Source organism: Lepidochelys olivacea (assembly GCF_965140295.1).
Source record: "Lepidochelys olivacea isolate rLepOli2 genome assembly, chromosome: 10".
Classification (NCBI taxonomy): Eukaryota; Metazoa; Chordata; order Testudines; family Cheloniidae; genus Lepidochelys; species Lepidochelys olivacea.
In genome coordinates this window covers 36,214,908-36,357,511 of record NC_140420.1, presented here as the reverse complement: position 1 = coordinate 36,357,511, position 142,604 = coordinate 36,214,908, and the positions used below count along the sequence as shown (strand labels likewise).

The following is a 142,604-nucleotide window of genomic DNA, read 5'->3' as shown; positions in this document are numbered from 1 at the left end:
TCCAGTGCACATATGACTGGTTATCTGCCATCCACTAGCACTTAAGAGAAGGTTGCTGGGCTATATAAAGAGGGAGACCTGAAGGCATACAAGGCAGAATGGGGCAGGGGAGAGCTGCCTGAGAATAGGGGAGAGGCAGAGGGAGCAGCAGAGAGTTGACTGAGCCTGGAAAGAGCTGAAGGAGGTAGTGGCTGTGGGTGCTGAGTTCTGAGGAAGGGAGGACTGGCTAGATCTGGGGAACCCTGCTGAATTGCAGATAGGCTTGTGCAGAAGCCCCTGGGGAATGAGGGGAAGAACTGCTGGTTCTTCCTGGTCATTGTAAGCTGGGCCCAGAAGCCAGAGGTTGTTTCTGGAGGGAGGTTCCCCTGAGCATGGGTAGGATAAGAAGGTATGGACAGAGTTGATTTGGGGCAGCAGGAGAAGACTCAGGATCTCTAAGGTGGATGGGCCTGGAGCGGGGGGCCCTGGAACAGGGGCTAAAGGAACAATGACTTAGGGGTTCATGACTCTTGGGTGGGTGACTTGGGAATGGCGACCTTGAAATGGGATTGATGAGCTGCTGTGTTGTAACCTTAGAATCCTAGAATATCAGGGATGGAAGGGACCTAAGGAGGTCATCTAGTCCAACCCCCTGCTCAAAGCAGGACCAATCCCCAATTTTTGCCCCAGATCCCTAAATGGCCCCCTCAAGGATTGAACTCACAACCCTGGGTTTAGCAGGCCAATGCTCAAACCACTGAGCTATCCCTCCCCCCTCTTGTTTCACTTTGCGGAGTAACTGTTTCACCCCTGAGGGATTTGAGGACTGTGGCACTGTATATCATTTAAAAGGTTTCAATTTGCTGCTGAGAGAGAATATTCCTTTGCACAGGCAAGTAAAGGGGAAACTGAGGGAGGTTGTGTCTTTGCTGCTGAGGTTAGCCATGGGAGTGTGCCTGTGATGGGTGTTCTCTGAGGAGAGACCTCTTGAAGAGGTGGTTTGCTTTACCATCTCAGAACAAGTCTTGGGGAATTTATTTGGCTGAGTATTTATTTAGGGCCGGGGCCAGCTCCCATTGAAATAAAGGGGAGTTTGTCACTGACCTCAATGGGTGCAGCATTGGGCCTTAGTCATTTAGAAGGGATCATGTTTTGGGGCCCAGCCCATTAGACACAATCAGAGACAGTACAGATGGAAAGATCAGTTATATTGGACTCATCTGTGCCCTCCAGGGATCTCCTCAGTGTCATAAGAGAACATAAGAGTGGCCATACTGGGTCAAGTCAGACCAGAGGTCCATCTAGCCCAGTATCCTGTCTTCTGACAGTGGCCAATGCCAGATTCCCCAGAGGGAATGAACAGAACAGGTAGTCATCAAGAGATCCATCCCTTGTCGCCCATTCCCAGCTTCTGGCAAACAATTACGACTCCCTCAGTCTCATCTGCCCTTGAAAAATGGCAGCAATCCTCTGAGTGTATGAACACTCACTTGTCGGTTTCAGATGCTGGCTAAGATCTGAAAGTGCAAGTCTCCAAAGAACTCCTAACGCTGCTAGAATGTTAACTGCAATGAATGAAATGAGTCTGTGCCCTTACACAAACCTTTGGTCTTGAAGAGTATTTCTTTCCTTTCAAGGTACTAACTGGGGCAGGGGCTGGAAGCATCATGGAACTAGCAATGGGCTTGGGATCCTTTTATCACTGGGTTGCCAATTCAAATCCAGCCCAGGCTGGTAGTGACTGGACATTGTTACCATCTCATAGCTACTTTGGTGGCCTCTGTGAAATGAATTGTGTGGGGTGTCAGAGTAAGATGATGGGAATTACTGTGGGTGCAGATCTCTGTAACCCAATATAAGCAAGATTTTTATCTTGCCTTTATCTGTGCCACAGTCTCTGAGACAGACCGTCTGATACTGGACTATTACTCGTGTGATCAGCACCACTTTTCCTGCCCCAGCCTTCAGACAGCCCCTCTGGGAGAACAGGTTCTGGAGAACAGGTTAGGGGCTGCAATGTGGGGCTGCCCATAATTTCCTTCTGTGATGGGTTGCTCCCCACTCCAGGATGCCACCTGATTTACTGGGGTACCACTGAGACAACTGTACAGTATAAGCTAATTGAAATTCGCCTCCTCTCTCAATGTGGAGGAAGATATGCACAGCTTTTTGCCCCCCAGTTATGAATTCCACCAACTGGTTTTAGAGAACACAAAAATAAGTTTATTAACTACAAAAGATAGATTTTAAGTGATTATAAGGGATAGTAAACAGATCAAAGCAGATTACTGAACAAATAAAACAAACATGCAGACTAAGCTTAATGCACTAAAGAAACTGGTTACAAGTAGTAATTTCTGACCCAGAATGTTGTTTTAGACATTTCTTTCACAGGCCAGACATCTTTTCCAGCCCTTTGTTTGCCAGTGTGGTTCTCTCCCCCATCCACCCACCCCCCTGTAGAAAAATACTGGTATTCTATCATGGAATCCAGTACCAGGTGACTTAATCACATGACCCTGCAGTGTCAAAGCAGCCATGAGTCAAAGGTTGTTTGTAGCATCCCAGGAAGCTTCTCAGGAAGGCAGGAGATTAGCATCTTCAAAGTCATATTGTTCTTCCTTGTGGCCCACCCAGACTGATTGCATTCTGTCTGGTGGGCATTCCCCAGGTGCAAATGCTTTTGTAATTGATACATTGTCAATATTCCTAACTTCAGATACAGAAATGATACATGCCTACAAATCGTATAATCATATTCAGCAAATAATAACCTTTCCAATGATATCTCACAAGATCCATCTTGAGTAAAACACATCTTAGTTATGCCATATTCATATCATAACATTTCTATGAAGAATATGGGTTGTAACATCACACCCTCACCACCCCCAAGCCTCATGGAAAACCCAGCAGAAGGTTAATATGACCTGAGGCTCCATTATTTCTTATATCTCCATGCTGGGGAAATCCTGCTTTAAAGAGGTTCTCAGGAGGAGCTGCGTACGGGGAAGCCCTGGTGGCTGGTCATGGAGAGCTGCTGAGGGCCCTGGCATTCTGCAGATGCTACAGGAACTGCTGAGATCTTAAGGGACCCTGAGCTTTGGAGGCTGAACTGTTGGAAACCCTGCTCCTCCACCCCGATGGGATGATTCTCCACAAGTGGGAGGGCATTGCAGGGTTTTCTGCCTCTCACCTCCTGGTATTTCATAGAATCATAGAATATCAGGGTTGGAAGGGACCTCAGGAGGTCATCTAGTCCAACCCCCTGCTCAAAGCAGGACCAATCCCCAATTAAATCATCCCAGCCAGGGCTTTGTCAAGCCTGACCTTAAAAAGGTCTAAGGAAGGAGATTCTACCACCTCCCTAGGTAACGCATTCCAGTGTTTCACCACCCTCCTAGTGAAAAAGATTTTCCTAATATCCAACCTAAACCTCCCCCACTGCAACTTGAGACCATTACTCCTTGTCCTGTCCTCTTCTACCACTGAGAATAGTCTAGAACCGTCCTCTCTGGAACCACCTCTCAGGTAGTTGAAAGCAGCTATCAAATCCCCCCTCATTCTTCTCTTCTGCAGACTAAACAATCCCAGTTCCCTCAGCCTCTCCTCATAAGTCATGTGTTCCAGACCCCTAATCATTTTTGTTGCCCTTCGCTGGACTCTCTCCAATTTATCCACATCCTTCTTGTAGTGTGGGGCTCAAAACTGGACACAGTACTCCAGATGAGGCCTCACCAATGTCGAATAGAGGGGAACGATCATGTCCCTCGATCTGCTGGCAATGCCCCTACTTATACATCCCAAAATGCCATTGGCCTTCTTGGCAACAAGGGCACACTGTTGACTCATATCCAGCTTCTCATCCACTGTCACCCCTATGTCCTTTTCCGCGGAACTGCTGCCTAGCCATTCGGTCCCTAGTCTGTAGCTGTGCATTGGGTTCTTCCGTCCTAAGTGCAGAACCCTGCACTTATCCTTATTGAACCTCATCAGATTTCTTTTGGCCCAATCCTCCAATTTGTCTAGGTCCCTCTGTATCCTATCCCTGCCCTCCAGCGTATCAACCACTCCTCCCAGTTTAGTATCATCCGCAAATTTGCTGAGAGTGCAATCCACACCATCCTCCAGATAATTTATGAAGATATTGAACAAAACCGGCCCCAGGACCGACCCTTGGGGCACTCCACTTGACACCGGCTGCCAACTAGACATGGAGCCATTGATCACTACCCGTTGAGCCCGACAATCTAGCCAACTTTCTACCCACCTTATAGTGCATTCATCCAGCCCATACTTCTTTAACTTGCTGACAAGAATACTGTGGGAGACCGTGTCAAAAGCTTTGCTGAAGTCAAGAAACAATACATCCACTGCTTTCCCTTCATCCACAGAACCAGTAATCTCATCATAGAAGGCGATTAGATTAGTCAGGCATGACCTTCCCTTGGTGAATCCATGCTGACTGTTCCTGATCACTTTCCTCTCATGTAAGTGCTTCAGGATTGATTCTTTGAGGACCTGCTCCATGATTTTTCTGGGGACTGAGGTGAGGCTGACTTTTTTTTTTCTGGGGACTGAGGTGAGGCTGACCTCCTTCTTCCCTTTTTTAAAGATTGGCACTACATTAGCCTTTTTCCAGTCATCTGGGACTTCCCCCGTTCCATGGGACTCATGGTCACTGCCTCCCAGATTTCCATCCACTTTTGCTTCCCCCACTAATTCTTCCCGGTTTGTGAGCAGCAGGGGTTAGGTTATTTCCTAAGGTCTTTGTTATAAGAAGTGCCAGCTCCTAGAAATGGCAGTGGAACTGGAAGTCACAGGTCAGGCCCCTTTAGTCCCTTCCCACAAATACTTTCAGTAAGTTTTCCAGGAGATCCCCTGATGCAAGGTGAGATTCCCTAGTGAAACAGAATTAGAGTCACCAGAGAGATATTAACCGCTGCTTCTCTGGGATCAAGGGGGAGTTCTTATGGAAGACAAATATTACCTGCTGGGATTGTACCTCTCTGATCATCTGGGGGAAGCAAGATGATCTATGTGATCATGGCTGATTTCAGTTATATTTTCTTATATTTGGATGAATTTGTGTTGTTTCTTAGACAGCGAGGCAGCGTGAGGCTGACAGGCTGCAATGGGACCTTCAAGAGGAGAGCAGGAGGAGAGAGAACCTGCGCAGAATAGCTGGTATATAAATAAAGCAAATTAATATTTGCTACAATGATCATTTTCGTTAAAGGCATTTAAAATCAGTGCCCAGTGCTCAATCCCACCCTGTCACTGGAGATACAAAGTCCAGGCTGTCCCCACAAGCTCAGAAGAGTAGAGAACTATGATGTAAGCAGGGAACACTGCAAAGAAATGAGGAATGGAGCACTTCCAAAAATGTCCCCCAACCCCAGTGCTATTGTCTCTTGTGATGACACTGCACAGTAATGCCTGCTCTTAACCATTGTATATGCTCTCCATTTCAGATGCTATGGAGAAGAGAAGACGGAGGAACTGGGAGCTGCCCGCTCCATCCAGGAGGTAATGTAAATTTTTTGCTCAGCAGGGCGCTTCTCCCCTTAGGATAAAATCAAGCGGGATCACCCAGTCCCTTTTCCGCACTCGCAGCAAGTATTCATTGGACAGCAGGCTCCATTCCGCTATGGCAGAGCTCAGAGCTGTGCAGAGCAAGCACCTTTGCCTGCAGCCAGGGATGACTGAACTATATTAGTTGACCCCTTATATTAGTGATCCCTTTAAATGTTGCACTGTTGTGTAGCTGACTTGTTAGCATGTTTAATTCTGGGCTGGAAATCTCCGTCCCAGGAGCTGGGCTCACATGCAGCATGGGCACTGCAGGGCAATATTAGGGGTTTACCAGATCCTTGGAGTGCCCCAGCCCCAGAAGCTTTCCAATATGAGTGAGAAGCAGACCTCACCCTCTCCCACTAAGGAGAGAAGCTGCTTACCCTGCTCACTGCCCTTGTAGTGGTCAGAGATGGTATCATTTTCACATACATAGCGAGTGCTCTGCTAACCACCATCTGCTCCTGGAGCAGGTTCATTATGGGTGCCCTGGAGAGCCCTCCTCTGGGGTCCACATCCTTTGCCTCTTGTCAAGGGCTGCCGGCTATGCCGCACACAGCTGCAGAGTGAAAATTACAAGAGTCAAATAAGTTTCATTCTGTAGTCATGGAATCATAGAAGCTGAAGGTGGAACTGATCTGTCACATTGCTTAGTCCGTCCCCGTGGTTAGTGCTCTGCTATAGACTGAGGGAGAGAGAACAGCAAGGGCATGGGAACAGGTGCTGAAGGACCAGCCATATGGGAAATAAAAAGAAGAGTAGACGAGAGGTTTCCTCAGGCAGGACAATCCTGCTGCAGGCAGGAAGGTCGGAAGATATGCCACCTTGCAGGAGACAGTGCATGTGAGATTAGCCTGTACGGACATAATCTAGAGTCTGTCCTGGACCTCTGCTTTAAAAAACCTCATTCTTCCATCCACAAGCCAAAAGCTGCATGAAAAATATTCCCTTCTTCACTTGCACCTCAGAGCCAGAAGTCATGTCTGTGATACTCAAAGCTCAGGTGGCATATTCTAATGTGTGCTGCTTTCTCCTAGGCCTCACCAATTCAGCTGCCAGTCACTTGTGAGTATGACACTCTTGCAATCACACATCTCCAACAGGAGAACTTTTCTCATTTTAAGGCACACTCAGATGCCATTTTCCTCTTTTAAACTAGAAGCAAGTAATACCAGCATTTGTCTAGTAAGTAATAGAGAGGTTGTTCTGAGATAGAAGCCCTGACTTTAAAATAGTTTCCAGAAGTGGTTCCATTGCAGAGATGGAAGTGGGATACCCATCCTCCTTAAGGTGAATCCAAAGAGATTCCCTACTGCTTTTTGCTTGCGCCCATGTTCTGTATCTTGCGTCCTAGGAGATAATGCTCCTACCCAACTAAGGGCACGTCTACGCTACAAAATTAAGTTGATCTAACTTATGTTAGCACACAACCGCTGCAGTAATTACATAACTTGTGTGTGTCTACACTTTGCTCCTTGGGTCAGCAAGTGCACATCCTCACCAGGAACACTTGTACAGATTATACTGTCAGTGTGTGGTATTGTGGGATGCTTTCTGAAAGCCAGTAACAGTCGACATAAGCAACACAGTCTTTACATTGACACTGTGTCAACCTAACTACATTGACGTTGACTCTTGTGGAGGTGGAGTTTTTAAGTCAGTGTAGCAAGGCAGTTACGGCAGCGGGAGTGAAATTTTTGTGTAGACACTTACAAAGGCCGACGTGCACTGCCTTGCATTGACCTAACTCTGTAGTTGTCAAGGTTCCTCCCCCACTCTGAACTCTAGGGTACAGATGTGGGGACCTGCATGAAAAACCTCCTAAGCTTATCTTTACCAGCTTAGGTCAAAACTTCCCCAAGGTACAAAATATTACCCCTTGGACAGGCCGCTACCACCACCAAACTAATACTGGTTACTGGGGAAGAGCTGTTTGGACGCGTCCTTCCCCCCAAAATACTTCCCAAAACCTTGCACCCCACTTCCTGGACAAGGTTTGGTAAAAAGCCTCACCAATTTGCCTAGGTGACTACAGACCCAGACCCTTGGATCTTAAGAACAATGAACAATCCTCCCAACACTTGCACCCCCCCTTTCCTGGGAAATGTTGGATAAAAAGCCTCACCAATTTGCATAGGTGACCACAAACCCAAACCCTTGGATCTGAGAACAATGAAAAAGCATTCAGTGTTTTACAAGAAGACTTTTAATAAAAAATAGAAGTAAATAGAAATAAAGAAATCCCCCCTGTAAAATCAGGATGGTATATATCTTACAGGGTAATTAGATTCAAAAACATAGAGAACCCCTCTAGGCAAAACCTTAAGTTACAAAAAAGATACACAGACAGAAATAGTTATTCTATTCAGCACAATTCTTTTCTCAGCCATTTAAAGAAATCATAATCTAACACATACCTAGCTAGATTACTTACTAAAAGTTCTAAGACTCCATTCCTGTTCTGTCCCCGGCCAAGACGACTACAGACAGACCCTTTGTTTCTCTCCCTCCTCCCAGCTTTTGAAAGTATCTTGTCTCCTCATTGGTCATTTTGGTCAGGTGCCAGCGAGGTTACCTTTAGCTTCTTAACCCTTTACAGGTGAGAGGAGCTTTCCCCTGGCCAGGAGGGATTTCAAAGGGGTTTACCCTTCCCTTTATATTTATGACACGCCCCCCAAATCTCAGCTAGGGTGAAACACTGGCTGGGATTTCTTCCTGGAGCTCTAGGAAAACAGAGTTAATAAGACACATGCATCTCTAAATATACTACCAAGTACATAAAGACTAACAATATTTTCCACATCTCAAGGACGATTTTAACCAGTTGATTCTGGGAAACTTTCACGGGAGAGTGCATCAGCCACTTTGTTAGAAGCTCCTGAGATGTGTTGGATGTCGAAATCAAAATCTTGGAGAGCTAAACTCCACCGAAGAAGTTTTTTGTTAGTTTCTTTGACAGTGTGAAGCCACTTTAGTGCAGCATGGTCGGTTTGCAGGTGGAAACGCCGTCCCCAAACATATGGGCGTAGCTTTTCCAGAGCGTAGACAATGGCATAACATTCTTTTTCAGTGACTGACCAGTTGCTTTCCCTCTCAGACAGTTTTTTGCTGAGAAACACTACAGGGTGGAATTCTTGATCAGGTCCTTTCTGCATTAAAACTGCTCCCACACCACGCTCGGATGCATCTGTGGTTACTAGGAACGGTTTGTCAAAGTCTGGGGCCCTTAGTACAGGGTCAGACATGAGTGTCGCTTTAAGCTTGTTAAAGGCCTTCTGACACTTTCCGGTCCACTGAACAGCATTTGGCTGTTTCTTTTTGGTTAGGTCTGTCAGTGGGGCAGCGATTTGGCTGTAGTGCGGTACAAATCGTCTGTAATAACCGGCCAAGCCTAAGAAGGATTGAACCTGTTTCTTTGACTTTGGGACAGGCCACTTTTGGATAGCATCCACTTTGGCCTGTAGGGGGCTGATAGTTCCTTGACCCACCTGGTGTCCAAGGTAAGTCACTCTGTTTAGGCCTATTTGACACTTCTTAGCCTTAACAGTTAGTCCTGCCTCCCTTATGCGCTCAAGGACTTTTTGTAGATGTTCCAGGTGGTCTGCCCAGGAATCCGAAAATATGGCCACATCGTCAAGGTAGGCGACTGCATATTCTCCTAATCCCGCTAGGAGACCATCTACAAGTCTTTGGAAAGTGGCGGGTGCATTTCGCAGCCCGAAAGGGAGTACATTAAATTCATACAGCCCGAGATGTGTGATGAAGGCTGACCTTTCCTTGGCAGATTCATCTAGCGGTACCTGCCAGTACCCCTTGGTTAAGTCCAAGGTAGAGATGAACTGGGCCCGTCCCAGTTTCTCTAATAGTTCATCTGTGCGTGGCATGGGATAGTTGTCTGGGCGAGTTACAGCATTTAGCTTACGGTAGTCCACGCAAAAACGTATTTCCCCATCTGGTTTGGGAACTAGAACCACTGGAGATGCCCATGCACTTTCAGAGGGGCGGATTACACCCATCTGTAACATATCCTGGATCTCCCGTTCTATAGCAGTTTTAGCTTGAGGAGACACCCGGTAAGGTTGGACCCTAATTGGGTGAGCATTACCTGTGTCAATGGAGTGGTATGCCCGTTCAGTCAGTCCTGGGGTGGCTGAGAACGTTGGCGCGTAGCTAGTGCACAGCTCCTGGATCTGCTGTCGCTGCATACGCCCAAGGGTCATGGAGAGGTTCACCTCTTCCACACCACCAGCACATTTCCCTTCGTAGTAGACACCTTCAGGCCACTCAGCGTCGTCTCCTCCCTGGGCTGTAAACTGACAAACCTTTAATTCTCTGGAATAAAAGGGCTTTAGAGAATTAATATGATACACCTTAGGCTTTCGGTTGGAGGTGGGGAATGCTATGAGATAATTAACAGCTCCCAGGCGCTCCTGGACCACGAATGGCCCTTCCCACGATGCTTCCATTTTATGGGCCTGGAGCGCCTTTAAGACCATGACCTGGTCTCCTACTTTGAAGGAACGCTCTCTGGCATGTTTATCATACCAGGCTTTTTGCTCTTTTTGAGCATCCTGTAAGTTTTCTCTAGCAAGGGCTAAAGAGGTTCGGAGGGTGTTTTGTAGGTTGGTTACAAAGTCCAGAATGTTAGTTCCTGGAGAAGGTGTAAATCCCTCCCATTGCTGCTTCACCAACTGCAATGGCCCCTTAACCTCACGGCCATATACAAGTTCAAATGGGGAAAACCCTAAACTGGGATGTGGTACAGCTCTGTAGGCAAAGAGCAACTGCTGCAATACTAGGTCCCAATCATTGGAGTGCTCATTTACGAATTTACGTATCATGGCCCCCAAAGTTCCATTAAACTTCTCCACCATGCCATTTGTTTGATGATGGTAAGGAGTGGCAACCAAGTGATTTACCCCATGAGCTTCCCAAAGGTTTTTCATAGTTCCTGCCAGGAAATTAGTCCCTGCATCTGTGAGGATGTCGGAGGGCCAACCTACCCTGGCAAAAATGTCTGCTAGTGCCTGGCACACACTTTTAGCCCTGGTGTTGCTTAGAGCTACTGCTTCCGGCCATCGGGTGGCAAAATCCATGAAAGTCAGTATGTACTGCTTTCCTCTGGGTGTCTTTTTCGGAAAAGGACCCAGAATATCCACAGCTACTCGCTGAAATGGAACTTTAATGATGGGGAGTGGCTGGAGAGGAGCTTTGACCTGGTCTTGGGGTTTTCCCACTCTTTGGCACACCTCACAAGACTGGACATAGGTAGAAACATCCTTGCCCATTCCCTCCCAGTGGAATGACCCCCCCAAACGGTCTTTGGTCCTGTTCACCCCAGCATGGCCACTAGGGTGATCATGGGCTAAGCTCAAGAGCTTGGCCCGGTATTTAGTTGGAACTACCAACTGTCTCTGAGGATGCCAGTCTTCCTGGTGTCCCCCAGAAAGAGTTTCCTTGTATAAAAGTCCTCTTTCTACAACAAACCTGGATCGATTAGAAGAGCTGAGAGGCGGTGGGTTGCTCCGTGCCGCCGTCCAAGCTCTCTGGAGGCTTTCATCTGCTTCCTGTTCAGTCTGGAACTGTTCCCTTGATGCTGGAGACATCAGTTCCTCATGGGATTGTGGACCTAGGCTTGGTCCCTCTGGAAGCGATATAGGGGATGGAGCTGTTTCTGTTGACTGTGAACCGCTCTCCGCTGGTGCACTATGTTGGGATTCAGGCTCCGGCTGAGCCTCTTGTGTAGGGTTATCGGCTGCTGCCAGTTCAGGTTCGGTGGGGCCCTCTGGTGTTGAGGTTGCAAGTACTGGATTCAGTGCTGACACGGGGTCTGGTGTTGGTTGTTCGGCTGGTTCCGGTTCTGGGACTGGTTCCGTCTGGGTCTCTGGGACTGGATCCACTACTGCTGTTGCAGACATTGGCCTGGGGTCCAGGTCCATCACCTCTGACTGGGTCCTGATAGAAGTTTCCGGAACAGAGCTAGGCCTCACGGCTTGTTTAGCCTGGTTGCGGGTGACCATTCCCACCCTCTTGGCCTGCTTCACATGATTGGCCAAGTCTTCCCCCAACAGCATGGGGATGGGATAATCATCATAGACTGCAAAAGTCCACATTCCTGACCAGCCCTTGTACTGGACAGGCAACTTGGCTGTAGGCAAATTGAAAGAGTTGGACTTGAAGGGTTGAATCGTCACTTGGATCTCTGGGTTGATTAAATTGGGGTCCACTAAGGAAGCATGGATAGCTGACACTTGTGCTCCGGTGTCCCTCCACGCGGTGACCTTCTTCCCACCCACACTCACAGTTTCCCTCCGCTCCAAGGGTATCTGGGAGGTATCTGGGCCTGTGGACCTCTGGTGTGATTCCGGTGCAATGAACTGTAATCTGTTGGGGTTCTTGGGGCAGTTGGCCTTTACATGCCCCAGCTTGTTACACTTAAAACATCGTCCAGCTGACGGGTCACTGGGGCGAGGAGGGTTGCTGGAGAATGGGGTGGTGGGACGATAAGGGGTCTGGAGGGTTCTTTGGGAGGTAGGTGGGGCTTTGGGCGGCCCCCGGTAATAGGGTGTGGTCTGGGGTGGTCCCTTCTGGTCTCCGCTCCAACTGCGACCAGTTTTCTTCTTCTCTGCCACCTCCACCCATCTGGCTCCAATCTCTCCTGCCTCAATTACAGTTTTGGGTTTCCCATCTAGGATGTATCTTTCTATTTCCTCAGGAACACCCTCTAAGAATTGTTCCATTTGCATTAGGAAGGGCAAATTTACTGGAGATTCAACACTTGCTCCTGATATCCAGGCATCCCAATGTTTTACAATGTGGTAGGCATGTCGGGTAAATGACATGTCTGGTTTCCACCTTAGGGCTCTGAACCTCCGACGAGACTGCTCGGGTGTTATCCCCATTCTGACTCTCGCCTTGGATTTAAACAGTTCATACTTGTTCATGTGTTCTTTAGGCATTTCAGCTGCCACCTCAGCTAAGGGTCCACTGAGCTGCGGCCTCAGCTCTACCATGTATTGGTCAGTAGAGATGTTGTACCCAAGGCAGGCCCTTTCGAAGTTTTCTAAGAAGGCCTCAGTATCATCACCTGCCTTGTAGGTGGGGAACTTTCTGGGATGGGAAGTGGTACCTGGAGAAGGATTGCTAGGGTTTGTTGGTATATTCTGCTGGGCCTTTATCCTCTCCATCTCCTCCACATGCTTCCTCTCTTTTTCCTTCTCCTCCTCCTTCAGCCGCATGAGTTCTATCTGTCTTTCATGTTCCCTTTGTTTTTCCTCAGCCTGAAATTTGGCTAATTCCAGCTGTAGTCGAGCTGAGGATTTGCCCATTCTAACCTCTCTGTTTTTAACTAACTTTACACCCGAGGTTCAGAAATAAACAAACAAAACTTGGCTGTAAAATTTTGCTGTGCTGGAATAGAATACCTATTCTCTGATAGTGATTGTCAGCCTACAGAAAAAGACAATTCCCTTGTCTCTGCTCTGGGCCCAAATTAAAGCAAAAAACCTCCAACTACTTGGAAAACTGCTTACCCAGCCCAAAGAAAAAAAAAATTTCTTTTCAAACCTGTGCTCCTTGTAAAACAAAAAAAAAATCAAAATCCTAAAAAAACCCTGCCACTTTTGTCTCCAGGCAAATGGGTAGAGCACACACCCCCTATTTACTTTTAGGAAGAAAAGAAAAAAAAACCTCTGGGTTGGAAGACTGTGAATTTCCCTGCAGGAGTTAAGTACCCTGCCTCTAGGCAAAGAAAACCTGCAATTCACAAGATAATCCCCTTTTGTCTCTGCTTGGCCACAAAGCAGAGAGAAACCAAGCTGCTTTCAGTTTCAAAGCTGCCTTCTGGACTTCCTAAAAATTCCTTTTTAAAATCTGTATTTCTAGTTCAAAAAATCTCAACTGGATCTCAAAATGATTTCAGGTTAATCCCACCACTGTGCCACCATGTCAAGGTTCCTCCCCCACTCTGAACTCTAGGGTACAGATGTGGGGACCTGCATGAAAAACCTCCTAAGCTTATCTTTACCAGCTTAGGTCAAAACTTCCCCAAGGTACAAAATATTACCCCTTGGACAGGCCGCTACCACCACCAAACTAATACTGGTTACTGGGGAAGAGCTGTTTGGACGCGTCCTTCCCCCCAAAATACTTCCCAAAACCTTGCACCCCACTTCCTGGACAAGGTTTGGTAAAAAGCCTCACCAATTTGCCTAGGTGACTACAGACCCAGACCCTTGGATCTTAAGAACAATGAACAATCCTCCCAACACTTGCACCCCCCCTTTCCTGGGAAATGTTGGATAAAAAGCCTCACCAATTTGCATAGGTGACCACAAACCCAAACCCTTGGATCTGAGAACAATGAAAAAGCATTCAGTGTTTTACAAGAAGACTTTTAATAAAAAATAGAAGTAAATAGAAATAAAGAAATCCCCCCTGTAAAATCAGGATGGTATATATCTTACAGGGTAATTAGATTCAAAAACATAGAGAACCCCTCTAGGCAAAACCTTAAGTTACAAAAAAGATACACAGACAGAAATAGTTATTCTATTCAGCACAATTCTTTTCTCAGCCATTTAAAGAAATCATAATCTAACACATACCTAGCTAGATTACTTACTAAAAGTTCTAAGACTCCATTCCTGTTCTGTCCCCGGCCAAGACGACTACAGACAGACCCTTTGTTTCTCTCCCTCCTCCCAGCTTTTGAAAGTATCTTGTCTCCTCATTGGTCATTTTGGTCAGGTGCCAGCGAGGTTACCTTTAGCTTCTTAACCCTTTACAGGTGAGAGGAGCTTTCCCCTGGCCAGGAGGGATTTCAAAGGGGTTTACCCTTCCCTTTATATTTATGACAGTAGTATAGACCAGGCTCAAGGCTTGGGTGGTACTACCAATTTATGTCAGTATAACTACATAAATCCACACCCCTGTGCAACGTAGTTATACTGACCTAACCCCTGGGGCTTCTCCCATTGACATAGCTACTGCCTTCTCGGGGAAGTGGAGTACCTACGGCGACAGGGGCATCTTCACTAAGTGCTACAGTGGTGCACCTGTCTGTAACTGAGAAGGTAACTGTTTGTAACCTGTCACAAAACTGAGAATGTGCCCTGCTTTGGCTTTGTTCAATCTGATCACTTTGTTCCTGGGTGGTGGCACTCCAAGGGGAATGGGACTGTCCCTTGCAGATCCTCAGCTGGGTCTGTATATCTCTGATCACCTAGTTCCTGGGTGGTGACACTCAAAGAGCAATGCCCTGTGCTGATCCTCACTGGGTTTCTGTATCTTTGAATCCCTTGTTCCCTTTGAAGTGACACAGCTAAGTGGCTTTGTGCTAATCCCTCAATCCCAAGTAATGTCACAGTTCTTGTTTCCTCTATTCCTCTTTCAGAAGGAGAGGCAGCAGTGGGTGTTGCAGGAGGCTAGTAGGAGGAGGGAAGAGCAGCGGAGAATAGCTGGTATGTTGTGTGTGTGTGTGTGTGTGTTCGCATGTGTGTTCTTAAGAAAAAAGTGGATGGAAGCTTATTAAAATGATTGTCATAGTGAAAGGGGTCTGCCTGACCTTGTGGTGCCATCCTCTCCCAACAAAGGAACTCCCAGTGATGCACCTGCAGCATCTGAGGGGCACGGGAGGGAGAGTGTTAGTATGAAAGCAGGGAAATCAGTAAGAAGAGCCCAGATGTAAAGCCTACTTAGAAATACTCCCATCCCACCACCCCCATCTCCTGTGATGAGCGTACAACCTAACTCCTCCATTTGATCTTTTCTCCATTTCAGATGCTAATCAGGAAGGGAAATGGGTCAGAGGGGAGGAGCTCCCTGACTTTGACGAGTAAGATTATTTCCTATTAACTGACATGCTCTAGAATTTTTAAAGTATCTTTGCTTATGAAATCAGGTCTTATACTTGTAATGTCAGATTCTTCCTCCAGATTCCTGACCAGGACTCTGGAACAACAAAAGAAAAGTTCCCTCTCCCACCCGTGTAAGCCTTCCTAGGTTTTACGTGGAGCTTGGTGCATGCTGGGTGTCAGGGATTGGACTTCGGGAGTTTGATGGGTGGATCTCCACATTGAATGGCTATATCCTAGTTATGTACCTTACTATGAAATCTCAGTGTAAGGAGATCCCAATAACAGCGGACTCCATCATACCCAATCCCTTTCCCTGCCCCACAGTAAATGATCCAAACCACACTGAAGTCAGTGGGAGTCTCTCCATTGACTTCAATGTCATTCTTTGGGAGGAGCCTGACTCCGCTTTCATTTTCACTAGTGTAAATCTAAAGCTGTGGAGTTACTCTGATTTATATCAATATATAACTGAGCAAAATCTGGCCCATTGTAGTTCCAAATGGAAAACTTCAGATGAAGTTAAGTTTGTTAATATTGTTGCCCCTTCGGCTAGCCAATGTTTGAGGCCTTGTAGGGCTGTTCCCATTAGGAGGAGAAATGGATGATATGAGTCATGTCTGTTCTTTGGTGTAACCTTGTTTATAAGCAGGCCTGGCTGTAGGATTTTTGCCGCCCCAAGCAAAAAAAATTTTGGCCACCCCTGCTTTTTCTTGTGCCCCCCGCCTCCGGCTCCGCCCCAACTCCGCCTCTTCCCCGCCCCTTCCCCAAATCCCCAGCCCTGCCTCCTCCCCCAGGCGTGCCGCATTCCCCACCCAATGGCTTCCTGCAGCTCCCCCCCGCAACCCACTGCCCTAGCTCACCTCCGCTCCGCCTGCTCCCCTGAACACACCGCCGGTCCATTTCTCCCCCCTCCCTCTCAGGCAAGGGAGAGGCAGCTCATTCAGGGGAGCAGGCGGAGCGGAGGTGAGTGTGGGGGGAGGAGCGCAGGAAGTAACGGGGGGGTAGAAGAGCCGCTCCCCGCCCCAGCTCACCTCCGCTCCACCACCGCTGCCTCCCCCCGAGCGCACCGCGGCTCGACTTCTCCTCCCTCCCTTCCAGGCTTGCCGCGTGAAACAGCTGTTTCGCACACAGCAAGCCTGGGAGGGAGGGGGGCGAAGCAGAGCGGCGGCGACGTGCTCAGGGGAGCAGGCGGAGGCGGAGCGGAGTCGAGCTGGGGCGGCGGGGGCACATTTCTAGCTAGGGGTGGCATGGCCAGCACTGGAATGCTGCCCCTAGAATTGTGCCGCCCCAAACACCGGCTTGTTTTGCTGGTGCCTAGAGTCACATCTATTTATAAGATGTTTATAAGAACTGTCCCCAAAGTCCTGTTTCCCTGAACACAGTAGGAACAAACATCAGGCAGTTTCTTTGCTCTGATCCCCAAGTCTGCTGCTTTAGTGAGCTCTCTGCTCAAGAAGCTTCCTGTCAGGATCATCCTCCCAACTCCTTTTCCTTACATGATTTGTTGAGGGAAGAGTCAACACGGCTTTTGTAAAGGGAAATCATGCCTCACCAATTTACTAGAATTCTTTGAGGGGGTCAACAAGCATGTGGACAAGGGTGATCCAGTGGATCTAGTGTACTTGGACATTCAGAAAGCCTTTGACAAGGTCCCTCACCAAAGGCTCTTAAGCAAAGTAAGCTGTCATAAGATAAGAGGGAAGGTCCTTTCCTGGATCAGTAGCTGGTTAAAAGACAAAGGGTAGGAATAAATGGCCCATGTTCAGACTGGAGGGAGGTGAATAGTGGTATGCCCTAGGGATCTGTACTGTTCAACATATTCATAACGATCTGAAAAAAGGGGTAAACAGTGAGGTGGCTAAATTTGCAGATGGTATAAAAGTACTCAAGACAGTTAAGTCCAAAGCAGACTGCGAAGAGTTACAAAGGGAATCTCAAAAGTGGGTAACTCGGCAACAAAATGCCAGATGAAATTCAATGTTGATAAATGCAAAGTAATGTACATTGGAAAAAAAATCCCAACTAGACACACAAAATGATGGGGTTTAAATTAACTGTTACCCCTCAAGAAAGATCTTGGAGTCACTGTGGATCGTTTTCTGAAAACATCCACTCAATAGCAGTGGCAGTCAAAAAAGTGACCAGAATGTTAGGAACAAATTAGGAAAGGAATAGATAATGAGACAGAAAATATCATAATGTCACTATATAAACTCATAGTTCACCCCCAGCTTGAATACTGGGTGCAGTTCTGGTCACCCCATTTCAAAAAAAGATACATTAATTGGAAAAGGTATAGAGAAGGGCAACAAAATGGTTAAGGGTATGAACCAGCTTCTATGTGAGGAGAGATTAAAAAGACTGGGATTTTTCAGCTTGGAAAAGAGATGACCGGGGTGGGGGGTATGACTGAGGTCTATAAAATCATGACATGTGGAGAAAGTGTATAAGGAAGTGTTATTTACAGCTTCATGTAACACAAGAACTAAGGGTCACCCAATGAAATTAAAAGGCAGCAGGTTTAAGAAGAGACAGGAAGTATTTCTTCACACAGTGCTGCACAGTCACCCTGTGGAATTCCTTGTCAGGGGATGTTGTTGTCATGGCTCCACTGCACCAGTGCTCTCTAACGGTTCTGGAACAGTCCCTGGGAGGACTTCTTCAATGTGTCAGCCCCCATAGGGTCACACTCTCTCACTGGATACGCCCCTTGGCTTCACTGTCTCCTGCCACTGACCCTCAGAGCCCTCAGTACCCCTGCTTCACACTGTGAACTCCCCTCAGTGAGTCCACTTGGCTTGGACACCGGGAGAAGTCTTACGCCCCCAAAGGGAGCAAAACACCCCCAAATTTAATCTGCAGTGACTCTCAGTCAGCATTGTAAAAACAGAAGGATTTATTATATGTCTGAAACACTATAGAAAGTTCTTAAGTTCGCACAAAGAACAGAAAAGTTACAGCAAAGTCCATCTGGGTCAGTTCAGAGCCCAGAGCTTCCTCTGACCCCCATTGAGTCCCACTCCAGAAGTCAAGAGCTTGCTTCCAGCAGCCCACACATAACCACTTTGTCCTTGTTCCCGGGCAAACATTGTCCCCCTGGCCTCCTCCATGGCCCTTTGTTCTCCAGCTGGTCAAACCTGGCTTATTTGCAAAGGAGGTTGTTAGTTGCTAGGTATCCAATGTCCAGGCCATTGTCTTCTGGGACTCTTCATGGCATGGGGCCAGGCCCCAGAGAGCCAGGAGTCAGTCACACCTGGATCTCTGCAAAGAGTAAACAACCTCCCCCTCCCCCTCCCGTGACCTCATTAACCATAAACCACATAGGGGAAACTGAGGCACACACACTATTCACACAAAATATTATGAATAATTCCCACTCTGTCACTGTTGTGAAGGCCAAAAGGTGGCAGCCATTAGCACCTTTCAGGGTAGCAATACATCAGTAGTGTAAGAAAAGAAACCCTTTTATAGCTTAGTCAATACTCTAAATCCCTTGGACTGTAGATGGAAGAATACTTAGCCCTGGTCTACACTGCAAGTTTAGGTTGCATTTAGCAGCATTAGATAGATTTAACCCTGCAGCCATCCACATGAGGAAGCCATTTTTGTCGACTTAAAGGGCTCTTAAAATCAATTTCTGTACTCCTCTCCCACAAGGGGATTAGTGCTGAAATCGACATCACTGGGTCGAATTTCGGGTAGTGTGGATGCAACTTGACGGTATTGGCCTCCAGGAGCTATCCCAGAGTGCTCCATTGTGACCGCTCTGGACAGCACTCTCAACTCAGATGCACTAGCCAGGTACACAGGAAAAGCACCGGGAACTTTTGAATTTCATTTCCTGTTTGGCCAGTGTGGCAAGCTCATCAGCAGAGGTGACCATGCAGAGCTCATCAGTACAGGTGACCATGTAGTCCCAGAATCGCAAAAGAGCTCCAGCATGGACCGAACGGGAGGTACTGGATCTGATCGCTGTATGGGGAGACGAATCTGTGCTATCAGAACTCCGTTCCAAAAGACGAAATGCCAAAATATTTGAAAAAATCTACAAGGGCATGATGGACAGAGGCCATAACAGGGACCCACAGCAGTGCCACGTGAAAATTAAGGCGCTCAGGCAAGCCTACCAAAAAAACAAAGTGGCAAACGGCCGCTCTGGGTCAGAACCCCAGACATGCCACTTCTATGATGAGCTGCATGCAATTCTAGGGGGTACCCCTACCACTACCTCACCCCTGTCCATGGACACCTGCAAGGGGGAGTCTCATGCAACACGGACAGGGATTTTGGGGACGAGGAAGATGAGGAGGATAGTGCACAACAGGCAAGTGGAGAAACCATTCTCTCTGACAGCCAGGAACTGTTTATCACCCTGGAGCCAATACCCTCCCAAGGCAGGCTCGTGGACCATGAAGCCAGAGAAGGCACCTTCTGGTGAGTGTACCTCTGTAAATATAATACATGGTTTAAAAACAAGCATGTTTAATGATTAATTTGCCCTGAAGACTTGGGATGCATTCGCGGCCAGTACAGCTACTGGAAAAGTCTGTTAAAGTGTCTGGGGATGGAGTGGAAATCCTCCAGGGACATTATTAAGGGGACATTCAGAGGTGGCCATTCCTGCTGGGCTGTTTGCCTGTGGTCGAAAAGAAATCATCCCCGCTTTTAGCCATGCGGTGGGGTGGGGGCGGCCCATTCATGCTGAGCTGTTCGCATTTGGCTGGAAGGGATCTTCCCTGATATTAGTCACTCGGTGGGAGGAGGGATTATCATTCCAGAGAATTGGGGGCGGGAGGTTAGTTGGGTTTGTGCTGCATGTTAACCCAAAAACCTCAGCCCCTCCTTTTAAATGGCCAACCCAACGGGTGCTTGGTATGGGAAAGGTGGGCCCTGCTGTTTGAAACCATTCCCACATGTTATGAAGGTTGAAGAAGCTGAAAGACTGTGGCTTACCATGGCTGCCTGCAAGCCGAATTCTGTTGCCCAGCCCTGTGTGTGTGATCTCTCATACCAAACCGGCAGGCCCTCAATATAAGAGGCAAAATGTGACCTTGTACTGAAAACACATGTGCTATGTAATGTTAACAGCTTGGTTCACCATGAAAGAGTCTACCCACTGTTCGCTAAAATGTGTCTCTTTAAATACTACTCTCCCTTTTTTTCCTCCCGCAGCTGCAAATGTTTCAATGCTCCCCCTATCATCATGGATCAATGGTTCCATGTCTAGATGGCAGCCAGTATCAAGTGGAGTGCCCCAAGGGTCGGTCCTCGGGCCGGTTTTGTTCAATATCTTCATAAATGATCTGGAGGATGGTGTGGATTGCACCCTCAGCAACTTTGCGGATGACACTAAACTGGGAGGAGTGGTAGATAAGCTGGAGGGTAGGGATAGGATAAAGAGGGACCTAGACAAATTGGAGGATTGGGCCAAAAGAAATCTGATGAGGTTCAACAAGGACAAGTGCAGAGTCCTGCACATAGGACGGAAGAATCCAATGCACAGCTACAGACTAGGGACCGAATGGCTAGGCAGCAGTTCTGCGGAGAAGGACCTAGGGGTGACAGTGGATGAGAAGCTGGATATGAGTCAACAGTGTGCCCTTGTTGCCAAGAAGGCCAATGGCATTTTGGGATGTATAAGTAGGGGCATTGCCAGCAGATCAACGGACGTGATCGTTCCCCTCTATTCGACGTTGGTGAGGCCTCATCTGGAGTACTGTGTCCAGTTTTGGGCTCCACACTACAAGAAGGATGTGGATAAATTGGAGAGAGTCCAGCAAAGGGCAACAAAAATGATTAGGGGTCTGGAACACATGATTTATGAGGAGAGGCTGAGGGAACTGGGATTGTTTAGTCTGCAGAAGAGAAGAATGAGGGGGGATTTGATAGCTGCTTTCAACTACCTGAAAGGTGGATCCAAAGAGGATGGATCTAGACTATTCTCAGTAATAGCAGATGACAGGACAAGGAGTAATTGTCTCAAGTTGCAGTGGGGGATATTTAGGTTGGATATTAAGAAAAACTTTTTCACTAGGAGGGTGGTGAAACACTGGAATGCGTTACTTAGGGAGGTGGTGGAATCCCCTTCCTTAGACGTTTTTAAGGTCAGGCTTGACAAAGCCCTGGCTGGGATGATTTAGTTGGGATTGTTCCTGCTCTGGGCAGGGGGTTGGACTAGATGGCCTCCAGAGGTCCCTTCCAACTCTGATATTCTATGATCGATCTCCGTCCCAGAAGCTAGCGCAGATAAGAAGTTGAAAAAACTCCACTCATGATGAAATGTTCTCTGAGCTCAGGCAGTCCTCCTGCACTGAAAGAGCCCAGCAGAATGCGTGGAGGCAAACAATGGCAGAGTCCAGGAAAGCAGAAAATGAACACGAGGACAGGAGGGACGAGCAAGATGAGAGGTTGCGGGAGCAAGAGGAGAGGTGGCGGCAGCATGATGAGAGGAGGCAGGATGCAATATTGAGGCTACTGGGGGATCAAACTGATATGCTCTGGTGTCTGGTGGAGCTGCAGGAAAGGCAGCAGGAGCACAGACCACTGCTGCAGCCCCTATGTAACCGTCTGCCCTCCTCCTCAAGTTCCATAGCCTCCTCACCCAACGTGCGGGGGGCCTCCGGGCACCCAACCACTCCACCCCAGAGGACTGCCCAAGCAACAGAAGGCTGGCATTCAATAAGTTTTGAAGTGCAGTGTGGCCTTGTCCTTCCCTCCTCCCCTCATCCACCGCCTCACTCAGTGCTTCCCTCCTCCCCTACCCCTCCTGGGCTACCTTGGCAGTTATCGCCCTATTTGTGTGATGAATTAATAAAGAATGCATGATTTTGAAACAACAATGACTTTATTGCCTCTGCAAGTGGTGATCGAAGAGGGGGAGGGCGGTTGGCTTACAGGGAAGTAGAGTGAACCAAGGGGGCGGGTTTTCATCAAGGAGAAACAAACAGAACTGTCACACCGTAGCCTGGATAGTCATGAAACTGGTTTTCAAAGCTTCTCTGATGTGCAGCACGCCCTACTGTGCTCTTCTAATCACGCTGGTGTCTGGCTGCATGTAATCAGTGGCCAGGTGATTTGCCTCAACCTCCCACCCCGCCATAAAAGTCTCCCCCTTACTCTCACAGATATTGTGGAGCACACAGCAAACAGCAATAACAATGGGAATATTGGTTTTGCTGAAGTCTAACCGAGTCAGTAAACTGCACCAGCGTGCTTTTAAATGTCCAAATGCACATTCTACCACCACTCTGCACTTGCTCAGCCTATAGTTGAACAGCTCCTTACTACTGTCCAGGGTGCCTGTGTATGGCTTCATGAGCCATGGCATTAAGGGGTAGGCTGGGTCCCCAAGGATAACTATAGGCATTTCAACATCCCCAACAGTTATTTTCTGGTCTGGGAAGTAAGTCCCTTCCTGCAGCTGTTCAAACAGACCAGAGTTCCTGAAGATGCGAGCGTCATGTACCTTTCCTGGCCATCCCAAGTTGATGTCAGTGAAACGTCTCTTGTGATCCACCAGTGCTTGCAGCACCATTGAAAAGTACCCCTTGTGGTTTACGTACTGGCTGCCAAAGTGGTCCGGTCCCACAGTAGGGATATGCGTTCCATCTATCACCCCACCACAGTTAGGAAATCCCATTGCAGCAAAGCCATCCACTATGACCTGCACATTTCCCAGAGTCACTACCCTTGATAGCAGCAGCTCAGTGATTGCATTGGCTACTTGCAGCACAGCAGCCCCCACAGTAGATTTGCCCACTCCAAATTGATTCCCGACTGACCGGTAGCTGTCTGGCATTGCAAGCTTCCAGAGGGCTATTGCCACTCGCTCGTGAACTGTGAGGGCTGCTCTCATTTTGGTATTCTTGCACTTCAGGGCAGGGGAAAGCAAGTCACAAAGTTCCATGAAAGTGCCCTTACGCATGCAAAAGTTTCGCAGCCACTGGGAATCATCCCAGACCTGCAACACTATGCGGTCCCACCAGTCTCCCGGGGCCCAGAATCAGCATTCCACAGCATGAGCCTGCCTCATTGCCACCAGGATGTCCAAATTGCTGGGGCCCGTACTTTGAGAGAAGCCTGTATCCATGTCCTCATCTCTCTCATCACGGCGCTGCTGTCACCTCCTTGCCTGCTTTTGCAGGTTCTGGTTCTGCACATACTGCAGGATAATGCACGAGGTGTTTACAATGCTCATAACTGCCGTGGTGATCTGAGCGGGCTCCATGCTTGCCATGGTATGGCATCTGGAGAAAAGCAGAGTTGCAGCGGAAGTGGTGGCTGATGACGGATGCCATGAGAATAGATATTTATAGAGAACGATGAGAGGACCTGTAAGGTGGATTCATGAGAGCAGGAGAGCAGAGTTGCAGTGGAAGTGGTGGATGACAACGGTTAGCACCACGCACATTTCCCGAGGCAGAACACACGTACCCGGGAGCCCATGACAGACAACATGGAGAAATTTGCTATTGAGACAACAGCAGCAGAACATAGTTGCAGCAGCAGCGGTGGATGACGACGGTTAGCAGTCTTACGGCACTGTCTGCTGAAAGCAGTATGATGTCCGCACGGAAAATAGACGCAAAATGATTGTCTGCTATTGCTTTCACGGAGGAAGGGGCGACTGATGACATGTACCCAAAACCACCTGCGACAATGTTTTTGCCCCATCAGGCTTTGGGAGCTTAACCCAGAATTCCAATGGGCGGCGGAGACTGTGGGAACTGTGGGATAGCTACCCAGAGTGCACCGCTCCAGAAGTCGATGCTAGCCACGGTAGTGAGGACACAGTCCGCCGACTTAATGCGCTTAGTGTGAACATACGCAATCGACTGTATAAAATCAATTTCTAAAAATCGACTTCTATAATATCGACCTAATTTTGTAGTGTAGACATACCCTAACTCTATTGATGTTAATGAGCACACAGCCTGCAGGTCCACCTGATTCTGCAAGGTACTGAGGCTTAGATCCTCTAAGGCATTTAGGTACCTAACTCCTATTAATCTCAATGGGAGTAATGTGCCTAAATACTTTGAAGATCTGAGCCGAAGTGTCCTCAAGTCCTGTTGATATTAATGGGAGTTGAAGGTGCTCAGCACTACTCAGGGTTAGGCCTTTAAAGGAGCTTTCTATATTCACCCCTTCACCATTCCCCAGAAAACTTTATTCTTCCATCAATAGGCCATAGGCTGCATAAAATAATATTCCCCTCACTTGATCCTCAGCACCTAGGCTTTGGAGCTTGTGAAATTCCTAGCATGCATGGCATATTCTGATGTGTGCTGCTCTCTCCTAGGTGTCCTCCGTGCAGCTCAGAGTGGTTTGTGAGTACAACATGGGTCTCCATGAGTTTCTTGTCCATTAAACAGCACATTGCTCAGAAGCCATTCCCCGCTTTTAACTGGGAATGAGGGGCACCAGCAGTTTCCTACTGAGCAGTGGCACAATTTCCTAGCAAGACTGAATGTCTGTCTTTCAAATGCATTCACCAGTGGGCCCCAGAGCAGAGTTGGGGTGGTGGGTTCCATCTCCCTCTGCATGAAAGGGGTGGAGGAGTGTCACTGATTTGTTACCAGGAGACACTCTCTTTTGAGAGCAGGGGGACATTTGACAGCAGTGGAAAATCTTGCGTTAAGTAGCTAAGAATGAGGGTTCAGGCCAGGAGGTGCAGTAATCCCAGTTCTTTGCTGCTCTCCAGGTCTCACTTCCCATGCCTAGATCAGCTAGCTAGCATCTAGCGAACGGATCTAGTGAGACTCTAGATGGATATTGTTGCCTTAACAGTTGACAGATAAAGGTCCTTTCAGCTCATTGGCCTTGTTCAATGGCAGCATATGAGTAGGCTGCTCCCAGGACCATCTATTGAAGATGGTCTAAACTAACCATAGGGCTTCCAGCCGCCAAGAGTTTGCCCCTTGCCCTTGGGAGTTCATGAGCCATAGAAGGCCAGGCCTTTTGGCTTGCTTCTAGAAAGTCTCCCCAATTACTGTCCAAAAAGGTTCAGGAGATTCCAGTGGATCACGGCAAGTGTCACCTGCTACCTTGTTGTGTTGTAAATTTTCTTTGTTTGATGCTCTCAAACAATGTCCCTTTTCCTTCCTACTCACTGAAACCACAGGCAGAGGCTCCCCAGCACTATGGTGAGTCCAATCATGCGACTATATGAGCGAGTCATGGGAAATATTTACTGTATATAGGGTTTAAATTCTCAAAGATTATTTTCTGGAGGGCCACCCTCCCATTCGGGGCTCTGGGCTTTAGCCCTGCGGAGTGTCTGTGTGCAGGTGCCAAGCAGGCATGCAACACAATCACTCCAGAGAACACTACCTGCTACAAGTGTCAGAGTTTAAGAACAAGACTTGATCTAGTCGTCGTAAAGATAAGTCCGGGTTTCAGCCAAAGTAGCCGGTTTGTCTGCCCACGCTGGAAACAGGCTGACCCAAAAGGCGGAATCGTTACAAAGTGACTCTAGAGAGGAGAGGTTGAGCTGTCAGTAAGCTGTTCAGGGGAGATACAGGCAGGCTGCAGGTTGGTAAGCTTTAGGTAAGAAGACATGCTGTGCTCCTGAGATTAAAAGTGCTTTGGTTTCAGAAGGCTGGCTGGTTGCTGTGTGCTACAGCTCCTGAAGGGAAGTACTTGCAGGTGCCAAACAGAGCCAGGCCTGCTGAGAACTCACAGCTAGCACGAAGGGCTGTGCCCCAGAGACATGGTCTGAGAGTGGGGGAATTGTGGGATTCCACCTCATGATGGGTGAAGGCACGAAGCCTCACACCTGAGCAGGGTACACTCAGAGACTAGAGAGGGGTCAAAGGTGCAGCTATCCCTTGACCATAACATAGGGGAACTTGGCCTGGGGCTTCCCAGAAACAGGAGCATTATTTCAAAGGAGTGTCCATGGAAAATAATTTTATGGGCCAAATTCTGTGGATGATCAAGGTCTGGCTGTACTCCCACCCCATTTCTTCTAGTGTCACAGCCAAGAGAGGTGCATAGCTCCACTGGAGTAGCCCCAGGGCTGTGAAGGCAGTACAAAGACACAGGGCTTCTGCATTACAACCCTGGCCTCCCCAGGCTACTGCTTAGCTCCATGTGGGATTTGTTCTTTGGAGTAATCTGCCCCTCCCCACAAGGGAATGACCTGAGGGAAACTCTATTTGTGCCCAGCCCCTTTACCCCCAGCTGAGAATGATCTGGGTACAAATTACTTGGGAAAAAAACCCTCATTTCTCACGAGCCTCTGTATAAGGCAGGAGTGCAGCAAGTTCCTGGATCTACAGCAGAGTGATCATGTGACTGCATATTGTCTTTCACAAACCCACCTTCTCAGCCAGAGCTACCATGGTGGCCAATATGGGCCCACTTGTGTGCCATTGAGATTAATCACATTGGCGTCAATGGGAGCAGAATCACAACCTGAGAGAGTGGCCTTTGGGGCATGACTTGGTAGCTTCTGAAATAGGAGGGTGATCTTTGTCCAGCTCTGACGCTCTTAGTCCACACTGAGCATTGTCACTCCACCTGTAAAGCCCAGGCTGGTGGAGAGTTACTAAGTAACTAAAGTGGTATAAGAATTGAGCACAGTGTTTCTGCATGTGTCCTCATCCCATCCATTTCAGAGGATGATGATCCTGACAGGAGATGGCTCAGATGGGAGATGGCTCAGAGGGGGCTATCCAGCAGGTAAGCACCCAACATCCCGCTATTAAATGTAGTTTAGAAGGCTTTCACGCAAGTGCCTCTGGGAGAAGCTTCTCATAGAATGAAATCAAATGTTATAACCACTCCCTTCCCAGGCTCCACTTTGTCTGCCCAAAGTCTGATCCTCACCCCCCACAATGCTCAGAGAGCTCCATGCTCCCCTCTCCTCACAAAGGCCTGCATGCTTGCTCCATCTTTCCACTCCAATACAGGCCCAAAGTTTCAGCATACACTGAATCCGCTTCTCATCCAAAGCTTTCTCAACCCCCAGTTTGAAATCAAGTCACTGAAACTCCAGCAGTTGTGACCTGTTCTAATGTCTGTAACATTCTGTTCTAGGGAGGAGGAGATATATGAGCCGGTAAGTACTTTTGGACACTTTGTTCTTTTGTTTTTAATATAGCCACAGAGCTTCATTCAAAGCCAGGACTGGGGAAAGCCTGAGCAAGTTTAATGAGGCACATTAGATTGTAAGTTTCTTGCAGCAGGAGCTGTCTTTTGTTCTGTGGTTGCACAGAAAACCCGTCCCCTTGCTGGGGCTCAGAGCGGCTCCAGCCCAAGCCCAAACATCTACATGCTGTTTTTAGTCCTGTAGCATGAGCCCAGCGAGCCCAAGTCAGTTGACCTGAGCTCTGAGACTCACTGCCATAGATGGGATTTTTTGCTGCACAGATGTTCCCTCAGACCAGTGTTTCCCAAACTTGGGACATTGCTTGTTCAGGGAAAGCCCCTGGCGGGCCAGGCTGGTTTGTTTACCTGCCGTGTCTGCAGGTTCGGCCCATCACAGCTCCCACTGGCCACGGTTCACTGCTGCAGGCCAATGGGGGCTGAGGAAGTGGCGAACCGCGGCCAATGGGAGCTGCAATCGGCCAAACCCATTACACGGCAGGTAAACAAACTGGCCCGGCCCACCAGGGGATTTCCCTGAACAAGCGGTATCCCAAGTTTGGGAAACACTGCCTCAGGCAGATGTAGTTCAGAAGGGTGTCCCCCCAGTGTCAGAGCATGAGCCTGGAAATTGAGAGCTGGCTGTGCATAGATTCACTACGAGACCTCAGGTCACTTAGGGCTTGATTTTTCTAAGGCATTGAGCACCCCAGACTCTCTTCAGTGTCACCTCTGAGAGTCAGGCCTTCAGCCACTCTCTGCATCAGTAACCCCCTAGTTGGAGCAACACCTATTTCACGTAGGTGCTAGAAGCTAAATTAGCCTCCACCGCTGAATGCCTTGGACTCCTGTTGAAGTCAGTTGCAGATGAGGCTGTGCAACATTGGGTCCTGATGCTAGATTATCCCTTAGGGCTTTGTCTACATGGGAATGCTATGCCAGGATAAGATAAGGCAGTGGTTCTGAACCAGGGGTATGCATAACCCCAGGGGGCATGCAGAGTTCTTCCAGGGGGTACATCAACTAGTTTAGATATTTGCCTACTTTTACAACAGGCTACATAAAAAGCACTAGCAAGTCAGCACGAACTAAAATTTCATACAGACAATTACTTTATACTTCTCTATATACTATACACTGAAAGAAAGTATAATATTTATGTTCCAATTGATTTATTTTATAATTCTATGATAATGAGAAGGTAAGCAATTTCAGTAATAATGTGCTGTGACACTTTTGTCTTTTTATATCTGATTTTGTAAGCAAGTAGTTTAACTTGCAAACATCTAGAAGATAAGAAGGTGATAAGTGACAGTCAGCATGGATTTGTCAAGAACAAATTGTGTCAAACCAGCCTGATAGCATTCTTTTACAGGGTAACAAATCTTGTGGATAGGGGGTGTCATGAGGTCACTCACCACACTGGCATCTCCTGCGGGCCATTTTGGGAATTAGCTCTATTGTCAGCAGGTGTGCCCTCCAGTTGTAGTGGCTCTCCCATCCTCATCTCAACCTGCAGACCCACCACAGTTCCACTCTCACTGCCTCTGCTTCATGGCACAGCCTTCCAGGCTTGTCACAATCCTTCCACAACAGTCTAGCTGCTTCTCACAGCAGCATGGCAGTCCACAGCCAGGCTGCTTCTTCAGCAGCGAGGAGAGAGACCCAGACCCACCCACTAGTCTGGTTCCCAGCTCAAGGACCCTATAAACAACAGCTTCCCACTGCCCCTCCTTTCTTTCTCCACCAGTCTGTCTCAATCCCCTGGGCCACTTCCTTGCAGCCCCAGCACCTTTGGCTTCTACCTATGGCTCCTTTACCCTCTTCCCAGGGCCTCAGGCCTGCAAGTCCTAGCAACCCTATTAACTGTGATAGTTCTGAAGCCCTCTAAGAAGTCAGTCCTCTCCATTGGGCTTCCTGCAACAGACTGCCCTGCTCTGGCCTGCAGCTTCCTTTTATATGGACCGGCTGGGCCCTGATTGGCTGGTCCAGCCGCCACCCGAATTAGCTGCAGCCACTGCCCTAATTGGCTGTTTCCTTGCAGCCCTCCAGGCCGGATTTTAACCCTATCAGGGCCAGGGGCAGACACCCTGTCACAGAGGGAAATGGTAGATGTGGTATATCTTGGCTTTAGTAAAGATTTTGATACTGTCTTGCATGACCTTCTCATAAACAAACTAGGGAAATGCAACCTAGATGGAGCTACTATAAGGTGGGTGCATAACTGGTTAGAAAACCGTTCCCAGAGAGTAATTATCAGTAGTTCACAGTCATGCTGGAAGAGCATAACAAGTGGATGGATTGGTTCTTGGTCCGGTTCTGTTCAATATCTTCATCAGTGATTTAGAGAATGGCATACAGAGTACTCTTATAAAGTTTGCGGACGATACCAAGCTGGGAGGGGTTGCAAGTGCTTTGGAGGATAGGATTATCATTCAAAATAATCTGGACAAACTGGAGAAATGGTCTGATGTAAATAGGATGAAATTCACTAAGGACAAATGCAAAGGACTACACATGGGTAGGAATAATACATTGCATATATACAAATGGGAAATGACTGCCTAGGAAGGAGTACTGTGGAAAGGGATCTGGGGATCATAGTGGATCACAAGCTAAATATGAGTCATCAGTGTAACATTGTTGCAAAAAAAGCAAACATCATTCTGGGATGTGATGATGATGGGCGATCACTTGTTACCGAGTATGATCATCTTCCATGGGAGTTATGGGTCCTCAGGTGGCTAATAAGGCCAGTCCTTGAACCACAAGTTCTATTACAATGAGGGCAGATGTTTTCAGGCTCAGCAGGAGGCCATTGACCATGACTGGGAGCCAGTCTCTCCTTCCTCCTTCGCCTCTTGTCCTCTTCGGCTTGTCGGCAAGAAGTTCAAAATGCAGGGGACCACCACATAGGACTTCACTCCATTTTAAGCGATCCTGGGCAAGTGTCTCCCAAGTGTCAATGTCAATATTACGCTTTTTTAGGTTGTTCTTCAGTAAGTCCTTATAACACTTCCGTTGTCCACCCACATTACGGTACCCTTCTTTCAGCTGAGAGAACAGGACCTGTTTTGGGAGGCGATGGTCTGGCATCTGGACAACATGGAGTGTTGTAAGCAAGATACGAGAAGTAATTCTTCTGCTCTACTCCGCGCTGATTAGGCCTAAACTGGAGTATTGTGTCCAGTTCTAGGCGCCATATTTTAGGAAAGATGTGGACAAATTAGAGAAAATCCAGAGAAGAGCAACAAAAATGATTAAAGGTCTAGAAAAGATGACCCATGAGGAAAGATTGAAAAAATTGGGTTTGTTTAGTCTGGAAAAGAGAAGACTGAGGGGAGACATGATAACAGTTTTCAAGTACAAAAAATGTTGTTACAAGGAAGAGGGAGAAAAATTGTTCTTCTTAACCTGTGAGGATAGGACAAGAAGCAGTGGGCTTAAATTGCAGCAAGGGAGGTTTAGGTTGGACATAAAAATATTGCTCGAGCATGCAGGGGTGTAATCAGGAAGGCCAAAACACAACTGGAGTTGCAGCTAGCAAGGAATGTGAAGGGTAACAAGAAGGGTTTCTACAGGTATGTTAGCAACAAGAAAAAGGTCAGGGAAAGTGTGGGACCCTTAATGAATGGGGGAGGCAACCTAGTGACAGATGATGTGGAAAAAGCTGAAGTACTCCATGCTTTTTTTGCCTCAGTCTTCACTGACAAGATCAGCTCCCACACTGCTGTCCTGGGCAACACGGTATGGGGAGGAGGTGAGAAGCCCTCAGTGGTGAAAGAACAGGTTAAGAACTATTTAGAAAAGCTGGACATGCACAAGTCCATGAGTCCAGATCTAATGCATCCGAAGGTGCTGAGGGAATTGGCTGATGTGATTGCAGAGCCATTGGCCATTATCTTTGAAAACTCATGGCGATCGGGGGAGGTTCCGGATGATTGGAAAAAGGCAAATATAGTGCTCATCTTTAAAAAAGGGGAGAAGGAGAACCCAGGGAACTACAGACTGGTCAGCCTCATCTCAGTCCCTGGAAAAATCATGGAGCAGGTCCTCAAGAAAACCATTTGGAAGCACTTGGAGGAGAGGAAGGTGATCAGAAACAGTCAACATGGATTAACCAAGGGTAAGTCATGCCTGACCAACCTGATTGCCTTCTATAATGAGATAACTGGCTCTGTGAATATGGGGAAAGTAGTGGATGTGATATAGCTTGACTTTAGCAAAGCTTTTGATATGGTCTCCCACAGTATTCTTGCCAGCAAGTTAAAAAGTATGGATTGGATGTACGTACTACAAAGTGGATAAAAAGCTGGCTAGATTGTCGGGCTCAACGGATAGTGATTAACGGTATTAAATGGAGTGCCCCAGGGGTCGGTCTTGGGGACAGTTTTGTTCAATGTCTTTATTAATGATTTGGATGATGGGATGGATTGCACCCTCAGCAAGTTCACAGATGACACTAAACTGGGGGGAAAGGTAGATAGGCTGGAGGGTAGGGATAGGATAAAGAGGGACCTAGACAAATTGGAGGATTGGGCCAAAAGAAATCTGATGAGGTTCAACAAGGACAAGTGCAGAGTCCTGCACTTAGGATGGAAGACTCCCATGCATCGCTACAGGCTGGGGACCGACTGGCTAAGTGGCAGCTCTTCAGAAAAGGACCTGGGGATTACAGTGGACGAGAAGCTGGATATGAGTCAACAGTGTGCCCTTGTTGCCAAGAAGGGTAATGGCGTATTGGGCTGCATTAGTAGGAGCATTGCCAGCAGATCAAGGGAAGTGATTATTCCCCTCTATTCGGCACTGCTGAGGCTATATCTGGAGTACTGTGTCCAGTTTTGGACCCCCCCACTACAGAAAGGACGTGGACAAATTGGAGAGAGTCTGCGGAGGGCAACGAAAATGATCAGGGAGCTGGGGCACATGACTTACAAGGAGAGACTGAGGGAACTGGGCTTGTTTAGTCTGCAGAAGAGAAGAGTAAGGGGGGATTTGATAGCAGCCTTCAGCTACCTGAAGGGGGGTTGCAAAGAGGATGGAGCTAGGCTGTTCTCAGTGGTGGCAGAAGACAGAACGAGGAGCAATGGTCTCAAGTTGCAGTGGGGGAGGTCTAGGTTGGGTATTAGGAAACACTATTTCACTAGGAGGGTGGTGAAGCACTGGAATGGGTTACCTAGGGAGGTGGTGGAATCTCCATCCTTAGAGGTTTTTAAGGCACAGCTTGACAAAGTCCTGGCTGGGAGGATTTAGTTGATGTTGGTCCTGCTTTGAGCAGGGTGTTGGAATGGATGATCTCCTGAGGTCTCTTCCAACCCTAATCTTCTATGATTCTATGATTAGGAAAAACTTCCTAACTGTCAAGGTGGTTAAGCACTGGAATAAATTGCCTAGCGAGGTTGTGGAATCTCCATCACTGGAGATTTTTCAGAGCAGGTTAGACAAACACCTTTCAGGGATGGTCTAGATAATACTTAGTTCGGCCATGAATGCAGGGGACTGGACTCAAGGTCCCTTCCAGTGGACTGTTTTGAGCACTATATCAAAAACTGGTCTAATCTGATGATAATTTGTGAAAAAAATCGTGAACAAATAGATGGCACCATCACAGCCAAAGTTCTCAACATTGGGCTTAAGAGAAATGTTGAACACATGCTGAATACCCTGAAGCCTGTTTCTGTAGCCTTGAACAAAATGCAGGGAAATAGCTGTTTTATTGATGATGCTGATGAAATTTGGAAGGAACTGAGTAAGATCTTAGAAACAAAAATATGCAATGACAGAGTTAAATTACAAGCATTAAAAAAACAAATGGGACAAGCACTATCTCTAGCTCATTTTCTTGTAAATATTCTCAGTACCAGGGTCAAACCTTAACTGCTGAAGAAGAGGAGTTGATTATGACATGGACATCCAGCAATCGTCCCTCCATAATGCCAACTATAATAAACTTCAGAGCTAAGGGTGAACCATTCAAGAAATATATGTTTGCTGATGATGTTTTAAAGAAAGTCACACCAGTGAACTGGTGGAAGTCACTTAAGCATTTGGATTCAGAGACTGTTGAAGTGATAATCTCACTTTTAACAACAGCAGTAGCTTCTTCTGCCAGTGTAGAAAGAATATTTTCTTCTTTGGACTAATTCATTCCAAACGGAGAAATCGTTTGGGACCTGACAAAGCAGGAAAGCTTGTTTTTCTTTTCCAGATCATGAACAAACAGGAAATGAGGGTGAAAACAACTGAGTTAGCTGCAGAAGCCAATGTTTTAAGTTTCTCATGGTGACCAGGCTGACACAGTCGATTTAATTTTTGTTTTTTGTTTTTAAATATTTCATTTAACTATTTTAGTTAAAAACAATTTTAACAAAAACAAACCTGATTTTAAAAAACTTGATTGTTTAACTAAATTTAAAAATTCATATGTCTGTTTTGTTAAAATATTATGTTTGCTGTTGAAGAAAAAAAATCCAGAATACATAACATTGTTGGTTTAGTTAAATAAAACAATTTAAATGTCTGTCTGGTGATGTTGTCCTCCTAACACAGCATGGCAAGAAGATCCTCTAAATATTAATGATTAACCTGTTGAATTGGAGATAGTTCACCTCCCAATGACTTCATCAATATCTGCTTCAATTTAAAAAAACGAAATAACCAAACAATCATTCATTTTCTGATATAGCTGTAAAACTAATCTGAAAAGTTTTCAAAATAAATCACTTTAAAAATGTATAGTGTGTACTTTCTAAAAATGAAACCTACATCTATTTCTGAGTTGAATAATGTACTAAGGTTATAACAAGCAACAAGAATGCACTTTTATGTAGAAATCTATGATTAAATCAAATCTTCCTGACTAGTGATTTAAATCAATTTGATTTAAATCAAACCCACCCTGGTTGATACTGGTAAAACTTTCCCATGTAGTCAAGCCCTTGCAAACTACTGACTTTCAATAGGAATTGGGTGCCTAATCTGGCCCTATTTGAAAGGCTGAGCTTCAGGGTCTCTGAAATGCTGCGAGACCTTTGTAAACTATAGTTTTGTAGAGGATTAAAATGCTTTAATGGACATTGCGGACAAGTTGGGTTCTGTATATTTTGTATGTACCTAGAGCACAAGGTGCTTTTATAAACTGGAAAATGAATCCAAGAAGGAAAGTGGGAACAGTTTTCTTAGTAAAAAGGTACTGTTATTCCCCCTTCCCTCTCTTCTCCATTTACTATACTGTTAACATCTTCATTTAAAGCTTTTCTTTAGTGCTATACAGATATTACACCTGATCACAACAACATATAAAAACCAAAAGGTTCAAGTTACATTGGAATAATTATTGACATTATTGTTACTGCAGGAGACACAGAATTACTTTCTAGAAAACACCATTCGGGAGGTAGTGATCAAAAAAGAGAAAGACTTCTTATCTTAAAGAGGTTGTTGCTATAACTTCAGACAACAGGAGAGAGAGTCACCTAACGTAGGTTCAGTACAACTGTTACAATGAACACTCATTCAACATTGTCTGTGTCAAATAATAAAATACATCCTAAAACTCTGCCTCTGATTCTTTTCTTATCGAATGATAACAACTCCTTTGATTGGAACCAGTACAATGCTCCCCGTGGCTTTCAACCTCTGTGTAAAAGCTCATCTTCCATTGCACAGCTATTATAGGCCATGTGTGTTCGCAGTGCTGAGAAAAATGGAGAACTCTTTTCTTTGCATCTGCATTTTTCAAGCAGGTTCTCAGCGTCGTTTTTAGACTTTTATTGAGAAACCGTCACTCCTGTCTCCATTATATTTTTTCTTCTTTTTGGGAAGATCCTGTGGGAGTTTATTTGTGGGTTCAGGCAGCTGAGTACAGGTTCATTTTAAGACGTAAATAATCATTTTAAACTAAAACCACTTAATGGAAAAAAACCTCTAAAGCAGTGACGCCTAAAACAGTCTTTCTAAAATAAATCTGAAAGCTGGGCTCAGGGCAGCAATGCTTCCCACCTAACACGTTAGAGAGTGGAAGCAGATATATTCTTATAACCCTTACTCATAGGATTGATCCATACACACGAGATCAGCCACCCTGAAGTCAGTGAGTGTATGTGATGCAGGATCATGGCCCATGTGTATTGTATTAGTCACCCAAGTGAAGCGGCCAATAGAAGCTCTGAGGTCCTCTGTTCAGGTAATAAGCTGTCATTTCTAGTAGAGGCAAATCTCAGATATGTGAGCCATCCTATGTTTGGGTGGCTGAGGGAAGTGTGGGGCCGAGACCTACATGCAGATCTAGGTGGAAGACTCATGCCCATGAAGTCAAAGGGGCTCAGTATGGGCACAGGGGTCTAATGGCACAGACTGAAATGCAGGATCAGGGCCTGGGTTTTTATTTAGCAGAGATCATGGGGATGGAGGTGGGAGTGGTTAGACTGATGACAAGATGATGAGTCAATTCATATTCAAGAACAAATTGAGTCTTCTCAGTTGTGGTTATTTAGGGGGCTCCCTCTGTGACATTCCCTTGGTATTATCTGGACTGGTGATCTGCTAGGTCACTCCAATCCTTGACTTTGGGAGCCAGCCTTACCCTGCTATGCTGTGAGAACCCCCACTATCAGGCTGTTCACGCACAGCCTCTGGCATGTAAGCTGTTCCCAGCTATTGTGAGTGAGCACTTTTGACCTGCCGCTGCTTGGATTGTGCAACCGAATTACACTAGCCAATATCTCCGGTCCCAGACACAACCCTAGGAACCTCCATCTTGGAGTGTCAAGTTATGCCCGCTGGACGGTGCAAGCTTTTATGAGTTCATCAGTTTAACAAAGAAATCGATATGTACCAGGCTTGTTATCCCAAGGGGAGTTTCTGACATGCTTCAAACCAAAGGCACTACTTCAGGTAGAATAAACAAACAAATTTATGAACTACAAAAGATAGATTTTAAGTGATTATAAGTCAAAGCACAACAAGTCAGATTGGTCAAATGAAATAAAAGCAAAACACATTCTAAGCTGATTTTAACACTTTCAGTGCCCTTACAAAGTTAGGCATGGCTACACTTGCAGACGTAGAGCGCTTTGAGTTAAATCTGCCTTTGGAGAGCACAGTAGGGAATGCACTGCAGTCTGTCCACACTAACAGGAACAAGCGCACTGGCGTGGCCACATTTGCAGCACTTGCAGCGGCATTGGGAGCGGTGCATTATGGGCAGCTACCCCACAGAGCACCTCTTCCCATTCTGATGCTGTGGCTTGTGGGAAGCGGGCAGGGGGGTGCAGGGCATTCTGGGTCCTGTCCCAGCGCCCTGTGATGCATTGTTTTGCATCCCAGCGATCCCTGTGCTTCCGTCCACATTTGGCGCCATCTTTCAATGTTTTTTGTACTGCGCGCTCTGTCTTCTCTTTCGGTCTGCGGGAATGGAGCCCAAATTGCTGAGGAGTATGCTGACGAATCTTGCCAGCACGTCACGTTTGTCAGTCGAGTTATTCCTTATGATCCAAAGTGACAGTGAGGGCTCCAACGATATCAACTCGAGTAACGCATATGACACGAGTTTGCTTGTGGCATTCACAGACATGCTCACCACCGTGGAATGCCACCTTTGGGCTCGGGAAACAAGCACTAAGTGGTGGGATCACATCGTCATGCAAATCTGGGATGACGAGCACTGGCTGCAGAACTTTCGGATGAGAAAAGCCACTTTCATGGGACTGTGCGAGGAGCTCGCTCGCACCCTGCGGCGCAAGGACACGAGATCGAGAGCTGTCCTGATGGTGGAGAAGCGGGTGACTATTGCAATCCGGAAGCTGGCAAGCCCAGACAGCTACTAATCGGTTGCTAACCAGTTTGGTGTGGGGAAGTCAACCATTGGAATTGTATTGATGCAAGTTTGCAGGGCCATTAATTGCATCCTGCTCAGAAGAACCATGACTCCGGGTAACATGCATGACATTGTGGATGGCTTTGCAAAAATGGGTTTCCCTAACTGCGGAGGGGTGATAGATGGCACACATATTCCAATTCTGGCACCAGCCCACCTAGCTTCCGAGTACGTTAATCGGAAGGGGTATTTCTCTATGGTTCTCCAGGCGCTTGTGGATCACTGTGGGTGTTTCATTGACATTAATGCAGGCTGCCCTGGAAAGGTACATGATGCACACATCTTTTGGAACACTGGCCTGTTCAGGAAGCTGCAAGCCGGGACTTTTTTCCCAGATCAGAAGATCACCCTAGGGGAACTCGAAATGCCCATTGTGATCCTTGGAGACTCCACTTACCCTTTAATGCCATGGCTCATGAAACCCTACACAGGGAGCCTTGAGAGCAGCAAGGAGCGGTTCAACAACAGGCTGAGCTGGTGCAGAATGACTGTGGAGTGTGCTTTTGGCCGTTTAAAGGGCTGCTGGCGCTCTCTGTATGGGAAGCTGGACCTGGCCGACGACAACATCCCCGCGATTATATCTGCGTGCTGTACCCTCCATAACATTTGTGAAGGGAAGGGTGAACAATTCACTCAGGCATGGAACTCGGAGATTCAACGCCTGGAGGCTGAATTTGAACAGCCAGAGAGCAGGGCTATTAGAGGGGCCCAGTGCGGGGCTGCAAAGATTAGGGATACCTTGAGGGAGTAATTTGAGGCTGAAAGCCACCAGTAATGTCTGGTGCCCTGCACGGGAGTGAAGTGCAGTGGTTCCAATGTTAGTAGGAATCTGTGTTTGCTATGCTGACTTGCAATGCCTGTTTCTTTCCTGGGCTAAGGTATCTTTTACTTAATGCAATAACAAAGACTGTTTTCAAAGCCAAAAAATCCATTTATTGAAAAGAAACACAACTGCTTGGGAAACAGAAAGGGCAAGGGGGTGGGGTGGGGAATGGTACAATCGCAGGTTTGTGTATGTCCTGTTATCATACTCAGCCTTCCTGTCTGGAGTGCTATGCAATGAGTACTGCACTTCAGGATGGCTACACTGCATGGTGATGGGGGTTGAATGAAGAGGGTAAAGGTCGTAGTTTTCAGGGCTGGGTGGTGAAGCTACAGGTGTTGGAGGCAGCTGGTGGCGGTAAGAACCCGGATGTTGGGGAAAGTGGGTTGGAGGTGACATGAGGGCACAAAGGAAAGAGTTTTGGGACAAGGCCTGCAGGGGGGGTCAAGCATGGTAGTGTTCCGCCTGCATGGCTATGAGCGCCTGGATCGAGTCCGCTTGGCGCTCCATTATGCTTATTAGCCGATCCGTGCTTTGCTGCCGGAGTACTGCGCTTTTGTGCTGGTGCTCCTCATTATGCTGGCGGATCCACCTTTCACTGTCCCACCACTCTGCACTTTTCAATTTTCATTACTTGAATGTTGCATTATTTTATGCAACATGTCTTCCTTACTTCTCTGTGGCCTCTTTCTGATTCTTTGGAGTCTTTCGGCCGGTGATAACACGGACGGCTAAGATCTCAAGGTTGCATCTGTAAAGGCAAAATGCAACACTTAACAGAGGCAGCATTGTTCATAGAATCATAGAATATCAGAGTTGGAAGGGACCTCTGGAGATCATCTAGTCTAACCCCCTGCCCAGAGCAGGAACAATCCCAACTAAATCATCCCAGCCAGGGCTTTGTCAAGCCTGACCTTAAAACTATCTAAGGAAGGAGATTCCACCACCTCCCTAGGTAACGCATTCCAGTGTCTCACCACCCTCCTAGTGAAAAAGGTTTTCCTAATATCCAACCTAAACCTCCCCCACTGCAACTTGAGACCATTACTCCTTGTTCTGTCATCTGCTACCACTGAGAAGAGTCTAGAGCCATCTTCTTTGGAACCCCCTTTCAGGTAGTTGAAAGCAGCTATCAAATCCCCCCTCATTCTTCTCTTCCGCAGACTAAACAATCCCAGTTCCCTCAGCCTCTCCTCATAACTCATGTGTTCCAGTCCCCTAATCATTTTTGTTGCCCTCCACTGGACTCTCTCCAGTTTATCCATATGCTTCTTGTAGTGTGGGGCCCAAAACTGGACACAGTATTCCAGATGAGGCCTCACCAATGTTGAATAGAGGGGAACAATCACGTCCCTCGATCTGCTGGCAATGCCCCTACTTATACATCCCAAAATGCCATTGGCCTTCTTAGCAACAAGGGCACTCTGTTAACTCATATCCAGCTTCTCGTCCACTGTAACCCCTAGGTCCTTTTCTGCAGAACTGCTGCCGAGCCATTCGGTCCCTAGTCTGTAGTGGTGCATGGGATTCTTCTATCCTAAGTGCAGGACTCTGCACTTGTCCTTGTTGAACCTCATCAGATTTCTTTTGGCCCAATCCTCTAATTTGTCTAGGGCCCTCTGTATTCTATCCCTACCCTCCAGCATATCTACCGCTCCTCCCAGTTTAGTGTCATCTGCAAACTTGCTGAGGGTGCAATCCACACCATCCTCCAGATCATTTATGAAGATATTGAACAAAACAGGCCTGAGGACCGACCCTTGGGGCACTCCACTTGATACCGGCTGCCAACTAGACATGGAGCCATTGATCACTAGCCATTGAGCCCGAAAATCTAGCCAACTTTCTGTCCACCTTATAGTCCATTCATCCAGCCCATACTTCTTTAACTTGCTGGCAAGAATACTGTGGGAGACCGTGTCAAAAACTTTGCTAAAGTCAAGGAACAACACGTCCACCGCTTTCCCCTCATCCACAGAGCCAGTTATCTCGTCATAGAAGGCAATTAGATTAGTCAGGCATGACTTGCCCTTGGTGAATCCATGCTGACTGTTCCTGATCACTTTCCTCTCCTCTACATGCTTTGCCAGTGTGGCCGGGTAGTGAGCTAGTGCGCCCAGGGCTCCTTTATTGCGCTGTAACTTGCAACTTGCAAGTGTAGCCAAGCCCTTACATGCTTCTCTCCACAGGCTGGCTTGTTGCCCTTCAGCCAGGCTCTCCCCTTTGATCAGCGCTTCAGTCGCTTGCTGGTGGTGTCTGTAGATGGAGGTGGAAGAGAGAGAGGAAGCGCATGGCAAATGTCTCTCCCTTTTATCATGTTCTTTCTTCCCTCTTGGCTTTGCCCCCCCTCCCCTTCAGGGTCAGGTGAGCATTACCTCATTGCAGTCCCAAACTGGCCAAGGGGTGACGCACTGGAGAGTCCAAGAGTTCCTTTGTTGCTGCCTAGGCCAGTGTCCTTTGTTCCTGTGAGGCTGGGCTGGGTTTGTCCCATACATGTCCTGATGATGTGTGAATAGCCCCTCTGTTCCTGAAGAATTTTGCCTGGGCTTGTTTTAAGCCATGAGGACACATTTTCATCCTCATAACTATATGCTATTATATTACTATGACAACAATGCTCAGTGCATCATGAGCCCTCCCAAGACACCCAACATAACAAACTTTGCATTGGACACCACACAATTGTATTATAAGGATGAACATGGGAGTGCAGGGTGTTTCCCCGAGATACAGTGTCACACCCTCCCCTAGGGAGAGAGTATCATAAAGGCCAATGGGAATTCATGGCTTAGATACTCTATGATGGGTACTTTAGAAATACACACAAAGACCCTCTCACACTGGGGGCCTGGTATAGCTACAGCTTCTTTGAAGGAAAATCAGTGCTAAAGGGGTGAGTAGCAGAGATAGGATTTTACAACAGGAGGCTGAGGGGTAGGGTGGGGAGAACCTTTGGGCCTGAACTACTCCAACGGCATTACACCACCATCCAGTGTAACACAGTGGTGAATCAGGTCTAGGGTCCCCAGTAGTTTATCAAGTGTTTATTGTATCCTTTGACTCACGGCCAAACTGGGACCTAATTTACACTCTGGGCAACCCCATGGACTCAGTCTTGGCCCTTATTGCTGCATCTATAGAGAACAATTTCCAAAGTACAGTAAAAACACCCATCTTCTATCAAATAAACACAGCTTACTTGCTCTCCCTTGAGTTCTTGTGTCTCCCCACCTCTGTCTCTCCGTCCCTGTCTCATTGTCTTTTAAAGTAGCCAGGTAATATTTTTTTCCTCCAATCTTTAAAGCCTTCTTCTCCATTGAGATTTCAGCCCTACTTTTCATCTTGGTTTTCTCCTGCAGTTCCTTTCCTCTCCTGCACTCCTCTCTTTCCCCCATGTTGGCCAGTGGAGATGGGATGCTAGCTAGAAATGGGATGGGCAGCATAGAGGGATGGGCAGCACTTACTCACTGCACAGTTAAGTATGATTCATTCCACAAGGATCTGGAGTAGTAGGCTTGGAGAACCCTGGATTTTGGATGCACATATAGTAGAATCCCCATAATTTGGCCTTTCATCCACTTTAAGGAGATGTCACTTGACATCCAAATTGCTTTACTCCTCTTCACTCTTGTGGGCTCACTAAAGAGTAAGTGATACAGCTCCGCCACTGACCAGAGTCTCAGAGCTAATTATGGCTGTCCATGCCCTGATATGCTAAATTTGGGGAGGGGAGGTATAGAGTGCCCCCCACACACTAGTGCACATGCACAGGAATATCCCTGATTTGACTGGCACTGCCCTGATGCACAAGCATAGGGCCAGTCGGTGCTGCTGGCAGAGCTGACTGTTCCAGAGAGTGGCATGTCTGCATGAGGCAGGGCAGAAGATAGATCCATCAAGACAATTGGACTCCTGCGGGTAAAAAGGGAGATTCCCCCTCACTAATCAACTTGGACAAGAAGGCAAAACTGATCAGAAAATGAAGTCAGGGCTCTTATGTCAGGCACCTGATTGCTGCACCAACTGGAGAGCCACTATGCAGCCTGCAGTGCTTGCTAAAGGTCTACAGAGAGCACAAAGTGTCTGCTTTATGGAGCCTTCCCTCTCTGTGCAAAGGGCTGTGCTGGCTGCATGCCGTGCAGTTCGCATTGACCAGGCAGGAGATTTTAGCTTCTGCAGTTCAACCCTCCCAAACTCCAACTTTCCAAATGCTGTCCTGGGGGAAAGAAAATGCGTCAGGTTCTCTTTGAGCGGAGAGAGCCCCAGCTGCTCTGTCTGGGCTTTGGATGAAAAGAGGGGGAATGGATGTCTTTAAGTAAGGAGGACAACATCTCTTTCAGGAGAAAACTAAGCCAGGGCTAAAGGTCCCTCTCTCTAAGGGAAGGGAGAAAGTGTTATGCTCTTGGGGAAGAGGGATCTGAGTGAGGATGAGAAGAGGCACTGAAGCAACTGGCTGAAAGAGGGGGAGATGCAAAGGTGCTGGTGTGGGGAGGGACTTAAGTGAGGAGCTAAGAAATAAAACAGCACTGAGCCACCTACACTAGAGAGAGAGAAGCTGAGCTATTCTAATGCTACCCCACAACAATGGGACAATTAGGAAATGGAGGCTGCAGAGGGGAGAAACATATTTATCTTAGTTCTCCCCATGAACAACGCCTAAACCAGGTAGATAAAATGCTGCTCGAGGTCAGGAAGGGTGTTTGCCAGCTGGTCTGAGCCCCCATCAGGAGCAGAGCTTGAGCCAAGCGCAGCCCAGTGAAACAGAGAGCCAAAGGGGCACAGGGAGGGAAGTAAAGGAAGCAGAGCCCCCCACCCCAAACACTGGGGGAGGCAACTAGGGAGGGGCACATGCGAGTTCCTCCAGACACAGGAGGGGGCCCAGGAGAGGCCGCAGCAGTGTGGCTAACTCCGGTGATCTCACGGAGAACCTCGTGACAGGGTGCTCAGCAAAGCCCTGGCACCTGGAGTCGCGGGATCTGGGGAGACTCTCCGCTGTTTTTGTTTTTAAATAGGAAATTTCCAACCCTGGCGGCTGGGCAGGAACCGAACCCGGGGAGGGCGTGGGAGCAGATAGGGCCAGCCCGGCACGGGGGCTGAGCTGTGTTGCCTGGCGGGCGGGTTGGCCGCTGCCCCCCTCCCCCGACGAACAAGCCCGGCCGCAGCAACCCCCCCCCGGGTCACGTGACGAGATCCGGTCACGTGAGGCGGCGCCGGGATCAGCTGGCCGCCGAGCTGCCTGCCCCGCAGGGCCTGGGCAGAGCCGGGAGTGGGGATGGCAGCTGGAGCGGCCCGCGCGGGGCAGCACTGACACCGGCCCGGAGCGCTGCCCGGTAAGCGCCCCTCCTTCTCTCCTGGGGGCCCCTCGGCCCCCCTTCCAGCCTTCCCCGGGGGGTCCCCAGCCCCCTTCTATTCCCTCCAGCTTCCCCCGGGGGATCCCATCCCCGGGACCCCCCATCCATTCCCCCAGCCTCCTGCAGTGGGACCCCTGGCCTCCATCTCCTCCCCTCCCACCCCCAGTTTACCCCTGGAAGACCCTGCTCCTCAGGCCCCAAGATCCCTTGTCTCACTCCCTTCTTCCTTCCCCCAACCTCACACCCCTTCCCCCCGTCCTTGACCTTTTCCCTAGCAGCCTCAACCCCCCGCTTTTCCTCCTAGACCCTGAGTCTCACCCCCTTACCGTCCCCTAAAGCTACTCCCAACTCAGGTCTAATTGCCCTCCCATGTCTGCCCCCCCATGCCACCCCTGCACCTTAGGGGAGCAGCTCTGAGCTGGCAGCAAGGCTGGGGGGATATTCAGGATTCCCCCACTCTGAGCTCTTCACTCCCCCCGCCCCCATGTCTTCCTCCTCTGTTCCTGTCCCCCCTACTCCTCCTTCAGCAGCAGGCCCGTTGCCCTATGGGGAATCCAAAGCATGGCAGGGCTTTTCCAACTCTAGTCCTTTGCTGTGGTTGGCACCGCATGATAGAGAGGATGGGGCCACTGTTGTAGATCAGCTTTGTAGCGTGGAATCCAGTCGGGACCCTGAGGGGGGGCAGATGGGCGGGACTCACACTTGCAGGTGTGTCTGCTTTCTGGGCAGGTGTGCAGCCCATTCTGTGGCTGCAGCCACCTGGAGCAGAGGCCACCTCAGCTACTGGGGTGTGCAGAGCTGTAAGAAGCCCCTGTGGTGGCTGAGACCTTAGCCCTTGGCAGCTGGATGGGTGCTTTGGAGAGAAACCTGTGCCCGTTGTAAGGTTTGAATCTTCGTTCTGAATGTTTTATGTGAAAGTAGTACCTGGAGAGGGATCAGAAGAGGGGAAATAACTGGCCCCAGGGGGCACTCATTGAAGGGAGTCTCCTGGAGTTAATATTTTTAATTTTGAGGTGGGTTTAATGCAGGTGGAAGATACTAGCTGGCTAGTCCTGGAGGCTGAGTCCTCTCTTCATAGCAGACACAGTAGTGGCAGTGCAAGCTCCTGGGTGTCATCCTGCCACGTTGCTTACGGGATAATTAAGGCTCAGGGTTTAACTAAATCAACATTATATATTCTGGATTTTTTTTTCTTCAACAGCAAACATATTTTAACAAAACAAACATGAATTTTTGAATTTAAACATTCAAGTTTTTTTTTTAAAATCAGGTTTGTTTTTGTTAAAATTCTTTAACTAAAATAGTTAAATGAAATATTAAAAAAAAAAAACAACCAAAAATTAAATCGACTGTGTCAGCCAGGTCAACGTGAGAAACTTAAAATATTGGCTTCTGCAGCTAACTCGTCTTCATTTTCCTGTTTGTTCATAATCTGGAAAAGAAAAACAAGCTTTCCTGCTTTGTCAGGTCCTAAATGATTTCTCGATTTGGAGTGAATTAGTCCAAAGGAAGAAAATATTCTTTCTACACTGGCTGAAGAAGCTATTGCTTTTAAAAGTGAGAATATAACTTCAACAGTCTCTGAATCCAAGTGCTTAAGTGACTTCCACCAGTTCACTGGTGTGACTTTCTTTAAAACATCATCAGCAAACATATATTTTTTGAATGGTTCTTATTCCCAAACTGGGTCTCTTTTACGGCCATTATAGGTTTTCTCTTCTAGTGAGAGAATGGTATGGTAGATCTCAAATCAATGAGGGCTACACTCAGAAAGACCTCAAGACTTCTGGAATATGCTGATCAAACAGTTTCACTTTTGTTTCTACTGCCTGTCCCTCCCTTCTCACATTTATCTCCAAACTTCTTCTCCTTGTCCAAATCTATTCTGCCCCCAACAATCTTCTATTCATTGAACTTTTTGAAACTTTGCACTTTTAGAGAGAGGTAAGGGATTGATTCTATATATACAAATTTGCAGAGGGACAATAGGGTTGAGGTCTGTTATTTCTCACCTTTATATATTATTTTTTTAATACCATTTTTGCTGTTAACTAGTATGTTATCTCTGGAGACACAAATCCACAGTTTGAGAACTGCAAAACTAAGCATCTCTGATGGTATCTTCTAGACTGAGCACGGAGTCCCATTGGGTAGACAGAAAGATTAACCTAAATAATCTCTATACAGAAGCCCCTGGAACCGCATATGATTGGGTCCCTAATCCATGAACTGTTGGAACTCCTTTACAAAACTTTTCTTAAACATTACATGAATATATTGTCTCATACTATAGAATTAGAATTTATAATCTCTATTCCATGATGAGAGATCTTAATGTATCTTAATTAAAAGTATCTTTAGATCAGATTTTTTCCTCAAAAAGCATTTTATCAAAAAATCTGATTTAAATAAAAATCTGTTTTTTGTTTTAATTTTTATTTTTAAATCATTGATTTTTATCCACCCTGTTAAGGCTTGTTCGGTGGAGATCGCCTCTAGGAGCTAAAGGGTAATCCTGTCTTTGTGGCCCATCCATTCCTTTGTTCTCTGGAGGTCTCTTATATGTTGGTACCTGGACTGGTACTCTCAGACTGGCCTTCAGAGCAGCCATCGGTTGTGTGTAACTTGACTATGGATCACCCCCTGTTGAATTTGAAAACCTATATCTACCCTCTTACGGCAGGAAGCTAACCTCATGGTTGTTCACCATCTATCTGCCTATGTTAGGTAGTGCACAGGTGGCAGAGAAAATAATCTGAATGTGTGACTGTGCGAGTGAGGGTGTCTCTAAGTCAAAATGGCATGCGTTCTTTGTCCCTTTCTTGCCTCTTTGCAGTCTTCATAATTATTGTCCTTTTACAAACACAAGTGTTAATGTTAGGAGTGGGTACAAGGTTTCGTGACTGGCAGTATAGCTGCCTAGTAGTAAATTCTAACTGGGAGCCTTCCCACTTCTATGAATTTTCGACTTTGGGCCCTGGCTGTAGTTCTTACTTGTGAACGAAGTTATGAGGCCTGGAATTACCCAAGGTTGCTGCTGCTTTTTCATTCTCTTTAAAACATGCTGCAGTGAGCAAAGTATAGTAGATGGGGCAGCAGAAGACTGAGATGGAGTTGGGGTTTCCTGGTGTTTTGTACGAGGGGAGAGTGTCTTTCTGGTACCACATTCCAGTCTCTGTGCTCCCACCTTGGAGAATGACCGGACCCCATTAGCAATCACCTGGCTTCTATTTCCAGTGTATATCTTTGTTTCCCAGCATGGGAAGCTTGCGGCTGCTGAACACTGGGGCTGTAAAAGCTGGGAGAAGCTTTGTTTTGTTGTAGCCCTACAGCGTGGGTGGCTTAAGTGTGACAGTGAAATTCCTGTCCTGTGCATGTGTGTGTAAAGGAGGTTGTGATGATGACACTGTTGATTTTCAAAGGAGAGTCAATGTGCAGCTTTTCCAGTACTACTTAGTGGTTATAGGATTGTATTGCTGTGGTGACTAATATATGTAGAGAAATTTTGGGGGTTACATTTCTTTGCTTGTTCACAGTTAGAAAAGATCCCTCATAATAATTATGAATGGGTAGCAAGGAGGGAAATATAGGGTAAACATGTCTTGACCTGCTTGACAAGCTGTCTTGACCTGAACTAAGTCAGTACACAGAAATGCTAGCCCTGGAAGCTGCACTTCCAGGAGTGATGGGAGTTGGCTGAAATAGCATTCTCGGGTACCTGCTTCTCATGATGCTGTCATAAGAGCGGCCAGTTTGGGCCAGACCAATGGTCCATCTAGCCCAGTATCCTGTCTGCCTGATGCTACAAAGGGAATGAGCAAAACAGGGTACTTGTCAAGTGATCCATCCCCTGTTGTCCACTCCCAGCTTCTGACGGTCAGAGGCGAGGAACACCCAGAGCACAGTTTTGCATTCCTGACCATCTTGGCTTATAGCCATTGATGGACCTATCCTCCATGAACTTATCTAGTTCTTTTTTTTTTAACACAGTCCTACTTTTGGCCTGGCAATGAGTTGCACAGGCTGACTGTGCGTTCTGTGAAAAAATACTTCCTTTTGATTGTTTTATACCTGCTGCCTCTTAATTTTATGCGGTGACCCCTGGTTCTTGTGTTGTGTGAAGGGGTAAATAACACTTTCTCCACACCATTCGTGATTTCATAGATCTCTATCATATCCGCCCTTAGTTGTCTCTTTTCCAAGCTAAAAAGTCCCAGTCTTTTTAATCTCTCCCCATATGGAAATTGTTCCATACTCCTAATCATTTTTGTTGCCCTTCTCTGCAACTTTCTAATTTACAGGTCCCAGTACCGATCCTCGGGGGACTGTCTACTATTTGCCTCTCTCCATTATGAAAACAGACCATTTATTCCTCCCCTTTGTTTCCTGTCTTTTAACCAGTTACTGATCCATGAGAGGACCTTCCTTTTTATCCCATGACTGCTTACTTTGCTTAAGAGCTTTTGGTAAGGGACCTGGTCAAAGGTTTTCTGAAAATCCAGGTACACTGTATCCTCTAGATCACCCTTGTCAACATGTTTGTTGAACCCCTCAGAGACTTCTAATAGACTGGTGAGGCATGATTTCCCTTTACAAAAGCCATGCTGACTCTTCCCCAACAAATCGTTTTCTTCTGTGTGTCTGATAATTCTGTTCTTCACTATCGTTTCAACCAATTTGCCTGGTACTCAAGTCAGGCTTATCGGCCTGTAATTTCCAGGATTGCCTGTGGAGCCTTCTTTTAAAAATTGGTGTCAAATTAGCTATCCTCCAGTCATCTGGTACAGAAATTAATTTAAGCAATAGGTTTTACATACCACAGTTAGTAGTTTGCAATTTCACTATTGAGTTCCTTCAGAACTCTTGGGTGAATATCATCATCTGGTCCTGATGATGTACATTAAACAGTAGGGCTGTCAAGCAACTAAAAAAAATTAATTGCAATTAACTGTGGTTTTAATTGCACAGTTAAACAATAATAGAATACCATTTATTCAAATTTTTTTTGGTGTTTTCTATATTTTCAAATATAGGCTGGGGGTGTGGGGCTCAGGGCTGGGGCTTCATGCAGTTAAAGTGTTAAATTAATGCATTAATTTTGTTTTCAGTTAATCGCAGGCATTACCTGCAATTAATTGACAGCCCTATTAAACAGTAATATCAGTTTGTTCCAAAACCTCCTCTACTGACACCTCAATCCGGGACAATTCCTCAGATTTGTCACGGAGAAAGAATGGCTCAGGTGTGGGAATCTCCCTCGCATCCTCTGCAGTGAAGATGGATGCGAAGAATTTATTTAACTTCTCCTCAATGGCCTTGTCTTTCTTGAATTCTCCATTAGCATGTCGATCATCCAGTGGCCCCACTGATTGTTTGGCAGGCTTCCTGCTTCTGATGTACTTACAATTTTTTGCTCTTTGTTTTGTGTCTTTTGCTAGTTGTGTTTTGGTTTCCTTTTTGGCCTGCCTAATTATACTTAAACTCTGGCAAGCCAGGTGTAAATGCTCTTTTGTATTTTCCTCAGTAGGATTTGACTTCTAATTTTTAAAGGATGCCCTTTTGCCTCTAACAGTCTCTCTTCGTCTGTATAGCCACGGTGCTGGTTTTTTGGTCCTCTTTCTATTATTTTTAATTCAGGGTATACATTTAATTTGAGCCTCTATTATGGTGTTTTTAAAAAGTTTCCATGCAGCTTGCCGGCATTTCACTCTTCTGACTGTTCCTTTCATTTTCAGTTTAACTAGTTTTCTCCTTTTTGTGTAGTTCCCCTTTCTGAAGGTAAATGCTCCTGCAGTGCGCTTTTTTGGGTGGTTTCCTCCCCCGCACCAAGGATATTAAGTTTAATTACATAGTGGTTGCTATTACTGAGTAGTTTAGCTATATTTGCCTCTTGGACCAAATCTTGTGCGCCCCTTATGACTAAATCAAGAATTGCTTCTTCTCTTGTGGGTTCTAGGACTAGCTGCTCCAAGAAGCCGTCATTACAACAGGCCGTGCAGCAGATCAATGAGACGGCATGGGTCTGGGTGAATGGCCGTGTGATTGGGAATAGGGGGGACTCCTGTAAATTTCAGGCAGGGCTGTCACTTGGCTTCTCTACCTGTTTTCCCTGTCTATAAAATGGGGATTATACTTGCCGGTCAGGAAGCTTATGGTAACTAGTTGATCGCTCTGACGACACAGAGTGCTGTGTAAGTGACAAAGCCCAGATTCTACATCCCGTTACTCACCTGCATCCACGCTAACTCCAGGCTTAGAACAGAGGGCACAGCTGGAGCCATACAAAATGTCTGTGAACTCAGACGGCCCATCCCTTTGGGCACAAATTCCCTCACCACTGCAAGATGAAAAGGCTCAATTCCTTGCTTAAAAGAGCAAACATTAGAGCCTCCCCCGAAGAGTGTCCTGATGAAATGACCAATATTTTAAGAGCAAGAGAACAGGCATTTTAGCAGGGAAGTGCCACTAAAGGGGAAATGAAGTGGGCTTTTTGTCTTAATAGCAGAGAGAAGAGCGTGAATGGGAGCCAGAGTGTTTGATTAGGGCAGGGTTAATTTGGCTTGGGCCCATTATTACTGCCATTCAGGAGTGTTGAGACCGCCTTGGATTGGGGCCATCTCTGGTTGTGGGGACTGCAAGTCCTCTCTGAAATGTCAAGTGGCTGATGGGATCTACACTCAGTCTTATCCCTTTGCTTTGATTTCGGTTTGTAACGTCTGATTAAAGTGTCCTCAGATGTGCTGCTCGCCCCCGTGGTCCAGGCTTGGGCTGCACTTGCTAACCCTTTGGCATGACTCAGTTTGCCACCCTCGACTCACTTCACCATGCTGCTGCAGGTTCCGGCATGGTGAGCGCTTACGCTACTGCAGTGCACAGAGCACAGCGAGCTTGTAACTTCACTTTGGGATTTCCTTCTGCCGCAAGGGCTGTCTCTGCCTCTGAGAGCAATAAACGCATTAGTTTCATACAAGGAGGAAATGTTTTCAAGCGAGTAAAAGATGCTGGCGCTAGAATATCTGCCATTGGTTTGGGAGCCAGTCTGTGCTGCCAAAGCTGGCCCAGCAGGATTTCCCAGCAATACCAGAGCTGGGCGGACAGAGTGTAAGGGCAGGGGTGACACGAGCTAGCAACTGGTGAAAGATGTGTCTTATTCTTCTAATAATTTAATTGCCTTAAACCCTCCTGTACAGAAATAGGGATGCAAACAAAGAATTCTACGCTGGTTCTGTTTTAGGACTATGTTAGTACAGAGCAATCAGAATAGTAGCGTGCTTTCAAAACAATTGAAGGTGAAAATGTTGGCAAGTTACTAGTGGTTCTGGGTTGTCTAGTCATGATTCAGCGTGTTGGTGAGTGGGGGCTTCAAGCTTTCGATGTCCAACGTGAGCCACCTTAAAGGGGCCTGACGTTCAGGAGGCCAGACCTCTCTGAAAGCCCAGCCTCCTTCAGGTGGCTCAGTGTGGGCCCATGAGATCACTAGTCACTTTTGAAAGCCTTGGCCAAAGGGCCTGCCGCCTTCGGTATGGTTCTTGGAATGTCTCAGTACGGGAATGAATAGAGGAGACAGCCCCTCCCCATTGTATTGGGTGGGAGGAGGGGAGAAAGAGGGTGTTCTGGGGGGTTAATATTAATGTTTTGATTCAAGTGTGTCCTTCCACCCTGTCCCTCCTCTCCTCTGTACAGGTAAGGCTAGCATGTGGTGTCTTACTGCAGCCCCACCCTGCTAATATGGGAACAAGGCGGGGTCTGGCATGCAGCTGTCTGATGTAGTCCTGCAGGTTGGGCTAGTTCCTACATTACACGGTTCTAATGCTTATCCAAGTGGGGGAAGGAGAAATGCTGATAAGGGAAACTGCCTTTTCCAGTCCTAGTTTCTATGGAAACAGGACATCAGAAGAGCAGAAATGCAGTAAGTGCTTTAAAATAATTGCCAGTTCTCAGAGCACATGGCCTGTTCTCAGCTTGCTCATCCACCTCTGTTGAGATGGCAACTGGAAGTGGCCAGCCCCCAAAACAAGATGCTGCAGAAGAAGAGCACTAGTATATCCAGGCAGCCTGTGTTTTAACCACTGCGTTCTCTAAATCAGGGGTTCTTAACCTTTTTCTTTGAGCACCCCCCCACCCCAGCATGCTATAAACACTCCACTGCCCAGCTGTGCCACAATTTGTTTTTCTGCATGTAAAAGCCAGGGTCAGTGTTAGAAGGTAGCAAGGAGGTCAATTGCCCGAGGTCCCATGCCACAGGGGACAGCACAATGCAAAGTTGCTCAGGCTACAGCTTCAACTCCTGGTGGTGGGGCTCAGGGCCCCAGGCTGCAGTCTCATGCAGGGGGCTTTGGCTTTCTGCCCTGGGCCCTAGCGAGTCTGATGCCAGCCATGCTTGGCGGACCTCCTGAAACCTGCAGGGCCCCGGACCCCTGGTTGAGAACCACTGATCTAGATCTCCTCTGAACTGGATTAGACAACATGGCCGCTAATAACCTGGGGTCAATCCAGGCTACCTTTCCCAATATTGCTTGCGCTAGTGAAACGGTGGGAAATGCGAAGAAAATGGACGGTGCAGATGCAGCTTCTGTGATAGACCTTCTGTCTTGGTGTTTGAGTGTTGACATTACTGGTTCCTCAAGAAATATCTACACACGTTTGGGTACCAGAGGCTCAGCTCTGGTAGTTCGGGTGTTGGAGAATGTGTCTCAATTTCATCTCTATTCCCCTGAACTTGGTGGAGTTACGTTGAGGATGGATTTGGCCCCATGGACTTAGATTTTCTCACCCGAAAGACTGGGGTATCTACACTGTGCATTGAGAGCATCTCTGTGAGAGAATGTTATTGCCCAGCTCTCCTTGCTGAAGCAGTAATGTTTTCTCTTCCTCTGGCTTTTTTATTTAGGAAATCAGTCTCATCTTCCAGAGCTTAGTGCTAAGGTCAGGGCGAACAGTGTTCCTGGCCAGTAACTTGACCCATAGTGCACTGAAGCTGCAAAGCAAGTGTGTTCACATGCAAATTCTATGGTGTCCTCCTGCAGCGTTACTCTTGTGCCTGAATGTTGCTAGGTCACTTATGGTCGCTTTGCAAGGAAGATGCTCCTGGCTCTGCTGTTGGGGAAGAAGATGCTGATTGAGAGTCTCCCAGGAGCTTATGTTCAGCTGATCAAACTTTCTTTAGTTAATTAAAGCAACAGGTGTCACGGTTTCAATAGAACTCCAACACGTACTGATGTATGCAGGGCTGGAAAGCCAGATCCAGTGCATTCCCTCTTCAGATTGTCTTGGGCTGTTTTAGACGGCTTCTGGAAGGAGTTTCCCTTTGCAGCCATATGTCCATGTTGTCAGGTTGCTCTCTCTGGGCTACAGACCCTGAAAAATCTTGTATGGTCTCAGCCATATGCTGACTATTTGGTTTGACTCCTAACTTCCACTTTCTTCTGTCTCCAGTGGGTCAGAGAAGTCCGACATCAGTGTTGCAGTGAGACTTCTCTAGCTCTCATAGGGTGGGGAATTCCGTACTTCTCTTTTTACACTTATTGAGGGCTTGGTGGGTTTTGACTGGCATAAATTATAGTCTTCTGGCTTCATGTGATCTTGGTTTTACTCAACAGTTGCTCGTTGGTTTCCTTAGAAACTAACACCACAGTATCTTCAACAGTCTGAGCATCCTGATTGGAGCAGAAAGTATGGGCCAGGAGAACTGTCAGGACAGGGAGAGGAGCTCCTGCCAGGAGTGTGTCTCTCTTCCTACAGTCTTCTCTGTTGCTCTTTTGTTTTAAACTCTAAATTAAAATTTGTCTGCACAGTTGAGGGTGGGAAACAAAAATCTTCTGATCACTTGGCCCAGGGCAGCTTTAGATTTCAAATTTGATGTATGTCGCAAAAATGCAGCTGTCCAATTTGCACGCTATGTCCCAGTCCCTTGGGCAAATTGAAATGAAATATTATAGCTTCTGCAACTAAGGGCCTTTCTCTGCACTCTTCTTGTTCTACTCTGAACTACTGGGCCAAGATTTCTCAGTTTTTATCCTCTTGGTTTAGCATTTCCAAACCTCATTTAATCTGATGTGTTGAGCTTTGTCTTCACTTTAAAATGCCCCCACAAATCAGATGCTGAGGCTGTGCAACTGACTTCAAGTTCAGTTCTAGATGGGTGATGTCCATTAAGTTTGCAGTCTAGATCTGATCATGCAGAGTAGCCTGCCCAGTGCTGCTGCTGGGTGCTCCCTGAGACCATGTTCCCAATTCCTTTTACGCTGGTATCGAATAACTTGTTGGAACTAGAGTGTTTCTACTCTTGGGCCACTCACTTCATCAGATCCTGGAGCATTCTTCATCGCCCTCGTATGTGGGTGGGGCTTCTGCCACAGCAGTGTTGCAAGTTAGAGTGGTATTTCCACCAGGCAGGTGGCTGGTGAACGTATAAGACTTGTGCGCTGTTATTTGCTTCCCATTTAATGGTGTCTAAATGTCAGTTTAGAGGCAGCCACTTTAGGTGAGGGCGCAGCCTCTCCTGTTCTGTCCCAGAGAAAGCACTGCTGATTCTCAGTTTGTACGTTGCCAGAATCGGCCAATTCTTCATTGCTGGGCCACCGTGAGGAGTCAAGGCACCAAAACCAAGGCACCGTGCTTGCTGTAGTTTAGTAAATGTGACATCCACATCTTCAATGTCAGGAAACCCAACACTTCTGTTTGCCTAGAGGGTGCTCAACCTTGTGCCTGGTTCTGGGTAACAGGATCCTTCCCAGACGGGTACAGCACTTCATCTGATTATGTGTTGCGGGTCAGTCATGCATGTTAGAGGCCGGTTTGTGCATGGGAAGCTGACACTGAGTGGGATGTACGCAGATGCGTATCTATACGTGTGATTTCTATGGATCTGTATTGACCTGACTCTCTGCCAGATCTTGGGATAATCCCTATAATGCAATTATTCCAACAACAAATACTGTAGTGATAGGACCTGCCTTGTAGCATGCGCTGTCTTGCAGGATAGATCAGACAAGGTGATTCATTAACCTGAAATCTCTCATTGATTTGTTTGTTTCTCTTTGATGCCTTGAGCTCTCCATGGAGATTTGAGGCTAGGCATGGTGATATGATGGTTTCATCTCTGGAAACCCATCTCTTTTTGATGAGGAAATTCTGTCTTGTGAGATGAGGAAAGTAATTGTTATTTGTGTCAGTCTGCGGCAGCCGAGCAGTCTCACTGGAATCAATCAAAGGAAACTACTTCGTGCAGCGTGCACGCAGCCTGCGGAGTACCAGCTGCAGGAGGGCAGGGGCACAACCGCTGTGGCAGGATTTTAAAAAGAGTCCCTGTGACATACCTAGGGTACAGTCTAGACTAGTGAGGAGCCAGGTCATCCCTGCCTTCTAACCTGGGGGCTCTTTATGCTGCTTTGTTGTTGTTGCCTCCATTCCTGGACTGCTTGCAATCCACCACTAGTGTGTAAGTCACTCCCAGCTATGTCCGTGTGCACTTGCAACCTGTCAATCACACCCAGACTTTTACCACCTTGGATTATACTGCAGCGTGACCCCAGCACACACCCAGCCCCCAGATAGTTCCCCAGAATTGTATGTTTTCTACTGCCCAGCCATCTCCTGGGCAATACAAGCTCATGTAAGTCCATCATTTTATTAATAGAAATGGTGTGCACAAATCCAGTTCTCCCAAGTAGTGTCCCAAATACTTCAGTTCAAATACACTGGTCTAGATAAAACAATAAAATGAGTTTATTAACTACAACGAGAGATTTTGAGTGAGTACAAGTAATGAAGTACAAGAAAAATAAAGGATAACACAGCTAGTGCTTCACTTAACAAACTGTTAGATTCTAAGCAAAGATTCTCTTGCCACGTGTTCTCAACACTATTACTAGCCCAACTTTGTAGGCCAGGACCCCTTCTTCTGTGTAATGGCTGCTTCGTTTGTTCCTTCTGGTGCAGTGAATCGATGGGAGAGCGAGGAGGAGTGTTTTGGGGTGTTTCCCCTTTCTTTTTATAGTCCTTTCCCGCCTTTGGGCAGCATCTCTAGCCGGGGATCAGGAGACAGAAGATCTGTGTGAACGAGAACCCCAGGATGTTTCTTTGCTAAAATGTAGATTTGTCGTCCACGTCCCCTTTTCCTGCTAAAGAAAGGTCACTTAGCAGGTGATGGTCCAGGGACCTTATGTGCCTCTGGCTGAGGTGCAGCAGCTTGCCCTTTGACGTGGAAGAACTGGCTTGGCCACTCCCCAGGTTTGGAATATGTGTTAGTAACTCCAGACTGAGGAATCTTAGAACTCAACATGCAATGTTGCTACACGTGTTTTTACCAGGACAGTAATGTTCAGAAAATTATGAGTGTCAAGGTTCCTCCCCCACTCTGAACTCTAGGGTACAGATGTGGGGACCTGCATGAAAAACCTCCTAAGCTTATCTTTACCAGCTTAGGTCAAAACTTCCCCAAGGTACAAAATATTACCCCCGTTATCCTTGGAATGGCCGCTACCACCACCAAACTAATACTGGTTACTGGGGAAGAGCTGTTTGGACGCGTCCTTCCCCCCAAAATACTTCCCAAAACCTTGCACCCCACTTCCTGGACAAGGTTTGGTAAAAAGCCTCACCAATTTGCATAGGTGACCACAGACCCAAACCCTTGGATCTGAGAACAATGAAAAAGCATTCAGTGTTTTACAAGAAGACTTTTAATAAAAAATAGAAGTAAATAGAAATAAAGAAATCCCCCCTGTAAAATCAGGATGGTATATATCTTACAGGGTAATTAGATTCAAAAACATAGAGAACCCCTCTAGGCAAAACCTTAAGTTACAAAAAAGATACACAGACAGAAATAGTTATTCTATTCAGCACAATTCTTTTCTCAGCCATTTAAAGAAATCATAATCTAACACATACCTAGCTAGATTACTTACTAAAAGTTCTAAGACTCCATTCCTGTTCTGTCCCCGGCCAAGACGACTACAGACAGACCCTTTGTTTCTCTCCCTCCTCCCAGCTTTTGAAAGTATCTTGTCTCCTCATTGGTCATTTTGGTCAGGTGCCAGCGAGGTTACCTTTAGCTTCTTAACCCTTTACAGGTGAGAGGAGCTTTCCCCTGGCCAGGAGGGATTTCAAAGGGGTTTACCCTTCCCTTTATATTTATGACACGCCCCCCAAATCTCAGCTAGGGTGAAACACTGGCTGGGATTTCTTCCTGGAGCTCTAGGAAAACAGAGTTAATAAGACACATGCATCTCTAAATATACTACCAAGTACATAAAGACTAACAATATTTTCCACATCTCAAGGACGATTTTAACCAGTTGATTCTGGGAAACTTTCACGGGAGAGTGCATCAGCCACTTTGTTAGAAGCTCCTGAGATGTGTTGGATGTCGAAATCAAAATCTTGGAGAGCTAAACTCCACCGAAGAAGTTTTTTGTTAGTTTCTTTGACGGTGTGAAGCCACTTTAGTGCAGCATGGTCGGTTTGCAGGTGGAAACGCCGTCCCCAAACATATGGGCGTAGCTTTTCCAGAGCGTAGACAATGGCATAACGTTCTTTTTCAGTGACTGACCAGTTGCTTTCCCTCTCAGACAGTTTTTTGCTGAGAAACACTACAGGGTGGAATTCTTGATCAGGTCCTTTCTGCATTAAAACTGCTCCCACACCACGCTCGGATGCATCTGTGGTTACTAGGAACGGTTTGTCAAAGTCTGGGGCCCTTAGTACAGGGTCAGACATGAGTGTCGCTTTAAGCTTGTTAAAGGCCTTCTGACACTTTCCGGTCCACTGAACAGCATTTGGCTGTTTCTTTTTGGTTAGGTCTGTCAGTGGGGCAGCGATTTGGCTGTAGTGCGGTACAAATCGTCTGTAATAACCGGCCAAGCCTAAGAAGGATTGAACCTGTTTCTTTGACTTTGGGACAGGCCACTTTTGGATAGCATCCACTTTGGCCTGTAGGGGGCTGATAGTTCCTTGACCCACCTGGTGTCCAAGGTAAGTCACTCTGTTTAGGCCTATTTGACACTTCTTAGCCTTAACAGTTAGTCCTGCCTCCCTTATGCGCTCAAGGACTTTTTGTAGATGTTCCAGGTGGTCTGCCCAGGAATCCGAAAATATGGCCACATCGTCAAGGTAGGCGACTGCATATTCTCCTAATCCCGCTAGGAGACCATCTACAAGTCTTTGGAAAGTGGCGGGTGCATTTCGCAGCCCGAAAGGGAGTACATTAAATTCATACAGCCCGAGATGTGTGATGAAGGCTGACCTTTCCTTGGCAGATTCATCTAGCGGTACCTGCCAGTACCCCTTGGTTAAGTCCAAGGTAGAGATGAACTGGGCCCTTCCCAGTTTCTCTAATAGTTCATCTGTGCGTGGCATGGGATAGTTGTCTGGGCGAGTTACAGCATTTAGCTTACGGTAGTCCACGCAAAAACGTATTTCCCCATCTGGTTTGGGAACTAGAACCACTGGAGATGCCCATGCACTTTCAGAGGGGCGGATTACACCCATCTGTAACATATCCTGGATCTCCCGTTCTATAGCAGTTTTAGCTTGAGGAGACACCCGGTAAGGTTGGACCCTAATTGGGTGAGCATTACCTGTGTCAATGGAGTGGTATGCCCGTTCAGTCAGTCCTGGGGTGGCTGAGAACGTTGGCGCGTAGCTAGTGCACAGCTCCTGGATCTGCTGTCGCTGCATACGCCCAAGGGTCATGGAGAGGTTCACCTCTTCCACACCACCAGCACATTTCCCTTCGTAGTAGACACCTTCAGGCCACTCAGCGTCGTCTCCTCCCTGGGCTGTAAACTGACAAACCTTTAATTCTCTGGAATAAAAGGGCTTTAGAGAATTAATATGATACACCTTAGGCTTTCGGTTGGAGGTGGGGAATGCTATGAGATAATTAACAGCTCCCAGGCGCTCCTGGACCACGAATGGCCCTTCCCACGATGCTTCCATTTTATGGGCCTGGAGCGCCTTTAAGACCATGACCTGGTCTCCTACTTTGAAGGAACGCTCTCTGGCATGTTTATCATACCAGGCTTTTTGCTCTTTTTGAGCATCCTGTAAGTTTTCTCTAGCAAGGGCTAAAGAGGTTCGGAGGGTGTTTTGTAGGTTGGTTACAAAGTCCAGAATGTTAGTTCCTGGAGAAGGTGTAAATCCCTCCCATTGCTGCTTCACCAACTGCAATGGCCCCTTAACCTCACGGCCATATACAAGTTCAAATGGGGAAAACCCTAAACTGGGATGTGGTACAGCTCTGTAGGCAAAGAGCAACTGCTGCAATACTAGGTCCCAATCATTGGAGTGCTCATTTACGAATTTACGTATCATGGCCCCCAAAGTTCCATTAAACTTCTCCACCATGCCATTTGTTTGATGATGGTAAGGAGTGGCAACCAAGTGATTTACCCCATGAGCTTCCCAAAGGTTTTTCATAGTTCCTGCCAGGAAACTAGTCCCTGCATCTGTGAGGATGTCGGAGGGCCAACCTACCCTGGCAAAAATGTCTGCTAGTGCCTGGCACACACTTTTAGCCCTGGTGTTGCTTAGAGCTACTGCTTCTGGCCATCGGGTGGCAAAATCCATGAAAGTCAGTATGTACTGCTTTCCTCTGGGTGTCTTTTTCGGAAAAGGACCCAGAATATCCACAGCTACTCGCTGAAATGGAACTTTAATGATGGGGAGTGGCTGGAGAGGAGCTTTGACCTGGTCTTGGGGTTTTCCCACTCTTTGGCACACCTCACAAGACTGGACATAGGTAGAAACATCCTTGCCCATTCCCTCCCAGTGGAATGACCCCCCCAAACGGTCTTTGGTCCTGTTCACCCCAGCATGGCCACTAGGGTGATCATGGGCTAAGCTCAAGAGCTTGGCCCGGTATTTAGTTGGAACTACCAACTGTCTCTGAGGATGCCAGTCTTCCTGGTGTCCCCCAGAAAGAGTTTCCTTGTATAAAAGTCCTCTTTCTACAACAAACCTGGATCGATTAGAAGAGCTGAGAGGCGGTGGGTTGCTCCGTGCCGCCGTCCAAGCTCTCTGGAGGCTTTCATCTGCTTCCTGTTCGGTCTGGAACTGTTCCCTTGATGCTGGAGACATCAGTTCCTCATGGGATTGTGGACCTAGGCTTGGTCCCTCTGGAAGCGATATAGGGGATGGAGCTGTTTCTGTTGACTGTGAACCGCTCTCCGCTGGTGCACTATGTTGGGATTCAGGCTCCGGCTAAGCCTCTTGTGTAGGGTTATCAGCTGCTGCCAGTTCAGGTTCGGTGGGGCCCTCTGGTGTTGAGGTTGCAAGTACTGGATTCAGTGCTGACACGGGGTCTGGTGTTGGTTGTTCGGCTGGTTCCGGTTCTGGGACTGGTTCCGTCTGGGTCTCTGGGACTGGATCCACTACTGCTGTTGCAGACATTGGCCTGGGGTCCAGGTCCATCACCTCTGACTGGGTCCTGATAGAAGTTTCCGGAACAGAGCTAGGCCTCACGGCTTGTTTAGCCTGGTTGCGGGTGACCATTCCCACCCTCTTGGCCTGCTTCACATGATTGGCCAAGTCTTCCCCCAACAGCATGGGGATGGGATAATCATCATAGACTGCAAAAGTCCACATTCCTGACCAGCCCTTGTACTGGACAGGCAACTTGGCTGTAGGCAAATTGAAAGAGTTGGACTTGAAGGGTTGAATCGTCACTTGGATCTCTGGGTTGATTAAATTGGGGTCCACTAAGGAAGCATGGATAGCTGACACTTGTGCTCCGGTGTCCCTCCACGCGGTGACCTTCTTCCCACCCACACTCACAGTTTCCCTCCACTCCAAGGGTATCTGGGAGGTATCTGGGCCTGTGGACCTCTGGTGTGATTCCGGTGCAATGAACTGTAATCTGTTGGGGTTCTTGGGGCAGTTGGCCTTTACATGCCCCAGCTCGTTACACTTAAAACATCGTCCAGCTGACGGGTCACTGGGGCGAGGAGGGTTGCTGGAGAACGGGGTGGTGGGACGATAAGGGGTCTGGAGGGTTCTTTGGGAGGTAGGTGGGGCTTTGGGCGGCCCCCGGTAATAGGGTGTGGTCTGGGGTGGTCCCTTCTGGTCTCCGCTCCAACTGCGACCAGTTTTCTTCTTCTCTGCCACCTCCACCCATCTGGCTCCAATCTCTCCTGCCTCAATTACAGTTTTGGGTTTCCCATCTAGGATGTATCTTTCTATTTCCTCAGGAACACCCTCTAAGAATTGTTCCATTTGCATTAGGAAGGGCAAATTTACTGGAGATTCAACACTTGCTCCTGATATCCAGGCATCCCAATGTTTTACAATGTGGTAGGCATGTCGGGTAAATGACATGTCTGGTTTCCACCTTAGGGCTCTGAACCTCCGACGAGACTGCTCGGGTGTTATCCCCATTCTGACTCTCGCCTTGGATTTAAACAGTTCATACTTGTTCATGTGTTCTTTAGGCATTTCAGCTGCCACCTCAGCTAAGGGTCCACTGAGCTGCGGCCTCAGCTCTACCATGTATTGGTCAGTAGAGATGTTGTACCCAAGGCAGCCCTTTCGAAGTTTTCTAAGAAGGCCTCAGTATCATCACCTGCCTTGTAGGTGGGGAACTTTCTGGGATGGGAAGTGGTACCTGGAGAAGGATTGCTAGGGTTTGTTGGTATATTCTGCTGGGCCTTTATCCTCTCCATCTCCTCCACATGCTTCCTCTCTTTTTCCTTCTCCTCCTCCTTCAGCCACATGAGTTCTATCTGTCTTTCATGTTCCCTTTGTTTTTCCTCAGCCTGAAATTTGGCTAATTCCAGCTGTAGTCGAGCTGAGGATTTGCCCATTCTAACCTCTCTGTTTTTAACTAACTTTACACCCGAGGTTCAGAAATAAACAAACAAAACTTGGCTGTAAAATTTTGCTGTGCTGGAATAGAATACCTATTCTCTGATAGTGATTGTCAGCCTACAGAAAAAGACAATTCCCTTGTCTCTGCTCTGGGCCCAAATTAAAGCAAAAAACCTCCAACTACTTGGAAACCTGCTTACCCAGCCCAAAGAAGAAAAAAAATTTCTTTTCAAACCTGTGCTCCTTGTAAAACAAAAAAAAAATCAAAATCCTAAAAAAAAACCCTGCCACTTTTGTCTCCAGGCAAATGGGTAGAGCACACACCCCCTATTTACTTTTAGGAAGAAAAGAAAAAAAAAAAAACCTCTGGGTTGGAAGACTGTGAATTTCCCTGCAGGAGTTAAGTACCCTGCCTTCAGGCAAAGAAAACCTGCAATTCACAAGATAATCCCCTTTTGTCTCTGCTTGGCCACAAAGCAGAGAGAAACCAAGCTGCTTTCAGTTTCAAAGCTGCCTTCTGGACTTCCTAAAAATTCCTTTTTAAAATCTGTATTTCTAGTTCAAAAAAATCTCAACTGGATCTCAAAATGATTTCAGGTTAATCCCACCACTGTGCCACCATGTCAAGGTTCCTCCCCCACTCTGAACTCTAGGGTACAGATGTGGGGACCTGCATGAAAAACCTCCTAAGCTTATCTTTACCAGCTTAGGTCAAAACTTCCCCAAGGTACAAAATATTACCCCCGTTATCCTTGGAATGGCCGCTACCACCACCAAACTAATACTGGTTACTGGGGAAGAGCTGTTTGGACGCGTCCTTCCCCCCAAAATACTTCCCAAAACCTTGCACCCCACTTCCTGGACAAGGTTTGGTAAAAAGCCTCACCAATTTGCATAGGTGACCACAGACCCAAACCCTTGGATCTGAGAACAATGAAAAAGCATTCAGTGTTTTACAAGAAGACTTTTAATAAAAAATAGAAGTAAATAGAAATAAAGAAATCCCCCCTGTAAAATCAGGATGGTATATATCTTACAGGGTAATTAGATTCAAAAACATAGAGAACCCCTCTAGGCAAAACCTTAAGTTACAAAAAAGATACACAGACAGAAATAGTTATTCTATTCAGCACAATTCTTTTCTCAGCCATTTAAAGAAATCATAATCTAACACATACCTAGCTAGATTACTTACTAAAAGTTCTAAGACTCCATTCCTGTTCTGTCCCCGGCCAAGACGACTACAGACAGACCCTTTGTTTCTCTCCCTCCTCCCAGCTTTTGAAAGTATCTTGTCTCCTCATTGGTCATTTTGGTCAGGTGCCAGCGAGGTTACCTTTAGCTTCTTAACCCTTTACAGGTGAGAGGAGCTTTCCCCTGGCCAGGAGGGATTTCAAAGGGGTTTACCCTTCCCTTTATATTTATGACAATGAGTTTTCAAGTGATACCTACCAAGGCATACTTTGTACAAAGATCATTACAGTGGTATGTGAGGGGTGAATACAGGGGTACAGTCTGTCTCAACTTTAAGTCTTTAAAACTTATTACCACCGGTTGGGCTTGCTAAGAGAAGGGTGATTAAATCTTGTGTTTCTAAGCATGAAATGACTGCCAGAAGGGGTCAGAAAGGATGCATCCCCCTGTGTTCTCCCCCAGTATCCATGAATTGCATTTCATGCTTAGCTGGGGGTGTTACAGTAGCTTCTTGTCTTCTTCTGAAGCATCAGGTACTGTCTGCTGCTGTGGAAGGAACATCGGGGGCCTGTGGCAAATCGAGCATTCCTATTCAGCAGCCCAAGCCTCTGGAGCCATGATGTACTAGTGACCTGGGCATCTGAGAGCCATGACTGTAGCTACATTGAACCTCCCTCCTGGCTTCAGGGGAATTACAGGGGTGGATGGGAAGGAAGCAGCTGCCCTTGTTCCATCCCAGAACATTGAGGCAGATGTGTCTCCCAGATCTTACCCATGATTTGCTTCCACTTGCTTCCTTCACTACTCCCATCTCCTCTAAGGGAGCCAGGGACAAAGGCAGCCTTGTTCATAAGCCGGTGGCAAGGGCTATGCCAGCTGCTGACCTAGCGTTAGGCTGAATAGCCAGACATCAAAGCTCCTGGGACTCCTACTGTTTGTAGCATACTTAAGCCATGTTTGCGCAAGAGGCCTTGACATTTTTTTGGGTAAACACCAATCAAGTCCTTAGCGTGCAGTGTGCCAGCACCTGGTGCTTGGGCCCTGGGAGTGGGAGATGGAAAAGTCCATTGTTTGCCCTGAAGCTTTTAGAAAACTCTGATGTTTCAGCTCCAAGTACAAAAAGTGTAGAAAAACCTGCCTGTACGGGGAAATTTTTCCTACCCCAGAGGAGCAATATCAATCGGCAATACAAGAGGGTAAAATCACAGCTCATCTCTCTCTGGGGTGGAGATTTTCTTTTCCCATGAGGAAGTTTCTTAGTGCAGTGGCCAAAATAATGGGGAAGTGATTGGAATGAAAAGTAGAGAGAGAGAATCTTTCAAGACGAGTTGAAGGTCAGAGATGCAATCCAAATACTGATCTTTCTCCCACACACCTCCCTTCAGGTCTCTACATAGCTCCCCACCATTGTTCTTGTCCTCACCTGTAATAGTGAAATAAGATGACATATTGTTAATGCAGTGCTGAGGTTGCAAAACCAAATACTCGGAAGCCTGGAAATTCCAGAAGTTAAAGGGACCCCAACTTGGGATCGGATCAGTTTCAACATAGTGGGTAAAAAGTCACTTCATGTCTTCCAATTTTCGGAGGTTGTGCCAAGCTCTCGTTCCCATGCCATAAAAAATACCTTCGACGTGTGAAAGACTCCTAGGAACAGGGGACGTGGTTAAAACTGGCTAGAGACACATTGCTGAATACACAACATAAAGACTTCCCCCTCCTCCCCCCCCCCCCATTTATTTCAGTTCTCGGTATTTCAGTTCTCGGAATAAGGTTTGCCTGAAACAATGGTGGTTAAAACACATGAACAGAAGTACGGCTTTTAAGATGATGCTGTCTCTCTAAGGCTTTTGTTGCATTTTTAATTCTCTCTCACAGGGTCACTCGCCTGGTATATTTCGCTGCCTTACCAAAGGTAATCTTTCCTCTAATGTTGTTTGTTTTTTCAATGCTTAGCCTGTAAGGATATGCTCAGCATTCCTAGGATTTGCAGTGTGGTATAGGGTGTATTCAGCACAGTGTGTAATGATACACAATTATACCTTGTTTTGGAGTTATAGGGCCAGACTTTTAAATGGTGACCTCCCTTTTTGTGCATTCAATTACGATATTAAGTGTAATTTAGGCCACTCGGATGTCTAAGTCTCTAATAGCACCTGCTAATTGCGTGCTGAGATGTCTTATGATCTAAAGTGTGCTCTGGTTTGACTTCCCTTTGGACTCTTTCTTTATGGTTATTTGTTGTTGTTAACAGCAATGGCCAGGATTCTTTTCTGTAGCTCTTCTGACTTCAGCCAAAGCAGGAGTTGCTTAATGCTACAAACAGGCCACTAGAGTTTACAACAGATGCTTTTGTTAGTTTTATAATTCCCAGTATCTCTTCTCTAATGATTAGCTTATGCAAATTGTGTCCCATGGGGGAGGTCCAGTTCAGGCTAATCTAAAAATCAGGGTCATCAAAACTTAACATTAGAGCCCTGTGCAGATACACATTGTATCTGCATCTGCTCTGCAATCCGCAAACATGGTCTGTGGGTATAAAGCAGATACCTGCAGATTTGCAGGGCTCGAGATATAAAATGTGTAGCTGCACCCATCCGCGATCTACAAACATGGACAGCCATGAGGTTATCCACAGATTTGCAGGGCTCTACTTAACATTATGCTACACATATTTGTTTGTTTGTGGAGCGTGGCAGAGTGAACACTGCATGTTTTTCCTACTGTTCTAGTCTTTGTAAATAAAACAGAGTAGGGAAGGAAAAGGATTTCCCTACTTTTTTCTGGTTGTTTACTCTCAGCCTTGGACAGTTCTCTGTCAGGTCAGGTTTTTCCTTTCTAATCAGTTTTCCCTGTTTAGGTGAAGTTACTAGGGCTCCATGAGGCTCTGCCCACTTGGATCCGACTGTGGGGTCAGGGTTGTATATTGTGTCTGCCTGTGTGAGCCTGATTCTGCTCTGACTAAAGACACCAACAAATGCACTGCCATTGTCTCCATTAGCAAGTGAGCTGGCTCTGTAGGTGGCCAACAGCTTAGCACAACTTTTTGCTGTACATATGTACACTCAGTGCTGCATTTTCAAACATTCATGACTGTTCAGAACCATTCTCCCCACCACACACGTGCATGCACAGAACATGCCTTCATGCCCCCTGTCATAAATATAAAGGGAAGGGTAAACACCTTTAAATCCCTCCTGGCCAGAGGAAAAATCCTTTCACCTGTAAAGGGTTAACAAGCTAAGACAACCTCGCTGGCACCTGACCAAAATGATCAATGAGGAGACAAGATACTTTCAGAGTTGGAGGGTGGGGACGACAAAGGGTTCTCTCGGTCTGTGTGATGCTTTTGCCGGGACCGGAGCAGGAATGCAGGTCAGAACTCCTGTAAAGAGTTAGTAAGCAATCTAGTTAGATATGCATTAGCTTCTGTTTTGTTTAAATGGCTGATAAAATAGGCTGTGCTGAATGGAATGTATATTCCTGTTTTTGTGTCTTTTTGTAACTTAAGGTTTTGCCTAGAGGGATTCTCTATGTTTTGAATCTGATTACCCTGTAAGGTATTTACCATCCTGATTTTACAGAGGTGATTCTTTTACTTTTTCTTTTCTTTTGAGAACCTGATTGCTTTTTCATTGTTCTTAAGATCCAAGGGTTTGGGTCTGTGTTCACCTGTAGAAATTGGTGAGGATTCTTGTCAAGCCTTTCCCAGGAAAGGGGGTCTAGAGCTTGGGGGGATATTCTGGGGGGGAGACGTTTCCAAGTGGGCACTTCCCCTGTTCTTTGTGTAACACTTTGGTGGTGGCAGCGTCTTAACCTAAGCTGGTAAGAATAAGCTTAGGGGGTCTTTCATGCAGGTCCCTACATCTGTACCCTAGAGTTCAGAGTGGGGAAGGAACCTTGACACCTCCCCTCCCCAAACTTTGCCAAGCATATGCTGCTCATTAAGACCTATTGAGACACCAGAGCCCTGATCTTGCACAGGTAGAATCCAGTTGACTTCACTGGGGCTCTGTGTGGGTGCAATGATGGGAACAATTTCAGCTGTTTTGAACTAAGCCCTAAGGTGGGGGAAAGAGAGCTGCTTTTTACAGTGGGAGGAAGGAGTGTGTGAGCTCGTCGTCCTATTGTTCTGCAGCCAAACGAGTTTTTCTCAAATTTTGCCTCAGGTGAACTTGTATGAGACCAAGCCTGGAAAATGTCAGCCCAAAAGCTGACTGCTTTGGAAAGCTACTTGTACATGTGGAAACAGAAGGTTAGAATAAAAATTGTTACCTATTGTGTGGCAGTTGCTGCTGGTGAGACCGCTGTAATATATAACTTACCGAGAGCTGTAAGCGTTCAAAGCACTGCACAAATACTGACCTTTAAAGCACCCAGCTCTGTAGCTGGCCTCATTTCTTCTTATGCCCCATCCCTCTCCTTATTGAATGCTCCTGCCTTTCCTACGTTGTTACTGATAATTCTACCTTAGCCTGCATTCAGGCTTCTCCTAACAGTCTTTTGCCCTCTTCAGACATATCTCCTCTACACATGGAACAGATCCGCCCCTCGGGTCCAAGTTTTCCAAGCCTTCTGCTCTGGGAGGTCTAGTGGGGCTAACCTCAGAATGTGTCTCTCGTCTGCTCCTGGTGGTGGTAATGCTGTCTCTGGTATGGCGGCTGGAGACTGTAAGCTCTTTGAGGCAAGGACCTAGTAATTTATCAACCTATCTGATGTAGCTTTGCCCCTGGAAAGGGCTTTGCACGCTTATGAGTGGGAGTTTTCAAAGTCACCTAAGTGACTTGGGCACCCAAGATCCTGCAGTGAAAGTCCAATGGGACTTGTGTGCATAATTCACTTAAACACATTTGAAAATCCAGGCTGTAAAAATAAGACTTCCCCATTCCCTGAAGAGTTGGATCCATTGCTAAAAGAAACCAGGCTAGACCCAAAGCCGTTCCCATGTGCTGGCTGTTCAGGGAGCTGTGTGATGTGAAATGAGCTGGTGGCCCCAGGTGAGTTCCTGGTAGATAAGTCGTTTTTGCCTGAGAAGCCCACCATAACTGAGCACCTTACTGGGAATCTCACTTGTGGCCAAAAATCAAATGGGCTATAAAGCATGAGCTCCTCCCTCCCTCTTTCCAAGAGGTAGTTCCTTTGGGCCAGCTTTGAAGCACAATGGCAGGGTAGAGTGGGGGAAGTTTGCCCTGCTGTTACTTGTGCTGTACAGATCCTACAACAGATAGGAGAAGGGGCAAGATGGGGTCATCCTAAGAACTAGATATGGGCAGATCAAACAGAATCAGCAAAAGAAACCCATGTGTGGGCTCTTCCAAATGGCCATCTCCATGATAGATGATCCTGGGTTTCTTTTGTACATTTCACTCACTGCTGACTGCTCTTTTCTTCTAGAGTCCAGGAAAGAGGTGACTCTCCCCTTTCGATTGAAGAATGGTCGTGTTAAGGCAGTTTGGGTTGCTTCTCTGGAAGAACTACATTTTGCAGGTACTTTCACGCTGGGCTTTCTGTGCGGAGGAGAATAGATGATTGTGAAGATGAGGCTAAGCGAATCATGGCTTTAGCCATCTAATGTACGATGCTTCAAATGAAGTCACTTCTCAAGACCCTCCTGATATGTCTTCAAGCTCCAATGAACCTTAGTCGTTAGGGCAGGACATCATCGAGAGGAGAACTTCTCTGGATTTGTTTGAGTGTATGCATGAGGGAGGCGGGGTGGTTTTGGTTTTTTGTCATGCCCCTTCCCCCCATCCCCCATTTACCAATCCTTGTCAGTTAAATCAGGGCTGCCTGTTGATTTTTTTGGTTCTTTGCAATCTGCTCCAAATACAGTCTGGGGTACACAATCTAGCTGTCAGCTGGTCATTGAATTTATTAGCTCTGCAAGGCTAAGCCGCGAGACCAGGGCAGCTGGATGCTGGCTTGTTTCTTTCAGCCTTTCAGACACTTCGAATTTGACATTCGTTAGTTTCCAGCCGCTGAAATACTAATCAGGGAGCACTATTTTAAATGCCCGATCTCTCAGTTGCTTTTATTTTTGGGGAGGGGAGGGACTCTATCCATCTGGCATGCAGCCCACACCCACCCAGCTGGCATGTTGCCCAGGGCATCTGATCCGTGTTCCATCCTGCTTTGCTCCCGAACGCTGTGTGTGCTCCAGGCAGAGCAGAGCACTGAATGGAAGCTGCTTACCAAGCTCACCAGGGGCGTGTATTTTTTTTTTTTTTGTGCATGGCCCATACTCCCAATCCCTGTTCTCCACCTACTACCCTCTCATTGCAACTCTCTCCCACAACCCTGCTGTGTGTGGGCATTGGGGAAGCAGCACTAGGTGGAGAGCACTGGGATTGGTTAGGTGACAGGGTGTTTCATTCAATGATTGAAAGGGGCACTGGCTGGGGGAAGCGGCTAACCCAATGATCCTGTAGAAAGATTCATCTCACTAAAAGTCTCTTTGTTGTTGCTTCTGTATCACCTCTTCAGACAGAACATTCCGATAGAGCTGGTCCATGGGAAGGCAGTAGAGGGGGAGCATGAGTCTGTCCATGTCTAGACATGTTGGTAACTCTAAGAATGGTTCTTGGCACTGTAACCCTTGGAGCTCATGTTGGGAGAAGAGTGAATGCGAGGCCCGGCCCCACCTCGCCACTATCCAGATAGACCCTGCAGTGGCTGTTGAAAGAGGGAGAGGACCTCTGGCTTTCCACCCATCTGGCCTTGGCTGCTGCCTGCCTCTTGAGTACGAACGGCTCGGTGCCGATTCAGCTCTGCCCCTCGCTGACAAAGCTGCCTGCCTCTTAGGATTGAGGTGAGGCACTGGACCAGCAGGAGGGGAAGGCAGGTTGGGTTAGATCTGGCTCCATTCAAGAGGCCTGATTCAGCAGCACAGAGCCTGTCTCTTCCTTGATGGAGCACCCTGTCAGCCCAGCTATGTTTCTACAAACTGGGCAGCAATGAGAAGCGTAAGCTCCTTCAGGCTGACTGATGAGCGAAGGGTTAATGGGCCATCCATCAGACAGCAGCTCAAACGGCGCTTAGCTCCTTTGGCCTCTTGCTGATTTGGGGCCACATAGAATCATAGAATATCAGGGTTGGAAGGGACCTCAGGAGGTCATCTAGTCCAACCCCCTGCTCAAAGCAGGATCAATCCCCAACTAAATCATCCCAGCCAGGGCTTTGTCAATCCTGACCTTAAAAACTTCTAAGGAAGGAGATTCCACCACCGCCCTAGGTAACGCATTCCAGTGTTTCACCAGCCTCCTAGTGAAAAGTTTTTCCTAATATCCAATCTAAACCTCCCCCACTGCAACTTGAGATCGTTACTCCTCGTTCTGTCGTCTGCTACCACTGAGAAGAGTCTAGATCCATCCTCTTTGGAACCCCCTTTCAGGTAGTTGAAAGCAGCTATCAAATCCCCCCTCATTCTTCTCTTCTGCAGACTAAACAATCCCAGTTCCCTCAGCCTCTCCTCATAAGTCATGTGTTCCAGTCCCTTAATCATTTTTGTTGCCCTCCGTTGAACGTTTTGCAATTTTTCCACATCCTTCTTGTAGTGTGGGGCCCAAAACTGGACACAGTACTCCAGATGAGGCCTCACCAATGTCGAATAGAGGGGAACGATCACGTCCCTTGATCTGCTGGCAATGCCCCTACTTATACATCCCAAAATGCCATTGGCCTTCTTGGCAACAACAGCACACTGACTCATATATCCAGCTTCTCGTCCACTGTAACCCCTAGGTCCTTTTCTGTAGAACTGCTGCCTAGCCATTCGGTCCCTAGTCTGTAGCAGTGCAAGGGATTCTTCATCCTAAGTGCAGGACTCTGCATTTGTCCTTGTTGAACCTCATCAGATTTCTTTTGGCCCAGTCCTCTAATTTGTCTAGGGCCCTCTGTATCCTGTCCCTACCCTCCAGCATATCTACCTCTCCTCCCAGTTTAGTGTCATCTGCAAACTTGCTGAGGGTGCAATCCACACCATCCTCCAGATCTTTAATGAGGATATTGAACAAAACTGGCCTGAGGACCCTTGGGGTACTCCACTTGATACCAGCTGCCAACTAGACATGGAACCATTGATCACTACCCGTTGAGCCTGACAATCTAGCCAGCTTTCTATCCACCTTATAGTCCATTCATCCAGCCCACACTTCTTTAACTTACTGGCAAGAATACTGTGGGAGACCGTGTCAAAAGCTTTGCTAAAGTCAAGGAACAACACGTCCACTGCTTTCCCCTCATCCACAGAGCCAGTTGTCTCGTCATAGAAGGCAATTAGTCAGGCATGACTTGGCCTTGGTGAATCCATGCTGACTGTTTCTGATCACTTTCCTCTCCTCTAAGTGCTTCAGAATTGATTACTTGAGGACCTGCTCCATGATTTTTCCAGGGACTGAGGTGAGGCTGACTGGCCTGTAGTTCCCAGGATTCTCCTCTTTCCCTTGTTTAAAGATGGGCACTACATTAGCCTTTTTCCAGTCGTCTGGGACCTCCCCCGATCGCCATGAGTTTTGAAAGATAATGGCCAATGGCTCTGCAATCACATCCACCAACTCCTTTAGCACTCTTGGATGCAGCGCATCCGGCCCCATGGACTTGCGCTCGTCCAGCTTTTCTAAATGGTCCCGAACCACTTAATAAATACTGCCTACCCCGGCCCTGAACCTTTTCTAAATAGGAAAGGAACCACCTTTCCTATTCTCCTGTGACTCACCACCCAGATATGCAGAGGCACGGAGCCTGCCCCCGCAGTGGGGGTGGAATCTGTAGCTTGTTTTTACAATTTAAAAACCATGAAACAGTTGCAGATCAGCACTACATGTTTGAAGTAATCACAAACTCACTGGTCTGTGATGAGGACTCCTCGGCACTATGGCAGTGGTCACCAACTGGTCGATCGCAATCAACTGGTCAATCCTAGAGGGTTTCCCAGATGATCGCGATCTCCGGCGGCACAGTGTGGCTACTGCTAAGACAGATTCCCTGCCTACCCCGGCCCCGTGCCATTCCTGGAAGCAGCCAGTGCAGCCCCGAGGGTGGGGAGCAGGGGTCTCTCTCTGCATGTGGCTCCTCTCTGCAAGCACCGTCCCTGCAGCTCCCATTGGCCGGGAGATCTGCGGGGGCAGTGCTTACAGAGGAGCAGCGTGCAGAGCCACATGGCCCCCTGCCACAGGGGCGCATTGGCCCCTTCCGGGAGCCACCGGAGGTAAGTGCTGCATGGTGGGAGGCAGCACTCCAACCCCCATCCCTGAGCCCCATCCTGGAGCCGTCACCCTGAGCCCCCTCCTGCATCCCAAGCCCCACCCTGAGCCCCCTCCCAGAGTCCAGCATTCCAAACCCCTTCCTGCACCCTAGCCCTGACCCCCTTCCCAGAGCCACACTCTGCACCCCCTCCTACACCCCCAACACTCTGCCAGAGCCCCCTCCTGCACCCAAACTCCCTCCTAGAGCTTGTACCCCTCACGCCCTGCCCCAGGCTCAGTCCAGAGCCCCCTCCCACACTGCGAACCCCTCGGTCCCAGCCCGGTGAAAGTGAGTGAGGGTGGGGGAGAGCGAACGACGGAGATAGGGCAGGATGGAGTGAGCAGGGCAGGGCTTTGGGGAAGGAGCAGGGTAGATCTTGGGTTGTCCTTAGACTCAAAAAGTGATCTTGGGCATAAAAAAGGTTGGAGACCGCTGGACTACGGGGATGCAGCTAGTGTCTTATCCTGACGGCCTTACCACAACATGGAGGGCTGGAGCCAGCGGCCTGAATGAGGGGACTTCATTTTGTACTTGCTTCACTTTCCTCATCTGTTGTTCTTAGTGCTGGGAGGCAGCATGGTCTAGTGGATAGAGCACAGGCCTGGTTATGTAGCTTTGTACTTCAGACGTTCCTGCAGAATGAGAGACATTGTACTCAAAGCAAACATCTTCGGGGGGTGGGTCACGCCTGGTCCTGGGTTTGTATGTGTGTCTTGAGAGACTCGGGAAATGCCTCTCTGGGCTTAGTTCCCTCTAATAGGAACCTGGCAGGCCTGAATCAGCCAAAGGGCTGTGTTTCTCCCTGGCCTCCCAGTCAGGGAAAGTCGCTCTGATTGCAGAAATGAAACTTGCAAGTGATTAGCAGGCCAGTTAAAATGGCTGTTGTCTGAGGGCTAGTTCTGTGTGTGGAGCTGGGTCCATGTGACTGGCTTAGCAACTAGACAATGATAACTGAGACGCTGGTTGCTGCTGAGAGATGGCCGCATCCCTGTAGCCTCCTGAGCTAGTGAGCTCTGTAGTCGTGCAGTCCTGCAACTGGCAGTGTATCGTGGCTTCTGTTTATGGAGCCGGATGATGATTTTGGACAAAGTCCAGAAGGCAGTTAGAGGGTCAATACAATGATGATGCCCTGGGAGGCAGCCTGCCTGCCAGGGGAATGTTGTAAAACTATCAGACAATCACAACGCTGACTCTGAGCATGGCCTCTGAAACACTCCTCCATCATGCAGGGCCAGATCATACTGGGTGTAACTCCAGGGGCGGCAGTAGGTTTACCCCAGGGTTGAATCTAGCCCATGACATGTCAGTTATTTCATTGATTCCCAAACCCCAAAGGGACAGAAACTGGCAGGCTGATGGCCAGTAAATGCCAAAGTGAGGCAGCTGCCCCAGGTAGATGTGTGTGGGGGCAGGGGCAGCTTGTCCGCTCACACAGGGGAATCAAACATGGGCCAGATGCATTGGCAGCAGTGGGTGGATGCCAAGGGCATCAGGCAAGATTAGCTGTGTTGCCAGTCCCCCAAATGCTACCCCTTTCAGAGATTCACATGCCAGGTGAGCCTCCCTCTTTCTAAGAAACAGTATTTCCGTGGATGCGTTGGGTCTGGAAGCCCATCCTGGCCAGGTCCCCCTCTACTCTTGGGATATGCTTCGGGCAGCTGGCCCCAGCAGGACTTAGACAGCCAGTTTGCGCCCCTCTCCTTATTTCCGCCACCCTGCGGGCCCCCGAATTGCTCACAGGCCTCAGCCCTCTTCTGGCCTTAGTGCTGTCCCAGCATGCATGTCCTAGAACCTGTGTGGGCAGGGAGGTTCTACCTCCCATGGGGGCTCATCAGCCTCTGGTAAGACAGGTGAGCTGGAATGGACTCCCCACCCCTTCTGCACAGGGCAGGCCATGCTCCTCCAGGCAGGTAGCAGTGGCTGGAGCTGGAGCAGGGGACTCTGCTAGGGAGAGGAATTCTTACTTTATCAACAGTATTTTGAAGAAACAACAAATAATTCATAGCCAGTCAGGTCCTCGCACCCCCCTCCCTCCCAGTAACCATCTTCCCCTCCCCAGGGGTGTGCATCACCGTGTGGGAAGGAAGTATGGTCTTTTTGGCTCTGGAGTGGGACACCTGGGCTCAATTCCTGGCTCTGCCACAGACTTCCCTGTGTGACCTTGCTCAAGTCACTTAATGCCTTGTCTCCCCATCTGAAGAATGGGGTGATCCTTCCCCACTGTGAGAATAAAATCCTTTAATGTTTGTGAGGTGCTGAAGGTACTACAGGGATGGGAGGCAAGGGGGATAATCTCCTGTGTGGGCTGCCTTGCTGCATTCACTCCTGTTTGTTATAGGTCCAGGAGGAATCGGCCATTATAGGAAGGAAAACAATCTATGAAAGGTGGAGGGAGGGGAATACAAACACACCCATGAAGAAAGTATCAAGGTTCAACTCCAGTGCATCGATCCTTTCAACAGGGATAGCGAAATGCATCAGTATGAATCTTCTGACAGGAAAACCAAACCCTATTCTGTCCTTGGGTTTAAATTGTGATCCTTCCTAATGTGAATCAATATACTTGTGGGCCAGATTAACTGATTGTTGGAAGCAGTTACACAAATTGCGCACCAGTTTGGAGATGATTTAACAGCTTGGTGGCTGCTCCAGGTGATGTTCAGGGGTGGGGCTGGGGCACCTGAACAAGCAGTTGTACAACAAATTGAGTAATAACATCTTCCTTCCATCTTTGGATCTCAAAGCACTTCACAAGCCTTTATTAAGCCTCCCCTTACCCCAGTGAAGTACATAAATAATATCAAACTCTTCTATAGCACTTTTCATCAGTAGATCTCCAAGTGCTTTATAAAGGGGGAAACTGAGGCACAGGGAAGTAAAGTAATTTGCTCAGGGTCAGCCAGGTGACAGATATGGGACTAGAACCCAGGTCTCCTGAGTCCCAGTGCTCTATCCCTGAGGCCATACTCCTCTGAGATGTTCTGCTAATTTTATCAATGTGCAGATGGAGGCAAAGTGACTTGCATGAAGTTCCATAGCAATGTAGTGGCACAGCAGGGAGTAGAACCTGTGAAGTCCTGATTCCCTGTCGTCTTCTAAGCATTGTAAGACACGACCCAATATAATGATGCTGTGCACCGTCACCTCCTTTGTGCCCTTCCTCCCCCTCCCCTTCAGTATATCCTAAATGCTGCTGCCAAGATTCTTATCCCCCTCCCCAGATCATCTCATTCCTACAGTCTTTTTCTTCACCCCTTCTCAGGTCTCGTCTACATTAGAAAATTAGACCGACCCAGCTGCATCACTCAGGGTGTGAAAAATCCACATCCATGAGCGCTGGATTTAAGCCCAACTAAGTCCCTGTGTCGACAGCACTAGCTACCACCTTTTGGTGAGCCCCTCCGGTTGCTGAAAAGCTACAGTGGCGGTCGTGTTTTAAGTGTAAATGTAGCCTAAGATACCCTTACTGGCTTCCATTCTCCTTCATGTTCAAGACTCAGCGCAACTATTCCCTCCTGTTTCTATCTATACATCAACTCTTCTCCTCCTCCTTAGACTTGCTGTTCCTTTACCCAGTCCCAACTTCACTTCTCCTTTCCCGCTGCTCCTCATGCTTAAAGCAGCATCTCTATTGGGGATCTGATCCAAAGCCCATTGAATGATTCTCACTGACTTCAATTGGCCTGGGATGAAGGCCTTAAAGAGGTGATATGGTCTGGTGGATTGAGAGTGGAACTGGGCCTATGGGCCAAGAACTCTACATTTAATTCAGCTCTGTCACTGATTTACTGAGTGACCTTGGGCAAGTCACTTAATCGTGCTGTGCCTCAGTTTCCCTATCTATAAAATGAGGGTGATGATACTTTGCTGCCTCCTGGGATGGCTGTAGCGGGTAATGTTTGAATGGCCTTGGGAATCATAAAGCGATAGACATGGTAAGTACAAGTATTAACACTTGTCAATGGGGCATTCCATGTACTCAGGGAAACTCTGTGGCTGGAATAACACCCTACTTGGCTTGTTGTGTATTGTGCTTTACTGCCTTGTGCCTCCAGACTATAAACTCTTTGGGTATGACTTCACTTAAGGTTTTAATGCCGATGAACTTATTAGTTATCATGTCTGAACATTCTACACTAGGGGTGGCTCCGGAGCCGCATGCGGCCCTTCAGAAGTTAATATGCGGCTCCTTGCGTAGGTGCTGACTCTCTGGGGCTGGAGCTACAGGCACCAACTTTCCACTGCTCAACCCCAGGCCCTGCCCCCACTCCACTCCTTACCCCAAAACCCCCTCCCCTGAGCCTGCTGCACCCTTGCTCCTCCCCTCTCCATCCCAGAGCCTCCTGTACACTGTGAAACAGCTGATTGCAGCAGGCAGGAAGGAGTGGGAGGTGCTGATCGCCAGGTTGCCAGAGGGCGGAGGTGCTGGGGGTGGGGTCAGGGATAGGCGGCTGAGGGCTGCTGATCTATGACTCTGGCTCTTTGGCAATGTACATTGGTAAATTCTGGCTCCTTCTCAGGCTCAGGTTGGCCACTCCTGGTCTACATGCTTCCTATTCCAGGACGAAGCCCTCCGTTTACCACCAACCTTTGTGGCCAGAGATGTGGAGTGTCTAGACTAGTGCATTCACATGTGTTAACTCGAGTTAAATGTCAACTCCGTTCACTTGATATTAAAACTCCAGTGTAGGCTAACTTCTGAGGCAGAGGCTTTGGACTCAGGCGCATTCTCCCTGCTGTACGGGGTGCATGCCGCACCTCTAGTTCTATGTAAAAGTGTTGTTGCATCTAGGGTTTGAGTGATTGACAGCTAAGTGGCCTTAACCATTATAGATGTGGTGTGATTGGCTGTCATGCTTGGAGCTGCTGTAGTGTTGTTATACTATAAACTGTCCAGTATTTACATTAAAACCAAACGAGGTGACTTTGCAGATGTACTGTCAGATTCCAGTGCTGCTGAATAGCCCCACAGCTGGGCATGCTCTGTGCTGGTCAGATTCCCACTATTCTTGATGCCCTGCTGTAATCTGCACCTATTCCACTTTGTGCTGTGAACCTGTCAGATCTCATCATCTAATCAGACTCCGTGCTTTGATGTATAAATCCAGGGAATTGCTGAGGAGCTGCAAGAAGTGGTGTTGGAGGTGCTCCTTCCCCCTGTGTCAGAGCTGACCTGCTTATAAAGACCTCTTTTTGCTGGAGGAGGAGAATTAACCTTATTATGCTCTGACTTAATGCCAGCTCCGCTTGCCCCATTCATCTCCTTTTTCCATTTGAATGCATTATTGTTCTTCACTCCCAGCCCTAAGCTATTGGGTAACGCTGCTGTCCTTCACCCCAGTGGTACTAAATCACCAAGCACCCCTTTCCATCCTTGCAAGAATGCAGTGTCATAATTTGATATCTGTGGAGTGCCCAGAGATGGCCAGGAGAGCCATGTATTTCCTGTTTATTTCTTGCATGCAATTGCCCTTATCTCTAGGAAGGGTTATCTGTGCACAAGAGGTGAAGAGGGTGGGGAATGACGTGTCATGAGTTGAGTACTCCTGCATCCATCAGGACTCTATATCAAAACCTTGCTAGGATTCATAGAATCATAGAATATCAGGGTTGGAAGGGACCTCGGGAGGTCATCTAGTCCAACCCCCTGCTCAAAGCAGGACCAATCCCCAATTAAATCATCCCAGCCAGGGCTTTGTCAAGCCTGACCTTAAAAACTTCTAAGGAAGGCGATTCTACCACCTCCCTAGGTAACGCATTCCAGTGTTTCACCACCCTCCTAGTGAAAAAGGTTTTCCTAATATCCAACCTAAACCTCCCCCACTGCAACTTGAGACCATTACTCCTTGTCCTGTCCTCTTCTACCACTGAGAATAGTCTAGAACCATCCTCTTTGGAACCCCCTTTCAAGTAGTTGAAAGCAGCTATCAAATCCCCCCTCATTCTTCTCTTCTGCAGACTAAACAATCCCAGTTCCCTCAGCCTCTCCTCATAAGTCATGTGTTCCAGACCCCTAATCATTTTTGTTGCCCTTTGCTGGACTCTCTCCAATTTATCCACATGCTTCTTGTAGTGCGGGGCCCAAAACTGAATACAGTACTCCAGATGAGGCCTCACCAATGTCGAATAGAGGGGAACGATCACGTCCCTCGATCTGCTGGCTATGCCCCTACTTATACATCCCAAAATGCCATTGGCCTTCTTGGCAACAAGGGCAGACTGTTGACTCATATCCAGCTTCTCGTCCACTGTCACCTCTAGGTCCTTTTCCGCAGAACTGCTGCCTAGCCATTCGGTCCCTAGTCTGTAGCTGTGCATTGGGTTCTTCCGTCCTAAGTGCAGGACCCTGCACTTATCCTTGTTGAACCTCATTCAAACTGGCTTGTTTCGCTATTAACTCCCCAGGCCTTTTTGGTTTGTTCACCCTGTGCTTCATGCCACAAAACCCAGATGACAAGATCTTGGAGGCCGGGATTGTCTCTTCCCTTTGCCTGTTCAGCATCTAGCACAATTGGGTCTTGGTTTGATTGGGGTCCCTCTGCCAATGCAATGCAAATAATGGTCATCACTTTTGCCTTTGGCTATGACTACAGTGAAATGCAGTGGACTCACTATGTGTAGTACTGGCGTATGTGAGCAGTAATTTCCCTCCCAGTGCTAAATTGATCCCCTGCCTCCCAATCTAACTGGTTTTCCCTCATTTCTCCTGCAGAAGCGACAGATTTTGGTAACGGTCATAGAAATGTGCTTGCCGTTGCTGTTTGCCGCAATCCTCATTGCACTCCGCAACAGAGTGCATTCGATCAGCCACCCCAATGCCACTATCTACTCCAGCCAGTCAGTGGACGAGCTGCCATGGTTTTTCCATCACCGGAAGCTCAACCCCTGGGAGCTAGCTTACATCCCCTCCAACAGCACTGCTGTGAAGAGCATCGCGGAGGCGGTGGAAAAGGCGTTGCACATCAATATCAAAGGTTAGAATGGGCTGAGGGTTCCTGGAGGGGAGGGAGGTCTTTTAAGTGTAGAAACTGGTGTGTACATGTGTGTGGGCACGCGTTTCGTATGGCCTTATGCAGAAAAGCATTTAAGCATGTTCGCTTTGCTGAAGAGAGATGAGATTATCCTAAGTGATCATAGATCATAGCATATCAGGGTTGGAAGGGACCTCAGGAGGTCATCTAGTCCAACCCCCTGCTCAAAGCAGGACCAGTCCCCAATTTTTGCCCCAGATCCCTAAATGGCCCCCTCAAGGATTGAACTCACAACCCTGGGTTTAGCAGGCCAATGCTCAAACCACTGAGCTATCCCTTCCCCCTAATGCTTTTAAAATGCTTTTAAAGCTAAGCATGTGCGTAAGTGCTTTGCTGAATTGGGATCTGTGATGAGGCTGTTTTAAGTGTCCTGGATGCAGCTTCAGAAGGGAATGGAAATTGCTCTTAGTTAAACATTTCTAGTGTCCAGAATTCAAAATCCAGTGCAGGCATCAGGTGACAGTGATGTGGCTAGCTTCATCTTAAGAGCTGAGCCTTCTGCTATTGTAATTAAAGTAGTCACTTAAAAACCAGACTTCTTCTCTGGAAGTTTTCACCTCCTGTCAAAGTAGTACCTGAGAGAGACTAACAGAAGGAGATTAGAAAAACTAGCAATCTCCTTTATGCTGCTTGTTTATTTTGTGCATTTGACAGCTCTTTGTCTAGTCAGTTTCTCTGGTTTCCCCCTATGATAGGGAGAACCAGCTGAAAACATTTTCTGTTGGAAAATGCTGATTCAGCTAAATGGAAATGTTTTGCGGGAACATTTCACTTTTGTCAAAATTTTCAATGGAAAATTATGGAACTACTTCATTTTCACTCCTGTGTTCTGTTGTGACATCTTCTGACCTTATCAGAATATTTTGTTGTCATTTTGAGTGTTTCTGAAATATTTTGGAAGTTTCATTTTGTGGAACATTTTCTTTTCATTCCAATTTGGCAAACAAGTGAATGTTGGAATTTCCCACGGAATGGAAATTCCCTTTTCCATCAGCTCTAATGATCTGTATCTCCCTGTAGTTTGCACGGGTCTTTCACCCAGCACTGGAGAGAAAAACCTTTAAAAATAGGGAAATGGGGTTTTTGCAACCATAGGAATTGTCAGGGAGATTCAAGACTGGATCCCGAAATTGCTTTTTAACTCCCTTTTCATATTGTTTAGGCTTCCAAGTTTGCAGCATCCCTTTAACAGCATAAACTCGATGGGATCAGTACCAGACCTTCCACCTTAGCCAACATTTGATTTGTTCTGGTCTTGAGTTAGTTTAATGCCAGTAAAAGGTGCCAGATTCTACCCAGGCGAGTGAAGTTCTCTGGATAGCTACACACTAGCTACAGCTTGCCAGCAGCAATGCAAAGTTCCTCACTCCCTACCCTGGCTGAGCCTTGTTGGAGGGAGCCCTTCTAGCCCTAGAAGAGCTGTCCCAGACCAGAATCACATTGTCATGTGATGGGTTTGGTGAGCCTGCTCTGGGGAGGGTCCTGACATTGTTGGCCACAAAAGGAGGGGCGGAGTTGGTAGAACCATTGGTAGGCCTTGCCTAAGAAGAGTCTGAGTGTGGCTGGGCTTTCTTGTGCATGAACCAAACTCTCCCGTTGTTTTTTCTTTAAGTATTGGGGGACAGGGTGAGCTTCCTTTCTTGTGACAGGAGAAGAACATAACCCCTAGGTATCAGGAGCTGGCACTTCTGGCATGGGTGGGGATGGAGCATCATACTGGGAGCTGCCTTCAAGTGGGAGACGGAGCCAATGTCTCTGATCAAAGCAGAGCTCGGAAATCATCCCACTACCCACCATGCTCCCCATGCAGCCTGTTAGGACTGAAACTCAAAAGCCCTTGGCTCGGAAACATCCCAGTGCGCTCCCTCACAGCCGCAGAGCCCACCCCCATCATAGGCAGCTCATTGCGTGGATTTCCCTCCTCTGCAGCTCAAGGGTTCCCTTCGGAGAGGGAGTTTGAGGACTACGTGAAGTTCGATAACCGCTCGGGTAATGTGCTGGCCGCCCTCGTTTTCAAACACTGCTTCAATCAGAGCAAGGACCCCTTGCCGCTGCAGGTAAGTGAATCTGCAGGCCAGGCCCTTTCAGAAGTGAGCATCCTCCCCCGTCACAAAGGCCGGCGCTCCTCGGAGCTGTGTGGTGACCCCCACGGCCGCCGCAATGTGACATGAGAGAGAGGGTGTCCTGGTTACAATGTTACGGTGCACCGAGCGGCTCACGCTTCCATGTTGGGCTAGCTCCAGGAGCCATGAGCACTTCCTAGTGCCACGGTGGCAGAGGAGAGTACCGAGGTTACCATAGTGATGGGGGCCATCAAAGTACCCAGATAGCTATATGAAAGACAGCACTCCCCGGCACAGCGCCCCCAGTGCTAAATGCAGAATGGGGGGACTGGTATCCTTTCAACTGTCCAGGCCAGAGACAGCAGGCCTGTAGTGATGCTTTTGGAGGAAGACTGCCTCACAGTGGTCTTTTGGGGTGCTCCGAGCTGCACCTCCCTTTTCTTCTCACTGGTGCGCTCTGTCGTGCTCTGATTCTCTGTTGCCTCCTCCACAATCCCCTAATTTTTTTCTGACTCCAATGCCCTTCTCGTTCTGTTGCCTTGTAGGTTAATTATCAACTGCGCTTCAAATACAGCCCTCGGAATGCCCCCCGGAACGAGCAGACAGGCTTGAACCCGAACCTCGACCGTGACTGGCACACCAGCTACCTGTTCCCACTTTTCCAGTTACCGGGCCCCAGAGAAGCCAAGTTCCCTGATGGAGGGACTCCAGGTGAGCAGCATCTCTCTGGGGTTCATAGATTCCAAGGCCAGAAGGGACTATTGTGATCATCTAGGCTGACCTCATGCACGGCACGGGCCAGAGACTTGCCCCGAAACAATTTCCAGAGCAGAGCTTTTAGAAAAACATCCCATCTTCATTTAAAAACTGTCAGTGCTGGAGAATCCACCACAACCCTTGGTAAATTGCTCCAATGGTTAATTACCCTCATTGTTAACAATTTAGAGCTTATTTCCTGTCTGAATTTGTCTAGCTTCAACTTCCAGCCATTGAATCATGTAATAGCTTTTTCTGTTAGACTGAAGCACGTATTATCAAATATTTATTCCCCATGTAGGCACTTAGAGACTGTGATCAAGTCACCCCTTAACCTTCTCTTTAAGCTAAATAGACTCAAGGGCTCTATCTATCACTATAAGGCAGGTTTTCTAATCCTTTAATCGTTCTCATGGCTCTTCTCTGACCCCTCTCCAATTTATTAAAATCCTTCTGGAACTGTGGGCCCCAGAACTGGACCCAGGATTCCAGCAGTGGTTGCACCAGCGCCATATACAGAGGTCAAATAACCTCTCTGCTCCTACTGGAAATTCCCCTGTTTATGGATCCCAGGATGGCATTAGCCCGTTTCTCCATAGCATCGCACTGGGCGCTGATGTTCCGCTGATTATCCATCATGACCCCCAAATCTTTTTCAGAGTCCCTGCTTCCAGGGATAGTTCCCCGTCCTGTACATGTGGCCTACGTTCATTGTTCCTGTATGTACACACTCACATTTAATCCTATTAAAATGCACATTGTTTGCTTGAGCCCAGTTTACCAAGTGATCCAGATTGCTGGACCCCACTAGAGAAACACTTGTTTGATTCCCCATTTACAGTTACATTTTGAGGCCTGCCAGCCAGCCAGTCTTCAGTCCATATAAGTGTGCCATATTCATTTTATATCTGTCTAGTTTTTAATCAAAATGTCACGCAGTAATAAGTCAAATGCCTTACAGAAGTCTATTACATCAAACTACTGCCACCTTTATCAACCAAACTTGTAATCTCCTAAAAAAGTCAAGTTAATTTGACAGGAACTGTTTTTTATAAATGCATATTAATTGGCACTAATTACATTATCCTCCTTTAATTCTTTATTAATCAGGTCCTGTATCTTTCACTCCATTATCTTTCCTCGGATTGATGTCAGACTGACAGGCCCATAGTTAGCTGGGTTGTCCCGTTTATCCTTTTTAAGTACTGGCACAATAGCTTTTTTGCAATGTTCTGGAACTTTCTCTGTGTTCCAAGACTAAGGTCTTGTCTGCACTGGCAATTAACAGAGCTGCAACTTTCTCACTCAGAGCTTTGGCCCCTAGGCGAGATACTGGAAAGCCTTTACTTTTCGCTACCCTTGTGGTTTTGGCTGCGAGAGGCAGCGTGGAAATCAGAGAGGAGCAAATAAAGCCAAGCTTGGGATACTGAACTTGCCCGAAGATGGGAGCTGGGCTGAATTGCTGCACACGTTGCAATTTGGTTCTCGGCAGAGGCACAGCTCCCACCAGTTCCATTGGGAAAGCGTGGACTGTTATTATGCGGACCGCCAGAAGAGTTGCTGACCTCCCCACTTTAAGTCAGTTGTGGAGTTAAACCACTGAAACAGCACGGAGAGACTATCACAGTGATGATGGACAAAGCTGTGATTCTCTTTCAACATACATCATACTAGGGAGGGGCACATACCTGTGTAGGTACAAGACATGGCAGGTACAGTGGTGTAGCAAGAGGGAAACAGAAATGGAACGAGCACAGTGAAGCCATTGTGCCGAGCAGCACAGCACATCTGGTCACCCCCTTGCCTCAGAAATCACCTGTGTATATCAGAGGCCCAAATCTCCTCCTACCAGGTCTGAGCCAGGGAATAAAACTTACAGCCCCTTGTTACAGAGAATAAGGGAATGTCTGCATCCAGCTGCTTGTCTGCCAGCGCATGATGATCGCTGACGGCACATTTGCCAGGTGGTTCCAGTTTACTAGAGCAGAGGTACTGAAAAGGCATGAGGTATTTGAGGCTAGTTGGGTTATTTTAGAGAGGACAGTCTCCCTGGCTTGCAGACTATTGAACCACAAAGTATAAAACAAAACATCTACTAAAGTTAGACATTTTTAAATCAGCAGGCCCAGGTAACTTGCATCCAAGAGTTTTAAAAGAGCTGGCCAAGAAGCTCACTGGACCATTTATGTTGATGTTCAGTAAGGGCTAGTTTACGCTGGCAACACTAAAGTGCTGCCACAGCAGCGCTTTAATGTGCCATGTGTGGTTGTGGTGCAGTGCTGGGAGAGTTCTGTATCCCCAGCTTGGCTACATTTGCTCCTCTCTGATTTCCATGCTGCCTCTTGCAGCTAAAACCACAAGGATAGCAAAAAGTAAATGCTTTCCAGTATCTCGCCTGGGGGCCAACTCTCTGGGCTGTGCAGAGGCACGTCGAGAGCTGTAATGAAATGCTGTTAGCTGGAGCTGCATGAAAGCTAATTTTCGGAGCAGTCCTTCTCCCCCTGAAATCACTAGCCAGGCTGAGTCGGGGCACTCTCCTTCCGTCCACAAGGCCGTGGCTTCTGTCCCTGCAAGTGGGGCAGAGAATGTGGGTGTAGTTCCCTACAGAGCCCATCAGTGCCATTTCTTAAAGGCTCTGTGTGTGTGTGTGTGTGTTCACTTGGTTTTGCACTGATAACTCTTCAGCAAACTAATGGTTTGTATGTTACTTTGACGCTGGGAAGAGGGCACTGTGAGCTCCACAGCACGGAGTGGCTGTATGTCCACTGACACATTATGCTTCATAAGGAGGCAGCGTTCTCCAGACAGGGTTCCAATTAGCATCAATTAGTCCCTCTACCAGCCAGTTTCACCTCAGTCACCCTTTTGTTTCCATTGGGCAGCGGCAGAAACGGCATGGGGTTTATCTCTACCTCTTTGCTGTCCTTCGTCCTGCAGAGCCTGTCTAAGATGCTCACATGTTTCCCATCACTGCAGTAGCTAAGCGGCTGGCAATCTTTAATGTATTTTTCCTGTGAGGCAGGACAGTGCTATTATCCCCATTTTGTACAGATGGGGAATGGAGGCCTGGAGAAGTTTAGTGGTGGTCAGGGTCATCCAGGGTGAGGAATCAAACCTGGGTCTCCTGAGTCTCCGACTAGTGCCCTGAGGTCAACAGAAAACCTTTAAGATCGAAAGAAGTAAAAACTCAGCTGGGGATGTGGACTCTGGGGTGGGGCTGGGGATGAGGAATTTGGGGAATAGGAGGGTGCTTTGGGCTGGGACCGAAGGGTTCGGAGGGCGGGAGGGGGATCAGGGCTGGGGCAGGGGATTGGGGCGCGGGAAGGGGTGCAGGCTGTGACTGGGGGTGTGGGCTTTGGGGTGGGGCTGGGGATGAGGGGTTTGCGGTGCAGGAGGATGCTCCGGGCTTGGAGCGAGGGGTTCCAAGGGTGGGAGGAGGATCAGGGCAGGGGATTGGGGCATGGGGGAAGGCTCCATGTGGAGCAGCCCCCAGCCCTGCTTCCCAGCTGGAGCACTGGAGGGGGGCCGTGCCACGGCTTCCGGGAGCTGCACCCGACCCTGCTCCCTGGCTGGAGCACCGGAGCGGGGCCATGCGGCTGCTTCCACAAGCTGTGTGGAGCGGCCCCCTACCCTGCTCCCCGGCTGGAGAGCCAGAGCAGGGCAAGCCCCGCTCCCCAGCGGGAGCTCAAGGGCTGGCTTAAAACGGCTGGCTGGCCACCCCTCCGGTGCTCCAGCCGTAGTTTGCCCACCCCTGGTTTAGAGTGTAAGCTCTTTGGGGCAGGTTGTGTGTTTGTACAGCACCTAGCACCGTCAGGTCCAGTTCCATGTCTGGGCCCCCAGTCATTATGCTAATACAAATAACACAGTGCGCACCCATTTGCCGGCAGGAAGCATTCACCTATTGGGGCAGCCGGCTGCCCCATTCCTGCAGTGCCTCTCACTCGTCGCCCTGTGCTTCCTCACAGGTTACATCCGGGAAGGGTTCCTGGCCGTGCAGCATGCTGTGGACAGAGCCATCATGCAATACCATGCCAACACCTCTACCACCCGCCTGCTGGAGGGGGTCACTGTGACCGTTCGGCGCTTCCCCTACCCCCCATACGTCAATGACCTCTTCCTACTGGCCATCCAGAACCAGCTGCCCCTGCTGCTCATGCTGAGCTTCACTTATACCTCGCTCAACATCGTCCGTGCCGTTGTGCACGAGAAGGAGAAAAAGTTGAAGGTAAACGCCAGGCAGATGGCCAGGGCACTGTTGGCTTCCTGGCAGGCTGAGCTGCTGCTGCGGCAGTGACACTGTGCGCTGTTGCCAGAGCGTTCGAGTCTGGGGGAGATCAGCACCGTGGCTTCCAAGACAGAATGGCGCTTGAGTGGTCACCTGCTGTTCCCGTGCGGTGGGAGGGGAGCGTATTGGGAAGGTGAGCCGGCAAGGTCGCTCTGCTCTGCTGGCCAGCTTGCCCCAGCAGCCTGGCCCTGCACCTTGGAGGAGGCTGCTTGTCTGTGCCCCTGGTAGCCAGCTGTGAGGAGAACACAAGGGGAAAGGATGCTGTCCTGGGCTGTGGAGGGAGACCTGAGCACTCCACCTGAGCTGGAGTCTGGTGGAACAAGGGAGAGGAGAGGGATGGGGAAGCGAGGGAGTGGGTGGAAAATGGTGTGCAAAAGGAGACGTCAAAAAATAGCCCTGGAGGAAAAACAACTAATGGCAAGAGCCTTGCTTAGCTTCATGCAGTGCAATCTCATCGGAAGGATTAAAAAGCCTGTGATCAGTTTGGGCTCGGTCTCTAAGCACAGGCACAGATAACTCTGCATTAACTGCTTTGCTTACCCATGCCAGATACGTTCTAAAGGTTTTAAGCTGCTGAATTGTAAACAAAATCCCACTCTTGCTAGGAAAGCAGGTTTGTGGAGGGCTAGTGAATTCCAAGGAGGAAGGTAGCTGATCCTGCTGCAGGAATTCAGCTCTGCCGCCTTACCGTGCATCTTTGTCTGTTTGGCGAGGCTCTTAGATCTGGTGGCAGTGGCAGGCGGGTTGCTGTCTTGCGTCTGAGTCTGATGCCTAAAGTGTGGTTCTGGAGGAGATGGAAACAGTTGTGAGTTCTGGTGGCTTGGGGGCATAGTGAGGTTTGTTGCGGGGGGGAGTCCTTTAAGCGTCTGGGCACGATGCATTGTTTCATATCAAGAGACTGGTGTCTAGGCAACCATGAGCTCAGGTAACTCAGTCACTAGAGCATCAGATTGTTACTCTTAGGGTCCAGGGTTCAGTTCCTCTTTGGTTGGTGAGATTTTTCTTGGGTTGTGCAGGAGGTCAGACCAGATAATTGTATGGTCCCTTCTGGCCTTATCCTCTATCCAAATGGGTTTGGGTCTCCACCCAGTGCTCCAGGGGAACCTTGCTCTTCTTGCCACCCCAGCGTGACCCCTGTGTCATCCAGAGTCACTGGTGGTGGTTGTTCAGAGACAGGCTAGGATTTGAAATAGAACTGCACATGGGTGACAGCTGCACGGTGCTTGTCCACATTGGGCCTGGTTCTAGCACATGGTGCCCGGTTCTCATCAGCTGCCTCTTTCTGTCCCACTATGGAAAATCCAATCGTGGTGCTCTCAGCAGGCAGCTGTCTGCCTGCCTGCCTGCCTGCCAGTGGCTGGCTGCCACGGCACAGGGTAATGCGCAGCTTGTGTTGGCCTCCCACAGGAGTACATGCGAATGATGGGCCTCAGTAACTGGCTGCACTGGAGCGCCTGGTTCCTCATGTTCTTCCTCTTCCTCCTGGTGTCCATCTTCTTCGTCACGGTGCTTTTCTGTGTCAAGGTGAGTGTCCTGGCTCAGGCTTCCAAGGTATATGTCAGAACCACCCTGGGGATGGCGGTGGGGGAGCTGGTAGCTTTCTTGCATGGACAGACATCTTCAGGTGGCTTTAGATTGTAGGGGGAGGGTGCTGTCCTAGGCCCTTTGACTCAAAGATGCTGCTGAATTATATTTCCCCACTGCTCTCCACTCCTTCGATCCAGGCAGCTTTTCTCTTCACTATCCCAAACCAGGGGGAAAGGGGCAGCTGTGGGGTAAGACTTCGAAGTCAATATTGCTGGTAAGGGGGGTGCCTGCCCCTTCTCGGAATGGGGAAGTTCATTTTGCTACTTCAGGCTGGGCCTTTGCTGCATTCGATTTTGTAAATGTTTGAATCCCCCTCTGCAGACAGCATAGCTTGCTTTTCATACAGCTTGTGATATGCCACAGGGTATCATTGAGGCCAACAGCTTAGCAGGATTCAGAAAGGGATGGGACGTTCGTATGGTTAGCAGGAACATCTGATTATTAAAGGATTAAATCACGCAGGGTTTTTGAAGTGATCTAAACCCTCCTGCTTCAGGTTGTATGCAGCCTTAACCAATGGGAGGGAACTTCCCTCATGGGCAGGCTATCCCAGAACTGCTGGGGAAGGGTTTCCTGTGCCTTCCGCTGGAGCAGCTGGTGCTGGCCGGTCAGAAACATGGGTGCTGTACTGGAGGGACCACGGGTCTGATCCAGTCTGGCCATTCCAGTGGTTAGCCTACAGGAGTCCTTGAAGTGTTGGGGGCATAAAGGCCACTCTTCGTTAGAGCCTGGTCTACACTAGGATAATCACAGCTTATAATTCATGCTCAGTGCAGTGGTACAGACTGTAGGGTAGAAAGCTCTTTTTGGTATCTTTAACACAGTTTCTTTATCTCTCTTGACCACTGAGCCCATTCTGTGCCTCCATCTGCACCATGAGGATTGCAGGTCCCAGTTCCCAGGCAAGATGTGTCCATGTGGGTAACAGTACTCATGACCTGGATTTTGTTTGTAGGTAAGCCAGCAGGGGGCGGTACTCACCAACAGTGACCCAACCCTGGTGTTCACCTTCCTGGTGGTCTTCTCCATCTCCTCCATCTCCTTCAGCTTCATGGTCAGCACCTTCTTCTCCAGAGGTGAGCCCATACTGTTAACCTTTCATGCTCTTTGTCAGAGAGGCTGCTTTGGCTCTGGAACATGGACACCCATATAGAAATGGCACCGTATCCTCTCCCCGTGTGGATCCTAGCTGCCGACTTTGCTAAGATCTTCCCATTAGCCCAGCAGAGCCAGACCATCTCTGGGAGAGTCACCTAGAGTCTGATCTGCCTTGAGAATGATCAACAGAATGATATACCAAGTGGCAGGGAGCTGCATAGGTGTCACTAAGGGGTTTTGTCCTGCGGAACCTTTATTACCAGTGGGGATGTGTGCGAAGGAAAGAGCCCAGCTTGACTCTCAGATCCTATGGACCTTGCAGAGCCAAGTTGTTACTTATAAACAGAGCAGATTTGCTATAGGAGCCACTGAGAGCCAATAAATACAGAGCCCCACAGCTCCATCTTTGCAGTTTCTCTTCACCATGTGGTGGAAGGGGCAGGGGCTGGACTAGTTTCGACAGCACTCATGAGCACTGATTGTTCTTTGGGGCTAAATATCACAGTGTTGGGCTAGCTCCTCTGAATGCCCCTTGCTGTGTGGGCACTTTGTGGGGAAACAAGGGGTGACTTGCCCCTCTTCCTCAGCAAAGGGCTGTTGGTTGCTTGTGAGTGGGCAGGGGATTTGACTAGAATTCCTGGCTTTTTCCTGGTATCCTCCCGAATGGAACTTGGGTGGCCCCTGGCTAGTGACTAAAGGAATGAAATCCCGCCTCTAACCTAGTGCCTCCAGCCTTGGAAGGCAGCAAGCTTTATTTGTGTAGGACTGTTGTGGCCCGTGCTTTACAGAGAGTTTGATGCTCTACCAGGGGAGCCATCTGAAGGTTTGATTGTTGTGGGACCTTTGCGCAGTTGTCCGTTTGGCACTGGGCATTAAGCACGAGCGCGCTGGGGACAGAGGGATGAGCAGTGTGCCATAAAACCAGCAGAGCAGGTGCATTCCTCCAGGCCAATAACTGCAATGGAAATACCTGCTGGTCTCACTTGTCCATTGTTTGGTCTCCTAATGGCTCTTATTCCTGTTGTATAGGGAACAATCCAAGTGGGAAGGTGACTTCTAGCCAGGCTAGAGAAGCTGTTGCTCTGGATTTTTGTGCTGGGTGAAGAATTCAGGCAAATATTCCATCAGCCCCTCCAGCAGTTTTCCACAGGAGACCCAGGGAGCAGTTTGTTCTGAAACAACCCAGTAGGAGAAGCTTTTCCCTATGGGATCTGTGTCAGTGTCGTGGCTTGTAAACATCCCTCTTTCGAATGGGAAGGGTCTGTGTGTTGAATTGCTGATGCTCCTCCCACCTGGTAAGGGCAGGACTCATCTGGTGGAGGAAGGGTTTGGTTTCTTCTGTCTCCTGGTGTGACTTACAAAACCAAGCCTGCTCTCCTCCGCAGATGAGCACTGAGCAGTGGCTTCAGTTTGGGAGGCTGCAGGTGTCCTTGGCTGCCGTACTCTGTATGGTAGGATGCTGGGAAGGGCTCCAAAGCATGTTCTCATTACTGGTAGGCTGTGCATGGGGCGTGCAGTCACTTGGGCTGTCTGGTTTGATGCTCAGTAAGGGCTGTCAATGCACATCCCCTTTCACCACTATTATTAAAAGCTGTGGTGCATGGGAAGTTTATATGCCAAACCTTTCCAAACTGGGCCAGCACATGCCGTAAGATCTCCCAGAGCCTGCTGAAACGGCATGGTGCAGCCCGATATTCACGATCTGGAGGATGGTGTGGATTGCACCCTCAGCAAGTTCGCAGATGACACTAAGCTGGGAGGAGTGGTAGATACGCTGGAGCGGAGGGATAGGGTCCAGAGTGACCTAGACAAATTAGAGGATTGGGCCAAAAGAAATCTGAGGTTCAACAAGGACAATGCAGAGTCTGCACTTAGGATGGAAGAATCCCATGTACCGCTAAAGGCTGGGGACCGACTGGCTAAGCAGCAGTTCTGCAGAAAAGGGTCTGGGGATTACAGTGGATGAGAAGCTGGGTATGAGTCAACAGTGTGCCCTTGTTGTCAAGATGGCCAACGGCCTATTGGGCTGCATTAGTAGGAGCACTGCCAGCAGATCGAGGGAAGTGATTATTCCCCTCTATTCGGCACTGGTGAGGCCACATCTGGAGTATTGCGTCCAGTTTTGGTCCCCCCACTATAGAACGGATGTGGACAAATTGGAGAGAGTCCAGCGGAGGGCAATGAAAATGACTAGGGGGCTGGGGCACATGACTTACGAGGAGCGGCTGAGGGAACTGGGCGTGTTTAGTCTGCAAAAGAGAAGAGTGAGGGGGGATTTGATAGCAGCCTTCAACTACCTGAAGGGGGTTCCAAAGAGGATGGAGCTTGGCTGTTCTCAGTGTTGGGAGATGACCGAACAAGGAGCAATGGTCTCAAGTTGCAGTGGGGGAGGTCTAGGTTGGATATTAGGAAACACTATTTCACGAGGAGGGTGGTGAAGCACTGGAATGGGTTACCTAGGGAGGTGGTGGAATCTCCATCCTTAGAGATTTTTAAGGCCCGGCTTGACATAGCCCTGGCTGGGATGATTTAGTTGGTGTTGGTCCTGCTTTGAGCAAGGGGTTGGACTAGATGCCCTCGAGGTTTCTTCCAATCCTAATCTTCTATGATAGTTAGTGCAGAGAAGTTGGGAGACTCTCCTCTAGTCCCAACTCAGCCTCTGACCTACTGTGTGGCCTGGGCCAATCATTCAATCGCTGTGTGCCTGTTTCCCCATTGTCGTCATGGAGATAACACCCGCCTTTGCCAAGTACTTAAATCTACTTGGATGGAAGCTCTAGAGAAGTGTGCAGTGTCAGTATCCATTTGTGTTTGTCACTACACTGTTGAACATTTGTTTTCTTTTTTCCCCCCCTTCTCTGCACTTGCAGCAAATGTGGCAGCTGCCGCTGGGGGTTTCCTGTACTTTTTCTCCTATATCCCCTACTTCTTTATTTCGCCTCGCTACGACCTGATGTCCCACAGTCAGAAACTGTCGTCCTGTCTCATCTCCAATGTTGCCATGGCCATGGGGGCACAGCTGATAGGCATGTTTGAAGGAAAAGGTGAGTGATTTTTCTCTCTCTCACTGCTGTAGTAATGTGCAGGCCCAGCTGGGGAAGCCAAGCACCCGGAAGTTAGCCTGGAGACGTGCCCTGAGCTGTAGAGTTCCAGGACTGGGGATGTTAAGCACTCTGATGCCAGACTGAAAAGTCAGGCTCTAATCTGGCCTCCTTTTTTGAACCGTGAGACTTGACTCTGATCCTGTACCATTGAAGGAGTCTTGCCATTGGCATAAGTGAGAGCAGGAGTCAGTTCTTGGCTTGCTAATCCAAAGGAGGGGATCTGTCAATGCACACACTTACTGGCTTCGAGGTTCTGGATAACTGATACCTCTCTGAAGGAGCTGCCTTCAGTTTGTTGGAAGCACCTCATGTCCAAATTGGATCTGGCCAGCAAAGCTAGGATTCTTCTGTGGTTTTGCTTTTGTTAATTACAAAGTTAATACTACTCTGCGGAATGTAATTTCTGACATTAATTGCATCCAGATCATCTTTCCCCTGCTTATTTCCATGTTAATAAGCAGTCTGTCTCTTTGCGAATTGATGACACTAAGCGGGAGATTGAGACATGGGTAGTATTTTTAGGGGAGAAGACACAAATCACTCTCCTTGGTACAGTGTCAGAAGGTGCAAAAGAGGGTGGATGGTTTGTGATCAAGGGCCCCATTTGGGAATCAGGAGATCTGAGTTCAGCTCCTTCACTTTCCCTATCTGTGCCTCGGTTCCCCATCTGTAACATGGGGATTGACTGTACATTTGTACCTGGCAAGGGTGCCATGGGCTATAATTTCTAATGTATGAGAGGTGCTTAGACACTACAGTGGAGGCCATGTGGGAGCCCAGATGGGAAATGGTGCAGACTGACATGAAGATTACACTAACCCAAGCGGTATTTGGCAGGGATGCTGTTCAAAGCACTCCTAAGGGGACACAAGGGGTTTTACAAGCGTGTTAGGCAGACCAAATGGTACATGTCTTCAGTGTGGACACGGCACTGAGGCTGGGTGGACTGATCTACACTAGCACTGAATGTTTTCTTTGCCAGCTCGGGGGTCCTGTTCTAGAATAATGTTTTTAGCAATGATTTGATTCCTAGTGCAGGTGGAGTTTTTGAAGCCATACTTGGGGGTGGGAATAGAACAAGGCTGCTGAGAAAAAGGTTATGTAGTAACTTGGGTATTTAGCCAACACATTTTTGCAGATTTTTGTAAATTAAATCCAGACAATAAGTTACAGGCATGTGCTAAACATATTTATCGTGTCTTGCTTTCAGATGTGTTTTCTATCCCCCTGCCTGCCATAAATGCGTGCACAGTGTGCTAGCAGCCAACTTGTATTGTGATACCTTATTTCACAGTCCCGGGGAACGTGCACCACTGTGTATATTCTCCCAGCCTGCGGGTGAGGTGTTACTATGTGTTACTGACTGTAGCTGCACGTTGGCAGATGCAAACGCCATCTTATGTGTTTTCAGGGACCGGCGTTCAGTGGCAGGACCTCATGAAGCCAGTCAGCGTGGATGATAACTTCACCTTTGCACAGGTGCTGGGGATGCTGCTGTTGGACTCTGTCCTCTATGGCCTGGTGGCCTGGTACGTGGAGGCCGTCTTCCCAGGGGAGTATGGCATGCCGCAGCCATGGTACTTCTTCTTGATGGTGAGCACCGCTACTGTGCGCTCCGTCGCTGGCAACGTCTGAGATGAAACGCAGGGATTCTGCTCTCACACCCTGCATGTTTAGTATAACGGGGCTTAAATAGGAATACTCTGCCCTGTGTTATACAGGAGGTCAGACTAAAACGATTGCAATGGTCTCTTCTGGGCTTAGTCTCAGCATCTGTGCCCCATACTTGACAGCCAAAGCCCTGTGCTGCCTTATCTGAAGAGCCTTGCACTGAGAATGAAATGCACTTTCCAGGTCTTGGCTTCAGATCTTTGGGCTGGGGTTTATTGGCACATGTGATGCTGTGAGTCATGCCACCACACCCCAAACACCTGCCTTAAGGCTCAGAGAGCAGCCATGTAAGTGACTAGATCTTAGGGTTTGAAACCTGGCAGAAACTGAGCTCCATACAAGAGCAAGTGGTACAGGGCCACCGAGCATGGGCCATCACACGGTGGTGTTTTCTTTTGCCCCCAAATCCATATCCCAGCATGCTTTCATTTCAGTGCCTGGCTCTGTAGGGCAGGTGGGAGCACACAGAGCCGAGCGCATTCCTCTAGGATACCTGTGTGGGGCTCGGGAGCCAGTTCTCTGCTTGGCAGGTTGGTCTGCAGACTGCTGGAAAGCACAGGGAGTGCCAAGACCCTTCAGATCAGGAAATAGTAACCTGATGCGATGACTTTTGACACTTTCCCCTACAGCATGGAACGGGTCAGGCCCACTCGTGTGGCAGGCAGAGGATTGTGTAGCAGGCAGGAGAGCCAAATACAGGAGTGAAGTCAGGCCCCTCCTTCCAGCTAAGACATGAGTGGCCCTCTCACTCCTGAGAGCATGGCTCCCCCAATGATTAGAGTGATTGCAGCCTCTGAATAGTGGAAGTTCATGGCTCCTTTCACTTAATGCGTTTGAAAATGCTGCGTGGGCGGGGAGGATGGGGGCAGTGGGAGATTTGAAGAGTAGGTGACAGCCCTCTGAGCAGTCCCGATTACCCCCCTCCACTCTCATTGGCCCAACCCCCTGCCTTGGGGAGCCAGTGTCCCACTTGGTACATTCCTTGGCCAATATCATGCTAGGTGGGTGGTGCCTGGGGACCTTGTGCTGCTGTCATCTCCATAACGATGAGCGCTATGAGAACGACTACCTACATGATGAGGATGCGTAGCGTCAGTGAAGGATTTCTGGCTAGAAGCAGAAGGACCAGCATGTAAGGGCAAGAGCTTTCAGCCAGTTTTTGATCTACTGTCAGTGCTCTACTTTTTAATGACAAAGCACTAAAACTGTCTTCTTGGAAGCTGGAGTGCATCAGTGGAGGAGTGAATTAATTCTCCTGATGCCTTTTCTTTTGGAAACGGCTGTCAGTAGAGTCTGAGGCTCCCCTGGGAGTCTTGAGATAATCAGGGGGCTCCCCTATGGGGTGGGGAGAGAGGGGATTTCATGGCCCAGGAACCTGATCCTGGGAGGCGCTGGGCACCCTCAGCTTCTGTTGTGTTGGAGACTCTCCATTCCTAGCCGGATCCCACAAAGTGCTGATTTGAAAGGGGGAGTATTTCTAAAGCCTGTCTGAATTGTGTCTATAGGACGTGTCTCTTTGTCGGTGCTCTGTACGGCTCCATGTGTGGGATGTATCGGCGTGAGCTGTGTCAGACCAAATCCCATCTGGGCTATGCTGGTTGGCGGGAGGGAAGGTTGCTGTGTGGCAGCTGGGCTATCCTCTCTCTCTGTCTCTCCTCTTAGCCCTCGTACTGGTGCAGGACTCCCAGAACCATCCTGGGGAAAGAGAAGGAGGAAGAGGAGGACCCGGAGAAGGCACTGAAAAGCCAGTACATTGAGGAAGAGCCTGCCGATCTGGTGTCAGGGATCAAAATAAAGCACCTTTCCAAGGTAAAGTCCCCCAGACCAGCCCCTGCCCAGCAAGCAGGGACAATCTGACAGCAACACGTTGCAGGTCTTTTGGAGCAAGCAGTAGAGATCCCACCAGCAGGAAGAGTCAAGCACCACATAGATCCGTGCTGGCATGGGTCATGCAATTTCAGACAGGAATAGCAAGTGGCAATGCTCAGGGTGGGGTGACTCGGCTCTCTTTCCCTCCCTTCCCCCTCGCCCCCCGCAGCAGCCGCTAGGGATATATCTGCACTATGGGCGAAAGCACTGTAGAGTAGATGCTTCCTTTGCCGATGGAAGGGGTTTTTCCATTCGTGTCGGTAACCCACCTCCCCAGGCAGCAGTGGCTAGGTTGGTGGAAGAATTCGTTCATCGACCTGGCTGTGGCTAGATTGGGAGTTAGTTTAGGTTAACTACAGCACTTAATTCACACCCCTGAGTGATATACCTCGGTTGATCTACATTTTACGTATAGACCAGGGCTAAGTATTTGGAGTCTGTCACTTTCACGAGCCATGGGGATTGCACGAAATGACTAAAGCAGGGGTCTCAAACACGCGGCCCGCAGGGTTATTTTCTGCAGCCCCCCAGCTCCCCGTGGCACCCCCCCCCCAGCATTTACCTAGAGTGGCTCTGGCCCTGCATGCACTGGGGGCAGCGGCCAGGACCTGGGGCGGGAGGGGCACAGGGGGCTGTGTGTTGCCCTGGCCACTCCTCCAGGTACCTCCCCGAAGCTCCCATCGGCCACCAATGGGCGCTTTGGAGGAGGTACCGGGAGGAGCAGCCAGGGCAATACACAGACCCCTGTGCCCCCCCAGGTCCCGGCCGCTTCCGGGAGCGGCATGGGGGCAGGGCAGGCAGGCAGGGAGCCTGTCCTGCCCCCAGTGCATGCTGGGCCAGACCCGCCCCCCCGAACCCCTCCTGCAGCCGAACCCCCTGCCCTGAGCCCCCTGCTGCACCCTGTACCCTTCCTGTACCCCCTGGGGGCAGAGAGGGGGTGGAGTTGGGGTGGAGATTTCAGGGAAGGGGTTGAAATGGGGGCAGGGAAGAGGTGGGAAAGGAGTGGGGCGGGGCCGGGGCAGTGGCAGTGGGCGGGGGGGTGGTCAGTGGTGCGGCCCTCGGGCCAATGTACTAGTCCTCATATGGCCCTCGTGGTCATTTGAGTTTGAGATCCCCTGGACTAAAGGGTTTGTTACAATGCTCTGAAGACCGGAGTCCCTGGAAGACCTCAGCGGGGCTCCTGGTGCTTCAGACTCATTCCCTTCCCCTACCTGGAGCAACAGAGTACAGGGCTGCACACAACTCCTCTGTCAAAAAAGAGCATGAAGGCTGGGGTGTAGCTGCAACAGCCGTGCATGCAAAAAACCCCTCCTGGTATTCAGTGGGTCCTGTGCTGCTATGGAGATGGGCTATTGCCATGCTAGCTACGGGCACTGAGCTCCTAGTGGGCATGCATCCCGTTGCACTGAGTCCTTCCTTTTGCCCTCTCCTGACATCGTGCTCCCCCTATGCCTGACGCATCAATTAACAAATACTGAGCTAGCTTCCTCCTTTCCTCCCCTTTTGCAATCACCTGCTGGTAAACCGTCCCCACCCTAGGAACCACACCCTGTTCTGTACTGTCCATGCAGAAATTTGAACTGTGTGTTTGGCCGGGATCGCCCGTCGTCCAGCTTTGTGCATGATGTGCAAGCTGCTGTGTAAACACCCTCGTTACACGGGCTTTGGGCTTTTAAACAATGGACTGGGTTGGCTTCCCAGGCTCTTGCTGATTGTCCGGCTACACGTGCTGAGGAGGGACAGGAAGTGTTGATCTACACCAGATCCCTGTAGCTGATGGCGTGGCACTGATGGGTGCTGAAAAGACATCTGCCTACAGGCTGGTGGTTGTGACACGGGCTTGGGGGGAGGGAATTTGGGGCATACCTGTCCTTTCCCAGGGGTCTGAAATGCCCTCTCTTATATTTTAAAAACTGCCTAATCATAGCTCCCATTTCAATAGGCTGCCATCTTCCTGAGTAGAGTATTGCTGGGCATTGTTAAACAGTAGCCAAGGCTCACGCCATAGGTGGTAGCATTTTTGCAATGGGGTAAAACAATCTGTCTATGCATATGGAGAAACCCAACTTTTTAATATAGCCACTCGAGGGATCAGCATACACTGGCTGCATAATGTTGTAGATTTGAAATTGCTCTGCTTGGACACACTTAGGGGTGGTCTCCCAAGACATGAGGTGGCCTCATCAGGAGGTGGTATGTGCTGTGGGATGAAGGGTGCAATGGGTGGGCGAGATGAATGTGTGTTTCCTTCTAACACTCGGCTTCTCTCTCTGCTTCTGCAGGTGTTCAAAGTGGGGAGCAAGACCAAGGAGGCAGTAAGGAACTTGACCCTGAACATGTATGAGGGGCAGATCACTGTCCTTCTGGGACACAACGGTGCCGGGAAGACAACCACCCTGTCCATGCTCACAGGTACAGCCGCCACACCCCAGGCCATCTCGGGGCAGGCGCGCTGCAGCACGGGGGATACGGCTGAGAGTGCTCAGGTGACAGCGCATTTCCTGGTGCAGGGTTGTATCTTGCTTTGGAGCATCTGAAGCCATAACCGTCTGCTGAGGTGCCTGGGCTGTCTCCTGGTGTCTGATCCATCCCCAGAGCAGCATCCTGTGACTGCTGCAGCACAGTCTACTCCTCCTCTTCTTTGGTTCCCGTCCGCCAGCCGAATGAAATCTTTTCACTGCTTTCTACCTCGTACCGGTTTCGTTCATCCTTAAAGCTTTTTGTTTTGGGTCATTCTTCACTGTGTCTGTCCAATGCATCCTCAGTCTCCCTCTGTTCCAAGTCCTTTACGCCCTGGTATGTATCACGCTACGCAGTGTCCGTTTCAAGTCCATCTGCGACACATCGGCACGATCGCAGTGGTCTTTCTTGAACTCTCTGTAACAGCGTTATTTCTTGCCCTCTACGTTTTCTTATGACTGCATTTTTAATTTTCTGGGGCCTCCACGCTCTCAGCATTCCCCTCAGCCAGTTCATTTCTGAAGACAAAATCGTGTTCGTCAGCTTTCCTCAGACCCCAGCATTCCAACCCACACGGTAGTGGCGGCCTGACAGTCATCGCATACGTGCCGATTTCCTTGTTCATCAAAATGTCTTTAGCCTTCCAGATCTTGCAGTTTTCTGAATACAGTAGCCGTTAGTCCAAGTCTTTTTGTGTCCTTGTAACAATTCCCATTCTCCACGCCTAGTCCTCCAAGGCACACAAGATTTCCCGCGTGTTCTAGTCCTTTTTCTCTGATCTTTACCTTTTTCCTTCTGTCTTCCAGTTGCCGTATTATTTGTCTTCTCCATGCTGATCTTCTGTCCAAATTTTCTACTTTCCCTGTCGCCTTGTCAGCTATTCTTTGTAAATCTTCCTTGGTCAGTGCTGGTGGGGGAGGGGAGCAATATTGTCTGTGCGTTATTCTCTGTCCTCCCATATAACGTGACTTCTCTCAGTGCTACAGCCCATACTGCTTCCAGTACCAAGTGGAACAAACCTGCCGATTAGCATGGGCCCTTCTCTCCCTCCTATGGTCATCCTGAACCGCTCCATCAGCTCCTTTTGGCGACTCTCACCACTCTCAGCAACTTGCTGTGGATGTTTTCTCTCAGCTTGATCAGTTTCTCTGGGGTGCCATACGTTCTCCTAACTTGCCTTGCCCCTTGCTGCTAAGTGCTATCAAAAGCCTGTTTGAAGTCTAAAAGTTGTTCTGTGCACTTCTCCGGTGTCTGTCCTGTTACAAATAGGTGAGCTTTGTACTTTGTCCTGGCCTGTTCCTTTGAACACCCTGCTTCCACACACCACCTCGTTTTCCTGTGCAACGCCTTGGTGCATGCCACAGAACGATAGACCATTGCTATTGCATAGCAAATGGCTATCTGGAAATGAAGGGCTCTTGACAATTCAAGGAGCTGTGGGGTGACACATGGCCCGTACCACCTCCTCCTCATGGGGCCTAGCACGCTGCCTCTGCTGGCCCAAGGATCGGAAGATGAAATGTGGGAATCTCATCAGGCTCTCTTGCTTGATGGCTGAATCCCGCAGGTTGGCCCAACCTTCATGTGGCTCTCAGCAGTGTGTGGGACATAGGACTTGCGAGGCCAGATCAGACCATTGGTTCAGCCAGTCTGGTATCCTGCCTCCTGTAGCAGCCAAGAGCTGATGTATCAGAGGACAGCAGAACCTCTGCCAATTGTGCAAAGGGAGAGGTGAATTCCTGGCCCCTGCAGTGAGTTGTGCCTCTCCCTGCAGCAGAGCGCTTTGCTGGCTGAACAAGGCTATGCAGCCAAGCCAGGACCGAGACTTCCTTTGACTTTGAAGGGGATTTCAGGCAGTGTGGGACAGTGGTGTAGTGGCAGGTGCTGTGCACTGCTGCATGGCAGACATGTTCACATCCCCACCCATCTCTCTCACTACTCAGGCCATTCTGGGAGCTCTGTGAAATCAGCTCCATCAGGGTAAAGGGAAGAAACTAATTAAGGGGTGGTACAGAGTGGCTCTAAGGGGAGCCCCATTCAGTTCTTCGAAGCACAGTGGCTAAAGTGAAGGTTAGTCAGCCTAGGGTGAGGGGTGTGGGAAGCCACAGGGCTTGGGAGCTGAGGTTCTCCAGTGCGGGCTGGGAGGAGACTGGGCCCTGGCACCTCACTGCTCTTACCCACATGTGGTTATTGCCACCTCCTAGGTCTGTATCCTCCCACGAGCGGCCAGGCTTACATCAGCGGCTATGAGATCTCCCAGGACATGGTTCTGATCCGAAGGAGTCTGGGTCTGTGTCCCCAGCACGATGTTCTGTTTGACAACATGACAGTGGCGGAGCACCTGTACTTCTACTCTGCGGTGAGCGGAGGACGTGTGGCATCCTGGGAGGGAAGAGGCCGGGGGTCCGGCTGTGCCTGCAGAATGGTGACCTGAAGCTCTGGGCTGGGCACAGCAGCTGCAGTCAGTAGTGTAGCGCCATGTTACTCCTGCGTGCACCCTGCACTAAACACTGATGTTATACTTTTCATACGAATAATAGAAAGTAATGTTTATCCTTTAATTTTCTATCCATACTGGGGTTATCTACATGCCAGCTTGCAGCTGGTTTGATTGAACAGGTGCAAACCCTGCAGAAGCACTGTCTTTGGTTTGAGTAGCTTATTCCATCCAGTTTATCTTAGAGTGGAGCGGCTCTAAGGATGGTCTCCCACTGAGGCATCTCGCAGTCCCATTTCCCAGCCCGCTGGGGGCGGGGGGTGGCTGGGTTGCTGCAGGAAAGAATTCACTCTGTGGCAGGAGCTCAGTGGTTAACTTCTTCTCCTTCTCCTGACTTTGTGTTCCTGGTTAATGCAGAAGCATGGGTAGAGAGGGAGCATGGGACATGTCCTTACACCAGGAGCTGAGTGAACAAGGCCCCTTGCATAGGGGCTTTCCTCATATCTTGTGTCAGTATGGGGCAGGGGGCAGGTTCCTCCCTGCTGGGTTTGCTTTCTTAACTGTTAACCCTTCTTTTGTCTTGCCTGCCAGCTGAAGGGCTACCCCTCGCTGAAGTGCCCGGAGGAGATAGACCGTATCGTGAGGCTGCTGAACCTGGAGGAGAAGCGCTGCTCTCTGTCAAAGGCCTTGTCCGGGGGCATGAAACGCAAGCTGTCCATCGGCATCGCACTCATCGGGGACTCCAAGGCAAGTGGCTCCCTTCGCTCAGGTGGTCCTGGGGGCTGGCGTGCTAGTGAGGGAGCTCCCTGGCAGAATGGCTGGTCCCGGGCCCCTCCTGCTCCCCCACCAGGAGGTGCACTGGTGATCTCGGGGGCACAAGGAGGCTGTGTCATTCAATGGCTATAGCAGAGGACTCTCTGGGGACAGGGCTGTGGCAAACTGCTGCTGCCATCCCAGCCTGTTGGAGCAGGATGGGCGCTGAGCTCGCCGAAGGCTGCCCCTCCCCTCGTGAGTCAGGAGGGTTTGTTAGAACAGCAGGTGTTGGGGGGGTCTGGTACCCTCGGAATGGAAGTCGGGAGGCTGGGCTGCCTTTTCTGGACTAGTGCCAAGGTCGGTACTGACCGTGTCTAGACTGGTGGGGCAGACCAGTGTGCGGCAGTTGGTCCCTCCACTGTGCCCATTACACACTTGTGCAGAGCTGTGTTCAGCCCAGGCTGGGGCTGTCCCTCTGTGCTGTGCCGTGTCTGTGCAGAGCTGCTAGCTTGGGGATGCGTTCAGCCCAGGCCTTGCGGATCCCTGCAGGCCACAGAATCATAGAAATGTCGGGCTGGACGGGACCTTAAGTCTTCATGAATTCCAGCCCCCCTGCACCAAGGCAAGGCCACATAAACCTCCTAGACCATCCCTGGCAGGTGTTTGTCCTACTGGTTCTTAAAACCTCCAATGACAGGGATTCCACAACCTCCTGTGGAAACCTGTTCCAGAGCCCAACTGCCCTCGTAGCTAAAAGTTTTCCCTATTGCCTAAAGCTCCCAGGCTGCTGACTAAGCCCATTACTTCTTGTCCTACCTTGAGTGGACAGGAGAACAGATGATCACCATCCTCTTTGTAACACCCCTTAACACATTTGAAGACTGTTCTTAGGTCCCCCTTCAGTCATCTTTTCTCAAGACTAAACATGCCTAGGTTTTAACCTTTCCTTGTAGGTCAGGTTTTCCAAACCTTTTTTAATTCTGTTGTTCTCCTGTGGACTCTCTCCAGTTTGTCCCCTTCTTTCCTAAAGTGCAATGCCTGGAACAGGACACAGAACTCCAGCTGAGGCCTCACCAGTGCTGAGTAGAGCGGGACAGTTACCTCCTGTGGCTTACATGCAACACTCCTGTTAATACACCCCAGACTGATATTAACCTTTTTCACACCTGCATCACATTGTGGATTTATATTCAGTTTGTGATCCTCTATAACTCCCAGATCCTTTCCTTCCTGCCTGTTTCCCACTTTGTTGTTGAGCATTTGATTTTTTCCCTTTCTAAGAGCAATAATTTGCACCTGTCTTTATTTAATTTCATCTGTTGATTTCAGACCAATTCTCCAATTTGTCAAGGTCGTCTCAAATTCCAATCCTAGCCTCCAAAGTGCTTGCAACCCCTCCTAGCTTGATGTCATCTGCAAATTTTATAAGCGTCCTCTGAACTCCATTATCCAAGTCATTAATGAGACTATTGAATAGTACCCAACCCAGGACTGACTCCTGCATGAACCCATTAGATATGTCCTCCCACTTTGACAATGTACCATTGATAACTACTCTTTGCGTACAGTCTTTCAACCAGTTGTGCACCCACCATATAGTAATTTCATCTAGACCACATTTCCCTAGTTTGCTTACGAGAATGTCTGTCATGTGGGACTGGGTCAAAAGCCTAACTAAAAGTGAAGATACATCACGTCTACTGCTTCCCCCTTCCACTAGGCCATAACCCTGTCTAAGAAGGCAATTAGGTTGGTCTGGCATGATTTCTTCTTGACAGCTCTATGCTGGCTATTCCTTTTAACTCCGTTATCCCCTAGGAGCTTACAAATTGATTGCTGAGTAATTTGTTCCATTATCTTTCCAGGGATTGAAGTAAGTCTGACTGGTGTGTATTTCTCAGGTCCTCTTTGTCCCCCGTTTTAACCACAGGTACTATGTTTGCCCTTCTCCTGCCCTCTGGGACTTCACCTGTTGTCCATGTGTTCTCAAAGATAATTGCTAATGGCTCCAAAATTGCGTCAACCACTTCTATAAGTGCCCTAGGATGAATTTCATCAGGCTGTGCTGACATGAATACATTTAACTTAACTAAAGATTCCTTAACCTGTTCTTTCCCGATTTTGGCTTGCATTCCTTCCCCCTTGTTAATATTAATTCTGTTGAGTATCTGGTCATCATTTAAGCTGTTTAGTGAAGACTGCAGCAAAGCAGGCATTAAACACCTCGGCCTTCTTGATGTCATCAGTTATTAGCTTTCCTTCCCTGCTGGGTAGAGCAGGGGTGAGCAAACTTTTTGGCCTGAGGGTCACATTGGGTTTTGGAAATTGTATGGAGGGCTGGTTAGGGGAGGCTACGCCCCCTCCCCCCCTTCCAGGAGTCCTGTCCCATCCACACACACCCCTCTCACTGCCCCCCACCACCCAATCCAACCCCCCTCCTTCCTGACTGCCCCCCCGGGACCCCTGCCCCCATTCAACCCACCCTCTGACCGCCCAAACCCCATCCCCTGACCACAACCCCGAACTCCCCTGCCCTCTATCCAACCCCCCTTACCGCGCAGCACAGAACACTGGTGGCTAGCGGCGCTACAGGCCGGCCGCCCAGAGCGTTGCATCGGTGTAGTGTAGTAAATGGCTCTCCGTAACTGCTACCAGTAGCACATTCCTATGCGGAGCAGTTGAATACACTACACCGGCAGCACGGCACGCTGAGGCTGCGGGCGATGGGCTGGCCTCCCGGACCAGGAGCTCAGGGGCTGGGCAGGAGGGTCCCCGCGGGCCGTAGTTCGCCCACCTCTGATGTAGAGGTCCTACGCTTTCCTTCCTCCTTCTCTTGTTGCTAATGTATTTAATGCCTTTTATGTCCCTTGCTAGGTGTAACTCATTTTGTGGCTAACCTTTCTGATTTTGTCTGTATGTGCTTGTGCTGTTCTTTTGTACTCCTCCTTAGCAAGTCGTCGTCTTCCCACTTTCTGCAGGGTTTCTTTTTGACATTTAGGTCATTAAAGAGCTCCTGACGCAGCCATATTGGCCTGATCCTATTTTCCCCCTTTGCATCAGGGTAGTTTGCAGTTGTCTCCATAAGAAACTGCCAGCTGTCCTGAACTCCTTTATCCCTTAGATTTTCTCCCCATGGTGACCTGACCTACCAGTTCACAGAGTTTATTAAAGTCAGCTTTTGGAAGTCCGTTGTCCTTATTCTGCTGTTTCACTCTTTTTCCTTTCCTTGGAATTGTGAATCACTTTCACCCAAATAGTCTTCCACCTTCAGATTCACCACCGGTTCCTCCCTGTTGCTGAGAATCAAGTCTGAAATGGCTGTCTGCCTGGTTCTTTCCTACACATTCAGAAACAACTTGTCCCCAATACCCTCCAAGTACTTACTGAAAAGTTTGTCTTTTGCCACGTTACTTTCCCAGCAGATGTCCGGGTAGTTCCAGTCCCCCATTACTACCAGCTACTGGGTTTTGGATAGTTCTTGTTGTTTGTCCTAGGAATGCCTCATCCATCTCCTCTTCCTGATTTGGTGCTTTATAGTAGACCCTTACCATAATGTCACCCCTATTTTTTACCCTTGTTGTGCTTTACCCAGAAACTTTCAAATGATCTTCCTCTCACCAACTCCTAGACCTCAGAACAAGTGTCCATGTTCTTGATGTATAATGCAAACCTCCTCCCTTTTTACCCTGTCTGTCCTTCCTGAGCAAGCTACACCCCTCTTTACCAATCGTCCAGTCATGAGACTTATCCCAACAGGTCTCTGCTGCCAATTAAGTCAGAGTTTAGCTCATATGCTAATACTGCCGGTTCTTCCTGTTTGTTCCCCAGTTTGCCCTGCAGTTGTGTACAGACATGTAAGATGCTGGGCTGATTCCACCCCTAATTTCGCACTTGTTGCTCCTGTGACCCTGTTCTAACTATCTATGTCCCCGCTCCCCATGTCTTTGCGGAGCTGCCAGGCCAGGGCTGTGTTTAGCTCAGGCCCCTGCACAGTGCCAGGTCTGCCTCGGGCCCATCTAATGGACAACCTTCTCTGGTGCACAGGTGGTGATGCTGGATGAGCCGACATCAGGAATGGACCCAGCCTCCCGCAGGGCCACCTGGGACCTCCTCCAGCACCAGAGGAGCAGCCGTACCATCCTGCTGACCACCCACTTCATGGACGAGGCAGACCTGCTTGGAGACCGCATCGCCATCATGGCCCAGGGCGAGCTGCAATGCTGCGGGTCCTCGCTCTTCCTCAAGCACAAATATGGTATGGGGAGGCCACTGCACCCATAGGAATCAGGCCCAGATTAACCAGTGTACACCTGCACAGGGCCCTCAGCTCAAGTTTGGCCCAGCTTCCCCTCCCCATGACTGGTTTGGCACAGCTGCCGCCCCTCCATTGTGACAGACGGTATCCTGGCCCAAACCTGAGGCGCACTGCAACCCCATATGCCAGGTCACAACACTGCTCGCTCAGATTTGGCCAGCTGCCCCATCATCTTGATGGAGGGGGACTGGCGGAGGGAGCTGGGCCCAGCCCCACAGGACAGAACCCACCCCAGCAGTGTGAATGCAGGGTGGGCTCTCTCTCCAGTCTGCCTTTCCTCCTCCTCAGGCCCTGTTTAGGGTTGCAGTGCTGGGCTGGAGGCAGGGGTGCTGCTGCAGGTGATCGGTGCCCCCTAGGCAGCCTAGTGTAGAGCACGCATGGGCTCAGGAGTCTACATCCACCCTGGAGCGTGTCTACATCAGGCACCCTGGCGAGGAGAAGAATCCAAGGGCGAAGGGGTGGTGGCTCTAACGAGGAAACCTCTGGCCGTTTTGTATTCCTGTTCACTCACTCACTCCCCTGCCTGTTGCCGTTCTCTCTTTCGGAGATGTCATCTGCCCATATTCCTCATGGTGAGAACGTAGGTAAGTTCATGCAGGATAGGTTCATTGATGGCTATTCGCCAAGATGGTCAGGGACACGACTCATGCACCACGTGTCTCTAACTGCCAGAAGCTGGGGATGGATCACTTGATAATTGCCCTGCTCTGTTCGTTCCCTGTGAAGCACCTGGCTCCAACCACTGTCAGAAGATATGAATCTGGGCTAGATGGCCCATTGGTCTGACTCAGTCTGGCCGTTCTTATGCTCGTATGTTTTTAGAGACTGCAGACACCGTGAGGCTGGGAGGGTTTTCCACTCCTGCTGGTGCTGTGATTCCTGAGGCCCCCCCTCTAGATCAAAACTATCCACTAGTCCTTGGGGTCACGTCCACCAGCTCCCAGCTAAGGAGAGCAGGTGAGCCTCCCTTCAGATCCTGTCAAGGTGCCACCTTGCATTAGGTTGTAGAGGTCCATGTAATGTGGCATTAGGTCAGGCCCTGTCTTCTCCTCAGCAGCAAGAGGCTAGGTATGCCCTGGAAGGAATTTCCTTTGTGACTGGTGCTTGTCTTTAACTGATCTTCCCCCAGGTGCCGGCTACCACATGGTGATGGTGAAGGAGCCGTACTGTAACCTAGGGGAGATCTCCCGCCTCATTTGTCAGTACGTGCCCAATGCCAGCCTGGAGAGCAATGCTGGGGCCGAGCTGTCCTTCATTCTGCCCACAGAGAGCACACACAGGTAACAGCTGCTCTCAGCAACTACCATAGCTGCCTTCACTGCTGTTTACATGGCTGTGGGACCCAGATTTCTGGCACACAAACAAGGCCTGTCAGCAATTAGAGACCTAAACTATGCTGCACTGCTCAGTTATCCAGCAAGGTGTAGGAGGAAAGCTGGGCCAGTGGTTAGGGCACTAGCCTACAACATGGGAGCCTGGGTCCAAATCTTTGCCCCAGACTTCCTATGTGACCTTGGGCAAGTCCCTTAGCCTGGCTGGGCCGCAGGTCCTATCTGTACAATGGGGACAGTTGCTCTGCCCTGCCTCCCAGGATGCTGGTAGATACATTAAAGACTGTGAGTCCCCCACACGCTGTGGTGATGGGTGCCAGAGAGGTACCTAACATGGACAGAAATCCAGACTAAACTGGGCAAACTGCCAGTAGGAAAAGCAAAGCTATCAATTGAAGGGCTGCTTAGAGGAGCAATGTTGCCTGGTGGTTAAAGCACAGGATTATGACCCAGGAGACCTGGTTATAATGCTGATGCTGACTCCCTTTGGGACCTGGGGCATTCCCAACTACCAAACAGGGCTTCTGCCTGGACTGGCCAATGGCGTTCCTAGGATGGAGGGTCTCTGGTACACCCCAGCTATTGTATCTAGAGAAGACAGACCAGACTGCCTGAGTGGGGCATATAGGTCGCCCCTCAGTTGCACAGAAGAGAGACTGAGGAAGCAGCTTTGCTGCGTGACTCTGTGCTCAGTGCAGGAGCCCTCCGCCTCCATTTAGGCAAGGCTAGAGCAGTCCGGTTTTGGCACCGGAGTGCTCCTACTCCTGGGGGGAGATCCCCAGGCATGCTGTCACTAATGGGTAGTGGGGATCTATCGCTGGTGGGCTGCTTGGATTGTGAGCTCCTTGGGGCAGGGGCCATGTCGTCGCACAGTAGGGCTAGTCGCCGAGGGTGCAACAGGGATATAAACAGTTAATACAAATAGTTAATGCTGCTGATTAGCATTTCCACAGGGGCTTAGTGAAGCTGCAATGAGATGACAGTGCTCTTGGCAAACCACCCAGAGCTTCCATTGCAAGGCAGGTGGGTAAAGACTGAGCGGAAAAGCTGCTCTGGAGCCAAAGCGTCACTGAATGCAGGAGCTACACGATGGAACCCAGGCTCATTGGCTCATGCCAGCGCCTGGCCAGTGTCTGGGTGGTCTCTTTGCCCTTAGCTAACTTGATTCCCGTACAACCCTGTCTGCCTGAAATCCCGACACTGGGTATCTAGGGCGACAACACCTACTGGTGAACTGCTGTTCTACTCCATCTTGCTTCCCTTCACCCTCTGCTGGTCCATTAATTGAACAAGCTTGTCTCACATCAAGCCACGCAGAGGGCACTGTCTGCCTGGCATCCTAATGAACAAGTGTGGCTGGCTACTGCCTGGCCTCTGCACAGGGAAACTGGGGAGCCGGCTTCTAGCAAGGGCCAGAATATAGCTTCTAACTCCATCCCTGTCCTGGCAGGTTTGAGGCACTGTTCACAGAGCTGGAGCAGAAACGGGAGGAGTTGGGGATCGCTAGCTATGGTGCATCTGTCACCACTATGGAAGAGGTCTTCCTCAGGTGGGTATCACGCGATGAGCCGTTTGGACAGCCAGCGGGGAAGGCTTGCACCCCCACTCACTAAAGGTGGTGTCTCCGAATACGAGCCCCAGCAGTAATATCCGTTTCAATGCAGTGACATGACGAGTGAACCCAATCCCCTTCCTTATCCTCTCAGGAAAGGTTTCCAGATCTGAGTCTTGCAGTGGGGCTCTGAGATCAGAATAGCTTGTGCGAGGTGGACGTGTAAAACCTGTACTGAGAGTAAGGACACTCTAGGCACCTCTAAGGAAACAACTGAGCCCTCCTGGGGTGTCTGGGCTTCATGCGTCTCTTACACGACTGATCACTGAGATTTAGTGTAGCCCTGACTCCTATTGTTCATAGTCAGTCACGGAAGTCCAGAAAGGACTTGGCTGATCCCCAGTCATTCCGGCAATTACTCCAGTATCCTTGCACTCAATTTTATACATTTTTCACCTCTGTATGAGTGATTAACAGTGTTTGAACCCTGCCAGCCCTCAGATCCACAGCACAGACCTCTTCCACTTCAACTATATGTCACTGGTGGTAAACCCAAGTCAAGGTGCTGTTTAGGGCACTGTGAAGTTGGATTGGGAGGCTCTCTTGAAATGCCACTTGAGTCATCACGTGATTGGCCAAAGCCGCCAAATCTGTTGTCTTGGATTTAAAAAAAATCCAAGCAGCGTTCACGAGAGCCCCCTGGAGCTCCTGGACCAACATTTTCACAGTAAAAAGCTTTCCACGAACCCTCCTCCTCATGGCTGAACTGGGAATGAATAGCTGAGAGAAGAATACAGGGTGGGGGAATGAGTCGATCCGGCAAAAGTCTGAATAAACGTAGGCTGAGAAAGGGCCTGTGGACTGGAGTTCACCTTGTCCGTTTACAACCCTGCATGGTTGTGTGGGCTCAGGCTGATCTGTAGTGCAAGTTGTTAGCACTGATCCATGAGTCTCCTTTGTTTAACGTAGCAGCATGAAATTCAGTTCTCTGCCTGACTTCCATTGGCTGCTTTTCCTTCTGTTTCAGGGTTGGCAAGCTGGTGGACTCCAGCATGGATATCCAAGCCATCCAACTCCCTGCCCTGCAGTACCAGCACGAGAGGCGGTCCAACGACTGGGCCATGGATGACTCCAGCAGCCTGAGTGGAATGACTGACATGACTGATGATAGTGGGGCTCTGATCACGGAGGATTGCTCCAGTATCAAACTGAACACGGGGGTGAGTGCTCTGTCGGGAATATCCGGGCATAGGGAAGGCTAGAGTGCGTCTCCACTGGCTTGGTTGGGGTCTGGAGGAAATCAAGACAGAGCCAGATTTAGAGGTGAGTCTGAGAGTAATTTACACATTGAGGGGGGAAGGAAGAAGGTGTAAGTTACATCCCAAGTTGCTTAAATCCCTCGAAATCTAGCCCTTCTCTGAATTTGGCCCTAGGAGTCTTGGGCCACATAGCAGCATATGGTGCTTTTCCCTATTAATAAGAATAATTTAAAAGCACTTCACTAGACCCTTCCGCAAGAGGTTCTCAAATCACTTCACTAACGTTAACTGACTCACTCTACAGAAATTGAACTGTCCTATTGAGACAAAGACGCAAGATGGGGCAGGTAGTATCTTTTATTGGACCAACTTTTGTTGGTGAAAGAGACATGCTTTCCAGCTACACCGGGCTCCTCTTCAGGTCTGGGAAAGGGAATCCGTGTCACAGCTAAATGCAAGGGGGAACAGGTTATTAAGCTTAGTAAGGAGTTAACACATGTTGCAGGAGATCATTCAAGATGAAGTGGGCATTTAACAAACACTGCAGTCATAAGGCAAAGCAGTGTTAGTGTGTTACAGGTTGTTGTAATGAGACATACAACCAGTGTCTCTATTGAGTCCATGATTTTTGGTATCTAGCAAAGTTATGAATTTAAGCTCCCAGGGGTGTCTGTCAAAGGTGTGGTGCATATTTTCTTGGAGCGGCCAGATGTGGAGCGATTGCTTTTTGAAGTGTCCTCCCATGGTTGATAGTGTTTTTGTCTTTTGTCATTTTTCTGTGCAAGTTCATTCAAGAGCACAGTGATTGGCTGGCTTCACCCATGTAGCTGTGAGGCAGGTCAGTATTGGATCCCTATTTTACATATAGGGAAACTGAGGCACAGAGCGGTGAAGTGACTTGCCCAAGCTTACACAGTGAGTGAGTGACCGAGTCAGGAATTAAAACCCAGGAGTCCTGATTCTAGTCCCATCCTCTGACTCTAGATTCCCACTGCTTCTGATTTCAAATGCCCAGAATTGCAATCTGAGCTGTGTCTTGGTCGCTCTCTTTCTGAAACCCCTCTTATTTGACCGGCACTAGTTGCTGTGCCAGGGTTGAGGTGTATAGGAGAAGAGGTAGAATTCCTCCACAGCAAAATCACTGGATCGTGTGCATCTTAAGCCTTTAACTGGGAAGTACAAGAATGCCTGTCTCCTTTTGAGATGTCCTGGTCTTACTCTTCTCAATGTTTAACACTGAATATTTCCAGCACTATAAAGACGGATTTCCTCTCTCTCTGGTGTCTTTCCTCTGCTAGATGGATTTTGTGCATTCAATGAGGGAATAGCCACTGCAGCCCTTTTAAAAGTGCATTAGATCTAGAGGAGAAACAATGTCTGTTATTGGATCAGCTGCTGTTGGGTAGAAGGGACAAGCTGTCTTGGGCCCCCCAACACAGCTACAACAACACTGCAAAGTTTATGTTTTAAAGGGTCACTTCTGACTGAAAGAGATGCAGATTATCTAATCTTTTCCCTGCTGTTGTTCCAAGTAGCACGCCTACGCCTAGCACTGAAGGAGATTAGTGGACACAATCTTTCTCTCGCTTTGTGCAGATGCAGCAGCACCCTGTGTGATCACATTCTCTTGTTGCTCTGTGTGTCTATTTCACTAAGCCACAGGGGAGAAGAGAAAAAAGTAAGACAAGGTGGTTGTAAAACCACAAAAACTGGCTGGGGCCTTGGGAGCAGGAGCTACTCTTCTGAAAACGGATCGGATCTCAAGCTGACAGTGGCCTGTTCGTTAGTTGCAGATTGTTGACCTTGCCATCAGAAGTCAAGTTGTTAATCCCTCATAATCTCCTGGTGGGCTTTGCTGGAAGCCAGCATCGCTAGTGGGAGCTCTGATGTTAGTCCAGTTAGCATTGTCTGGGTCAGGAAGGGCCCAGCAGGGATGGGGTTTAGCATGCTTGTCCTGCTAGGATGTCTGCTGGTGTCCAATTAAAACCTCACCTCCCCTCTCTCCCCTCTCAGTTCTACCTGTGCTGCCAGCAGTTCTATGCCATGTTCGTGAAGAGGGCAGTGTACAGTTGGCGCAACTGGAAGATGGTGGTAGCGCAGTTCCTGGTGCCTCTGATTTTCACAACCCTTGCTCTGGTTGTTGCCAAGACCTTCCCCGGGCCACGAGATTCTGCGCTGCTCAGGCTGACGCTGGACCCGTATGGCAAGACTGTCGTGCCTTTCTCTGTCTCTGAGGCATCCAGGATCTCCCCAAGGCTGGCGGAACAGTTTGCAGTGCTACTGGATGCTCAGGGCCAAGTGCCCCAGGAGGTGCCAGGTAGGTCAGGCCAGGGGTGGGGCTGCTACTCTGGAGGGGTCAGACAGCATCAGGCCATATCTGTAAGAGCTGCTGGTTGCCTGGTCCGAAGATCGGGAGTAGCTAGAATAACTGAGCAGGATCAATGTGATGCAGCCAACAGACACCGGGGAAGTGAGATTCCAGCCTCGCTGGATCCTGAACAGCTTGAGTAATGCAGTACATAGGTTATTTCTGATCCTGACCTGTTAGACCATTTCGCTAAGCAGGCATGCTAAAGACAGAGCTCCACCTTAACCTCCCAGTTTCCACCTGCCTTTCAATCTGGGCACTTCTGGTAGCTAATTCTTTCTATGGAGGGTAACAAAAGATTTCTCCAGTAGCTCAGAACTCCGTTGTGGGCTCAGTATTTACTGGCTTTGTTTTTAATATAAGGTGTGCGTATTAATGCTCATTAAATGTATCCAGATCTGCATATAGCCTGCTATTGTCTCCATGTTATTTCTCAGGGTAGGCTATGTTGGCTCTTAGCTAGCCTCTGCAGTCTGTAAAACAAGTAGATGTTTGCAGATGCATCAGTGTTTCCTCATGTAGACCAGAACAGGGGGTTAAACTTAATTCAGCTTTCCCAGACTCTGCGTGCATTTATTTAATTTAAAAATATGTTGGCTTTCAGAGCGCTGTGTTAAACACAAGCACATCTTGCTTCTAAATGAGGAAATCTGGATTTATAGGAAGGCCTGGAATTGCTGTACAGGCTTTCCTATAAACAGCTCTCTTTGAATAACCCTTCTCCAAATGTGTTAGGTTTGGTCCTTGTGGGCCTGTCTGTCTGTCTCTGACATGCTTGCACTACTGGTAGACTTGCTATTCTGTTTCTTCTGTTACATTAAATAACGGCCTGTAGGTTCATCCCTTAGCAAGAACTCTGGATGGTGTGACCTCTTTTGACTTCTCTCAACAGAGACATACTAGCAGTATCTATGCTCCCTTCAAAGGGCATTTCCGTTTTATACTAAGCAAGCTGCCTATCACTGATCAGATCTATCAGTTGCCTGTCATGTGTGTCCTATCCAAACCCTGGGGATTTGCAGAGCCATGCAGCATGTTCTGAGGTTTGCCTAAAATGAAGTTGAATTAAAACACCACCAACACAAACCTAAGACCCACCCGCCTCTATAGCATGCGATTTCTTTCAGCCTTGCACCTAATTCCCCCATCAGGCTGTATTAGAGCTGGACTCTGAGGTGTGGAGCCTCCCCTGCTCCCGTTGACTTCTGGTGGAGTGTAGTTGCCTGGTATCTCTTATGCTCAGGCCCTGGTGTGCATTGCTGGGGTCCGTTTGTAATGGTGAAGTGGGTGTGCCTGGCACAGGTGACCTGGACGAGTACCTGATCTCCCGAGCGGTGGAGGAGGGCGGAACTTTCAACGAACGCTACATCGCAGCTGCTTCCTTCGGAGAGGTCAAAAACCGCACGGTGATCACGGCGCTGTTCAACAACCAGGCGTATCATGCCTCCGCCACTGCACTGATGCTGGCAGACAACGCCCTGTTCCGGCTGCTGGCTGGACCCAATGCTTCCATCACTGTCACCAACTATCCCCAGCCCCGGAACATCACCGAGACGGCGAAGGACCAACTCATGGAGTACATTCAGCTTCCTTACTGCTTGCTTTCATGCCAGGGGTTAGGGGCCCAGATCTGCAGCTGGAGTGAATAGGCCTAGTTCCATCCATTCCAATGAAGCCACGCTAACTTGCACCAGCGGAGGGTCCCGCGCAGAGTTTCCCAAGGCTGAACAAAGCTGGGAGTATTATCTCAGGCAAGAGCACAGGCCTGGGAGTCAGGGTATCAGGGCACTGTTTGAAGTCTGTTGTGCTACAGACTTGCTGCGTGACCTCACCCAAGGTCACGTAAACCCAAATAGGCAAAAGTGGGTGTCTCAGTGGCTGAGTCTGTCTCTAGACACCCAGAGCCTGGTTTTCGGAGGTGCTGAGGGCCCAGGATCCCAGCTGTGGATGATAGAGCTGATGAACACCTTGGGAAGTCAGGCTGTAGGTGTCTAAAGGCAAGTACTTGACAACGGAGATGCCCGCTTTCAGCCAAGCAGTACCACGTTTGTCTGTGCCTTGACTCCCCTCTCTTCCCAGAGAATCATGCTGCTGATCTCACAAGGGAGTGTTCGGGTTAGTTGATGGTTGCCAGGTGCTCTGAGAGCCGTGGGTGGAGACGCTGGGTTACTACTGTAGTGCTTGTTCATTTTTATTTCACTTAGGTCTTGGGCATGGGTTTGGCTTCCTTGAGCTGAGCCTGGGGTGGACAAGGGCTGCTCGAGCTCTGCTGGCACCTCGGCACACCATGCTTTTCCAGCCCTGGTCTCCTCTCCACAGCCTAAGCAGCCTGCCATTGAGGCTGAATTGTGTGATGCATAAAGGTCCAGCCAGGGGTGAACTGCTGCGGCCCAATTCTGAGTAGTGCACAGTGTCTGCAGTTCTTACTGAAGTCGATGGGAGTTGCAGGTGCTCAGCACCGCTCAGGATTTGCCCTTTGGTGCAGCAAATGCTGAACACATTACACCAGGAACGTCTCCCGGAGATGCCCATCCGCTCTCCAGGCTGGAGCACTGGTCTCAGAGCTGCCTAGAGTGACTGGGAGGGAGCCCAGGGGTGGGTCTGGAAGATGGTCAGGACCCATCTGGCATTATGAGAATCCATGCTGGGGGAGGGGATAGCAATAGGCCATACAGCCGCAGTAGCTCAAGCCACCAGCTTGGTCTGCGTGCAGCCTACAGCAGCATGAGTTAAAATGCTCGATATTGCTCTGATGGGATTTTCCCCCTGCTAACCAGTTGCTTTAATGTTCCCTTAGAGGCCAGACTGGGTTCGCCATTGCTATTAACTTGCTCTATGGGATGGCTTCCTTGTCCAGCACCTTCGCGCTCCTGCTGGTCAGCGAGAGAGCCATCAAGGCCAAGCACGTGCAGTTTGTCAGCGGGGTCTACGTGGCCAATTTTTGGCTCTCGGCCCTGCTTTGGGACCTCATCAACTTCCTCATTCCCTGTGCGCTGATGCTGGTGAGTCACCACTGTCATGTCCCTGGTTTAGAATCATAGTAATGTAGAGCTGGCAGGGACCTCGAGAGGTCATCTAGTCCAGCCCCCTGCACTGAGGCCGGACCAAGTCAACCTAGACCAGCCCTGACAGGTGTTTGTCCAGCTGCTCTTAAAAACCTCCCTTGATGGGAATTCCACAACCTCCCTTCGAAGCTTATTCCAGAGCTTAACTGCCTTTGTAGTCAGAAAGTTTTTCCTAATAGCTAACCTAAATCTCCTTAGCTGCAGATTAAGCCCACTGGTTCTTCTACCTTCAGTGGACTGGAGAACAACTGATCACCTTCCTCTTTTTATAACACCCCTTAACGGATATGAAGATTGTTATCGGGTGTCTCCCTCTCTCCCCCCCCCCCCCACCTTCTTTTCCTCTTAAGACTAAATGTGCCCAGATTAACTTTTTCTCACAGGTCATGGTTTCTAAACCTTTTATTATTTTTGTGTTGCTCTCCTCTGGACACTCTCCAGTTTGTCCCCATCTTTCCTAAAGTGTGGGGTGCCTAGTACTGGACACAGAACTCCAGCTGAGGCCTCACCAGTGCCACACAGAGCAGGACCATTACCTCCTGTGTCGTACATACAATACTCCTGTTAAGGCTCCCCAGAATGATATTCACCTTTTTCACACCTACATCACCTGGTTGACTTATATTCAGTTTGTGATCCACTCTAACCCCCAGATCCTTTCCAGAAGTGCTGCTGCCTAACCAGTGATTCCCCATTTTGTAGCTGTGCATTTGATTTTTCCTTCATAAGTGAAGTACTTTGCACTTGACTTGATTGACTTTCATCTTGTTGATTTCAGACTAATTCTGCAGTTCTCAAGGTCATTTTGAATTCTAATCTTGGCCTCCAAAGGGCTAGCAACCACATCCACCTTGGTGTCATCTGTGGATCTTATAAGCATCCCCTCCACTCCATTATCCAAACCATTAATGAAAGTATTGAATAGTACCAGACCCACGATTGACCCCTGTGATACCCCACTAGCAACATGCTCCCAGTTTGACAGCGAACCATTGATACAGTCTTTCAACCCCTTGTGCACCTATCTTACAGCAATTTCATGTACGCCACATTTCCCTGATTTGCTTATGAGAATGTCAAAAGCCTAACTAAAATCAAGATATATCATGTCTACTGCTTCTCCCCCCTGTTTTCACTAGGCCAGTAATTTTGTCAACTCCCACACATCTCCTATCATCGGGGCCATCTTATTACAGTAATAGGCAAAGCAGGGCTGAAGGTGGCTCCCGAATGGCCAGAAGCTGTAGGAGATGCTGATGTGGCCAATCCAGTTGGGCTGTACCATGTCATGTAGCTCAGGGGTGTGGTATGGGCAGCCCTCCCTGGCCAGCTCTTGATGGCCCATTTGCCATGGACTCCTTGAGCCTCTTCATGAGGGATGCGAACTGGTGGCTTGCATGAACTGGTGATGAGACCTGGATCCACTGGCCTGATGTGTCTCAGCCTGCCTTTGTGACCTTGAGCAAGTTACTGATCTGCCCGGTCACTCAGTTCCCCATCCGTAAAATGGGGATAATATTTCTCTGTCTCTCCAGGGGTTGAGGATAAATTCACTGATGTTTCCGAGATGCTCAGATGTGTACATGGTGCCCAGTGTTGTAGTCTGGGGATAGATAGAATGGGACCATCCCAGCTGGATCCGTTATTGTCTCGATTACTATAAAGGACCAAAAGGAAAAACTGCATCTCTGGCCTACAGAAATCCTGCTGGAAAGACTTGTGGTGGTGGTGAAGTGTAAACAGTGTTGCTTTACTCCCGGTATCACGATCTATGGCTTCTTCTAGAAGGAGAATGTTGTCATACCTTGGTGGGAGCTGGTGGGGTTGTGTGGAGTGGGGCGCTCCATGAGACAGCTGACTCTGCCCAGGCCCCGGGGGGAGCTGGCAGTGTGTGTGAAGAGTTAGCTAACAGCTTAACAATCCTGCCGTCTGGCCTGTTCAGATGGAGGCTCTAGGAGTCGTGCTGGTTCTCCTTTCAATGTCGTCTCTAAGGTGATATTCCAAGCCTTCGATGTGAAAGCTTTCACCCAGGACAGCCACCTCGTCGATGTGATGCTGATCTTCCTGCTCTACGGCTGGGCCATCATCCCCCTCATGTACCTTCTCAGCTTCTTCTTTTCAGCGGCAGCTACAGCCTACACGCGCCTCACCATCTTCAACATCTTCTCTGGCACGACCACCTTCCTCACGGTCACGATCATGAGCATTCCAGGTAAAGGGGCTGCCCGCTGCCCTCCTGACAGAATCCCCCCACCCCCAGCCACCCCCCTGGTAAGAACGCTGAGATGATTTGGCCTCCAGTGGAAAGAGGTTTTCCTCAGTTCCTTTGCTGGGGGACCCTACAGTGCTAATTGCGAGCAGGGAAATCTCTGCAGATTCATCCCTTCTGCCATGCACCGTGGTGCCAATTCATTTTCCCTCCTAGCTTTGTAAACTCTGAAGTTTTGGCGCTGTGTTTTCTTGGAGAAACAGCAGGTTCCATCATTGAAGTCCGCCCTGCTGATCTTGTTTCTCTTTCAGAGCTGGGCCTCATGGACCTGTCCAAAACCCTGGATAAAATCTTCCTAATTTTGCCCAACTACTGCTTGGGCCAGTGCATCAGTGACTTTTACCAGAACTACGAGTTCATTCAGTTTTGCACCTCTTCCATTGAAGCCAACATCATCTGCAAAGCATTCAGTGAGTGTCCCAGTTGCTCCCTGCTCAGCTTGCCAGCCCACAACTGTCCAGCATCCCTACGCACCTTGAAGTAAGATGGCACGCGCAGGTGTCCATAGCAGACTTTTCTGAGAGGTGTTGGGTGTTAGGGGGAGAGAAAGGAACATTGCTGACATTTGAGGGAATTTGGATTACAAATGCTGCTCACCCCTCTGTATCATTTGGTGCTATTGAGTGCCTTCATGGTGCAATTGTATTCCTGAGGCTCTGCTCCATCTGGGGAAACTAGTGCAAATTGACAAGTGGAATTATATTTATTGACTTGGCATTTGGGCTCCTGGGGAGCTGGAGAGCCGATTAGAACCTTCATGGTCACCCAGAGCCATGGTATTGATGGGCCAAGACAGAAGAGTTCACGGGGGGGATCTTGGAGAGAGGTGAAAAATACTTGAAAGCTTACTGGTGTTTGGTCCCTGACGTGTGAACGCACAACAAGGGCGAATCTCTGCCTCCTTGTTTCTCTGGGGCTGGCAGGCCTGGCTTCTGCAGTTAGTGCTCCTTCAGGACACCTTAGCGTGGGAAATCTGTGGTTCCAGCACCTTGGGGTTCCACTCCTGCCCTTGGATGGTGGAGCTGAGAAGTCTGTTTGGAAAGCAAGAAATGAGGAGATGGTTAAAGGCTAATGGGGAGGGGGAAGGGCACAGTGGGGTTTCGGCATTAGCCTTTTACCTCGGAGGAACTAGGTTAAACTCTGGACAAAGAGTGAAGAATCCAGTGGTCTTTATGTGAGTCCTCATGGGCATCTTTCTGCATCACCAGATCCTTACCAGTTTGCATTCCCTGACTGACGGGGTGTGGCACGGAGGAGGGGCAGTGGCCTAGCTGCGGGGGATGCCCTAGCTAGGGGGAGTGGCAGGTTTGGGGGGGGGCACTGGCCGAGCTGTGCAGGGGGGAAGCCCCGGCTGTATTCACTCTGAAAACATAAAAGGGAGAATCCTCTCCTCCCACCCAAGGGCAGAATGACTCATCTCTGATTTCCCCCCCCCCTTCCAGATATCAGTTACCAGATGAATTACTTCTCATGGGAGACTCCAGGGATTGGGCAATATCTGACTTCCATGAGTGTCCAGGGAACCGCCTTCCTCCTCCTCCTCTTCCTCATTGAAACTAACCTCCTCTGGAGACTGAGGACCTTCATCTGCAGCATCAGTAGGAGGCGGAAATGGGTGAGCTGTTGACTGAGCATTGTAGTTTCAGGTCTCCTCTATCCCCCACCTTCGTTCTTCATGGTCTGTGCCCTTTTCTTGACTCATACCAGCAACTGCCCTGCTCATGGTCCCCTCTGCCAGGTTTGGCTACTGTGCGTGTGCCCCTGGGCACAAGCCTGTGCAGCAGGAAGTCTGCCAGGCCCAGTGTTGCAGGGGGTACATGTATGCTTGCGATCCTGTAGAGACTCTGCTGATCGGCTCTGCTGATGTCAGGGAAGTGACACTGGTGTAAATGGGAATCGGGCCCGTTGGCTCTTGGGGTGATGATACAAACTGGAGTTGCACCCAAAGCGCTCAGTTCGGATCTGGTCCTGATTGTCCCCGAGCATCTGGGACCATTGGGATTGGGGGATATGCGTTCAGTTCAGGGGCATTTGCATCAGTCTGGTGTAAGGAAAGCCCCCCAGAGTATGACTTAGAAAGAAAGCCAAATCTCAACAGAGTACGAGGCCTGTGAGAGGTGTGGTCATTGTGTCGGAGCCACAGACTACCTGCTCTTTGCTCTAAATCCCATCTTCTTGCTGACTAAGAGCAGGAGTAATCTGGGGTGACTTCTCCAGCCCTGGCTAAACTGCTCACAGCACTGGTCTGTCCTTCTCTGAGCATGGGGGTTTCTTTCCCTCCCCCACCCCACCGACCAGGGCTGTGTCAGGCGTGGTGCAGAGCAGAGAATTGTTCCTAGAGTCAACTAGGCTGAAGGGTCAACCGGGTGGGGGGATCAATCCTCAGGTTGGCTGGGGGGAGGATCCATCCAGGGTGTATCGGAACATTGCATTTCTCCGTGTTGGGGGCTTGCCCACCGTCAGCCCAAGGCAGCCCGCCTGCCCCTGCTAGTAACTCCCTCTGGTTCCACCGGCATAGGCAATGCTGCTGAACAGGATCCCTGTGCTGCCAGAAGACAGGGATGTGGCAGATGAGAGAAAGAAAGTTTTGGAGTCCCCGCCAGAGCTGCTGTCATCGCTGAGCAGCCCGTTGGTCATCAAGGAGCTCACCAAGGTGAGCTGGAGCCCAGGCACCTTGCAGATCTGATCCCTACAGGGGTCCCAGGTTAAAGGGGATGGACACGGATGGTTTGTGCCATTGCAGCTCTAGCAGGGGTGTTGCGGGTCTGAATTTCAAGGAGCTCTAGCAAAGCCGTGCGGGGGAGCGTTTGCACAGCAGCAAAATCAGACCTTTCCTCCCGCAGTATCCCCAGCAACTTGGCACAAATGCCAAGTTCCACAATGCCACTCACCAGGGTGAAGGTGGCCATGCTGACCACGCCCTGCTGGGCACGCTGGGGTGAAAGAGTGCAGCCGTTAGTCCTTGGAGCGTCCTGTTGGCTTGTCCATGGGGAGGCATTGACTGCAAAGTGCCCAAGGAAAGCCCTGGGCTTCGGTGGATGTGGAGTGAGGCGCCCATGCTCGTCATTTCCCTGGGTGCTTGGATAAACACCTGTCAGGAATGGTCTAGATAATACTTAGTCCTGCCATGAGTGCAGGGGACTGGACTAGATGACCTCTCGAGGTCCCGTCCAGTCTTATGATTCTGTGATCCTGAGCACTGCATGGTAAGGCCCTGCACACTGGCTGCCATGAGACAGGGGCCTGAGCCCCATCGCTGCTCACACTCAGGATGCCAAATGCCCACATTATGGTCAGCTTCCCTTGTCACACTGGGCACAGCTGTGGTGGGCAGGGGTGGGTGGTGGGGATCTAATTCTGTGTTCTCAGCCCTGCGTCAGGTCAAGGGCTTGGATTTCATTTGTCGCAAGGCTCTTGGGGTCCCCTTCTGAGCCCTGTCCCTGAGCATCCTCTGTGGAGCCCAGCACCCAGTCAGGAAGCAGTGGTAGTGCATCTGTGGCAGACAGAAGCAGCCCAGGCTCCCTGTGACTGCGTGCTGGCTCTCTGCGTTCTCCCAGGTGTATAACAGCAGTGAGTCCCTGCTAGCTGTGGACAGAATCTCTCTGGCGGTCAACAAAGGGGAGTGCTTCGGCCTGCTGGGCTTCAATGGAGCTGGCAAAACCACCACCTTCAAAATGCTAACGGGCGACGAGAGCATCACCTCGGGGGATGCCTACGTGGACGGCCACAGCATTCTGGCCAACATCAAAAAGGTACCGAACGCCAGCGAGTGAAGGGGCAAGGCTGAGGTCTGGGCGCCACCCATGGTGGGCACTGCTGGAGGGGCAGGGCGGGGAGCAGCCTTGCTTCTGCACCCTGTGTTTGATTCTCAAAGCGCATGATGCTGCTTCTGGCTCTGTGCGTGTGGTTAGCGGCTGTCTGTCTAGTACGTGGAAGGGCCAAAGCAGGATTTGGGGGTGCTGCGCTGTAGGCTGTTGTAATAATGATCCCAAGAATGCAGAGAGCCAGCTGCTTTCTTGTCCAGCCAGCCTGCTCCACTGACTGAAATTTGGTTACTTGGCACACTGGCCCCCTTTGCTGTAACGGCAGAGATCAAACAAGTTCAACACTTGGATAACTTCAGTCACTCTTTGAAGCACACACAGTACTCAAAGTGGATTAAGCTACCCAGCATGAGATGGGCTGCTAAAAACAAGCATGCAAATTAGGGCTTGTCATGAAGACTTAGTGCATGGCAAGCCAAGGTGTAAATCGACAGCGCACTAACTGGCCAGGTGAACAAAAGTTCCATGGTGCACTCTGACAACAGTAACTTATCCCTGCTGGCAATCACAGCTGTTCCCAGCCTTTGGAGAGAAACCAAGCGCAGATGCTGGCCTGCCTAGGCAGTCTGGCTTTCTGGGGATATTGCTGCAGAGGGTGGAACTGTGCAGCCTAGGAAAGCCCCAGTCTGGCAGGAGAGAGACGTAGGTCCCCGCCCAAGAGAGGTGATGGCTGAGGAGCTGGTTCCCTTGGTTGACCACAGTGGGAATACCTGTGCCGTTGGTCTGCACCATGACAGATCTGGTGGCAGGCAGCGTGTGGGATCTGTAATGGTGTGAATTGTCAGCAGTTACAAGTTCTCACGCAGCTCATTTTTCTTAAGGTGAGAGAAAACCAAATCAAACAATAAAAACCTACACGCCTGCTAGTGGTCTCACCAGGGATCACCCCGTCTTCAGCAGGGCTCTGGCAGGAGTCAGCCTTTCACACCCCTCCAGAGGGTTTTCTGGGGGGTACAAGTTCGTAACAGCCTTTGCTCTGACACAGAACAGTGACCTGGTCAGGTCATCTATTTCATTACACGTGTCTGGCCTTTGATGTTGTCAAGGTTACTTCCCCACTCTGAACTCTTGGGTACAGATGTGGGGACCTGCATGAAAGACCCCCTAAGCTTATTCTTACCAGCTTAGGTTAAAAACTTCCCCAAGGTACAAACTTTGCCTTGTCCTTGAACCGTATGCTGCCACCACCAAGTGTTTTAAACAAAGAACAGGGGAAGAGCTCACTTGGAGACGTCTTCCCCCAAAATATCACCTCAAGCCCTACACACCCCTTTCCTGGGAAAGGCTTGATAAGAATCCTCGCCAATTTGTACGGGTGAACACAGACCCAAACCCTTGGATCTAAAGAACAATGAAAAATCAATCCGGTTCTTAAAAGAAGAATTTTAATTAAAAGAACCACTTCTGTAAAATCAGGATGGTAAATACCTTACAGGGTAATCAGATTCTAAACATAGAGAATCCCTCTAGGCAAAACCTTAAGTTACAAAAAGACACAAAAACAGGAATATACATTCCATCCAGGACAGCTTATTTTACCAGCCACTAAACAAAAGGAAATCTAATGCATTTCTAGCTAGATTGCTTACTAACTTAACAGGAGTTGTAAGGCTGCATTCCTGATCTGTTCCCTGCAAAAGCATCACACAGACAGAGAAACCCTTTGTTCCCCCCCCTCCAGCTTTTAAAGTATCTTGTCCCCTCATTGGTCATTTTGGGTCAGATGCCAGTGAGGTTATCTTAGCTTCTTAACCCTTTACAGGTGAAAGGGTTTAGCTTCTGGCCAGGAGGGATTTTATAGCACTGTATACAGAAAGGTGGTTACCCTTCCCTTTATATTTATGACAGATGTCCAGTTTGTGGGAACAGAGGATCAGCAGGCAAAGGCCCTCTCCTCAGGGCGGAGCTCCCAAAGGCTGTGCTCTGGCATTACCAGAGGTGGGGAATTTGCATTCCCCTCCCCCTAGACCTCCCAGGAAATCCACGTCAAAAGTCCATTCTCTTCTGGCATGTTGTTCATTGTAGTCCTTATATCCTCCAATCAGGCCTTACATCCCATCTCCCCATCAAGGGTACAGACAGTCCTGGCCCACAATAATCAATAAACTGCATTTAGTGCAATGGATCCCAAGTTACCTGAAAAACCTTGCTGAATTAAGTTTAAGGATACTACAGGAAGTTGCCATATCTGTCACAATTTCTATTTAAAAGAATGGTGGGTACTCAATGGAGTTGTAAGGCAACAACACATTCAATAAACCTAGTTACAGGAAATGTTTCACATAATGTATAATTAGCTGGTTGAACTCATTGCTACACAATGAGATTTTAGCATGATTCAAACAAGTATTAGACCTTTTATGGCTAATGAGAACATCTGCAGTTAGATTCAAGAGGGTTAAAATTATTCAGAAGGGATCGAAGCCCTGATACCTTATGGGACAACGTAGTTACTAACTGATGGGGAATCGATGAGAAACACCCCTATGGATAGGCTGTTCCATCATGTTTCTTTACCTTCCTCTGAAGTAGCTGGTGCTGACCGCTGTGAGACAGACTACTGGACCTCTAGTCCCTAAATGGGATGAGCTGGCCTTTGTCTGTCCATCTTGGTTGGCTTTCAGGAAATGTTAGTGAGGAAATGGTGTCAGCCAAAGCAGCAGTGTTTCTCTTGTTCACTAAGCATCTGGTAGCCGTGAAGAGAATCCTGAGAATGGGCCATGATCATTTAGGTTCCGACACGTCGGTGGGTGGATGCCAATACATGGTACTGCTGCTCCAGGCACGTTAACAATTCCTTCCCCAAGACAATCCACCTTGACATTGGGGATCGCTTTTGAGGGCTCTCCTCGAATCCTGACGAAGTTCCAGTGAGGTTTTCTGTCCTGTCCCTTTCCCCACGTTAGTTAGTTCTTCTCCCTGTCTCTCACCCCCAGCAGCCCCTCTTTGGGAAGCAGCAGACACAAGGGAGCACAGCACCCTCTGCACAGACACTGAATCTGTAGGGCCAGCTGCGGAATAAAACTGGCTAGGAGCTTGCGATCTTGTTTCTGTCACTCTGAAGCCGGTGTCGCAGCTAGGTGTTCATATCTCTGGGCTCTGGTTTGCAGATGGTGTTGATTTGGGAGAGGGAACACAGAGTTAAGACCTGAAAAGCTAGCCAGCAGAAACTAATGCTGGGGATCAGGCCATAGGAGTCTGGTGCAAATGTCACTCTTGCAAGTGAGGATCTGGGGAGCAAGATACCAGATGTTCTGTACAGAGAGTAACTTTGCATGGTGCCCACTTGAGCTCTCTGAGTGACCAGTTTCTCCTCTTGCTTATTGCCAGGCAGTACATAGAGTAGGGGTGGGCAAACTTTTTGGGCTGAGGGCCACAAATTGTATGCAGGACTGGGGCAGGGGCTTGGGGTGCAGGGTGTGGGAGGGGGTGCAGTGTGCAGGAATGGGCTCAGGGCAAGGGTTTGGGGCAGAGGAGGGGTGTGGGATGTATGAGGGAGCTCAGGGAAGGGGGTTGGGGTGCAGGGTGTGGCGAGGGCTCAGGGCAGGGAGTTGGGGTGCAGGAGGAGTGCAGGGTGTAGCAGGGCGCTTAGAGCAGGGGATTGGGGTGCGGGCTGCAGCAGGGAACTCAGGGCAGGGGGTTGAGGTGCAAGAGGGGTGCAAGGTGCAGGCAGGGAGTTGGGGGGCGGGATGCAGGAGGGGTTAGGCAAGCGGCACCAGGCTGGAGCCCGAAAGTGGCTCTGGGGTGGCAGCAGCACACACCAGGGCCAGGGCAGGCTCCCTGCCTGCCCTTGCCCCATACTGCACTGCTCCACTCTGGGAAGCGGCTGGCACCACGGTCCTGTGCGGCCCCTGGCGGGGGGGCACAGGGCTCCATGTGCTGCTCTTGCTGCGCCTCCAGGTACCTCCCCCGAAGCTCCCATTGGCTGCCGTTCCCTGTTCCTAGCCAATGGGAGCTGCGGGGGCGGTGCCTGAAGGCAAGGGCAATGCACGGAGCCCTCTGCCTGCCCCTTCCCCCCCCCCCCCCCCAGGCTGCAGGGACGTGGTGCCAGCTGCTTCTGAGAGCAGCGTGGGGCCTGACGGGCTGGATCCGGCTCACGGGCCGTAGTTTCCCCACCCCTGACATAGTGTAGCTTTCTTTCCTGGTAGCCACAGCCAGCTGAATTGAGCCACACACAGAGGATCTGAATAGAGTAGTACGGTGTTATCAGACTAGCAGTTCAGGAAGCTTGTGTAGGAATTGGCAAGCACCAGCCACCCGTGCTCTGGTTAGCTAGCCATCCTACGTAGCTAGCAGCTCTGTGGCTTCTCATGACTCATTATCCTACAGGCTGGTTAGAAGATCTTTTAGTCATAAGGCCCTTTCAGACGGGGGTGTCTGTCTGTCTGGAGACCCAGTACATTCAGGGCTGTTGTGGTCTGAATCTACCCACCGATGTAACTAATGTAAAACAATTAGTATTGGAAGGAGTCTTTGTGGCAAGAACAAAGCTCCTCCTGCTGGTGATCTCAGTGAAATCAGCCCCTCGCTCTTGGCTTATTTTTTTTGGCCTGCCTTTGCTCCAAGGTCCAGCAGCGGATTGGCTACTGCCCTCAGTTTGATGCCCTGTTGGATCACATGACGGGGCGGGAGACACTGAGCTTGTATGCCCGGCTTCGGGGGATTCCCGAGCGCTACATCGGCAGCTGCGTGGAGAACATGTTGCGAGGGCTGCTCTTGGAGCCCCACGCGGACAAGCTAGTGAGGTCCTACAGGTGAGACGGAGACCCGGAGGCCTTCTGTGCCCAGACATGGCTCTGTGGGTGGGATTGGAAACCTGAGTGCCCGCGGGAGCCTGGCCGAGTGGCTAAAGCTCAGGGCTGGGAATCAGAAGAGCTAAGACCTAGTCCCAACTCTGCCACAGGCTTGCTGAGAGGTTTTGGCCAGCCTCCCTGTCTCTGCCTGGGCTTCGCCATCTGTCAAATGGAGAAACTTTCCCTGCCTGAAGGGACTGTGCAGGTAAATGCACCACAGGGCACTGAGGTTGTGCGAACTATTACCTTTTATAGCTGGGGGGGAATGGTTCGAGGAGATGCCCCAGCTTCCCTCCTGGGGACTGCAGCCCCAGGTTTGTCCCCACCCAGGCATAGCCCAGACAGCTCGGCATCCCAGAGAGCTGTGCACAATGCTCTCCCAGCCTAGCTCTCCCAGAGCTAGTTTAAAATTTGCCTCTCTTGTCGGTCCCTCCCTTGCAGCGGAGGCAACAAGCGGAAGCTGAGCGCTGGCGTTGCCCTGATCGGCGGGCCTCCAGTGATCTTCATGGATGAGCCCTCCACTGGCATGGACCCTGTGGCCCGGCGCCTGCTCTGGGATGCCGTGACCAGGACACGAGAATGCGGGAAATCCATCATCATCACCTCCCACAGGTGCCTGGTGCCCCTTTCCTTCCTGGGCTCCAGTGGGGAGAGGGAGGAGGAGGAAGTGGGGGGTGTGGAGGGGAAGGAGCGGGGCTGGCTGGTTGTGAGCAATGGACTAGCCCTTGCTCCCTGTATCCCAAAGCACCCAGCTGTGTTGCACGGGCAAGTGTTCGTGGCACCTGCTGAATGACTATTGCAATGGTAGCAGTGCACAGTCCTTCGCAGTGTAACCCACTCAGCTCTGTCCACGGCATCTGGCCTGCGGAGCAGGGGCAGGGACAGGGGAGCTGGCATCCCACCTCCCACGTGGGTGAAGAGCAGGTTCCCGTGCCTGGCCCCAGTCCCAGGCAGCAGCACCCCCGGATGTTCCAGCATCGTCACTTCTGGGTCGCCTCCTTTCCATGGCTCTGTTCTCCTCCCTGCAGCATGGAAGAATGCGAGGCCTTGTGCACCAGGCTGGCCATCATGGTGAATGGGCAGTTCAAATGTCTGGGCAGCCCCCAGCACCTGAAGAGCAAGTTCGGCAGCGGATACACCCTGCTGGCAAAAACCAGGGCCGAGGAGGAGGGCGACATGCAGGTGTTCAAGGCCTTTGTGGAGAAGATGTTTCCAGGTACAGCCCCTCACTGGGACGTGGCCCCCGTTCATGCTGGGGAGCCCTAGGGGTGGGGCTTGGCAGCGCGCCCTGTTTGCACCCCTGCATGCGCATGTCGCCTGCAGTCTCCTAACTCAGCGCTAACCTCTGCTTGTCTCCCCCAGGGAGCGTCCTGAAGCACGAGCACCAAGGCATGGTCCATTATCACTTGACCAACAAGAACCTCAGCTGGGCACAGGTGAGGGCAGGCCAGAGGCTGCTAGCATCTGTCCCAGGCCAACCCGGGCTTCTCCCTTTCCATAGCAGACACAAGAGGCACTGGAGCGAAGCAGGGAGTGAATGAAGGGACTTGGATGCCCCTGGTCATTTGGTTGCCGTTCCAGCTGGGATTATCCATCCATTCCAGCTGGGCTTTGCTTTAACATGCATGTCCACCAGGCCACTGATGTTCGTTTACTGGTGTCTGTTTAAAGAGACACTGTCTGTTTGAAATCCAGGCCATCAGAAGTCACTGATTTAAAAATAGCTTCAGCTCCTCTCCCTGCCCCTACTCTCCATGCTCATCTTTCTGGCTTTCCCTCTCACCGGTTGTGTTTTAAGCTGATTTTTGTCCCAGAGCAGATGGGTAACTGGAGGGGGCACTATTTCAGAAGGGCTTCAAATCTCCCTAGAATAGTTAGGAACGAGTCAGTGGTGTCCCCCACCCAACTCAGTGCTGTGACAAAGCTGCTACAATAAAGAAATACCAGTGTATGTGGGTGCGGCCAAAGGCTCTGCTAGCGTTGGGCCGGGCGTTAGCGGCTGGACTCTGGGTGCCCGCAGCGGTTGTACCATCCCCCTTGAGCAGCGCTGAGAGCTTGTGGGTGATCACAGCCTTTGGCTCTCAGCCCAGTAGGTGCCATGGCTGGGGCAGCTCGCCCTGACTGAGTGTCTCTGGAACTGATTTTTCCTCCTTGGCTTGGGCAAAATGTCTCCCTTTTTGGGGGCTTTCAGATTTCTTTTGGCAAAAATGATTGCCCCAGAAACAGCCAAGCCAGCCTGGCTGGGCTGGGGGTTGCTGAGCGCTGCAGCTCCGAGGGAGCTCTGCTGCGGGCGGGGCATCCCCAAATGCCTTGGAGTGACTCGCCCTGCTGCCCACGCCCCCTGCTGGTCCTGCGCATGGAAACGTCTGCTTCAGTGTAGCTGACTGTCCTGGGTGAGAAGTGCTTCCCCCGTCCCTCTCTTAGCTCTCGCTGCCACTTGTCTCCCCTTTCCCTAACCCTCGTCCCTGGGCACTGTGTCCCCCTTCATCTCCTCTCACCTGGCCTGTTGCAGCTCCCAGGTCCAGCACATCGAAGGCTCCTGGAAGCATGACTCTGTCGCATACACCCATTGCCCCGCCCCCATTTCTCTTCCCTCTGCTCCTGTTTGCCTTGGACTTGCCACCAACCTAGCCAGATGTCTCTGCTACTGGTGTGAGAGCCGCCTTCTTTGCAGCTCTCCATCTGGAACAGTCTCAGTCATGCTGACTCTCTGTCTTGTCAATCTTATCTGAGAGCCTCTGTTCCCCCTTCCCCCTCGCTCTGACTCTCTCCTGTCTTCCTGAGCCGCTTGCTGAGCTCAAAAGCGCTGTGGGATGCAGTTTGCAGGGGCTGCGCCGTGCAGATTGTCCTGGCCTGAGCCGCTTGCCTTGGGTTTCAGTGAACTGTGCAACCCAGTTATTTCCAGCCCAGGAATGTGTTCTTTAAAGAGGCAGACTCTTCATGAAACACCCTCCACCTTGAGCCCCAGCAACCCCCATGCCAGGTCAGGACAGTCAGCCCCAGCTCCTGTGGAAACCCCTCCACTCCTGCCATTTGACCAGCAGGTGCTACCACAAGCAAGGTTCTCCTCCCGCGACCCCTGTCAGAGTGCAGCGGTGCCTGGAGCTGGTGCTGTGCCACGGGATACATGCCACCCTTACTGGGGCTCCTGGGCATCCCTGCAAGTTAGGAACCAAGCCTGCAAAGTGAACTCCCAGCCCTGCACCCAGGTACTTAGGCAAGGCTTGTGTAGATAGAGATCCCTGATCTGACCTCTCATAATGCAGTCCAGAGAGTCCCACCCCCAAACCCAACCACGTGGAGTCACCCGGCCTCTTGTGCCTTCCCCTCAGGTCTTCGGGGCGCTGGAGAGAGCCAAAGAGAAGTTCCACATGGAGGATTATTCTGTCAGCCAGATCTCCCTGGAGCAGGTCTTCATGAGCTTCACCCGCTTCCAGCACTGCACAGAGGAGCAAGGGAAATGAACAGAGACCCACCGGCCCCCCTCCTGGACTGACGTGCTGCCTATACATAGTATATATAGAGACAGTAATTTATATTATCAGCGTGTCTTAAATAATGTATAAATGTCAGAAAGCTTTGACCAGGGTGTGTTGGGGTGGGGGGAGGAGGCATCCTGTCTGCTCCTCAGTGCAGGGGTCACAAGGAGCATGGGATGGGGGGTGTGCAAAGCACAGGCGGTGAAGAAGGTCTCCAACTTCTGCCTTTTGGGGAAACTTCAGAATTTTACTCCCCCCTTCCCATCTTTAAACCAGCCGAAGAGAGGACGGTGCTCAGCGACGGGGGAGCAGCCCAGGGAACTACCGAGCCACTGGAGTCCAGGGTTCATCTCTACACCACGGCTGCTCTGCTCCATCGAAGGGGGGAATCCTTGTATCGAATGATCGGGGGCGGGTGTCCTTGTCACCGATCCTTGCACGCGTCTGTGTGGGGCGCTGGCAGCACACTCCTGAGTGTGAGAGACCGTCACTGCTCAGCGATCCATAGACACGGCATCAAAATGCAGGGGAAGGGGGCACCAGCACAGAGGTGGGCACCTGATCCTGCTCTTTGCAGTTGCAGGCAGAGTCTCTCTGGCTTTACAAGGAGCAGGAGCAGGCCCCGTGCATCCTTCTGGAGAGCTGCTTCGTTCCACGTTGGCAGCAGCATGAGACAGGTTTGTGTCGTAGCTGAGAACAGGAGGAACTCTCCCGACACCTTTCCAGAGGGTCCCCTCATCAACGTGCCACATCCCTGCACATGCCTCATCCACCCAGAAATGCACTGGCATAAGGACCTGGCTTTGGGACCCACGCATGTCGAAATGTATTCCGTCAGGGCTTGCTGGGATCTAAGGGGATGCTGTCACGTAGCTTAGAGCCAGCACTTCACTTGCGTCGTTCTGATCTGTTGGGGATTATCCTCCAGGGGAGCCCTTGGTGTTTAGATGGAAAGAAGCCACTGTTCATGCGCCAGGCCCTGCCAATGAATCTTCCGTCCATTCCGCCCCCGGGTGGGGCGGCCAGTGGCTGCTAAGGGGGATGGAGCTGTTCACTCTCTCTTTAAGCCTCCTAACAGCCTGTCCTGTTCTGACTTGACACCGGGGAGAGCTGCGTTCCATACTGAGCTGGGCTGCAGCGATCGCACGCTGTCCTGGCGCACAGCCGTCAGTACGAGGCGTACTCTGTGTTGGGAGGATGTGAGACCCCCGCTGCCCAGGGAGCAGCTATCAGATACAACAGTCGCCCCCTTCAGAGACCATCCTGCCTGCTAACAAGGGAAGGAGCCATGCCGGCATGCGCTCACAGGTGCTCTGAGTTCACTGTATGGCCTGCACTTACATCTTTCACGGCCAGCGTTTAACAACTGTTCTGGGCTTCCAGGGTTAAACACCCGCCATGCCCAGCACTGGGGCCGCAGCCCGTGTAGAGCGAGCACTTGTGTTCTAGAGGGGCACCCTAGAGAGCGATCTGTGGGCACAACTCGTGGGTGATGCGCTGCAGAGCTGTCCGGGAAGGGTTGGCTCTGGAGCTGTAGTATAGACCCTGTGGGTGTGGCTGGAGAGAACCTTCCCTGACGCATGGTCCAGACCAAGGCAGTGAAATTATATTCCCATCTGTCTGTGTCCCCTCCCCCAGTGCACACGCCCCACAGAGTAAATTCTGGGGGTGCAGGTAGACTGTCCCAGTAAGGACTTAGTGTGGAACAAGGGAACCCTGGTGATCCTATTCAGTAGGCTCCAGGCCACCCCAGATCCCACCCTGAGGTCAGCATGGGCCTGTCTGTGCCAACAGGCACAGCATTTGCCTGTCGGACTTGCACAGCACCTGCTGCAACGAGCATCAGCTCAGCACTGAGCCCTGCGTATGCTGCCAGCTAGCTCACCAAAAACCACCCCGAGAGGCCAGGGACATGCCACTGAAAGGGGAAAAAGCTCCTCCTCCGCCCCCTGAAAGGCTGCCTGTTGGTGGAAGACCCCGTGTCGTGGTTCCCAACCTGCGGCACGGTGTGATCTTCAGTGGAACCTCCATGCAGAGCGCCCTCTGGGGTACAGGGCACGGCTGATCTCTGTCGTGAGCTGAAGCAGTATCCCATTCCCTCCAAGGGAAGCCAGGTTCTGGCTCGTTCAGATCCACATGCTGATCGTAACTGGTGTGAGTCTGGCCTCTACATAGCGCCCAGACAGGGCACGGCGTTTGGTGGTCAAGGAATAGCCACATCCCCGCCCTGAAGAGCTTACAGTCTAAATGGCAGAAGGGACGGAGGCAAACCGAGGGCTGGGAGAAGGAGGTGGGATTCCCTGGACCGGTTCATGGGGTTGCCATGCAAGACTACATGCTTTTAGTTCCTTCAGTGTTTGTTTTTTTTTTACAATGGGCTGCCCTGGCGTAGTGAATCCAAACACCCTGGCTGCAGGGCTTCCGATAGGAGCCCAGATTGGTCTGACACCAGTGCTTCTAATAGAGGGGCAGTGTGGGGCCCTCTCCCTGCTCTCTCCCAAAGGCACTCCATGGAGGTGGGTGACCTCTGGATCCAAATATGTCCTGTCTGGGACCCCTCTCCACTCAGCCTTGCCTTGGTACCTCCCTAGCAATGGCAAACTGCCCCCACAGCGGGCACCATTGCGCTCCCTGCGCAGCTTGCATGTCCCTCACCCTGCCGTGGGCCCGATCCTGCAGCGTGCCGTGGAAGTGACCAGTGTCAGCGGGCGGGATTGGGCTCTCCGGCTTGCAGAGCTGTCCCTGTGTAGAAGCGCCAGCTGAAGAGGCTGCGGGAGCAGCTGGTGATATGTCTGGGGTGTCTCAGTTCTCTCTCCTTTGCCTATATCCCAGTCTGATTCCCATGCTGGTGACTAGCTCCGTCTGTCTGACTGCTCCATGATCAGGGCAGAGCTGAGATATTGCACTATAGCTACACACACAATTGCACATAAGGAACTAATATTTAGGGGTGGGGTGCAGATTCCGTTTGAGTGGTCATGTCATTGGGGAGGTTTAACTTTTTTTCCTGTAACCAGCCCCTTTTCTGTTCCATTTCCCCTAATGTTACTACGGTGGTGCACCATGTTACTGTACTAAGAATGGCTCTGGCTCTTCACTGGGGCACGTGTCAGTTTTATTATTCACTCGCCAGGCGTGCGCACAAGGGCTCGGGTGCCTGGGAAGTGGGGAAGCTTTGGACGCATCAAACCCTGGGGGTGCTGAGCACATGTAGTAGATTCAGTGAATCGGCAGCTCTCACTACCAAAGGCCAGTCCTGCTCCCGCTTGAACCTGACTGCAATGGCAGTATCAATGGGAGCTGGTGCTAAGGGATCCATGGGCTGGGAGGCCTGGATACCCCAAAGTCCTTATGTTGATACAGCAAACGGTGGGCACCTGCCCAGTCAGGTGCTGGGCGATCCAGCTGTCCTGCAGTTGTACAACCGCTAAGCAGGAAGGGCCCCATCCTGCTCCTCTTGAAGTCCATGGGAAAACTTGAGTGGAAGCTGGATCAGGCCAGGAAAGAATGTTTCCCAGTGGCTGGTTGATTACTGCTGGTGTGGACAGGAACCCATGTGTGTTTTTGTGATTAACCCTTGCCCTGCTGGAGTAAACTGCTTGTTTTATTCTCCGACCCCACTCCCAAAAATCCCTGGGGCTGTCCCAAATTCTGTGGGACAACAGGGGGCAAAGATGTGATTACAGTGTGGTGTCTGACATTGCAGTGTGTGTCTGTGACAGGCAGCTTTCCCGTGCAAGCTTTACAGGTTTCAGACTAAAGATCTTTGCTTTTTGCCTGGGCACTGTCCCTAAACCCCCAATGCTGTGACATGGCTGAGAGGGGACTCTGAAGTGGCTGCTGTCTACAGTGGCAGCAAATTGTCACTGCAACTGTGTAGGGGAAATCTCTGGCCTGGCTAAGCAGCAGTTCTGCATAGAAAGACCTGGGGATTACAGTGGATGAAAAGCTGGATACGAGTGAGCAGTGTGCCCTTGTTGCCAAGAAGGCCAACGGCATATTGGGCTGCATTAGTAGGAGCATTGCCAGCAGATCGCGGGAAGTGATTATTCCCCTCTATTCGGCACTGGTGACGCCACACCTGCAGTATTGCATCCAGTTTTGGGCCCCCCACTACAGAAAGGATGTGGACAAATTGGAGAGAGTCCAGCGGAGGGTAAGGAAAATGATCTGGGGGCTGGGGCACATGACTTACAAGGAGAGGCTGAGGGAACTGGGCTTGTTTAGTTTGCAGAAGAGAAGAGTGAGGGGGGATTTGAGAGCAGCCTTCAATTACCTGAAAGGGGGTTCCAAAGAGGATGGAGCTCAACTGTTCTCAGGGGTGGCAGATGACAGAACAAGGAGCAATGGTCTCAAATTGCAGTGCAGGAGGTCTAGGTTGGATATTAGGAAACACTATTTCACTAAGAGGGTGGTGAAGCACCGGAATGGGTTACCTAGGAAGGTGGTGGAATCTCCATCCTTAGAGGTTTTTAAGGTCAGGCTTGACAAAGCCCTGGCTGGGATGATTTAGTTGGTGTTGGTCCTGCTTTGAGCAGGGGGTTGGACTAGATGACCTCCTGAGGTCTCTTCCAACCCTAATTTATGATTCTAGGGGCATTTTCTCTGACCTGTCAGCGCCTGTTGGCTAAGAAATTGTCAGGATCCTGGTGACCCCATGCATTTGTTGCAAATACAGGATTCATTGGCTTCATGTGGGGCTGACTTGCCACAAAATCAGATTCTAAAGCCTACGTTATTGAAAAGTCTCCATAGTGTAAGCTAGAGCACCAGCTGGATTTGGGAGTGGAATCCTGCCCTGATTGCAGTCAATGGCAAAACTTCAGTGGGGTGCGATTTCAACCAAAGAGAACATACGTGCAAGGCCTGGCTTCAGCAGGTTGGGGTCTGTGTACCCCAGCACTCTCCTTTCCATTTCAATTTGCTCTTGGTTTGTGCTTTGCATCAAACCTACCTTGCTTGCTCTTGGAAGTGTCTCTGATGTGCTTTGAGTTTTAACTGCCTCCCCATCTGCAGCAAGAAAGCTCCACACAGCAATTCTGCCCTTCATAGTTCAAGGAACTGGATCTCCCTTTTTCAATCCTTTTGAATCATGTTTGCCCAGTGCAATAAATACCCCCGCCCCTCCCTTTTTTTGCAAAACACAGACCTGGAGCCTGAGCACTTGCTTCGTGCCCACAGCGTGACCTGCAGGCCGTAGCTGTTACCTGTGTGTTGGGTCTGTTTCTGGAAGGCAATTTTCCCAAGCTTGTCAGCTCAGCTCCCTCCAGCCCAGGAGTGGAACCGGAACTGAACCTGAACCCTAATTTTGTCCTGCCTGCTGAACTGGAACCGACCTGGAAAAAAAGTTAGGTTACCAGTTAAAATAAAGGTTTGGCATGTTTTTAAGCTCAATGTTTGAATAAATGGCTGTGATCTTATTTTCGTTACAAAACCAAACCACCCCCAGGCATGTGAGTGCTGAGGATCCGTTCTCAGCAGAACGTTGCCTTCGAGTCAGTGCTTGGAATGGTCAGCCCCTGGTGCCGTCATGATTTCTCCTGCTTATTTAAGAACGCCCCCTGATTCTGCAGAGGCTTATGGCTGGGCTTAAATTGAGGCAGGGTATGCAGCCTCCCAGAGGTCAGTGGATCTGCTCACAGTGCATAGGGTTATGCAGAGCTCCAGAGGTCTCTGGAGCATTGAGCCCAACTATAATAACGAGATCCAATGCCAGGAGCTAAGCCTACTGCAGCTCGAGTTAGCCCCAGAGCTGGAACTGGTGCCTCTCTCTGCTGTATGTCTTGCCACCACCCGCTGTTTCTCAGCACTCAGATGCCCAGTTTCCATGTGTCTGTTTCCTGCCTGTGGCATTCTCTGCGTTTGTTGATTTTGATCTGGTTTTGTATTGGTTTGCTTGAAACCAATCTACTGTAAAGAGGAGGCGAGCGGTAGTGGTGAGAGGGAGGCGTTGACGTGAGACCATGTCATGTGCTAAGGCTTGTTGCTCTTGGATGGCCGTGTGCGTGCCAGTCGGCTGCAGCGGTGAAGCTTGTCCCATCTTAGAAATCAACTGGATTTTCCTACCAGTGCCACCTCCCATTATTTGCCTGTAAAGAGCAACTCCCAGGGTGAACAGCTGGGCGGTGTTGTTGGTTGTCCGCCTGCCAGCCAGAAAGTGTGGAAGCGGGGAGTTTTAGTGACTCAGGCCCGGTCTACACTACACAGGTAAGTTGATGTAAGGCAGCTTATATCAACCTAATTATGTAAGTGCCCTACTACACTGACATAACTCCACTTCCACAAGAGACGTAGGGCTTATGGCGGTGTAGCTAGGGCGACTAGACACTGCCTTACTTACAGGGGCTGTTGGCTGTCATTCTTGTCAATTTCACGGGTCCCTGCTGGAGCTGTGAAATTGACAAGAAAGGCTAGTAAGTTCCCTGTTGTCAATCTTTCACCCGGCTCACAACTCAGGCTGTCACCCTGGGGTGGGTGGGAGGCTCCAGCTAGAGCCCTGCTCCCCTCAGATTCCCCGCTGGGAGCCTGGCTGCCACCTGGGCTCCAGGTGCAGAGCTCCCTGCCAGGAGCCAAGTAGCTGCCAGGCAGTGGGGAGCTGCACACAGAGCTGAGAGCCCAGGAGCTAGCAGCCCCCCATGCTGCCCTTTTTAAGTGGGTGGAAGAATTCCTAGTGAGGACACGCACCAGCCCCAGAAGGAGAGCAGTGTGGATGTGAAAACCCACAGTAATTGCTGCAGTGACTGTAACTTACGTCTGTGATGTAGAAGTGTCCTCAGTGTCGGTGTGTTCTGATGGGGGTAGCGTGAGCACTCAGTGACCTCAGGTGCAATCCCCCTCCCCAGCCCAAGGTGCCCTGGAGAGGATTTGGGCCACGGGGTCTGCATTGGATAATTAGTGGGAAGGGGGTTGACTGACACTGGATTTGTATCAAGGAATCATTTCATTGACTGAATCAAAGTGCAGATTTGGGTGTGAGAAAATAGGGAAACAAAATGCTCCCCACTTGCCTCTCCTGTTGGCTCATTATGTGTGTTAGAGCCGTAGCCAGAGCCCCTGTCTGCACTCAGTCTTCTGGTGCTGTCACTGCACAGGGGGACCCAGTCCCTTCCCCCGGAGCTAACAGGCTCAATGGACCAGCCCCACACAGTGGGAGGGGAATTGGAGGTGTAACGAGGTGACTCAACAGGGCCAGGACCTTACAGCAGGTCATAGGCAGAGCAGGGTCTAGAGTCCAGCTCTTGAGGCTGTAACTGACTGGTGTGAGGTCTCTTCCAAAGGCAAACATCTGCTAAGCTGAACCACGGGGTTCCCCTCTGCTAGGTGGCTTTGCCTCCACAAACCACTTTGGCTCATGGCTGCAGGGGACCCTCCGAGGCATCGGCCTCTTATTCCACAGCCTGATTCCTCCCCATCACAGAGCCCCCTGTGTGCCAGCCCACAGCATTTGGCTTGCACTGGGGGCAGTTAGAGCTTCCCCATGGTGTCCCTTACGGCGGGCTCTGCCATATGGAGCCTCACTCATGCTGCTCAGAGCACTCGCCGACACGCTGGTGGCCCTGGGAGAGCCCAGCAAGGGGGATTGTGGCTGCATAGAGCAGGCTGGTGGGGAGCCAGCACCCCTCAGTCAGCCCGTAGGGCACTGGCATTTTCCAGTCACTCAGCTAGCGCCACACTTGGGGGCTGGCCTGGCCCATCTAGTACTTTGCATTGCCAGGGCCTGCCAGCCAAGGGCTGCTGAGCGCATTACCCAGCGGGGGAGCCTGGGCCATAGCAAAGGGAACAGAACTCAGGGGTCCTGCCTACCAGCCCCCCCTGCACTAATCACTAGGCAGCACTGTCCCTGGGCACAGAGGGTGTGTACATGAGTGTGTGATGGCTGCAGCCTCCCCAGGGGTACGTTCTGCCATTGGGCTACACACCCTTGGGTTGTGCAGTCACCAGCCTATTCTCAGGCCTACAGCAAGGCTGTTCCCAGGCCCAGGCTGGGAATGGAGCATTGGATGGCCAAATGCACAAGGTGATGGAGAAGGGACAGTTGGTTAATGAGGTGTCTGCACGCAGGGCTGTATACACTCGGCCCTGTGGAACTTGGCCCTAGCTGGTGGGGTGCTGCTGATCTCTGCCTGGGGCCCTGGATGGCACAGTGAGGCCGGTGCTGCTCTCTGCACGGGGAGCTGGCAGGCGTGGTGGGATTGGTAGTGCTCTCTGGCTGAGTCACTGATGGGCTGCTGCTGCAGCAGCTGGCTCAGAGCAGCAGTGGGATCCCTGTGTGTCCCACCCGTTCACTTAAAGGGAAGCTGTTCTGTAAAGCCTCCGCTCAAATGCGATTGTAAGATCTGTAACATGTATCATTACATTCTGCAGCCTTGTTGCAGACTTTGTAACTTCAGTTACTGTTAGCATAGCCTTTTAAGTTTTGTAACCTTTGCAAGCTCTGCAACCTTTTCAAGTTACCACTTATATGAACTGCCAAGCTTTGTAATATCCCATCCCGCAGTCAGGGAGAGTGTGAACTAGGCAGTGTGTGTGTGTGGAAGATAAAGGGTGTGAACAAGGGAGTGTATGGGGGACTAGGAAGAGAGGAACTGCAAGGAGAAAAGAGCCAGGAGCCAGGTGTGTCTGATATAATCTGCCCTGAGAAGGCAATCACAGAGTGCTCTAAAGAAAAGATGCATGAAAGGAACAGGGACTGGGAAGGCTTCTGCAGAAGAAAAACTCAGTGTACATGACAGGAGCACCCAGTTCCAAAATAAAAGCAAGCAGCCATGCACACAAGCTGCTGCTCCTTGAGCTGCTCACCAGCCCTTGTCCATGACCACAGGCGGACACGCCAGATCTACCACGCTTCGGCTTCTTGGCTTCCCATGCTGTCTCCGGTAGCTCTCCGCCTGTGTAAATGTGTGGGTTCATGGGGGTATGAATGCGGTGTATAAATAAGCTCCTTCCCTTTTCTGCTGACCCAACAGTGGCATTGTAATAAAAAAAAAATACAAGTGTGACCCTAGGTTGTTTTTTTTTTTTTTAAAGGGAACAAAGGTAACATTAGTGGTGGAGAATGTGGGCAGCCACCGATAGGGTACACTAGTGGTAAGGGGCAACACGGAGTAGAGAGTGCGTGCATCGCCTGCTCCCCCTTTCTGATTTTGGACTTGATGCTGCTGTTTAGAAAGGAAAAGAGCCCCCCCAGATCCACAAAGGAGGGGAAGGTGGCAAAATTCTCCCCCCACCTTTGGCACACTCCAAGGGTGTTGACCCGTGGGTCCCAGGGGCAGTTTCATCAGGGGACACCATGGTAGATGAGGAAGATACGTACCAGAAATATTGTGAGCTTTATCATCCGGATTCAAAGACGAAGGATCGGGCAGCGGCATGGTTGTTGTGGCAAATTCGTTGTGCTTGGCAAACTGCTAAAGCTGATTATAATTCTGAGACTATGCAAGTGAAGCAGGAGTTGGAGCAGGTAAAGGCAGAAAGGGATATGTGGACGGCACAAGCGGCAGGGGCAAGTTGTCAGCAGCTAGCAATCTCCACCGTAAAGGATATGGAAAGAGCTCAACAGGCCGAAGAAGAGAGGGAACAATCTAAGGCCTGGTCTACACTATGAGTTTGTTGGATTTAGCAGCGTTAAATCAAATTAACCCTGCACCCGTCACACAACAAAGCCATTTTTTTCAACATAAAGGGCTCTTAAAACAGATTTCCGTACTCCTCCCCAATGAGGGGATTAGCGCTGAAATCGACATTGCCGTTTCAAATTAGGGTTAGTGTGGACGCAATTCGAAGGTATTGGCCTCCGGGAGCTATCCCACAGTGCACCATTGTGACCGCTCTGGACAGCACTCTGAACTCAGATGCACTGGCCAGGTGTACAGGAAAAGCCCTGGGAACTTTTGAATCTCATTTCCCGTTTGGCCAGGTGAGCTCATCAGCACAGGTGACCATGCAGTCCCAGAATCGAAAAAGAGCTCCAGCATGGACCAAATGGGAGGTATTGGATCTGATCGCTGTATGAGGAGAGGAATCTGTGCTATCAGAACTACGTTCCAAAAGACAAAATGCCAAAACATTTCAAAAAAATCTGAGGCCATGAGGGACAGAGGTTACAGCAGGGATGCAACACAGTGCTGCGTGAAACTTAAGGAGCTCAGACAAGCGTCCTAGAAAACCAAAGAATCAAACAAACACTCCGGGACAGAGCCCCAGACATGCTGCTTCTACGCTGAGCTGCATGCAATTCTAGGGGGGGCCACCACCACTCCCCCACCCCTGTCCGTGGACTCCGATGATGGGGTACTCTCCACCATGCCTGAGGATTTTACAGACAGGGAAGATGAGGAGGACAAGCTTGAGGAGAGCACACAGCAACCCATTCTCCCTGACAGCCAGGATCTTTTTATCACCATGACTGAAATACCCTCCCAACCCAACGAAGCCGGAGAAGGAACCTCTGGTGAGTGGACCTTTTTAAATATAATACATGTTATAAAAGCAAGCGTTTTTTAATGATTAAGTAGCCCTGAGGACTTGAGATGCATTTGTGGCCAGTACAGCTACTGGAAAAGTCTGTTAACCTGTCTGGGGATGGAGCAGAAATCCTCCAGGGACATCTCCATGAAGCACTCCTGGAGGTACTCTAAAAGCCTTTGCAGAAGGTTTCTGGGGAGAACAGCCTTATTCCATCCTCCATGGTAGGACACTTTACCACTCCATGCTAGTAGCAAGTAATCTGATATCACTGGATGACAAAGCCTGGCAGTGTATGGTCCTGGTGTTTGCTGGCATTCAAGCAACATCCGTTCTTTATCTCTCTGTGTTATCCTCAGGAGAGTGATATCGTTCATGGTAACCTGGTTGAAATAGCGGAATTTAATTCAGAAGTAAAGCAATCATCCCAGAGAATTGGATGGGGGGGTGGGTAATTTGGTTTCTGCTACTGCACATTAACAGGAAAACCCCAGCACGAAATGGCCAACTCAACATGCTTTGCTTGGTATGGGAGAGGAGGGCGCTGCTGATTATGAAGGTTGCAGAAGCCTACAGACTATGGCTTACCATGGCCACCTGCAAGCCGAATTCTGTTGTCCGGCACTGAGTGTGTGATCTAACCCCAAAGCCACAGGCACTCAATATAAGATGCAAAATGCGACCTTGTACCAAAATCACACGTGCTATGTAATGTGAATAGCGTTGTTCACTGTGAAGGAGTATAGTCATTGTTCTGTAAAATGTATCTTCACTCCCTTTTTTTCCTCCAGCAGCCACAAATGTTTCAAGCCTCCCTCCTCCGTCCCAAAGGCTACCTCAGATAAGGCGGCGAAAAAAAACGCACACGCGATGAAATGTTCTCTGAGCTTATGCAGTCGTCCGGCACTGACAGAGCTCAGCAGAATGCGTGGAGGAACACAGTAGCAGAGTACAGGAAAGCGGCAGATGAACGTGAGGAGAGGTGGCGGCAGGAAGATCAGAGGAGGCATGAGGCAACTCTGGGGCTAATGCAGGATCAAACGGACATGCTCCGGCGTCTGGTGGAGGTTCATGAATGATAGCAGGATCACAGACTGCCACTGCAGCCCCTGTTTAACCATCCTTCCTCCTCCCCAAGTTCCATAGCTGCCTCACCCAGATGCCCAAGAATGTGTGTGTGTGGGGGGGCAGGCCTCCGGGCACCCAACTGCTCCACCCCAGGGTACAGCCCAAGCAAAGAAGGCTGTCATTCAAGAAGCTTTGAAGTGGCCTTTTCCTACCCTCCTCCCACACTCCACCCGGGCTACCTTGTGAGTTATCTCCTTATTTTTATAATCAGTTAATAAAGAATACATGTTTTTTAAATGATAGTGGCTTTATTTCCTTTGCAAGCAAGCTGTGTTCGAAGGGGGGAGGGTGGGTGGCTTACAGGAAATTTAGAGTCAACCAAGGGGGTGGGTTTTCATCAAGGAGAAACAAACAGAACTGTCACACCGTAGCCTGGACAGTCATGAAACTGGTTTTCAAAGCTTCTTTGATGCGCAGCGCTTCCTGCTGTGCTCTTCTAACTGCCCTGGTGTCTGGCTGCACGTATTCAGCGGCCAGGCGATTTGCCTCAACCTCCCACCCCGCCATAAACGTCTCCCCTTTACTCTCACAGAGATTGTGGAGCACACAGCAAGCAGCAATAATAATGGGAATATTGGTTTCGCTGAGGCCTGAGTGAGTCAGTAAACGGCGCCAGCGACCCTTTAAACATCCAAATGCACATTCTACCACCATTCTGCACTTGCTCAGCCTATAGTTGAATGGCTCCTTACTACTGTCCAGGGTGCTTGTGTATGGCTTCATGAGCCAGGGCATTAAGGGGTAGGCTGGGTCCCCAAGGATAACTATAGGCATTTCAACATCCCCAATGGTTATTTTCTGGTCTGGGAAGTAAATCCCTTCCTGCAGCTGTTTAAACAGACCAGAGTTCCTGAAGACACGAGCGTCATGTACCTTTCCCAGCCATCCCATGTTGGTGAAATGTCCCTTGTGATCCACCAGTGCATGCAGCACCATTGAAAAGTACCCCTTGCAGTTTATGTACTGGCTGCCTGGTGGTCTGGTCCCAAGATAGGGATATGCGTTCCATCTATAGCCCCACCACAGTTAGGGAATCCTATTGCAGCAAAGCCATCTAGTATGATCTGCACGTTTCTCAGAGTCACTACCTTTGATAGCAGCAGCTCAATGATTGCGTTGGTTACTTGCATCACAGCAACCCCCACAGTAGATTTGCCCACTCCAAATTGATTCCCAGGGCTATTGCCACTCGCTTGTGAACTGTGAGGGCTGCTCTCATCTTGGTATTCTTGCACTTCAAGGCAGGGGAAAGCAAGTCACAAAGTTCCATGAAAGTGCCATTACGCATGCAAGTTTCGCAGCCACTGGGAATCGTCCCAGACCTGCAACACTGTGGGGTCCCACCACACTGTACTTGTTTCCCAGGCCCAGAATCAGCATTCCATGGCATAAGCCTGCCCCAGTAACACCATGATCTCCAAATTGCTGGGGACCACGGTTTTAGAGAAATCTGTGTTCATGTCCTCATGACCACGCTGCTATCACCTCCTTGCATGGTTTTTCAGGTGCTGGTTCTACATAAACTGCACAATAATGCACGAGGTGTTTACAATGGTCATAACTGCTGCGGTGAGCTGAACAGGCTCCATGCTTGCCGTGCTATGGTGTCTGCTCAGGCAATCCAGGGAAAACAGCGTGAAATGATTGTCTGCCATTGTTTTCACGGAGGGAGGGAAGGTTGATTGACAACATTTACCCATAACCACCCACAACAAATTTTTGGCCCAATTCAGGCATTGGGAGCTCAGCCCAGAATTCCAGTGGGCAGTGGGGACTGCGGGAACTGTGGGATAGCTACCCACAGTGCACCGCTCGGAATGTCAACGCTTGCCATGGTACTGTGGTTG

The 142,604-nt window shown here is 49.4% G+C and overlaps 2 protein-coding genes across 2 annotated transcripts; one reads left to right on the top strand and one right to left on the bottom strand.

The window, feature by feature from the left end:
* Positions 1–6,919: 6,919 nt before the first annotated feature.
* Positions 6,920–12,791, bottom strand: LOC311526857 (uncharacterized protein; the record flags this gene model as incomplete). Its single annotated transcript, XM_084640329.1, has 3 exons — positions 6,920–6,944; positions 8,482–9,885; positions 11,041–12,791. 3 exons carry the CDS (start codon positions 12,789–12,791, stop codon positions 6,920–6,922), a joined length of 3,180 nt encoding a protein of 1,059 aa, XP_084496455.1.
* A 30,620-nt stretch (positions 12,792–43,411) lies between these two features.
* On the top strand, positions 43,412–134,559 carry ABCA3 (ATP binding cassette subfamily A member 3). Its single transcript, XM_084642300.1, has 31 exons — positions 43,412–43,530; positions 67,948–68,040; positions 78,509–78,770; positions 80,757–80,884; positions 81,436–81,601; positions 85,612–85,871; positions 87,339–87,455; positions 88,474–88,594; positions 91,487–91,660; positions 93,132–93,313; positions 95,054–95,200; positions 97,543–97,672; positions 99,925–100,079; positions 100,749–100,904; positions 104,955–105,165; positions 106,355–106,505; positions 108,007–108,105; positions 109,136–109,328; positions 111,381–111,684; positions 113,038–113,311; positions 114,533–114,737; positions 116,793–117,012; positions 117,321–117,479; positions 118,512–118,684; positions 119,588–119,722; positions 120,627–120,821; positions 125,460–125,647; positions 126,128–126,298; positions 126,715–126,902; positions 127,049–127,122; positions 129,019–134,559. The coding sequence occupies exons 2-31, from the start codon at positions 67,987–67,989 to the stop codon at positions 129,148–129,150; spliced, it is 5,124 nt and encodes a 1,707-aa protein (XP_084498426.1). The 5' UTR covers positions 43,412–43,530; positions 67,948–67,986; the 3' UTR covers positions 129,151–134,559.
* The last annotated feature ends 8,045 nt before the right edge of the window (positions 134,560–142,604 follow it).

What these genes read in the sequence shown, in the direction of transcription:
- ABCA3 (XM_084642300.1), top strand. Translation starts at nt 67,987, where the DNA reads ATGGTCGTGTTAAGGCAGTTTGGGTTGCTTCTCTGGAAGAACTACATT. An exon ending in CGGTGCTTTTCTGTGTCAAG is followed by an intron (nt 87,456 to 88,473) that starts GTGAGTGTCCTG and finishes TTTTGTTTGTAG; the next exon opens with GTAAGCCAGCAGGGGGCGGT. An exon ending in AAATAAAGCACCTTTCCAAG is followed by an intron (nt 95,201 to 97,542) that starts GTAAAGTCCCCC and finishes CTGCTTCTGCAG; the next exon opens with GTGTTCAAAGTGGGGAGCAA.